The sequence below is a fragment of the Delphinapterus leucas genome, chromosome 4, assembly GCF_059928025.1.
Source record: "Delphinapterus leucas isolate spDelLeu-1000000601 "Yukka" chromosome 4, BTC_Dleu_Yukka2, whole genome shotgun sequence".
Lineage (NCBI taxonomy): Eukaryota > Metazoa > Chordata > Mammalia > Artiodactyla > Monodontidae > Delphinapterus > Delphinapterus leucas.
Genome location: NC_143132.1, coordinates 121,504,612 through 121,648,790, shown reverse-complemented (window position 1 = coordinate 121,648,790; position 144,179 = coordinate 121,504,612). Strand labels below are relative to the sequence as shown.

Here is a 144,179-nt window from a genome sequence, read left to right as displayed (position 1 = left end):
TCATGTACCACAATGTTCATGCATCACTATTTACAATAACCAGGACATAGAAGCAACCTAGGTGTCCACAACAGATGAATGGATAAAGAAGATGTGGCACATATATACAACAGAATATTACTCAGCCATAAAAAGAAGTGAAATTGAGTTATTTGTAGTGAGGTGGATGGACCTAGAGTCTGTCCTACAGAGTGAGGTAGGTCAGAAAGAGAAAAACAAATAATGTATGCTAACACATATGTACGGAATCTAAAAAAAAAAAAAAATTGTTCTGAAGAACCTAGGGGCAGGACAGGAATAAAGACGCAGATGTAGAGAATGGACTTGAGGGCATGGGGAGGGGAAGGGTAAGCTGGGACGAAGTGAGAGAATGGTATTGACATATATACACTACCAAATGTAAAACAGATAGCTAGTGGGAAACAGCCACATAGCACAGGGAGATCAGCTCGGTGCTTTGTGACTGCACAGAGGGATGGGATAGCGAGGGTGCGAGGGAGGCTCCAGAGGGAGGGGATATGGGGATATATGCATATGTATAGCTGATTCACTTTGTTATATAGCAGAAACTAACACAACAATGTAAAGCAATTATACTCCAATAACGTGGTTAAAAAAAAAGACACACATAGACTGAAAATGAGGGGATAGGAAAAGATATTTAATGCAAAAGGAAACAACAAAAAAGCAGGGGTAGCAATACTCATAACAGACAAAATACACTGTAAAACAAAGGCTCTAACAAAAGACAAGATAGTGTATTATGTAATGATAAAAGTATCAATAAAAGAAGAGGATATTTCACTGATTAACATATATGCACCAAATACAGGAGCACCTGTATACAGGTGCAAATATTAACAGAAATAAAGGGAGAAATTTATGATAATACAATAATAGTAGGGGACTTTAACACCACACTTAACATCAATGGACAGATCACCAAGACAGAATATCAACAGGCAACAGTTGTAGGAAATGACACAACAGACCAGTTAGACTTAAGAGATATCTACAGGACGTTCCTTCCAAAAACAGCAGAATACACATTCTTTTCGATCTTAGATGAGATTGACTCAGACGCCCTGAGAAAGTCCAAGGTGTTCAGAAATTTCTGCCGAAGCCTGAGAAGTTTATATTTCCATGGTCTAATCATAACCATCTGCTTCCCCCAGTTCACTTTAGACATCATCTCACTATTCTACACAGACTGTAGGATGCCCCTGTTCCATGGGATATAGAGGTGAAACAGCTTCAGTTACTTACACACACACACACACACACACACACACATCTATAAGCACGGAGGGATACCCTTGAATCAAAAAGGCCTCCATCACTCTGGACATTTCCCCCTAGACCCCACGCAGTCCCCACCTTCACCCTATCTCACACATCATCCCCTTCCTTCTCTGCACTCTTTGCTCTTTTATCACCACCTCCCTTGGGGGAAGCAAATCCAGTTTCTCTTATTTTCTCACATAAAACAACCTAGTCATTCATTTCATTAGCTCCCCAGTGCTGAATATCAACCATGCCTGAGGCAGAGACTCATCTTCTCCCCAAAGCAGACTGTCAGAATACGTCCTTAGAGAAATTCCAGCACACACCACTAAGATAAAGAATTGTTCACCCAGTTACTGACAGTCCAATGGTCCTCAAACAGTAGTAGTAGTATCAGTCCTATCGGTGGAAAACAGAAAACTTTCTCATGGAATGGAGGATCCCATAATTTTATTTATTCAGGATTCATGTTCCATCAATCCTGTTTTTCTGCCATTCTGATATATCACTTCCTGCTGTTCCTACTTGCCAGGGATTACACATCGCTTTGTATATGGAAGGGTCCCCGTGATTTATGTGGACATCCACTCAAGAAGACACACTCATGGACTTCTTTCAATAAATTTTTAAGTGGTACCACCTTTTCAACCTTTTTTCCCCTTATATCCATTTAACATATCATTGGGCTTAGTTTTTAAGAAGTTCCCATATTCCACAGTTATTTGAAAAATTTTAAACAATATCATCTTTATTTTAAAATATAAATCATTATGTAACTAATACCTAGAAGTACACATTCTAAGTAATCATCTTCTCCATTTACCACATGCAGGCATAAAAATTAGTGATATTGTTAATATAATCTCACATTTTTAAAAATCCTGGGGTGTGTGTGATTAATTTACTGAAGTTAAAGATTAATTTTTGACAGAGGAAGGTTGCCAAAACAACAGCACAAACAGTGGACTAAAGGTCTTAGTCATTTCTTGAGTCAGAAGTTTAGTAGTGCCTGCTATTGCTGCGACCATGGCTCTCCTCTCAGGGCCGAAAGTGTTGTTGCCTGACATTCAGCAAGTGCTTAATGTTGGTTAAACAGAATTAAATAAATGTCCCTTGTACAGGAATCACTGTTGCTATAGCTAGATGGAATGGTTGAGGTTTCCAATCCAGCTGCCTCATTTTGCAGAGAAAGAAATAGAAACTCAATAGGTTAGGTCTCAAATCATACAGGCAGGCAAGAGCAGAGTTTAGACTCCAAATAAATCTGATTCCCAGTTCTATGCTGTTTCACCACGGCATGCATTACCTTTAGCAAATACTGGACTCTATTCTGGAGTCTATTAATAGAAATAGCCTCTCCACTGTCTCTGCATTTGTAAAATGATGAAAATAACACTGATTTACTTAATAGATCTTGTACAAAGGACTGTAAAATAACGATGTCAATAAAGTACTTCATAAATTTCATTAAAAAAAGATTAATTTTTTTCCCTTGAACTATATGTTCTTTTCATAACCTTCTTGACTAATCTCTTACTTACTAAATACCTTACTTTTATAAATTTTTATTCCCCTGCCCCTTATCAAGGCAAGTTTCAGTTCCATCAGAAAGACTAATAAAGTTTCATACATTATCAATTATAGGAAAGGAAAACTTGTTGGATATGATCTTCTGTAACCTCCTCATTTTAAAGACAATGACACCACAGCCCTGGAGGGTGAACCTAGCCCTCCCAGAGGCTTTTTGCTTTAACACAGGACAATGGCTTACAAGGAGTGGAACTTCAGAAGTAGAATTCCAACTCTTAAATATCAGACAGAGGGGAGAGAACTTTGGAGCAGAAGATGTTTCTAGGACTCTTAAAATCACACCATAGGTCAATCCTGATCATAGAAAAAGGCAATTAGAAGAAATGACAAGTCACCCCCAGGGAATCTGGGAAAGGGGAGAAGGGGAAGGTAGGTTTGCAGGTAATTAGTAAAAAGAAACCTAGTTCCATGCAGAAGTGGCTCTAATAAGTGGAACCCAGTTCAGTAGCAGCTTGTTCTTGTTCACTCTTCATAGTGACAACTTCCACATGCCCCCAGGGTCATGATTCCTAGCTCCTAAGACACTGAACCCACAAAGCAAAGGGCCTGTCTCAGGGAGAAACCCAAAGCAGTGCTTCTCAAACATTAAAGTGAGGATCCAGTACAAGAGTCAGAGTTCAGCCAGAGTCGGAACTCAAATCTCCTACTTCCTAGATATGTAAGTCACATGCTCTCACCCAGGAAGCATTTCCTATATATAAAAGTTGTACTAAAATGAAATTTGGGGAGCTTCTGCTCGAAACTTAATTTTTGTTACTTCTGACATGGTAACTATGAAATATCCTTTAGGGTGCTTGAGAACAATAATAACAGAAACTTAAAAGACTAAAAGCATTCAAACCAGAAAGCACTTCCAAACCACAAACCAAGGTTACGACAGCTGCTCCCACAGCAGCTTCTGAGTCCTCAAACATCAAACATCTGAGTCAGCAAACATCTCGGATGTGTCTATGGCTCTGTCCTTGCCACTTAATTTGGTACTGCTTTGAGGAACAAGTTGCAATTTCTTGCCTGTTAAATGACAATGCTCAGACTTTGTGTAGGTTCTAAGACTCAGTCTGTGTAGCCATGCACAATTTGAGGCTGACTGTCTATTTAAAGATGCTGGGAGAGAACCATTATATCTCTTTCAGAGTTTTACATTCTCTCAAATGCATATGGATACACAGCAAGCAAACAGCAATACCGTACTTCCCTGGTCATTGACTATCCTACAGTGTACTTCTTAATTAAAACCAGCATCACAACTATGATTGCTTAAGTGCCAAAAACCTGGCCCGCTTAATGGCCAATCAGAGAACTACATGATCATTAAATCCATTTGAAACTACTTTTTTTTTCCTGTGGTGAATACAGCTCTAAATATTCTTATCGTTTTCCATCCAGTGTACTTTTTAAAATACTGCTTCTTTTTTTAGCATCACAACTTCCATTTCACTTTTCTCATCAGATTTAACCCTATGTTACAATAGCTTATAGTTTTTTTGTCTTTTTTAGCTAGAATTTGTAGCAATGCCAGGGATTAAGGAATAATTTGAGTGAACGACATATATGATGTTGCTTAGTAACACAGGTTGATCTGTACAAAGCCATAAACTGCAAAATTTCATAGCAGCGTAAAATCTTTTACTGACACCTAAGCATATTTTTCCCTGATTGAAGCAGAATTCATGCAACAATTACAACCACATGACAAAAACTGGTAAAGATTAGCCTTCAAAAGCTGCTGTTATTTCCTAACAGTTCCAAAGCTGTTTTTGTTTGTGTCAGGAAAGAAAGCATCAAATCCTTTATGGACTAGCCACACTGACAAGGCAAAATTGAGCCTATTAATTAGCCAGTGCCAGCATTTTAACTACAGCTCCCAGTGAAGAATGGAAGAGTTATGTAATAATTTACAATTCTAATTAATTTGTGTCAACCAAAACCAGCTCTGAGTATACCCATACACACTTTAGAGGGCAGCCCTCTTCGTATGTAATATAAAGGTGGAAACACATAACCCCATAATGGCACAAACAGGCCTGAGACTATCCCTGAGAAAAGAGCTTTATGAAGATGAAAGCTGGAATCCAGGAAGGTTGTTTTCATTAATTGTAACAAATATCTTATACAGCTATCTTAAGATATCTTCAATATTTATAGTTATTAAGAATTGCAAAATAGTTGTTAAATTATCCAGGAGAAATTACTTTCACGATGAATTCAAGGTAGCTTATTGAGTAATATCCCATCACCAGTCCAAAGAAAGTATGGGTTTGTGGAAATAATAACTTATCTCACACACACACACACAAAATAAATGAATGTTTCACTGACTTGATTGGATACTGGTGACTTCTTTTTCTCTGAAAGATACATGTTTCTATGAATAGATTCACCAGTGTCAAGGGATCTGAGGAACAAATGCTTTGATCCTTTCATAAACTTTTCATTCTTCTAGCTCTTCTATAAAAAATGGTTATAAAAATTTAACAGGTAATGCAGGCACAAAAGAATGCATCATGAAACACATGGGAAGAAGTGTGTGTTCAGGCTTAGTTTTTCCATCAATTTTGTGGCTGAGCTTCCTGGTATACATTGTGATAAGTCCAAATTTACTTTCACTCGAGCCCCATAATGTCAAATTTCTGGTTTGCTTTCTCAGAATACCCAATCCCAACACAGATAAGATACTTTGGAACTGTTAGGAAAAAACAGCTAGATACAGCAAGATACTTGCTAAGATCCAGATGTCACCAAAGGAAATGGACAAGATGGCATGAAAGCAAAGGTGGATGTCTAAAAATAAAATAAAATAAGGGAATCCATCTAATCCAAAGATCCTAGACCTAAGAAAGGCCATCCACACTCCACAGAAATAACACTTGGAATGCATGAAAATGGTCCAGAACTATGATAAGCTCACAACTTAGTGACTGTGGTATCTTGAGAAAGTTGCTTAACCTTCCTGCGTTCCAGTTTCCTCCTCCATAAAATTAGGGAATTAGATTATATGAGCTCTAAAATCCCTAACATCTCCAAGATCCTATAACTAAATCCGATGATCTATAAGCAAGTCCCCATGGCTTCCTACTCTATCATTTTACTATGAGCAGCAATAAAGAAACCAGCGGTCAGAGCTGAGAAACTACATATGAGCTACAATAGTCAAGGTGTGATATGCTTTCCAAACATACAAGTTCACATCTCAGAAATGAGACCTGTGTAATCACTTAGCATGCTCAGTGCATAGTGGACGCTCAGCAACAATCCCCACACCCCACTTCTGCCCCTGCTGTACACACACAAACCTCCAAACAAGCTTTGCTGTTTGCCCTCCTTTATGGAACGAGGCTTCTGTGATTATGAGTGTCAATGTGAAGACTGAAAATAACAAAGCTGAAAAACTTAGAGAGTGGCGGTATATTGCCTGGATTATGTGTATACTGAGTGACAATTTAGTCACTAATTTCTGATTAAATTGTTAAGGCTGATCCATTTAGATATTTTGAAAATAAGTTGATATTTGTCAAATCAATTCTAATGATAAATGAAACATGTCTTTTACACTGTGTTAGAAGGCAATAGAAACAGCAAATTCTTGAATGATCATTAAATGAATTAGATGAATTATGAATATTTTGTTTCATTAAAACTAATAATTTATTCTGCAAAGAGGCAACAGAATATGGATTCAATACCCTATTGAAGCTAAGAGAAGCATGAGAGTAACAGAACCTCTGAACATGTTTCTACAATCAGCCCAAGAAGAAAATAGATTTATCAAATTACTACTCATTTGTTGCTAGTCAGAATAAAATAAAGCATACAAATTCCCTTATATGTTTTCTAAAATATATTACTTAAAATTTCCGAAGACTTCTTAAATATGGATATTGTATAATCTTTAATAACTAAGGTAAAAATTCTATGGGTTATCATAGTCATATATAAATTTTGCAGTTTATTGAGTTTAATGGGCATTACTGAAGTGCTTTAGACGCTGCATTACACACATGTAAAACACTTTTATTAAAAATCTCTGTCACAAATTGACAGGTAGAAAATTTTGAAAATCTGTTTTTATTATTTAAAAAAAAAGTGTTCTATCTCTTAATCTCATAACTTAGGAGCAAAGTCTAATGTAGCCAAATTGGGGGAGTTAGGTTCCTAACCCACTAAAGGGAAAGTTTAGAATTAAATTTTTTGTCTTATCTACAAGGTCATTTCATTTCCAAAGTAATGGAGTATTTATGCTTTTTTTTTTTTTTTTTTTTGCGGTACACGGGGCCTCTCACTGTTGTGGCCTCTCCCGTTGCAGAGCACAGGCTCTGGACACATAGGCTCAGTGGCCATAGCTCACGGGCCCAGGTGCTCCACGGCATGTGGGATCTTCCCAGACCGGGGCACGAACCCGTGTCACCTGCATCGGCAGGCGGACTCTCAACCACTGCGCCACCAGGGAAGCCCACTTACGCTTTTTATTATGTTCAAAACAGTTTTATTTTAACTATCATTAGTGTTCTGTTTGGGGCTTTTCCCATTTACATGAATGATGCGGACACACAAATTGCCTAATGTAAGACATCTGAAGGTTTGAAGCGAACCAGCTTTCTTAAATCTAAACTTTAAAGCAGAAACCTTCAAGATGGCGGAGGAGTAAGACATGAAGATAACCTTCCTCCCCACAAATACATCAGAAATACATCTACACGTGGAACAACTCCTATAGAACACCTACTGAACGCTGGTAGAAGACCTCAGACTTCCCAAAAGGCAAGAAACTCCCCACGTACCTGGGTAGGGCAAAAGAAAAAAGAATAAACAGAGACAAAAGAATAGGGACGGGACCTGCACCAGTGGGAGGGAGCTGTGAAGGAGGAAAGGTTTCCACACACTAGGAAGCCCCTTTGCGGGCAGAGACTGCGGGTGGCGGAGGGGGGAAGCTTCGGAGCCGTGGAGGAGAGCACAGCAACAGGGGTGTGGAGGGCAAAGCGGAGAGATTCCCGCACAGAGGATCGGTGCCGACCAGCACTCACCAGCACCAGAGGCTTGTCTGCTCACCCACCGGGACGGGCGGGGGCTGGGAGCTGAGGCTCGGGCTTCAGTCAGATCGCAGGGAGAGGACTACGGCTGGCTGTGTGAACACAGCCGAAGAGGGCAACTACGCCACAGCTAGCCGAGAGGGAGTCCAGGAAAAAGTCTGGACCTGCCTAAGAGGAAAAAGACCACTGTTTCGGGTTGTGCAAGGAGAGGGGATTCAGAGCACCACCTAAACAAACTCCAGAGTCAGTCACTAGCCGTGGCTATCAGCAGGGACCCCAGAGACGGGCATGAGACGCTAAGGCTGCTTCAGCCGCCACCAAGAAGCCTGTGTGCGAGCACAAGTCACTATCCACACCTCCCATCCAAGGAGCCTGTGCAGCCTGCCACTGTCACGGTCCCATGATCCAGGGACAACTTCCCTGGGAGAATGCACGGCGCGCCTCAGACTGCTGCAACGTCACGCTGGCCTCTGCTGCCAAAGGCTCACCTGCATCCCTACCCCTCCCTCCCCCTGGCCTGAGTGAGGAGCCCCGCAATCAGCTGCTACTTTAACCCCGTCCTGTGGGAATGAAGAACAGATGCCCTCAGGCTACCAACATGCAGAGGTGGGGCCAAATCCAAAGCAGAAACCCAGGAGCTGTGAGAACAAAGAAGAGAAAGGGAAATTTCTCCCAGCAGCCTCAGGAGCAGCGGATTAAATCTCCACAATCAACATAATGTACCCTGCATCTGTATAAACAATGAATCATCCCAAAATTGAGGCAGTGGACTTTGGGAGCAACTGTAGACTTGGGGTTTGCTGTATGCAACTGACTGGTTTCTGGTTTTATGTTTATCTTAGTTTAGTATTTAGAGTTTATTATCATTGGTAGATTTGTTTACTGATTTGGTTGCTCTCTTCCTTTTTTTTATATATAGATATATATTTCTTTTCCTTTTTCTCTTTTTGTGAATGTGTATGTGTATCCTTCTTTGTGTGATTTTGTCTGTATACCTTTGCTTTTACCATTTGTCCTAGGGTTCTGTCTGCCCGTTTTTTTTTTTTTTAAATATAGTTTTTAGCACTTGTTATCATAGGTGGATTTCTTTTTTGGTTTGATTGCTCTCTTGTTTTCTTTCTTTTTCCTTTATTTTATTACTTTTTAATTTTCTATATTTTAATAATTTAAAAAATTATTTTAACAATTTTATTTCTTTTTATTTTATTTTTGTCTTGCTTGCTTTTTCTCCCTTTTCTTCTGAGCCGTGTGGCTGACAGGGTCTTGGTGCTCCAGCCGGGTGTCAGGCCTGCGCCTCTGAGGTGGGAGAGCTGAGTTCAGGACACTGGTCCACCAGAGACCTCCCAGCTCCATGTAATATCAAACGGCAAAAGCTCTCCCAGAGATCTCCATCTCAATGCTAAGACGCAGCTCCACTCAACAACCAGCAAGCTACAGTGCTGGACACCCTATGCCAAACAACTAGCAAGACAGGAACACAACCCGACCCATTAGCAGAGAGGCTGCCTAAAATCATAATAAGGTCACAGAGACCCCAAAACACACCACCAGACACAGTCCTGCCCACCAGAAAGACAAGATCCAGCCTCATCCACCAGAACACAGGCACTAGTCCCCTCCAACAAGAAGCCAAAACAACACACTGAACTAACCTTAGCCACTGGGGGCAGACACCAAAAACAACAGGAACTACAAACTGTAGCCTATGAAAAGGAGACCCCAAACACAGTAAGTTAAGGAAAATGGGAAGACACAGAAACAAACAGCAGATGAAGGAGCAAGGTAAAAATCCAACAACCAAACAAATGAAGAGGAAGTAGGCAGTCTACCTGAAAAAGAATTCAGAGTAATGATAGTAAAGATGAACCAAAATCTTGGAAATAGAATGGAGAAAATACAAGAGACGTTTAATAAGTACCTAGAAGAACTAAAGAGCAAACAAACAATGATGAACAACACAATAAATGAAATTTAAAATTCTCTAGAAGGAATCCACAGCAGAATAACTGAGGCAGAAGAACAGATAAGTGACCTGGAAGATAAGATAGTGGAAATAACTACTGTAGAGCAGAATAAAGAAAAGAGAATGAAAAGAATTGAGGACAGTCTTATAGACCTCTGGGACATTAAACGTACCACCATTCGAATTACAGAGATCCCAGAAGAAGAAGACAAAAAGAAAGGAACTGAGAAAATATTTGAAAAGATTATAGTTGAAAACTTCCCTAATATGGGAAAGGAAAGAGTCAATCAAGTCCAGGAAGCACAGAGAGTCCCATACAGGATAAACCCAAGGAGAAACACACCGAGACACATATTAATCAAACTATCAAAAATTAATTAAAAGAAAAAATATTAACAGGAGCAAGGGAAAAACAACAAATAATATACAAGGGAACCCCATAATGTTAACAGCTGATCTTTCAGCAGAAACTCTGCAAGCCAGAAGGGAGTGACAAGACATATTTAAAGTGATGAAAGGGAAAAACCTACAACCAAGATGACTATACCCAGCAAGCATCTCATTCAGACTCAATGGAGAAATAAAAACCGTTACAGACTAGCGAAACTAAGGGAATTCAGCACCACCAAATCAGTTTTACAACAAATGCTAAAGGAATTTCTCTAGGCGGAAACACAAGAGAAGGAAAAGACCTACAATAACAAACCCAAAACAATTAAGAAAATGGTAATGGGAACATACATATCGATAATTACCTTAAATGTAAATGGATTAAATGCTCCCACCAAAAGACGTAGACTGGCTGAATGGATACAAAAACAAGACCCATATATATGCTGTCTACAAGAGACCCACTTCAGACCTAGGGACACATACACACTGAAAGTGAGGGGATGAAAAAAGATATTCCACGCAAATGGAAATCAAAAGAAAGCTGGAGGAGCAATGCTCATATCAGACAAAATAGACTTTAAAATAAAGACTATAACAGGAGACAAAGAAGGACACTACTTAATACCAAGGGATCAATCCAAGAAGAGGATATAACAATTGTAAATATTTATGCACCCAACATAGGAGCACCTCAATACATAAGGCAAATGCTAACAGCCATAAAAGGGGAAATTGACAGTAACACAATCATAGTACGGGACTTTAACACCCCACTTTCACCAATGGACAGATCATCCAAAATGAAAATAAATAAGGAAACACAAGCTTTAAATGATACATTAAAGAAGATGGACTTAATTGATATTTATAGGACATTCCGTCCAAAAACAACAGAATACACTTTCTTCTCAACTACTCATGGAACATTCTCCAGGATAGATCATATGTGGGTGAGAAACCAAGCCTTCGTAAATTTAAGAAAACTGAAATCATATCAAGTATCTTTTCTGATCACAATGCTATGAGACTAGATATCAATTACAGGAAATAATCTGTTAAAAATACAAACACATGGAGGCTAAACAACACTACTTAATAACCAAGAGATCACTGAATAAATCAAAGAGGAAATCAAAAAATACCTAGAAACAAATGACAATGAAAAAGCGAAGACCCAAAACGTATGGGATGCAGCAAAAGCAGTTCTAAGAGGGAACTTTATAGCAATAAAATCCTACCTCAAGAAACAAGAAACATCTCAAAGAAATAACCTAACCTTACACATAAAGCAATTAGAGAAAGAAGAACAGAAAACCCCAAAGTTAGCTGAAAGAAAGAAATCATAAAGATCAGGTCAGAAATAAATGAAAAAGAAACAATAGCAAAGACCAATAAAACTAAAAGCTGGTTCTTTGAGAAGACAAACAAAATTGATAAAGCATTAGCCAGACTCACCAAGAAAAAAAGGGAGAAGACTCAAATCAACAAAATTAGAAAGGAAAAAGGAGAAGTAACAACTGATGCTGCAGAAATACAAAGGATCATGAGAGATTACTACAAGCAACTATATGCCAATAAAATGGACAACCTGGAAGAAATGGACAAATTTTTAGAAAAGCACAATGTTCTGAGACTGAACCAGGAAGCAATAGAAAATATAAACAGACCAATCACAAGCACTGAAATTGAGACTGTGATTAAAAATCTTCCAACAGGGCTTCCCTGGTGGCATAGTGGTTAAGAGTCCACCTGCCAATGCAGGGGACGCGGGTTCGTGCCCTGGTCCGGGAAGACCCCACATGCCGCAGAGGGGCTGGGCCCGGGAGCCATGGCCGCTGAGCCTGCACATCCGGAGCCTGCACTCTGCAACGGGAGAGGCCACAGGAGTGAGAGGCCCACATACCGCAAAAAAAAAAAAAAATCTTCCAACAAACAAAAGCCCAGGACAAAATGGCTTCACAGGCGAATTCTATCAAACATTTAGAGAAGAGCTAACACCTATGCTTCTCAAACTCTTCCAAAATATAGCAGAGGGAGGAACACTCCCAAACTCATTCTACGAGGCCACCATCACCCTGATACCAAAACCAGACAAACCTGTCACAAAGAAAGAAAACTACAGGCCAATATCACTGATGAATATAGATGCAAAAATCCTCAACAAAATACTAGCAAACAGAATCCAACAGCACATTAAAAGGATCATACACCATGATCAAGTGAGGTTTATCCCAGGAATGCAAGGATTCATCAATATACACAAATCAATCAATGTGATACACCATATTAACCAACTGAAGGAGAAAAACCTTATGATCATCTCAATAGATGCAGAAAAAGCTTTTGACAAAATTCAACACCGATTTATGATAAAAACCCTCCAGAAAGTAGGCATAGAGCAAACTTACCTCAACATAATAAAGGCCATATATGACAAACCAAGAGCCAACCTCATTCTCAATGGTGAAAAACTGAAAGCATTTCCTCTAAGATCAGGAGCAAGACCAGGTTGTCCACTCTCACCACTATTACTCAACATAGCTTTGGATGTTTTAGCCACAGCAATCAGAGAAGAAAAAGAAATAAAAGGAATCCAAGTCGAAAAAGAAGAAGTAAAGCTGTCACTGTTTGGAGGTGAAATGATACTATACATAGAGAATCCTAAAGATGCAACCAGAAAACTACTAGAGCTAATCAATGAATTTGGTAAAGTAGCACGATGCAAAATTAATGCACAGAAATCTCTTGCATTTCAATACACTAATGATGTAAAATCTGAAAGAGAAAATAAGGGAACACACCCATTTACCATTGCAACAAAAAGAAAAAAATACCTAGGAATAAACCTACCTACAGAGCCAAAAGACCTGTATGCCAAAAACTATAAGACACCAATGAAAGAAATTAAAGATGATACAAACAGATGGAGAGATACACCATGTTCTTGGATTGGAAGAATCAATATTGTGAAAATGACTATACTAGCCAAATACATATTCAATGCAATCCTTATCAAACTACCAATGGCATTTTTCACAGAACTAGAATAAAAAGTCTTAAAATTTGCATGGAGACGTAAAGGACCCTGAATAACCAAAGCAATCTTGATAAAGAAAAACGGAGCTGGAGGAATCAGGCTCCCAGACTTCAGTCTATACTACAAAGCTACAGTAAGCAAGACAGTATGGTACTGGCACAAAAACCGAAATATAGATCAGTGGGACAGGATAGAAAGCCCAGAGATAAACCCACGCACATATGGTCACTTTATTTTTGACAAAGGAGGCAAGAATGTACAATGGAGAAAAGACAACCTCTTCAATAAGTGGTGCTGGGAAAACTGAACAGCTGCATGGAAAAGAATGAAATTAGAACACTCCCTAACACCATACACAAAAATAAACTCAAAGTGGATTAAAGACATAAATATAAGGCCAGTTACTATAAAACTGTTAGAGGGAAACATAGGCAGAACACTCTATGACATAAATCACAGCAGGGTCCTTTTTGACCCACCTCCTAGAGAAATGGAAAGATAAACATAAAGAAACAAATGGGGCCTAATGAAACGTAAAAGCTTTTGCACAGCAAAGGAAACCATAAACAAGATGAAAAGACAACCCTCAGAATGGGAGAAAATATTTGCAAATGAAGCAATTGACAAAGGATTAATCTCCAAAATTTACAAGCAGCTCATGCAGCTCAATATCAAAAAAACAAACAACCGAATCCAAAAATGGGCAGAAGACCTAAATAGACATTTCTCCAAAGAAGATATACAGATGGCCAACAAACTCATGAAAGGATGCTCGACATCACTAATCATTAGATAAATGCAAATCAAAACTACAATGAGGTATCACCTCACAGCAGTTAGAATGGCCATCATCAAAAAATCTACCAACAATAAATGCTGGAGAGGGTGTGGCAAAAAGGGAACCCTCTTGCACTGTTGATGGGAATGTAAATTGAAACAGCCACTATGGAGAACAGTATGGAGGTTCCTCAAAAACCTAAAAATAGAACTACCATATGACCCAGCAATCCCACTACTGGGCATATACCCTGAGAAAACCATAATTCAAAAAGAGTCATGTAGCACAATGTTCACTGCAGCTCTATTTACAATAGCCAGGACATGGAAGCAACCTAAGTGTCCATCAACAGATGAATGGATAAAGAAGATGTGGCACATATTTATAATGGAATATTACTCAGCCATAAAAAGAAACGAAATTGAGTTATTTGTTGTGAGGTGGATGAACCTAGAGTCTGTCATACAGAGTGAGGTAGGTCAGAAAGAGAAAAACAAATAATGTATGCTAACACATATATGTGGAATCTAAAAAAAATTAAAAATGGTTCTGAAGAACCTAGGGGCAGGACAGGAATAAAGACGAAGACGTAGAGAATGGACTTGAGGACACGGGGCGGGGGAAGGGTAAGCTGGGACAAAATGAGAGAGTGGCAAGGACTTATATATACTACCAAATGTAAAAGATCGCTAGTGGGAAGAAGCCACATAGCACAGGGATATCAGCTCGGTGCTTTTTGACTACCTAGAGGGCTGGGATAGGGAGGGTGGGAGGGAGATGCAAGAGGGAGGAGATATGGGGATATATGTATATGTATAGCTGATTCACTTTGTTATAACGCAGAAACTAACACACCGTTGTAAAGCAATTATACTCCAATAAAGATGTTAAAAAAATAAATGAATAAAATAAACTTTAAAGCAAAAAACTGTTCAAACAATGTAATTCTCTTAGAGGAGTGCATTAAACATGTTCTACCTTTTAAAGAAGGTGCAACAGATAGTAACATTTTCACCCTTTATTCTAGGATTTGTATTGGTAGGACCATTAAAAGGTAGCAGTGAAGAATGGGAAAAAATGAAGCATGAGTTTTGTTTTGTTTTTTACTTTTACTTGAAATAGTGGCTTCCGGAAACCTCATGGAAGACTAAAAAGTTGTTTTCAACTTGGAGACACAGAAGGCAAAATAGGTCAAAGTCCACTGCATCTATTTTCAATTATTGAGACATACAGTCCTCAAGCAGCCAGAGTCAGCCAGAATTGCCTGAGACCTGGCGATCATAATGAAAATATCTTATAGTAAAATGTATTCCCCATAAAGTTTAAATTCAAAATGAGAAACCAACTTTTTATTACTCGTTAAATGAAATGTGCAGTCTTTTACCCTTTTAAGGTCAAGTATGCAGTATTTTGGAAAACAAACCCTAAAAACATGATTAGAGAGAACAGAGGAAGTCATTATTTTCTCCAGTCATAAAGAATGCAGCATCATTCTATCAATCTAATGTATCTCTGTAATAGCAGTGGCAGCATGTGGCAGTGCTTAAACTGCAAATACAGTATTTAAGAAAAAGCTTGGATTAAAAGATCACCAAGAGGAGCTAGAAAATATCTACATGGATTAGATTATTTTTATAAATTCGATTTTCTTCCCAATGACCCACTTAACGTTATATATTGCCATATTATCTACCTACCTGGAAATAATATATTCATCAGGCCAAAAATCATAAGTTAAATCCAAATGTACATAGTTAATATCTATTGAGAATACAGTCCATGTTGTGATATATGGTGTAGGAAACAAAAATATCTAGGAAATCAGTGCAGAAAATGCTGAACCTGAACTGACAAATGTATAGAACATCTCTTGGTTTACTTTGCTTTCTTGGAAAGATTTATAATTCAAAAACTGAAGATAGCAGATACACCTTCTCAGTGTTACCATCAGGAGAGACCTCGTGCAAAAGCTTATCACAAAGACAAACATTTCAGAGCATGCGGCCTTTGCAAAGCACAACTTTGCTGTTGAGACAGTTCCAACGCAGCATCAGTTTCTCAACAACAGCTGCTAGCTATCTGTCATATTTAGGGCAGTTATGCTTTCGATATACTCTGCTAGAGGCAGCTGGATCAACTTGAAACCAATTTGAAAAACATGTTTAGAAAAGTAAAGGAAATGACCTTTAATATTATAAACACAGCATATCGTACTTGAGATTCTCACCAGTCTAGCTTTATCGAGTCAGGTTATCTAAGAGGGGATGAATTTTTAAGCCATCGTTCAGGCTCAGGATTTCATGTTTCAGGGCTTAGTGATGGCTTCTATTTCCAACCTGTCTTCTTTCAAATGGTGTAGGACATTTTCTACAGGACCTCGTTCTCCATAAAATAAAAAAGACAAGAAGGTAAATCCTACTGAAGCTTCACTGTCTGCAATGCATGAAGAGCAAAATCGTTCTGACTGAAGGGGAGCGTAAGACAAGTTGGAGATTCTGCAAAATCCATAAAAGAGGACTTTTTGTTTGCTTGGTTGGTTGGTTTGGAGCTTCTTTGTTTTGCTTTTTGTTTTTTTGTAAAGAGTGGCGATGTTGCAACCTTGTCTCATATGCTAACATGAATTAGGAAGGTTGCCTCTGTCCAGACCAGTTTGTTTCTCATCCCAACGTTTGTTAACGTAATGAATGAGATAAACAGTCTGTGCAACAAATAAAACTGACCTTCTGGATAGGCTAAGGAAATGTCAGGCCCCACTTGTTACAGAAAACTCAGCAGAAACCTACACAGACCCAGAATAATTGGAAGGAAGCCAAAGGTGCAGCCCCAAGCTTCAGGTTCTTTATCTTTTCTACACGTCTCATAGTAAGATTTGGCTAGGCACTGCTAAGTAAGAATGCTGAGCTCATCAGAAAAACTGGCATAAAAGAAATCAAGATTCATTATTTTTTAAAGCAGTCTTTTTTCCTACACTCTTAAAATAGATGTTCACCAGACTCAAATTTGGTGGCCAGACTGAAAATTTGAACATTTATATCTTCAAACAAAATGTTCCTTTCTAGTTGGCATTTCAGAATTATTAACCATAGGATTAATCCCTCTTCAAAGCACATTAAGATAATAGTTCCAGCTCTCCCTTTGAGCCATTCCTGGCTCACAGATCAGTAATTCATTTTTAAGGGGAGATGCAAATGAGAAGATAGGACACCAGCTAAGGTACCTGGGTCCATAAAAATGCATGTGCGAAATACGTGCTGAGAAAGACTCAGCACACCTGCCCACACCTGCAGCCATAGCTCAGCATCTGCATTTATCGAAGTAGTCTAGGGCTGAAATAGCCACATAAATGAGCTGGCCTTGAACACAATACTACGTGCTGCAGGAATCAGTGTTTTCATTTTGCACGAGATCATACTCCAACATATAAAATCTTGGTAACTTCGGTAGACAGCTCTAATGTTGTGCGTTTTGTTGGCTTAAATATTGTTCTCCTGTGTTCCAAGTGCTATTGGAATCTGATTCCTCAAGTTAATTTGATACTGAAGTTAAATAAAATGCACCTTCAGAAGCCTCATTCAATGTGCTGGGTGACTAATATATGCAAACAAAGCTCAAGGCTGATGAAAACAAGGATCTAAGGACTTCAACCATTCCTCCCTCTTTGTTAATGTCAATGACAAAATAGATTCACAACTAGACGTGAAGTTAAGATTCATTCAACAAATATATTGGAGCACCTGGTACTCTTAAAATTTTTGGATATACAGCACTTAAGAAACATTAAAAAAATAACCTCTGCAATCCTAGAAATTACATTCTAGAAGAAGGAAGAATATAATGAATGGGATAGATAAATAAGTAAAATATAAGTAATAAATAAAATATATAGACTATAAAGGTGGTAAGTGTTTAGGAGAAGAATAAAGCAGGAAAAAGGACAGTGATTTTCAGGTTTAGGGAAGGGGGCAGGAATTCAGCTGAAAATAGGGTAGTATCAGAGAAGACCTCAATGTGACGGGTGACCTTGAGCAAAGATGGTGAGAAGTCAGCCACAGTAATATCTCAGAGAAAAGCATTACAGGCAGAGGGAATGGCAAACACAAAGTGGGGAGGATGTGCAGGTTTTGCAGTGATTAGATAGGTTATTGTAAGACTTTGTTAATGTAATGAATGAGATAAACAGTCTGTGAACAAATAAAACTGGCCTCCTAGATAGGCTAAGGGAATTGATTCAGAGACAAGATTTACATTTGTCTGGATTCATTCAGAGACAAGATTTATGCTTCTAAACAAATGAGAAAACTCCTATAGACAATACATCCATTTCCATGTCTCTTATCTTCACAGAATATTAGAAATAGCAGTGAGTTTGGGATGCTCACCAAACTCCCTTATTTTTAAGTCAGAGAAATTAGATGGTTTCTCAAGGTCACAGCCTTATCTGGTGGCAGAGCCAGGGCTAGGTCCAGAACACCAGTGCTCGTCATACCAGAATTTTTTCTTACTTGAATTTTCATAGTAGACACTCAGTATTCATTCTGAATTGTGGTAGGAAATCATTGAAGTATTTTAGGGAGAAGAGTTCATGATTTGCTTTACTTTTACAAAGGCTCGTTTTGGCTACCATGTGGAGAATAAACGTTAAGGAGGGCACGGGTGGACACAGAAAGACCAGTTAGGAAGCCACTGAGGTGCCCTCCACACCTAGAAAAACATCTGTCAAATGAACGGATGAGTGCAGATAAGTGCCTCACAAGAGATCAAATATTGTTTCCTAAAAAGTGCTTGGTACTTTGTATACGCATTTAGAACAGTTAGAGATACCAAAGGAATAATAAAAATAGAGCCCCTGGGGATTTCCACTTCTGTAAAGAGAGAGCAGAGGTACTTTTTCATATTCCCCCCACTGAGTACAACTAAAACCCTGAACATTATATATAAAATAAAAATAAGAAGATTCTGAAAGATGGCGAGAAGGTGGCAAACTAGCTAGGGACCTTAGGACCCTAGGACAGACAATGGTGAGTTTCTGGGTTTTCTTTCTGCTTCATACATACGTGACTCGGAGTTAAATAATATGACAACCCCAGGACTTCTCCAGCGGTCCAGTGGTTAGGGCTCCATTCTTCTGCTACAGGGGCACAGGTTCGATCCCTGGTCGGGGAACTAAGATCCTACATGCCACACGGCACGGTCAAAACATAAGAAGAATATGACAACCTAGAAACACCAATGGTCACAAACAAAACTAAGCCCCAACAGGAGTCTGCTCTCTCTAGCCAAAGGACAAGGGAAGGTGCAACCTAAAAAGACAGAATGCTTTTAGATAATAACTGCTCCACTGTAGACAAATACCACAGAAAAACTTGTGGCCTCACCCATACCCACACCCACACCAGCAAAAGCCAAGAGTGGAGCCTAGATTTCTACCCTCATGAGGCTTTAATGAGGTGCCCCAACACCCCTGCTGGGGTGGTTTCAGACAGTATCAAGTAGTGAGCTGGGACTTTCATCTCCTCTGGCCGGGAAAAAGCTTCTCCTGCAGCGTCGATGAAGACCACTGGGTGCTTGGAATTCCACCCCCACCCAGCAATAACGAGGCACCCCTCCTCCTTTCCACTGCAGTAATATCAGAGGGGGCCTGGTATAAGGTCAGGAGTTTCACTATATCAAGACCGCCCCTACTGTGGTCTCAATAGAGACGACACAGTAAGCCAAAACTCCCACCCCTGCCTAGCAATAAGAAAGAGTCTCCCCACTCAGGTGTCAAAAGAGGCTTAAGAGGAACCTGAACTTCTAACTCCATCTGGTAGCAATTGGTGCAATCCCTTCCCCTGCCACAGCAGTGTCAAAGAAAGCCAGATAAAATAGAAGGCTTAAATAAGAGCCAGAGTTTCATAATATAAAATGCAAAATGTCCAGATTCCAATCAAAAAAATCACTCATCACACAGAGAATAAAAACATTTGAAACTGAATTTTAAAAACTAGTTGCTAACACTGAGATGATAAAGATAACAGAATTATCTGACAATGGTTTTAAAGCAGCCTTGATAGAAATGCTTCAATGAGCAGTATTCAGGGGGAATGGCCAAGATGGTGGAGTAGGAAGATACTGAGTTCACCCTCTCCCATAAACACCAAAATTACAAATATTTACGAAGCAACTGTCAGTGAGGACAATCTGAAGACTAGCAGAAAAGACCTTCTATAACTAAAGATATAGAAAAAGGAACCACAAAGAGATGGGTAAGAGGGACAGAGATGTGATATAGTCAAGACCCATACTACAGGGTAAGCAACCTACAAATGGGAAAATGATTACAATTGCAAAGGTTCTCCCCAAGGAGCAAGCGGTCCAAGCCCCACATAGGGTACCCAGCCTAGGGGTCCTGCACCAGAAAGACAAGTCCCCAGAATGTTTGGCTTTGAAGGCCAGTGGGGTTTACTTTCAGGAGAGCCAGACGGCTGTGGGAAATGGAGATTTCACTCTTAACAGATGCACACAAAATTTCACACACTCCAGAACCCTGGCTCAGGCTCACTTGCTGATCTTCGAGATCCTCCCAGAAAGGCAGGAGGCAGCTGGGACTCAGAATGGGGATACAAACACAAGTAGCAGCCACTTTGGAAAGTTCATCTCATGAGGAGGACACAGAGGAAAGAACCAGAGAAATGGAAAGTAGAATAATAGAACTTGCCCAGTATGAAAAACAGTGAGAAGTTAGACTGAAAAAAATATTAAATAAGCATAGCGTCAGGGGGGCTGGGAGACTAGTACAAAAGATCTAACATCTGTGTCACCAGAGCCTCAGAAGGACACAGGAGAGAGAGGGCAGAGCTGAAAATGTACTCAAAGAAATCATGGCTGAAAACTTTCCATATTTGGCAAGAGTTATAAACTTATGGGTTCAAGAAGCTAAGCAAACCCTAAACAGGATAAACCTAAATAAATCTATGCCAAAAAGCATCATTAAACTTCTGAAAATTAAAGACAAAGAAAAATCCTTGGAAGTAGCCATAGAGGGGGAAAAAAACCATACCTATGGGAAAAACAATTTGAATGATAGCAGATTTCTCATCAAAACCCACAGAGGCCAGAAGGACGAGGTACAACACTTTTCAAGTGCTAGCAGGAAAAAACTGTCAGCCTAGAACCCTATGCCTATTGAAAATATCCTTCAGAAATGAAAGGGAAATCAAGGCATTGCCAGATGAAGGTAAACTAAGAGAGTTTGTCACCAGCAAAAAACCTACTCTAAAAGAATGGCTACAGGAGTTTCTCTAAACATAGAGGAAACATAAAAGGAGGAAACTTTGGAACCTCATGATAAAAGAAAAGACACAATAAGCAAAAATATGGTAAATACAATAGCTTTTCTTTCTCCTCTTAAGTTTTCTAAATTATGATTGACTGTTTAACGTAAAAGTGTAACACTATCTGATGTGGTTCTAAATTTACGTAGAGGAAATATTTAAGACAATTATAAATGGAAGAGGGTAAAATGACAACAGCAGTAGACTGTGAGAAGTAAGGTATACATAGTAAAATACTTAGAGCAATCACTAAAGAGGGCTATTTAACATGATACTCTCAAAAACACTTTATACAAATAAAATGCAATTCCTAAAAAGTATTCAAATAACCCACAGAAGTCAGGTAAAGAAAACAGAGAAATGAAAACAAAGAGAGCGAACAGAAGACAAAAAAAAAAAAAAAAAAAAAAAGAAACAAGCCCTAATATACCAATAATAACAAGTAAGTGTTGGATTGGTTTTCCATTGCCACTGTAACAAATCATCACAAACTTGGTAACTTTAAAACACAAATTTATTACGTTACAGTTCTATAGACTAAAAGTCTGACACAGGTCTCACTGGGATAAAATCAAGGAGTTACCAAGTCTGAATTCTTTTATGAAGGCTATATAGGATCTGTTTCCTTGCCTTTTCCAGCTTCTAGAGGCTGCTTGCATTTCTTGACTTGTGGCTCTTTCTTCCAACTTCTAAGCTAGCAAAGATGAGGTGAATCTTCTGACATTATATCACTCTAACCTCCTCTTCTGCCTTTCTTTTCCACTTTTAAGGACCCATGTGATCACACTATGTGCACCAGATAATTCAGGTATCCTCATGTCAAAGACAGTTGATTAACAACTTTAATTCCAGCTGCTACTGTAATTCCCCTTTGCCATATAAGATGACATATTCACAGGTTCAAGGGATTAGGATGTGGACATCTTTGTGGGGCCATTATTCTGCCTACTGTACATGTAAATGGTCTAAATACACCAATTAAAAGACAGAAATAGCAGAGTGATTTTTTTTTAAATATGACCCAACTATATACTGTGTACAAGAAACTCACTTCAAATGTGATATAGGGAAGTTGAAAGTAAAAGGATAGAAAAGGATATATCATGCAAACACTAATCAATAGAAAGCAAGAGTGGCTATGTTAATATCAAATAAAGTAGACTTCAGAGCATAGAAAATTACGAGACAGAGGGGGACATTATATAATGAGAAAAGGATCAATCCACCAAGAAGATGTAGCAATCCTAATTTTGTATACACCAAACAACAGAGCTACAAAATATGTAAAGCAAAAACTAACAGAACTGAAAGCAGAAATAGATAAGTTCATAATTACAATTGTAAATTCCAATACCCCTCTCTCAACAACGGATAGAAAATATAGGCAGAAAATCAGTAAGGATACAGAACTCAACACCATCAATCAAAAGAATCTGACATTTACAGAACACTCCATCCAACAGCAGAAAGCACACATTCTTTTCAAGTGCCCACAGAATATTTATCAAGATAGACCGTATCCTAGGCCAGAAAATAAAACTCAACAAATTTAGAAGAATTGAAATCATATATAGTATGTATTATGGACTGAAATGTATATCTAAAAATTCATATGTTGAAGTCCTAACCCCCAATGTGACTATATGGGGAGACGGGGCCTTTAAAGAGGTTACATGAGTGGGGCCCTAATCCAGGTCATAAGAATGGGGCCCTAATCCAATATGACTGGTGTCCTTATGGAAAGAGGGAGAGATGCCAGGAATGTGTGTGCACAGAGGAAAAACCATGTGAGGGCACAGTAAGAGGTGGCCACCTGTAAGCCAAGGAGACAGGCCTTGGGAGAAACTAAACCTTCCAGGACCTTGATGTTGGACTTGTAGCCTCCAGAACTGTGAAACAATAAATTTCTGTTGTTTAAGCCCCCCAGCCTGTGGCAGTTTTTTTTAAGGCACTGCTAGTAAACCAGTAGGGTGTGTTCTTTGACCACAATGGAACCACACTAGAAATCAATAACACTAAGATAACAGGAAAGTCTCCAAATGCATGCAGGTTTGGAAACTAAATATACTTCTAAGTAATCTATGGGTCAAAGAGGAAGTCTCAAAGGAAAGCAAAAAACACACTGAACTGAGTGATAATGAAAATAATATATCAACAGGATATAGGCAGCAACAAGAGGGAAATTTATAGCACTAAATACATGCATTAGTAAAAAGGAAAACTCTCAAATCAATAATCTAAGCTCCCATTTCAAGAACCTATAAAAAGAATAATTAAAAAAAGCAAATATAAGGAAGGAAATAGAGAGAAGTAACTAAAGAAATTACCCCAGCTTTCTAGAAGTTTATAGCTTATATTTAGAGATAACATTTACATACAACACAAAACAAGGAAAACCAGAGCCTGTAAAATTCAAGAAGAACAAGGCCACTTCTATTTTTAAAAGTCCCAATATACTAAAAAATAAAGAATGTCAAAACAGAGTTTTTTGGTATTGTGGTATATTTTAAAGCTCCACATTTAGTAAATGGATCCTTATAAGACCAAAGAAATGCAGTAACTGTATTATTCACAAGATAATGACATAATCTATAAACATATGAATTTAGAGTGTACTTCAAAAGTCTAGTAACGGTACACAAGGTAAACCTGTATAATAAATGTATTCTTCATTAAGCCCGTCTTAGTACACATGACTATACCTATAGTCATATTAAGAAATAATATCACAAACCTGCATTAGAGAACTTACAGATCAGAAAACATAAGATGAACCACCAATTACTCTATTCTAATGTTTCTGTGGAAGATGTCTCAACCAATAATAAGCCACTGAAGGTCACATTTTTTTTCCTTTGCTGTTAATTAAGTATTTGCAAAACTCTGCACACAGCCAAAAGGGCTTACCATTTGTGGTATTATCATAAAGCCGTCTTCTGAAATTGCATCAGTCTTCTTGAGTATGACAGTCACGTCTGTTACACATAAAAATGTCAGGATGTCTATTATGCAAATTGAGCAGCTAAACACTCAATTACCCAATACACATGCACAAAATGCAGGCTCTGCATGTGAAAACAGTATCAAAAGTGTACTGTGGTAGAACCTAATAGAATTGTCCTGGAGGGAAACCCAAGGCATCTGAATATATAAATCAGGGATTTATAACCTCTACTTCTACTGTCTCATCTGCCACTGGTTACCTTGGAAACATGCAGCCCCCATGGAGACTTTTGCCAGTGGTCCAGTCTGTTCCAGAACCACATGGAAACAGTTTCTAAGTGGGTCAAGGTAAAAACCTGCCATCAGATCAGGGGTCTGCCTCTGCAAATCTGCCATCTTAGCTAAATACCCAAGATCACACGGCAGCAAGGCCAGAATTTAAACCAGGGCTTTGCTGATACTATAACAGCAGCAATATTTCTAGGGAGTCTACCACATGCCAGGCACTGAACTAGGTACCTGCTATCTCAGAACAACTAAACTGGTATAATTTTCTTATTTTCACAGATAAAATTTGAGTCGGTAGTTATGGCAATTACATGAGGCCAGGTCACTAGTAAACTGGCAATTCAGGATTTGAATCCATGTCTTTCTGTCTCCAAAGTCCACGCTCTTTAGAAACACCCCAGATGATTCCCTTGAGCCTCGTCTACTATTGTTCTCTCCACTACTCTATAGTTTCTTGCTTTTACCCAAGTAGAATTTGTTTCCCAAGATCTCATTTCGCAACTAGAGTTTACAGATCTCAAGATGGAACAAGGACGTTCCAAGGAACAAAAACTGTATCTAAGATTTTCTCCTTTATCCAAGTATATCTAGTATTACTTGTTGTAAATTATTATATTTTTCCCTCGGAGAAAAATGCTCCCACAGATCTTAGAGTTTGTGAAATGCTCATGAAGAGCCAAAACCTTATATTAGGTGTTCTCTAGCTCGAAGAGGAACTATCTCACAAAAATGCAAATTTGGTGAGTATTTGTATTAAGATATAAGGAACTGGAGAAATCATTCTCAATTTGAAAGATGAGAAGAGAAAATTTTGAATATCTGGTAACTTTTTATAGTCTCACTATAAAGTAATAGAATATTCCTGCTCCAAAGGTAACTTCAAGACAATCTATTCCAGTCCTCATTGTATTTATTCAGGCTTGCTTATTCAGAAAAAAAGATTTGAAGGAGCATTTAATTAAAAGACATATGAACTGGAACATTTAAAGTAAAAAGATAAATAACCATATAAAAGAAGGAAACAGATCATTCCATCTGGAAACTAAAGGGAGATCATAATTGTACTTGGGTATCAATTCCATTTGCAGCTTGTTGGCAGCAAAGGCAAAAATGGAAAATATTATTTGTCTATAACAATTTATACTATGTAATAATGTTAATAGCTAATATATATAAGAAAGGATGAGGTAGTGCCTAGCACAACGTAAGTTGCTCACTAAGTGTTCCTGCCTCCCCTTTTTTAAAAGAGCCATTTTTCTTTATTTCACATAAATTCCAGTTAGAGAGTAGCATCCCTTTCTGAAATAACATGGTTTTGAAATTACTTTCTCCTGGGCACAGTTCTTTCCTTATTAAATAAATAAACAACTCCTATATTGTAAGATAAAGTTCAACAAATAAGTGATAAATTCTTCATAACCTTAAATTGCTCAAAGGACTAGATTTGAAGAGAAAGAGGAAAGGAAGAGAAGGGAAGGGGAGGGGAGGGATGGCAGAGAAGAAGACTGGAGAGAGGAGAGGATGGGGGAGGGGATAAAACCGGCATTTAATATGTATGCATGTTTATAAAAGTTTAAGTAAATTTCCTCTAGATCTCAAGATTCAGCTGACAATATTTTCCCTTAATCACTCAAGGCAACTCACTCACCAGCACCCAGTGATTCCAGGAAAGCCACACCCGTTCATTTATAAATGTTGATGAGAACTACTGACAGGTAGGTGATGGCCATTCTTAAGAGCTATATGCATTTGAGGGTTTGATTACTTAATCAAATAATTTTATACATTTTAAGTGTTGGTTCACTTATTCAAAAGTGTTAAAGTTTTAGTAAGTGCAAAAATGGCTAAAGCATATGAGAACTTTGAGACCCCATAGACAAAATCCTGATAAAATAGAGACAACATGGAATAATCCAAGGCTTTCCAATTGGCAGGCCACTGCCAAGGGTACAGGTGTGCTAATAGGAAACAGGTGATCTGAGATAGTGCTCTCTCTCTCTCTCTCTCTCTCTCTCTCTCTCTCTCTCTCTCTCTCTCAGCCTCGGGGCTCCGGGATCAAGTAGCCTTGCCTGTTTACCCCAGTGTGTAAAAATAGTATCATTTTCTATGCATAAAAAGAAGGGGAAAGCACCAAAAGAGACTATGAAACAACAGCAATGAATACAGAGAGAGAATGTTGATGAGAAGAATGATTTGAAACAGAAGAGGAAAATAAAGGCATTGAAAAACAGGTCACAAATGGTTATAGAGATGTAGTCAATTCAAAAGAACATAATAATTAGAAATAAGAGTTACAGTTGTGAGCATTTCCAGGCAAGATACTATGGTTAAGAGTTAAACAGGCAAAGAAATACATTAAATGCTCTAACGATGGTAGTGACTGAAACAACCACTTTATTATAAAGTCTGCTTCTGGGATACCACAGGAGAGTAAATAAATATTTTGTTTTGTTTTGTTGTATTTTTCTTAAAGCTATACAACTCAAAATTGCATTCCCTTCAGTGTACACTAAAATGAAATATCCCATTGAACACAGTCACTCAGGTTTTAAATACACAACTGGTTTTAAAATGCATAACTTTTCATTGGTAACTATAAAAATCTGAGTACCAATATATATGCTATTCCACGAACTAATAATTAGTAGTATTTCCTGTTTCAGTGAGTTTAAAATTCAAAATTTAGTACTTGGTGCACTAAGAAAAACAAAGATTGGCTAAGTTACAAAGTTTTATTTAAACTTAACTTAGATAATCATATGAAGGTTGTTTCTTATTAATATTCAATTAAAACTCAAGTGATAAAATCCCTTTGAGAATGCTCACAATGGTTTGAAATCAAAGTACCTTATTCACTTTCAAAACTTTGTATTCAATCCCAAATGTAGGGAAAATTACAACTAAACCTCCTAGAAATTATTTTTACTTTTAAGGCACAGCTAGTCAAGACATATTGTTATTATAATTATTTGAGGAATTCTATGGTTTAGGAATGTTTGTCAAAGTTACTTTTCTGTTATCTCTACAGAAAATAAAATTAATTCAATAATAATCCCACAAACCAGAGACAATTACTCCTAACATTCTAATATATACTTATAGACATTTTTCTTACACGTTATTTTTATTTTTTTACATAATCCTATAGTTTTGTATCATGCTTCCTAATCTAATATTATATTTTAAGCATTTCTTATCTACCTGATATTTCAATCACATTATTTGTAACAGTTACATACTACTCCATCATATAACTACATTATAATTTATTCCAGCAGTGTTAACTATTGTTAAACATTTAAGTCATTTGCAAAATTTTATTACTAGAAACAATACAGACTTCCCTGGTCAAACATTAAAATGTGCAACAATGTACAACCAAAAAAATCAAAATAAAAAACGATTTTAATATATAGCCAAGTAAGAGAAAACTAAAAGCCTTAAGGATAAGTAAGAGATTAAACCACTCATCAGCGGTATTAGAATCAGATAGGCCATAGGTGCTGGAGGCTGCAATTTAACGAAGTTAGGAAACAGGAGACGAGATGTCACACCCATGAGAGTCAGTCTGCATAAAACTGGGAGTGTGAAGGACTGTGCATTCTATTTTACAAGCTCTGGTTGCCAGCCTTGGAAAGCTATAAAGAAACTGAGCATGTACACAGGGATAAGGTTGAAAAAGAATCACCTGTAGGAAAGCAGAGCACCAAACCAGTGCCATGGGTAAGAGGGTCATATTCCCTGGGTATGGAAATCCCAACATGAGAAACTAATAGAACTGTTTGTCCAAATCAGTAAAACTCATAAATCCCTGGAAGAGGCAAGTACAAAATCATTCCACAGGAATGACTCCACAGAGACCATTCCAAAACCCAGGATACTGGGACTTCTGTGGTAAACAACCCCTACTGAAGAACTGCTCACAGTAAAAAATTGTAAGCCCTACACAAAAGTGAGCTACACTGAAGCAGAGTGAGTAGATACAACTAATGGAATCATCTGAACCCTAAGAACTGAAGATAACAGAGCAGTCCAAAAGAAACCTGCAAATAAATATGAAAGTAAATTTCAAATGATCAAAGAAATAAAGAACAGAATCGCAATGTCAAGAACAGAGAACAGAATCTCAATGTCAAGATTAGATGTACAAATGTGATTTTAAAAGAAGAAATTCTATAAATAAAAATATGTGATCAACATAATTTTTAAAATTTAAATGTTTTAATTCAAAAGCCATTAAGTGGAGTTGAGTATGATGGTGTCCATGCAAGCTCAATAAGTGGGGGACAAAGATGCAATGAGAAATGGGCCACATACAGGTAGGATTGATGCAATAAATATATCTAGGATAATGGAAGTCAGTTTCCTCGTGTTAGAGAAAGGAGTGGCAAATACAAAAAGATAAAAAATAAAGTGGATTGGAATTGAAGGTATTAGGGGAACTCAAGGGTGTCAATATAGATGGTTTGGGAAGTAAATACAGAAGTATACATATGTTTATGTATTTATGTGTATGTATCTAGATAGATACATACAGAAGGAGAAAGAGATAATGTGAGAGCAATTTAAGCATAACAGCAACGATTCCACCTAACACTCAGGTCTTACTTTCAAAATAACCACTCTCCGCTAAAAGGAACCACAGCGCTCCTTGGAGAAAGGCTGCTTCCTGAGCTAGGGTAAGGAAAGTATAAGGTGAGCCTGAAACATCTTTGGGCCAAAAAGTAATAAAATGCTCAGGGAATCATGGGTAAATATCAAACACGCATACATCAGTGTAAAGGGATTCCCAGCCAATTTTTGGAAAATTTGAGCATCAAAATAAATAATTATTTCAGTGGATTATAATCCACTGAATAAAACAGAAAACAGAAATTCATGAGTCCATACTGACATAAATAAATAAGTGAATATCTAAACATGGAGAAAAGAAAGCTTTTCCTTACAGCAGACTACAAGTGAATAAATGGAAACAGAATAAAGAAATCAGGAAATCACAATTTGACAACCATCAGAGAAATAATTAATTCAGCCAAGAAACACCAATGGATGCTAGAGCTACTTGGTGAAAGTTTAATGAGAAATGGCACATATAGTTAGTTTCAAAGTACTTCTTCTCAAAATCCTTATTAATTACAAAGGGATAAAGAGCACCTTTACTGTGGAGAATCCTGACAGATACCACTTTAATCATGGTTATGATGATCAGGGATGGGACAAATCAAAACCATGTGCCACCTGATAGGATGAAATGAGAAGAATATGGTATCACTTCTGTAATATTCCTATCAAAATACACAAGCTGAATCTAACCACGAGGAGATATCAGAGATATGAAAACTGAGGGACATTCTACCAAATAACTGGGCTGTAATCTTCAAAAGCTTCAACATGAAAGTCAATGAAGACTGAGGGACTGTTCCAGACCAAAGGAGCCTAAAGAGACAGCTACACACAATGCATAATTCTGTGCTAAATCCTTTTACTAAAAAGGGCAATGTTGAGACAACTGGCAAAACCTAAATGGAGTCTAATTAGATGGTAATGTAATGTACCAATGTTAACTTCCTGATTCTGATGATTGTAGTTATGTAGGAGAATTTCTCTGTTTATAAGAATTACACACTAGAAGCAAGAAAAACTACAATCCTGCAGCCTGTGGAACAAAAAACACATTCACAGAAAGATAGACAAGATGAAAAGGCAGAGGGCTATGTACCAGATGAGGGAACAACATAAAACCCCAGAAGAACAACGAAATGAAGTGGAGATAGGCAACCTTCCAGAAAAAGAATTCAGACTAATGATAGTGAAGATGATCCAGGGCCTTGGAAAAAGAATGGAAGCAAAGATCGAGAAGATGCAAGAAATGTTTAACAAAGACCTAGAAGAATTAGAGAACAAACAAACAGAGATGAACAATACAATAACTGAAATGAAAACTACACTAGAAGGAATCAATAGCAGAATAACTGAGTCAGAAGAACAGATAAGTGACCTGGAAGACAGAATGGTGGAATCCACAGAATGGTGGAATCCAAAGCATTCTAAGAGACTACTACAAACTGCAAAACAGAATAAAAAAAAAAGAACGAAAAGAAATGAAGACAGCCCATATAGGATAAACCCAAGGAGAAACTTGCCGAGACACACAAACTGGCAAAAATTAAACATAAAGAAAAGTTATTGAAAGCAGCAGAGGAAAAATGACAAATAATATACAAGGGAACTCCAAGGAGGCTAACAGCTGATTTCTCAGCAGAAACTGTACAAGCCAGAAGGGAGTGGCATGATATACTTAAAGTGATGAAAGGGAAGAACCTACAACCAAGATTACTCTACCCGGCAAGGATCTCATTCAGATTCGATGGAAAATCAAAAGCTTTACAGACAAGCAAAAGCTAAGAGAATTCAGCACCACCAAACCAGCTCTACAACAAATGCTAAAGGAACTTCTCTAAGTGGGAAACATGAGAAGAAAAGGACCTACAAAAACAAACCCAAAACAATTAAGAAAATGGTCATAGGAACATACATATCAATAGTTACCCTAAATGTGAATGGATTAAATGCTCCAACCAAAAGACACAGGCTTGCTGAATGGATACAAAAACAAGACCCATATATATGCTGTCTACAAGAGACCCACTTCAAACCTAGGGACACATTCAGACTGAAAGTGAGGGGTTGGAAATCAAAAGAAAGCTGCAGTAGCAATACTCATATCAGATAAAATAGACTTTAAAATAAAGAATGTTACAAGAGACAAGGAAGGATACTATATAATGATCAGGGGATCAATCCAAGAAGAAGATATAACAATTATAAATATATATGCACCCAAAATAGGAGCACCTCAATACATAAGGCAACTGCTAAGAACTATAAAAGAGAAAATCAACAGTAACACAATAATAGTGGAGTACTTTAACACCTCACTTTCACCAATGAACAGATCATACAAAATGAAAGTAAATAAGGAAACAGAAGCTTTAAATGACACAACAGACCAGATAGATTTAACTGATATTTATAAAACATTCCATGCAAAAACAGCAGATTGCACTTTCTTCACAAGTGCGAATGGAACACTATCCAGGATAGATCACATCTTGGGTCACAAATCAAGCCTCAGTAAACTTAAGAAAATTGAAATCATATCAAGCATCTTTTCTGACCACAACGCTATGAGATTAGAAATCAATTACAGGGGAAAAAATGTAAAAAACACAAACACATGGAGGCTAAACAATACGTTACTAAATAACCAAGAGATCAGCGAAGAAATCAAAAAGGAAACCAAAAAATACCTAGAGGCAAATGACAATGAAAACACGATGATCCAAAACCTATGGGATGCAGCAAAAGCAGTTCTAAGAGGGAAGTTTATAGCTGTACAAGCCTACCTCAAGAAACAACAAAAATCTCAGATAAACAACCTAACCTCACACCTAAAGGAACTAGAGAAAGAAGAACAAACAAAACCCAAAGGTAGCAGAAGGAAAGAAATCATAAAGATCAGAGCAGAAATAAATGAAATAGAAACAAGGGAAACAATAGCAAAGATCAATAAAACTAAAAGCTGGTTCTTTGAGAAGATAAACAAAATTGGTAAACTATTAGCCAGACTCATCAAGAAAAAGAGAGGAATCAAATCAATAAAATTAGAAATGAAAAAGGAGAACTTACAACAGACACTGCAGAAATACAAAGCATTCTAAGAGACTACTACAAGCAACTGTATGCCAATAAAATGGACAACCTGGAAGAAATGGACAAATTCTTAGAAAGGTATAACCTTCCAAGACTGAACCAGGAAGAAATAGAAAATATGAATAGACCAATCACAAGTAATGATATTGGAACTGTGATGAAAAATCTTCCAACAGGAGCTTCCCTGGTGGCGCAGTGGTTGACAGTCCGCCTGCTGATGCAGGGGACACAGGTTCATTCCCCAGTCTGGGAAGATCCCACATGCCACGGAGCGACTAGGCCCGTGAGCCATGGCCGCTGAGCCTGCGCGTCCAGAGCCTGTGCTCCGCAACGAGAGAGGCCACAACAGTGAGAGGCCCACGTACCACAAAAAAAAAAAAAAAAAAAAATCTTCCAACAAACAGAAGCCCAGGACCAGATGGCTTCACAGATGAATTCTATCAAACATTTAGAGAAGAGCTAACACCCATCCTTCTCAAACTCTTCCAAAAAACTGCGGAGGCAGGAACATTCCCAAACTCATTCTATGAGGCCACCATCACGCTGATACCAAAACCAGACAAAGATACAACAAAAAAAGAAAATTACAGACCAATATCACTGATAAACATAGATGCAAAAATCCTCAGCAAATTACTAGCAAACAGAATCCAACAACACATTAAAAGGATCTTACAGCATGAACAAGTGGGATCTATCCCAGGGATGCAAGGATTCTTCAATGTACGCAAATCAATCAATGTGATACACCATATTAACAAATTGAAGAATAAAAACCGTATGATCATCTCAATAGATGCAGAAAAAGCTTTTGACAAAATTCAACACCCATTTATGATAAAGACTCTCCAGAAAGTGGGCATAGAGGGAACCTACCTCAACATAATAAAGGCCATATATGACAAACCCACAGCAAACATCATTCTCAATGGTGAAAAACTGAAAGCATTGCCTCTAAGATTCGGAACAAGACAAGGAAGTCCACTCTCACCGCTATTATTCAACATAGTTTTGGAAGTCCTAGCCTCAGCAATCAGAGAAGAAAAAGAAATAAAAGGAATTCAAATTGGAAAAGAAGATATAAAACCGTCACTGTTTGCAGATAACATGATACTATATATAGAGAATCCTAAAGATGTCACCAGGAAACTACTAGAGCTAATCAATGAATCTGGTAAGGTTTCAGGATACAAAATTAATGCACAGAAATCTCTTGCATTCCTATACACTAATGATGAAAAATCTGAAAGAGAAGTTAAGGAAACACTCCCATTTTCCATTGCAAAAAAAGAATAAAATACCTAGGAATAAACCTACCTAGGGAGAAAAAAGACCTGTATGCAGAAAACTGTAGGACGCTGGTGAAAGAAATTAAAGATGATAACAACAGATGGAGAGATATACCATGTTCTTGGATTGGAAGAATCAATATTGTGAAAATGACTATACTACCCAAAGCAATCTACAGATTCAATGCAATCCCTATCGAATTACCAATGGCATTTTTTACAGAACTAGAACAAAAAATCCTAAAATTTGTAAGGAGACACAAACGACCCCAAATAGCCAAAGCAGTCTTGAGGGAAAACAACGGAGCTAGAGGAATCAGACTCCCTGACTTCAGACTATACTATAAAGCTACAGTAATCAAGACAATATGGTACTGGCACAAAAACAGAAGCATAGATCAATGGAACAAGATAGAAAGTCCAGAGATAAACCCACACACCTGTGGTCAACTAATCTATGACAAAGGATGCAAGGATATACAATGGAGAGAAGACAGTCTCTTTAATAATTGGTGCTGGCAAAACTGGACAGCTACATCTAAAAGAATGAAATTAGAACACTCCCTAACACCATACACAAAAATAAACTCAAAATGGATTTGAGACCTAAATGTAAGACCAGACACTATAAAACTCTTAGAGGAAAACACAGGAAGAACACTCTTTGACATAAATCACAGCAAGATCTTTTTTGATCCACCTCCTAGAGTAATGGAAATAAAAACAAAAATAAACAAATGGGACCTAATGAAACTCCAAAGCTTTTGCACAGCAAAGGTAACCATAAACAAGATGAAAAGACAACCCTCAGAATGGGAGAAAATGTTTGCAAATGAATCAACAGAGGAAGGGTAATCTTCAAAATATATAAACAGCTCATGCAGCTCAATATAAAAAAAACAAACAACCCAATCAAAAAATGGGCAGAAGACCTAAATAGACATTTCTCCAAAGAAGACATACACATGGCCAAGAAGCACATGTAAAGCTGCTCAACATTAATTATTAGAGAAATGCAAATCAAAACTACAATGAGGTATCACCTCACACCAGTTTGAATGGGCATCATCAGAAAATCTACAAACAACAAATGCTAGAGAGGGTGTGGAGAAAAGGGAACCCTCTTGAACTGTTGGTGGGAATGTAAATTGATACAGCCACTATGGAGAACAGTATGGAGGTCCCTTAAAAAACTAAAAATAGAATTACCATATGATCCAGCAATACCACTACTGGGCATATACCCAGAGAAAACCAGAATTCTAAAAGACACATGCACCCCAATGTTCACTGCAGCACTGTTTACAATAGCCAGGTCATGGAAGCAACCTAAATGCCCTTCGACTGACGAATGGATAAAGAAGATGTGGTACATATATATAATGGAATATTAGCCATAAAAAGGAACGAAACTGGGTCATTTGTTGAGACGTGGATAGATCCAGAGACTGTCATACGGAGTGAAGTTAAGTCAGAAAGAGAAAAACAGATATCGTATATTAACTCATATATGTGGAACCTAGAAAAATGATACAGATGCACCAGTTTGCAGGGCAGAAATTGAGACACAGATGTAGAGAACAAATGTATGGACACCAAGCAGGGAAAGCGGTGTGGTGGTGGTGGTGGTGTGATGAATTGGGCGATTGGGATTGCCAGGTATACACCGATGTGTATAAAATTGATGACTAATAAGAACCTGCTGTATAAAAAAATAAATTAAATTAAATTAAAAAAAAGAATTACACACTAGAGTAATCAGAAGTGATAGGGCATCACACCAGCCACTTACTCTTAAATATGTCAGGAAGAAAAGTTCTTCATCCTATTCTTACAAGTTTTCTCTAGGTTTGAAATTATTTCAATTTAAAAGAATAAAAATGTCAAGCAGTAGAGCAGGCACAGCTAACAGTGAATTATTTGGAACCTAGAACAGAAATGATTTTAAAACAAGGGGACTGTCCAGTAGAAACTAACACAACATTGTAAAGCAACTATGCTCTGATCAAAAATAAATAAATAAAAATTTAAAAAATAAGACAAGGGGATTAAAATATGGGACAAAAACTAAGAAAATGAGTGGGATAATTCAGAATTAAGGATTTGCAAGGGCCTTACATTGGTTCACAGGAAGATATAGATGTACTGTTTAACTTTAGAATTTAAGAAGGCACATAGAAATTTAAAGGTAACGTAAGGTAGATATAGAATTAAAAACTTCCAAATTAAAAAAAAAAACAACTTCCAAATTAGTAGAGAAAAATATGAGAAAAACATGATCAATCTTACAGAAAGCTGGATAAAGAATAAAATCATAGAAACTGAGTAAGTATGATTAAAAGAAAGTTATCAACACTATAATAAACATTCTTGGATATAACCTTCTTTATATATATTTAATCATATCCTTAGAATTCCCTAGAAATGGAATCACTGTGTTAAAATTTATGTCCACAATTTTATTATAGATGCAATAAGTTTTGATACATCAACAAGTAAACTAAGGTTTATATTTTACAAACTACCAGTTTTTTAATAAAAAGTTTTAACTGCATATCTCTTAAACTTCACTTTGCCATGATCCACCCTGTTGATGATGTCCCAGCCACACTATTCTTCTACCTGCTCCCAGAATATGGCAAGCTCTTTCTCACCTTAGGGCTTTGCAGATGCTGTTCCCTCTGTCTGGATGGCCTCCCACTTTCCCTCACAGCCCACGATCAACACGTTCCCTTTGGTCTTCCCACCATTTCCACCTTCCCAGAGAAGTCCTCCCCTAATTCTCCTTTAGCCCTTCCTACGAGATCATCTCCCAGGGAATCCACAGACACATTCTGCAGAAAACTTTCCACAACTTTCTCTCCTAAAACTGAGGAGTGCAGTGTCACCTTCTTATATTAATTTTTCTAGAGCAGTCTTTCTCTTTTGACACACTATATTCAATTTTTTTCTTTCACAAATCAAGCTGCTAAGTGCTAATAAAACATGTAATAAAAAGGTAAATGGCCTCTATTAATCTTAAGTACTGCCGCCTGTAATATGATTTTTAAAGCTATATTCTCAAATTATATAAACCCCGTGGGGCTGATTGTCAATGTCTTTCACACATAAGAAAGCCTCATTGTGGCTGTCATGTAACTTATGCCAAATCTGTTTTCTTCTCAGAAAAAAACCTTGTTAGAAGAGGCTTCTGTGAACTTAATGCTAGTGAAAGGAGTCACACTAACAGCTCATGACCTTGGCTAAACCACAGGAGAAACACCCTCTTAGATCACTGATATGCCTCACCTGCACTTCAACAAATCCACAGTTTCCCTATTAACAATCATCAAATACTGGTGAAAGTTTTTGTCATTGTAGTTTTTTCCATTTCCAGTAGGAAATGATTTGGACTACCGCAAGGCGACTGGCTTTAAGGGTCTGGTGATGGCCGCCAGGGATGAGCTGGTGAATTATTAACATTACTAGACCTGTCTGTAGCATTTAGGATTTTCAGAGTGTTTTGCAATCCCTTTTCCCAGTCATAACTCACAGATTTGTGAAAGAGGCAGCTCCTGTCATTTTTGCTTTGCAATTTGGATGCTGATCCATGGAAAGGTTAAATACCGTTTCCAAGGTCACCAAGAGCTCTCCTGACAGAGCCTACTTAAGCATTCATTGCTGCTGACATAGGGCTCTGGGGAGAAGGAAAGAGACGAGGTGAGGAAAAGCCCTAGGCTAAGATGAGAATGCTACACCATAAGCACATCCTGGAGATAGCCTTTCTCATAAACTACTAAAGACAACTACACCAGGAAATATCCGATTTTGTCCAATTCTTGCTAATATTAAATAACGTTATCCTTAGAATTCCTGGGAACAGCAAAGCTATAAACTGAAATAGAATGGGAAGGGGATGAGGGTACGTTAACTTTTTTAACACCTCCAAGATATACTATTTATTTTCTACTTATATCATGTTGATGCTAATACATGTAGCTTATATTTACAAACACTAATGTAGTCTGTCGTATGTGCTGAAAGCATTAATTTTTCTGTCTAAGGGTCACAATAGGATCTTAGTGTCAAAGGAACACTCTCATTACTGAGAGTAGTACACTGTCTTCAGAAAAGTTAAGTGGCTCCTCCAACATCACACACCCTGTCCCCAAGCCATGCTATCTCCCTCTGGCCTTCCTCTGATAGACACTACTGATACCCTCAAATATGTAGAAAACAACATCCGTGAGGACATTTTAATTGGGGGGAGGCCATGAGTGGAGGGAATCAATTAGCAACAAGAGCTACTAATCAACTGGATTTGGATGAAATACTGAAAATACTCCAAAATGACATGATCTGAAGACCTTTAAGAAGAGGAACTCACCATTGCTCAGTAATCATCAATCCTTATTTACTGCTTATCCTAAGAACATAGACAAAGAGTTGGAAACCCAGATGAGCTCTGGAAGCAGGCTGTGCCTCCAATCCTAGCCTCTTACTCCCCATAATCACTAGTTTAATCTGACTACCTTCTGCACATAGAAGGGTGCCATTACGGCTATTTCTCAGAGAAAGCAAAGTAACAGCATAAGAATCAAATCTCTAGTCTTTTCTCTGTTTATTCCAAATACAAATTTATTTCCATCACGCTGTGGTTCATGAATACATTTGACCATAAAATCTTGGCAGCTCTTGGGAGTTGATGTTGTCTAACCTGGAGGAGAATGGATGCCAAGGCAGGGCCTAGAGCAACTAAACAGAACTGGACCTTCAACAAATTTCCTTCATTCACACCATCCTCTAAGCAGAGTCCAAGCATGGCCCTCTTACTCCTGCCTTCAGCAGCAAACCAAAGACTTTTCACTGTGGGATTTGGAGATTTGGTTTGTTTTCCCTTAGCCCTGTGACCATGACTCTTCTAGTGTGTGAGCGAGTGCACTGTCTCTCTGCCGAGCTCCCCAATTGGTCCCCACAGAACAGACTTGGCGCCCAAGGCAACATAGCTAGGCAGGCCACAAAGTCTCCAGAATGAGAAAATGTTGGAAGCTGATAATATATTCAGCTGAGCATTCTTCCTGGCAGTGTGAGCGAGAGCCTGATTTAGGACCTTAAAAGCTAAGTGGCAACAACAAATGAGCACTGGCCTGGAAAATCTACTTCCTTTTAGGCAAGATAAGGTAGGTAAGGGGAAAATAAGTTTAGGTATTTGCAGAATCTCCCTGCATTAAAAAAAAATGTTCACAGTCATATACAGGCTACTTTCATGGAATCATTCAGCTCTACATCCCTTGTGTGTAATCCAAACCTCTTTGCATCTCTGACTGCATCCCAGTACCTGAGGGTCAAGTATCCCACTGAGAGCTTGGAGAGAGAAGCCAAAAAGATCTGGAGCTGATACAGGTGACTGTAGAGCACAGATGGTCAGTTACCGATGTAATCTGTGTATCTGGGAGGCATGTGCTGTAAGGAGGCAGCTGCTAAACCAAATGAATTAAGCCACAGTTTTTAAGAAGAGAGGGTGGATTGGAAAAGGATAAAAGTTTTGAATGTATGCAGCTGTGGATTTTCCCAAAGTGTAACCCTATGGAAGTCAGAGGGATGGTCCATTTTACTGTGTGGTCGGCGGAGCGGGGTAGGGGGAGGCAGGAGTAATCATTTTGCAAGCTCACCTTTAACTCTCTCAGTCCATTGTTTTCCTGGTATGCTAGAATGTGTTATATTACCTTGGTTGTCTGTGCTCTGGGATAAGATAGTAGGTCCAAGTTTAAAAGAAGGTATTGGCCTGCCATTTTCCTATGGAGGGAGAGCAGGGAATGCTTTTACTCCATTTATTGGTCACTTAGACGTGTGGCTTAATATGTATGGCTGGATAAGTTCTGCATTTTCTATCCATGGTGTAACCCATAATGTTAGTGGAAAATGAGCCACCATTACTTTGTTCTGGCAATGTGAGCAGCACTGAATTCTAATTTTGTTTCTCTATCTAAGCCCCAGAATGGAAACTGCCAAGGTCAATTCATTTTGATAAATCAACTGTTTCAGATGGCCATCTACGCTGAACTACAGCTGCTGTTCTTTTTTTTTTCCCCTAACAAAATGATTATGAAGCAAGCATGTTCCAACTATTACACTGTTTTACTGAACTAATGAATTGCTCTGGGAAGACTGCTATGAAGACTTTTGATCAATTATCGTATACAGACTAGTTAAAAGGAAATACATCATAATTAGGCTAACAAAGCTGCTGTGATGCCACCTCTCCTGACGAATGAATTCCTTTGAGACCAAGTGGGCACATAGGGGTACTTACGTGTGTTTTTTCTGTTTATGGATTTTCATACTTTATAATATGACAGATTAACCAACACTGGCTCACAACTGCTCTCTGTCCAGAGTTTAATGGAGGAAAAAAATACCTTTTGGTCTCTTTAAAAAATCTTCTCCTAGATGTGTGAGAGGAATAAGCATATGGTCTCCAGCAATACTACTGAGAACATGCACCTAGATCAAAATGAGGAAACACATTTCAGCTGTCACCACCATGTCATTACAGCCCCTCCTCAACTGCATTTATGTTGCCAACAAGAATCCTCACCAGATCAAAATGATTGGAATCAGGCCCAAGACAGCTGTAGCCTAGATAAAGAAAACCAAGTGATTTTCGGTCTCCTGGATACCAAGAAACGGAATATGTCATCGATGGCCAGTTAGTGATATTATTCTACACTTCAGTACTGCTCATCTGAGTGTGACACTTTCTGTATAGTCCTTGGACCATCATTGTTTGTTACAGTTTAAAAAGGAAAGGACTCCATTTACTTTGAAGCCTTTTACTGCAAAGTTGGGAACTCAGCAAGTGATGCAGAGAAAACTTCAGGAGTCCATGCAAAGAACCAACCATCCAATGAACTACAATGCCCTTTATTCTAATAATTTTATTGTTCAAAAACTGAGGAGAAATTGGCATGTATACAGGTTTTAGATTGGAGAGTACCAAATGACATATGGAGTATGACTCTGGATTTATTAGAATTTGACCTTATATATTACTTAAAAGGAAGAAAATGACTACATGAAGGAAAAGTCATCAGTCAAACCTCTGGGCATTGAGAAGTCTGGGCACTGAGGAGAAATTAATCCTTTTATAGCTACCCATATTTTAAGACACTGTTAGCATTATGCTCTATGAGATGAAATTTAATGAATTAAAATTTTGCAGGTCAGATATGAATGTAGGCAAGATCAAAGTCATTTGAACTTTATGCCCAAACAAATAGAAGAGAGTCTCTGGAACTCAGGGGTAGTACATTTCTTAGGAAGAATCCATGTACCATCTTCCCCTGTTCCACGAAAGAAGCCAAAAGGAGTCCCTTTAATGGGCCTCCATTTTCCCTGGTGAGTGACCTTGCTCTTGTCTGAGGGGTTCTCCCCCACGAACTCGAGCCTGCTAGTTCATAAAGCTTCTTGTTACTCTAAGCTCTTCCTCCCCTCTGTAATCAACCCTCACTTTCCCTGAAATAAAGATAATAACACCATGTAGGAGATAATTTGAAAAAGTGTGGTATCCTTGGAAGACTAATGTTAAAAGAGTCCAATCACTAGTAACCTAAGAGTTCTCCCCCAACTGTTCTCATACCACAAGACACATAAAGCTAATATCTGTACAGACAAGGCTGTCTGAGGTCAGGCAACCTGCCTGGGGTTGCTCCAGCTACAAACTGCCACCCTGACGACTGAGAGCATAAATATCTCAGATATACTGTAAGCTATTCACGTGGGAAGCTTTACTGTTCAGCAGAGGATCTTAACCTTTTTTGTGCCACTGACCCCTTTAGTATCTGGTGACGCCTATGGATCCCTTCTCAGAATAATATTTTTAAATGCATAAAATAAAATTCATAAGATTAAAAAGAAAACTGATTATACTGAAACAATTTAAAATATTTAAAAACCAAATATAGTATATGTAGTATAGTATATGTGCTTTTTTTATTAAAGCATGAAATAAGAAGATCTAGTGGCAAGTCTAGTAACGAACATAATTTCAAAGTAGTTGTGAGGATAGTTAATATTTCAAGATATCTGCAACAATTACACTGTAACATGAAAACATTTGTTATTTCTATTAAAGACAAAGTCATGGGTGTTGCTAATATGACAGTGCTTTGTGGCTTAAATTCATAGTTGAGGGATATGTCAACCTTTGGTTAGAAGTGAGAGGAAAAATAATCATGTAATTTTGTCAAATCCCAACTCACAAACTCCCTGGTTTTTCTCTATGGATCTCACGCTGAGAAGCCTGCTTTAAGAGAAGAAAGCTACAGGAAAAAGAGTCTTCTCTGCTGCTTTGTATTCCTCCCTTTCCCCAGACTTGTCCTAAATCTCTTAACCCCTTTCCCGTCCCCTTTTCCTGCAGTTTCTCGCTATTTCTTCCTGTATCTGTCTTTCCTTCACTCTTTCCTTACTTCCTCCTCCCATTCTCTTCCTTCACTTCATTCTCTTTTCTCACTTTCCAGAATCCCCCTCTTGACACACTGAGCACATGAGCAGGCCGATCAGGACAGGCCCTTGAATTGGTCCGTCCATGGCACACAGTGGAGGTTTGGGCACAGAGGGAAATGCATCATGAAGTGAGGCCAAGGTATGAGATGGATGCAGCTTGCTCCAGGCCAGGCTTCTCTGCCACAAGTGAAAGAAAGAAAGTAGTCTCCACAGCTCAGAATGAAAATGGGCAATTATTTGCTAACTTTAGTCAATATACAGTCACAAAAGTCATCCAATCTCCAAAGTAGAATATTTGACATAATTTTTATCATTTAAATATCAAGTTCTTCCTATAGAAACTAAGGTTACATTAGTTAATCCCATATTGTTACAGAAATGAGTATTAACAAAACCCTAAAAATATTTCTGGATACTCAAGAAGATTGTAAGGAAATTCAAGCATTTAAAATTGTTATTCACATACCTCAAATACACAGCACTCAAAAGTGTAACAATACTACACACACACACTTATCACCCTCCTCCTCAAATAATATTCTAGAAGCATTTACATGATCATTCTCTTAGAGACCAATGAATTTTCTGGTTGGCCTTCTGGACCACGGCTGAGTAATCCAGAAGATGGTTAAATCCCCGAGGAAGTAGTTAATAAAAGATACTGAATAAATATGGAAACAATAGGAAAACAAGAGACTCATAAATAAAATTTATTTTTAAATTGTGCCAGATAGATTAGACTTACCAGTGAGGAAAGGGAATTCATTAAATGTTAAATATTTCATTTCAGTAAAGCACATGTAACAACATTTAACATATTTTTGTGAGACCATGCGAACTAATTCTGCAACAAAAAACTCAGCCACCTGTGTAGAAAACTGTCTGAAAAAAATAATGATAATTTATAAGAATGCCAGTTGGGAGAAAGCACTTAATACTACGTTGTCTAGCCAAAGAAAATGAGATCTATTCCAATTACTTCAATATTCTGACATGAAGTTTTTGTGTTATTTTGTTCTTAATTCACCATGGAGAAGACTCAATCAAGAGGCAGGTGGAAGCATCTGTGTGAAAGTCACACCTGTTCACACTTTTTTTTTTTTTTTCCAGTTTTTTCCAGATGACTCTCCCCTTTCCAGACTTACAAAGGTCTGCCTTCCTGTTCTTTCAAGTACAAATAAACATAATGTCTCTGATTCAGTTCTGGGCTCCCTGACCAATCGTGTGACCTTGAACAATTACTTTTTTCTAGGTCCCAGTTTCTTCAAATATAATATAGGTGTAATTCATAGAACAAATATGAAAACCAAAATAGACAATCTATGGTAAGTTGTTAGTACTGAGCCTGGCACAGAGTACGGTCTTCATAAATAATACAGTGATGGTCTTTAACTGATCCATCCAACTGATCAGATAATATTTCAAACTAGGGGGAGGAAGAAGAGTTGAATTTTGTATACTGTGGAATGCCTTTTACCTGTTTAGGAATCTATTTGTTCTCCTTATATTTTGTGAAACATATACCAATGGTGTGCCAATGCTGTACCATTTTTTACACACCAAAGTTGTTAGAAGTATAATTTTAACTTCAAGTGTAAGCAGCTCATATTATGCCTGGGACTAAGTCTTCTGCCTTGATAAAACATAAAGAAAACTCACATCTGCCTAGACAGAGGGAGAGGACAGCTATAGCATTGCTTCTATTCGGGAGAACAAATAAAAATTTTGTGATTTCTGTACTCTGAAATCCAAAGTACACTGGCTTAGCCTGGGGATTTCCAAAATAATAATTTTTTTAAGTAATAATGATCTTTAAAACTAGGAAAATGATTACAAATCCATCTCCTTTATTCAGTCCATTCAAATATATCTATAAAAGCTTTGTGTTGTATTAATCCCTTACCATTTCCTCTCTCTGCTTGGTCTTTTCATTTATTCATTTCCCATTAATCGTAAAATTGAAATAAAAAGAGAATGAATTTTTTAAAGTCACTTTCCATTCTGGAGCTTGGCTAATTTCTTCTAAGTGCACTTTAGTGCTGTTTAATTTGTACCTAGGGGTAGCACACTGTTACTGCACTATTCGCTTGTTCCTCCAGATAAAAGCAATTAGCGGGGCTAGCCAAACCCTCCACCTGGCCACCATCCGCATATGCATAATACCAGGAGAAAACAGGAGGCTGAGTGTTCCTTAGGGCATGATTCCTTGGATAGTCAAAACCCCACTTTCTCCTGTGGCCCTGTGCTAGTGAAGGCATATTTATGGAACTCAGATCACCTCTGATCTAATCCCGGCAGACAATAAACATAGGTTGTATTCCTATTCTGATAGTTCAAAACCAAACACAGTTTTTTCTACTTAAAAGCTATTGCACTGGGCTTGCCTGGTGTCGCAGTGGTTGAGAGTCCGCCTGCCGATGCAGGGGACATGGGTTCGTGCCCCGGTCCGGGAGGATCCCACATGCCGCGGAGCAGCTGGGCCCGTGAGCCATGGCCGCTGAGCCTGCGCGTCCGGAGCCTGTGCTCCGCAACCGGAGAGGCCACAACAGTAAGAGGCCCGTGTACCGCAAAAAAAAAAAAAAAAGCTATTGCACTAACAAATAGAGAATCTTTAAACTGCACTTACTAATTTGGCACTGGTTGATACTTCTGGGGTGTGTGTGTGTGTGTGTTTAATACCACCAAGCAATTTTCTGTGACACCAGCAGAAATAACTCAATTCTAACACTATCTACCTGGAGATAGCATCAGATCCTACACGTTAAGGGTTCAGACCCACAAGGCTTGCTCACCCACCTCCACTGCTTCAAGATGCCAATCACAAGTCCAGATTATCACCTGTGTTTCTGACTGACCAGCTGTAGACCAGTGGTTCCCACCACCCAATTAATTTGCTAGAGTGGCTCAAAGAACTCAGAGAAACACTTTATTTACTAGATTACTGCTTTATTATAAAAGGATATAGCTCAGGAACAGCCAGATGGAAGAGATGCATAGGGCAAGCTATGTGGGAAGGGGCTGGAAGCTTCCATGTTCTCTGGGTACAGCACTCTCCCTGAATCTTCATGCTTTCACCCACCCAGAAACTCCAAACCCTGTCCTTTTGGAGTTTTATGAAGACTTCATTACACAGGCACAATTGATTAAATCATTGGCCATCAGTGACTGATTCAACCTCCACTCCTCTTCCCTCCCCAACGGCAGGCAAGTGGGACTGAAAGTTCCAACCATCTAATTACACGGTTAGTTCTCCCGGCAACCAGCCCCCATACTTATGTGCTTTCCAAAAGTCACCTCATTAACATACACTCAGATGTGGTTGAAAGAGGTTTATTATGAAAATCAAGACACCTTTATGGCTCTTATCACTTAGGAAATTCCAAGGGTTTTAGGAGCTCTGTGCTAGGAATGGGGACAAAAACCAAATATATATTTCTTATTATAAATCACAACGTCACAATACTAGAACTCAATGTTTTGTTAATGTTATATAAGAAAAGTCTAGAGAGAAACAAGAGTGACCCCGGTATGACTCAACCAGTATTATGGATGTCCACACTTTGGAAAATGTAGTATAGATGTTGGACTACAGTGAGATTGTCTTTGTAGGGTCACTGGACAACTCCATATTCCTATGAATTAGAATTTAATAAATTTGAAGTGTAACTTGATACACGCCTGTGTTGAAAATGATTTTTCTCTTAGATGACAGCATCATTAGTTTCTAGGCTTTCTTCCCAAAACTTAGGATAGCATTTTCTCTGGTTTATAAGAAGTTTCACTCCCTAGATGTCACCTGATGAGTGCTCATTTTGATGCAGAAAAGTCTGAATTTAAAAATTAAATCATGCTTCATCTGGAAATTAATCTGGGGATCTGGCACCCAAGAGAGCAGTCATTTTTAACCAAGGATCTATTGTGTCACACTCAACTGAAGCAAACATTAAGCATCTTGTACAAAATCAATAGTGTAAAGAAATGTGCAAGAATTTTAGATGAATAGAACACAGCACATTTTTATTCTGTGTTGAGATGCTTGTAATTAATCTTGCATTTTTATTTTTGAACAATATTTATATCTTTCTCCTTAGGTTTCAACAAGAGACACAGGGTTCAGAAGGCCTCATCTTGGAGGTCTTGGAATTTTCAATTTAGAGAATGATTCTTCTTGTCCTTGGTCATGTTTTGCCTGATCTTAGAAGCTGCTCAGTACCAAATTCATAGGTGATTTAGGAAAAATGCCGACCAAGCTATTATATCAAAGAGCTGAAGGGAAGCCCCAAGGATCTTTAAACCAAGTAACTCAAAGTTGCAAATTTCTTCTTCGAAAGCAAATTAACTCTTTTTTTAATTAGTTGGGAAAGCCATCTGCTAAATAGTTTCTTTCTTTACTATGTACAATTTAAACTGCTGTTCACAGTTGTAATCAGGGTGCCTAGCTCAGTGTCAAGCACTGGGAAGATGCTAAATAAATACCTGTAGAAATAATAAAAGTCTAGTTTAATGAATAGATGAATCAATGAATGAATGAATGATCATATTATAAGTCTTATTCTATCACTACCAACTTAGCTGAAATGTCCTGAGAAGTGTTATGGTTAACATTACTTTAACATTCATCATCACATTTTCCCTATTCATACTGTCAAAAATATGCAAATGTAGAATTGGACTCTAGATTGCTCTGCAGTTGTAAGAAGCCAGAGAACAGAGCAAATCAAGGTGGGGGAAATTTTCTAACCTCTTAAGTTCTCTGGCAAATTAATAAACTATCTTGCATGTTGTTCTGGATTTGAAAAGGTTTTAAAACAAATAACATTTTTCCTCTTAGCCCCTTTAAGAATCAATTAAATCCCAGTTGTCAAATGTAAAATGTCCTTCAAACATAAAGGGACAAAAAAGGGAGGAGGTGAAATGATACATTCAAGGACACAGTTTTAAAGAATTAGATTGCTACACTGCCTCAGAGCAGTCTGGAAATGAAAATTGCTAGGCTTTTTGGTGGTATTAGCAGAGTAGTAAATATAATGTATGTCATTTTTATTCCAGACAGGAAGACTGGAGGTAGTTACTAGTGAATGACAGTAAATTGTACCAGATGCCAAGTAAATTTTAACAGCCTTTTAGCTGCACTTCTCATATTCACATACTCATTAGTATTTTAATTTTTAGGTATATAACTCAAGATTTCAATACAACCCCATGTAAAAATGAAAATTGCAAGGGCTTCCCTGGTGGCACAGTGGTTGAGAGTCCACCTGCCGATGCAGGGGACACGGGTTCGTGCCCCGGTCTGGGAAGATTCCACATGCCGCGGAGCGGCTGGGCCCGTGAGCCATGGCCGCTGAGCCTGCGCATCCAGAGCCTGTGCTCCGCAACGGGAGAGGCCACAAAAAAAAAAAAAAAAAAGATTGCAAAGATGTCTATAGAATATCCTGCTCTTGAGACAAGAACACATAGTTTGATCAAGAAATTATTCTGTATCTACCCAAGAGAAATGAAAATACATATCCACACAAAGACTTATATGTGAATGTTCTTATTATTATTCATAATAACAAAAACACCCATGAACTGGTAAATGGATAAACAAAATGTGGTCCATCTAGACAATGAAATATTATTCAGCAATAAAAAGGAATGAACTACTGATAAATACTACAACATGGATGAACCTCAAAAAACATTATGCTAAATGAAATAATCCAGGTCATTCAATTTATATGAAATGCCCAGAAAAAAATCTATGGACATAGAGAGCAGATCAGTGATTGCTTGGAACCGGGTATGGGAGCAGTGATTAACTGCACAGGGGCCTGGGAGATCTATTTGGGGTCATAGAAAGATCCTAAAATTTGGATTTTGGTGATAGTTACACAGCTGTATAAATTTACATCCTCATTGGTTTCTCATCAATCCTCAGATTACATGATCTCTCGGGAGTGTGCTTTTCCACCTTAGGGCTGATGCTGTAAAGGACTGAGACTTTGAGGAATGTTGGGATGGGTGAATGTATTTTGTACCTTCACCTTTCCAAAGGTCCAGACAATCACTTCCAACTGCCTACTGCACATTTCTACTTGGATAACACATTGGCAGTGTAGATTCATATATTGTATTTCATCAAATCTAAATCACCATCAGTTACAAAATAAACCATTACTTTACATATCATTAAGAAAAAAAGTCACCAATTTGATTATGATGTGCTATTCATTGTAAGAATCACAGCAAATTAGGACACATTAACACGGGGAGAGTTCCCTGGTGGTCCAGTGGTTAGGATGTGGCGCTTTCACTGCCATGGCCTGCTTTCCATCCCTGGTCGGGGAATTGAGATCCCGAAAGCTGCGTGGCTTGGCCGAAATTAAAAAAAAAAAAAATGGGGAGGGGGACACTGTGCCTTGGATTCAAAGAACTGTGGGAAGGAGGTGAAGAATTTTCTCAGCTGGGCTTCAGAAAGAAAGCTATTTCAAGCAGCTGGCAGAGCACAAGCAAACGCATGGGTGTCTGAAAATGCCTGGTGTGTTTGGGCAACTATGGCACCTGGAAAGACCAAAACTAACTTGAAACAGCCTGTTATCAAAAAGATCTGAGCAACTAAGCAGGCTTTCAACAATCACCCATAATCCCCTACCCCTGAAATGTACTCAGCATCCACATTCAAACTCTCACTGAAGCACAATCTCACTTCAAAAGAAGATGCACCATTCACTTCCGTCTTGAAACCACGCTCTTTTAAATCACCTAGTGAGCAGCTACACATTTTTAAGAATTCTATAACTTAGAAATCAGCAAATTACACTGGTTCTTTAGAATTCTAAATAAACAGAATATACCTTTAAAACTTAAAAAATATGTGTTCAATGTAAAATTAAAAAACATAAATAAGGAAGGATGTCTGGTGCTTACACAGATTTTAACTAACAGCATTAGGTAGGCTGAAGTTCAGAATGTGCTATGGGGAAATGTCAAGGATAACAAACATCGTTTAATTGGATCATGGAGACAAGAATTAACAAGAAATGGGCCCCTCTTCTTTACTTCATTCTGGGGCGGTAGTATCATAACTAAAACAGAAAGAAATTAGAAGTACTCAGCTCCTAGTTGCCCCTGCCCCAGCTTGTCTTCACCTGGAAAGGGTAGAAGGAATCAAGCCCAAGAAATATGGGGAATAGTGAGAAAGCATCAGTCTGTTTACTGCAGTCACAGGCTCTAGGCCCAGCTGGACTGTCCATGGAACTCAAGTTCCTCTGGGGGACTCGAAGTGCTTGCAGATGTTCAGAAGAAACAAATGCCAAGGAACTTTAAAGAATTCAAGTTACCTCTAGTCAAGGAAAGCCTCCCACTCAGGAACTGCCACCCTCTTTGTAGGCAACGGCTGCTGCGTTCCAGCTTGTCACATCTGAGCTTCTACTCCTCAGGCCATGTTTCAAGGCTTCTTTTGCCCTGGGTACAGTTGTTCCACTTCACCTCACAAAACCGCAGCTGCCTACAAGGCCACCAACCTCTCTGCACTGCTCAGTTCCAGAAAATAATCTATTGGAGCAAGCATCGTTTTCAGGCTGGCATGTAAGTACCGCATTGTCGCTGATGTTGTCTCGTGATGTAATGCTCTAATAGGTTCTTATGGATGATGATGGAGCCATAAAAGGCATGACTGATGTCTAATCTAAACATACTACACGTATACCTTCTTCCTGATTTGCCTCTCCATCTGGGTCTACAGTCTTACTAAAGTTCAGAAGACTTAGCTTGGCTTGGAAGCAAGCTAATCCTACCAGTGGAGCAGTGGTTCTCAACAGGACAGGTTTAGCCCCGAGGGGACATTCAGCAAAGTCTGAAGACACTTTTAGTCATCACAACTCAGAGGGCATAAGGGGGTTACTACTGGCATCTAATTGGTAGGGTCCAGGGATGCTGCTAAACAGACTAAAATGCACAGGACAACCCCCGAACAAAGAATTACCAGACCAAAATTTCTATAATGTTAAGATTAAGAAACCCTGCAGTAGCCTAACAAAATATCATTAATTCCATGACTTTAAGCTCATTTCTCATTTGTCATGTATTTTTGGAGTACAGAGTTACAGTACTTGCCTTCAAAGATTGAACTAGAATACGAAACTGTTCTGCATACCTACCATGCATACATTTAAACCATATTCAGAGATCACCAGCATCAGATAAAATAATGCATGCCAAAAACATTGTTAACTCTTTTTTCTAATTTCCAAAATACATGAAGCTATTAATATGCATAAGTCATTAACAATTCATTTAATAAGTGCATGAAAGAGCAAAGTCCTGACAGTTTCTATGCATCATTTTCACTTATGAACCTGTCTCTAGACTCTTTCTCATCCCCATTCAAGTCTTACCTGCCTTAAACATAATATCCCCTACCATAACCAGGAAGAATACATGGAGTCCATCTTTCATATCAGCAGATTTGAGCCACACACCTGACCCTGCAGGGAAGGAATGTACATTATATTCTGCATCTGCCTGATGCCATTATGATACTCTCACTGAGGTATTAATATATATAAACATTCCATTTGATGGACAAAATGCTAAGCAGAAATAAGCAAATGAATGAGTTTAAAAATGGGTATGAGTTAGAGAGTGAAAAAGAAAGAAGACTGGGAACAGAAAAAGAGAGTGAGAGAAAGAGCTTTTCAGAAAAAGGAATCATCAAGGCTTATGCCAGAGATGTTGGGGATAATTACTTCAGCTACATCCTTCTCTCAGCTTCTGAAGCGCTGCCATTGTCCACAGTTTGTGACTTGGTCCTGTATTATTCTTGAGCAACTTGTCAGTCTGTCGGTTAGAATTTGCCATCAAACTAAACTTTTACCAGCTGCTACCCTTATGCCCATTGGACTTAAACCAGCCACTCTTTCCCACATTTTATACTCTGAACTAAATTGTGTGTGAAAATTACCTTTTATTGACTTTAGTGAGAGCCTTATACAAACAACTGAGGGCAGGTTTCAACTGCCCACTGCCAAAATAGCCCTCTGTCCCATCTGTTGGATGCACATATCATTAAGACTTTTATTAGCCTCGGAAATGGAGAGCTCATTTTATGGTGTTAGCTAAAAATCTACAAAAGTCCTTGAAAAGCAGTTCTTAATGGTCCTGGTAAGCACTGCATCTGAGCAGATGCTCTTTAAGAGCCAGACTGGGAACAGATATTGAAAGATAAGAATGCCTCTAAATGATGGCACCAAACTGTAATTTCATGTCTATAAACTCCTACTTTACATTAAACTGCTCAAAGAAAATGTACCTATCGTCCTTCCAAAATGGAGACTTTTTATAATTTAAGTTTTGAAAGAAAATAAGAAAAATGCCTCAGAAACATTTGGGAAAACATGATTTCTTAAAGAAACCACTGTGAAGGAAAGACACAGTATAAGAGTCACCATCAGAAGAAATCAAGAACTTTCTTGGAAAAGTTATAAAAGGCTTAACCATGAGGGGCCCAGGGAGAAGTAATGATCTTTTACCAGAAGAGGAGAATAAAATCATGGAAGCCTAATATGGCTTTTTACAGTTCTGCTTACAATTACACATTAAACAATTTACCCCTTGTGGATGAGTTCCTGAAGCCTGCTGAGATGTGGCACTCAGAGAAACGAGTACATGCTGCTTTTCTTCTGTTGAGGTTTATTTTTATTAAAACAAAAAACTTACAACAACTAAAAAAAATTCATTTTTGCTGAATTTTACTCTTTCTAAGAAGACCGACAGCATGGGTGAACATTTATCCAATGTTTGTAGTAAGTCCAACAATAAAAGACAATGGCTTATACATTCATGCCCAGTCAATGTCCTATGGGCTGGAATTCATAAAATAAAGGCAGCAGATGGCATACCTAAATTTAATTTGCTATTTGACTCATCCTTGTGTTACCACTCTGAAATGCAGACACTGAATGTTTATCTAACACTGTTAGAAAACACAAGGCCATGCTTTGAGCAAGTTTATCACGTAATCTGACGCTGGATCATCAATTCTGAGAATGGAAACAGTAGCCCATCCACAGAGGCACTCTCTTCAGATTAAGAGGGCCCAATATCAAGAGTAATTAAGAGTATTATCAACAGCCAATACTCCATGTATCAGGGATGGCATTTCATACAGTGTGGAATCACTTCTCATGACAGTAAAGCAATACCAGAGGCCATCAAGAAGAAGAACGTGCTTTGATTCTGCTGTTCTAATTTGAAATTAAAGGGGATATTTTTGTGTGCTTTGGCCTTATCTCCCAACGTTCCATTAATGTTATTGCTTTTCCTTATGGGTTCTTCTCTTGAATACTGTGCTACTGTCTTTGATTGTCCATTAGTATGTATATATCAGACCAATATTCTAGACCACCACACTCTAAAATGAATACTTTTTGAGACTTACGTTACTGCTTCTGGCAGCTGTCAAAATAATTTCTGCTGACATCATGTTTAACAGACTTGCCTCCCAGTCAGATCAATGCTGGGGAGCAGCATGCAGTGCTACAAAATTAGGTCATTAATTGTGAAGCAAGCTCACCCCTGCTTGCATTTGGAGACCAAAAAACTCTGAAGTTAAAAAAAAAAACCTGAACAATCCAAGATTCTGGAATCTTCTTTTAAATCTCAATAAAGGTGTCAATTTAGCTATTTAATTCTCAGAGTTCTTCGGAAGAATTTTATTATTTAAAAGTATGGTGATATACCTAGTCCTCCAAAGGGACCTGAAAACATTCCAACATTAAAATATACACCACTCCTAAAGGGTGAAAATCCAAGTGCTAACACCCATTGTACTGACCATCTTTCTGAGCACTCAAATGTTAACTTTTTCAAACAACTACAGAAGAATCTGTTGTTAACCTGTTACTCTCAAGCGTCAACCTGAGTGGGTGTCATAGTATTTGGCTATAAAATTACCTCATAATAATATAAAAGAAACACAAGAGTCTCAATGACTTAGTACCCGGGAAGAGAAAACCACCAATCTGGTAGTTAGAACCAGATTGCCAAATGACAGCATCAGGGGCATTATCTGTGTGCCTGGAGGCTTCCCTTCCAAACTAATTTTAAGAATAAATTGAAATTGAACTGGAGCCATGCAAAGTAGAACACAGACCTTTTTGAAGATTCGTATCAGGTAAAGAGTAAACAGGTTGTCAGAGAATACTGACATTTTCTTTTCAGAATTGATTTTATGCTTTTATTTTTCTACCCATATGGCATTTTATATTATTAACATTTATTTATTAAAACACTGCCCTTTCCTCAAAAGGTTTTAAGGAGTTTGAATGTTCTGTTACAGCATTTTAAGATAAAAATAGCTCGCCATTATCTTACAAACTAGAATAAAACAAATATTTCTATTTGAATTAAAGGTGGAAATGTACACCTTCTTACAAGTTTGTTTCCAAAGCTGTTAAGATGGAAATACAAAAAAGGTCATTTATTAATTTAAAAATTCAAAATACCTCGAATCTTTCCCTAAAATCTATCATCTAATACACAAATCAAAGATCAAAATATTAAGATGGTCTATAAGAATTAACAAAGATAAATCTTTTGTAGATCCAAAAACAGGTTGATTTATTTGGCATCATTCCAATTTACCTCCCCACTCTTCTGTCCTGATTAATTGCCCTCAGCAAGGAGCTGTAACCTAGTTATGCTGTTTTCTTAATTCCTATTGATGGGGTGTTGATATAAGGATAAAACAAGAACCAACAGCCTTTTAACCAACCCATTCTTCATGAGTTAATCAATCATAACTTGTCCATTTTAATTATGTCCCAAATTCCTAATAGAGATATGCTTGCAGTTTCCAAATATTTGCATGATTAAAGATGTTTTCCTTGTTTCAATAAGGAACCTCAAACTGATGAGTCAGGTGGCAAGATTTATGGGATGAAGTTGTCCTGTTTATCCCCCAGCTTTCAAAAATACTGGTCTGCAATTCAGTAACAAAACAACATTCCCACCAGAGATATGCAGACTATGCCCATTAATGATGATGACATGTTTAAAAAAATACATGCATGTACCAAAAGCAGTAGATGCCAGAGAGAAAAGCCTCCAAGAAAATGTTTACTAGCCTCCCTCTTCACATCCATAAAAAGGCAGTCTATCTGAATATTAAATATAATTACACAAAGCTAACAGGCCATTGGTACACCTGGATAACATTTTCAGGTCGTTTTCGCCCTCCTTGGAGCCATACCACAGACTGTGTCATCAATCAGTTATACCACTCAAATTACACAGAAATTCTGGCTGCTTCACAAACAACTGGACAGTTCAGTTATGATAAAATGTGAGCAGAATTTTCATTGCATTGACTGACAATCAGTTATTTTGACTGTATGCAAACAGAAACAAAAGCTAACTTTTTTCAAAAATAACTTCCCATTTAGGAACTTCCCTCTTCTATCACCTAAAATCCTATCATGTTTTAAACATCAGAATTCAAGTAATAATGTTCCTCTTTCATAGTAAATGGTCTAGCAACTGATGACAGAATATGATGGTGATGACGACAACAATGATGATGATACTGGGTTTCTGAGAGAATAATTTTTATATAAAATGTTTCCTATTCAATATCCAATAGACACAAATATATGTATAAAGTAACTGAACTCCTCCAAGTCATTAGAACTGTCTTCTCTGACTTAACAGAAATTGCACATTCCCTGATTTATCTCTCTTCCCTTGAATCATCTGGTCCTTTAACACTAAAGTGCCCTCTATTTACTTCTCACCCATCAGTTCTAGGTAGCACTCAAGTTGAGAGAATGGTTTGCCCAGAATCATCAATTGACCCAATTGTTAAACCCACACTCTACAAAAAATAAGAAAGATGTCAAGAAAACTACTTCCTTAAAATTTGTGTCTAACCACTAATATACCTGGCACAGCAGGGCTTGAAGAGCAGAAATCAAGCCCTTTTCATCTCTGAATACTCAGAGTCACTTTGAGTCACTCCTCCCAGAGGGGTGATCAGTACTTGCCCCTCCTGAGAGGAGGAGTGACTTATCTGCCTGGTGAAACTTGGGAGAACCTGACATCCATGACAACATCATCCTGGAGGCAGGGTACTGTTTAGAAACAGAGAGAGTGCAGGTCCATCTCTCCTTCTCTTGGACCTGTCTATCCTTCAGTGAAGCTTTATTTATACAGCTCTGAAAACAAGTTATACTTCAATATCATAAATCATATAATTAAATGTAATCAAATGTAACTATATATACATTTGTATATATTCACTGAACTTCCATCTAAACAGTATAACTTATAATCCAAGGTAGGTGTTCAAAACATGCCTGTAAACATTCTTCTGAATATATTCTTAGTATTTTACAATCACACCGATAGCACTTAGCCCACTGACCTTAACACTGAAGTCACAATAAACTTTTTGGCCTTGAACAAAACAGACCAAGAATCCACAAGTTAATGTCATTCCCTTTGTTAACTCAGTCTAGAGTTTCCCAAAATGTGTTCCCCAAATCACTGGTCCTAAGTGATGCTTTTGAGGAAAACGTTCCACAACCAAACACAATGGTCTAGCAATAGTCCTAAACCTTCTAATTTAGCTGGACTTAACCAACCTGGCACTCTACTGTGAGATAAGTTTGGGAAATGCTGTATCAGAGCCCCTTTTTGATAATTTACAATACATATTAACAACTCTAAAAAGTCCTACACTAAATGAGTTTGTTTACTTTAGTTTAAAGCAAACACGTTTGACCTTAGAACCCTTTCCTACTTAACACCATGGAATATGCTTGGGGAAGTGCTCTTCCAGAAAGTGACACATCACATAGGATGAATCATAACTCCATGGGGCAGTTTACAGCCTCTCCCAAATCTCATGCTGTTACATGAAACGCAAACAGACACAAAGGTGCCTCTTGGCTTATTAATCACCAAAGCTGTGCATAAAAAAGAAGAATTTAAATATATAAACATGAGATGGGAAGCAGCAACTTTAATATCTATGAAAAATTATTGCAACTAACAAAAACAAATGTTAATTACTAACTGAAAATCCTAATTGCCCTCCACTTGGATTCACAAAGCACCAATTGAAATAAATTCTCTAGCCTGCTTACCATCCCAAGTACAATACCACAAGTCATCCACAAACGATTATGTCATTCTTTTTTTAGCCATCCAGATCCGAACCCCTACTCTAAGTTGTCACACATGACAGAGTTGCTCTAGACTCCCTTCTTTCAGGCGATGGTGGAGTTTATACAATAGCTAATATTTCCTGTTGTAACTGTATTGTTGTCTCAGTGGAACAGTCAATACTGAAATTTAAGAAAAAAGCTACCTGACTTTCTAAAGCAGACACTGATGTTTTATGGAATTTCTTCAGCTGGTTAGATCTGGTACCCTAGGGGAGGCATGGCTGAGGTCAATACTACAGATTAGTTTCCTCATACTGTTGGGAGTCCTGTTGATATTAACCTTAATCAAATGCCGTATTAGGCAAATTGAATGGATTTGGTCCCAGTCCCTCTCAGTCAGATTAGTAAGAGTGACCAACAGAGTAGCACACTCACGGAAAAATTCACCAGAAGTCAAGAGTGTATAGAAAGAGGTAGGAACTGTTGAGAGACAAGTCTTCATGGATCCCTCTGTTTCTGCATGTCTTGGGACAGCTTTTATTTTGGACTATCTTTTCAAAGATGTTTGTACAGCAAACAACTTGAAAGACAGAAATGACATCCCCCTCTAGGGCAAAGGAAAGTTCTGTTTGCCATTCAGGATATTAAAGCTAATGTCTCCTCCGGGGTAAAAGTTGGGCAGATTGGCTAGCAGCTCCCTTATAAGATTGAGAGGTTCCTAAACTTGGTATACCTCAATTGTGACACAAACCTTTGCACCCAGCATCTACCTGGGCCCACCTCCACATCATCGTCATAGGACTGGGGAGTAAAAGGACTGAAACAAACATAAAGCTTATGCTGTGCTTGCATAATAAAGTCCTTCAATTTTGATCCAGGAGTTTTGTCTTCTGCCAGCATCTATGAAACTGTGGCTGGATAACGTTTTATCTTGTACGTAGGATAGTATCTCAGACCCTTCACACTTTTTGACAAAGACCCAGATTAATGTACAGAGATAACAGGCTTATAAGTTGGCAGACTCAAAAGTATAATTATATCAATTCTCCCCAAACTGATCTATAGATCAGTGCAACACCAATCAAAATTCCAGCAGGATTTTTCTATTTTCATACAAATTGACAAGTGGACACTGAAATATATATGGAAATGTAAAGTACTTAGAGTAGCCAAAGCAATCTTGGAAAAGAACTAAGCTGAAGGATTTATATACTCTCTGACCTTAAGATTTACTATATAGTAATTAAGACATTGTGATAGTTGTATGAAATTAGAGAAATAGATCAATGGAACACAATATGAAATCCAGAAATTACCCCGCACATATACGGCCAAATGAATTTGACACAGACACCGACTATAATTCAATGGGGAAAGAAAAGCCTTCTCAACAAATAGTACTGGATCTACTGGATACCCATGTTTTTTTAAATGTGTTGATCCATAACTTATATTGTGCATAATGACCTAAACTACAAAGCTCCCATAAGAAAACATAGGCAAATATGTTTCAGGCCTTGGGATAGTCAAAGACTTCTTGGGAAAAAATGTAAAAGACCCAAATTATAAAAGAAAAACAATAATAAAAAGGCAAACAATTAACTTCTTTTAAAAGGCAAAAGACTTCAATAGATGCTTCACAAAAGAGGACTTACAAATGGCCAACGAATTCATTACAAGATGTTTAATGTCATTGGCATCAGGGAAATATGAATTAAAACCACAATTAGATACCACTGCACACTCACTAAAATTACCAAAATTAAAGACTATAACACCAAAATGTTAGGGAGAATGCAGAGCAACTGGATACTGGGGGAAACTTAAAATGATACAACAACTGTGGAAAAATGTTTGGCAGAATCTTAATAGTGTGAAACCCTCCTACATTATTATTTAGCAATTCCATTCTTATATTTACCTCCCTCCAAAATGAAAACATATATCTACAAAAGGTCTTGTATACAAGGTTTATTGCAGCTTTATTCATGATAACACAAAACTGGAAACAATACAGATATCCACCAACAGGAAAATAAACTGTGGTATACAATAGAATACCACTCGTTAATAAAAAGGAACAAAGCAATAATACAAACAAAACACTAATAAATCTCAAAAGTGTTATCTTGAATGAAAGAAGCCAGACACAAAGAAATATATACCATATGACCTCATTTATATGAAGTTTTAGTACAGACAAAATTAACGCATGCAGCTAGAAATGGGAATGGTGGTTGCCTGAGGGGAGTACAGAAATAGACTGGAAAGATGCTTAAAGGAACTTCTTAGGCTGATGAAAATGTTCTACACCTTGACTGGGATGTCAAATTCTATAGACTTTGTTCTATATAATTCTCAAATCAAAAAAATGTTAAAGGCTATAAAATAGATTTTATTTAAAACTCCTTTACCTCCAGACTATTCTAGGTCTGACATCCAAATCAGACAGGCTGAACTTCAGATTATTTGCTGTTTCCACAGGTGTTAAGAGAGATATACTCGCAGACTTTACACAGCTACCAGGGCAACAATGCCAGGAAAACCTTTAATCAAGACTTGATAGTGCCTATTTGCAATCAGGAGAAGTAAACAAAGAACACCCCAATTATAAAAGCAGGTGAAACCCACCAGAAGACCTAATCAGGCACAATGTTGGCGTTCTTGATTCTTGCGACTGTGACCCTAGCCTCTGCTCACCATTCTGGTGAAAACTTTGAAGGGTAAGTGACTGACACCTTAAATGAGAAGCCCTTCTTTGCTAGCCAAAAAATTTGAACACATTACCCAATTTTAAATTTTCTCTCCTTATTTCACCATTCAGGGAGAAGGTGTTCCGTGTCAGTGTTGAAAATGAAAATGACATCAACTTTCTCCGTGAATTGGCCAGCACCAGGCAGGTAAATAACAATTCTATGCTATAGGGTTTCCTTCACACTTATTTTAAAATCTTAGATTACACTATGATTCCATCAAAGGAAGAATGACATGAAATATTAACTATAGCGCTTTTGTAGCAAGAAATAAAAACTTGAAAAACATTTAGTGCCCCCATGCCTTCTTTTTCTGCTTAAATTAGATGGCCATAAGCCCTATAGTATTATAAATCCAGGGTAACTTTTAAACAGCTTCCAGAGCATGACAACTGAATGAGCTGAAACTGTTGCAAAGGTCATAGAACATCTAATGTACAGTAACTTCCCTTCTAAGGCAAAAGAGAAAAATGATCAGCTTGGATATTACAGAAAAACTGGGCTTTTGTCCAACTTGATATTCATTTCCACATCCCATGTATCATCTGTTCTCTTTGATTTTCTTTCATTCCAAATCAAACAGCTTGAGTTTTCATGACCTTGATTCAGGCCCTCTTAATGATATGGCATGAAGGAGGTAAAGAAGGTAAAAAGCCAGGAGTGATTTTCATATTTTACTTTCAAGAAACCAAAATCTCTAGGCTACTTTATTTTAAAAAAATCACTGTATATGGGATGAAAACTGACAGTTTTAATTATATATATATAGTGTGTCAGGAAGCTATTGCTGACCACAATAGTTTACTTGATCCAATGCTGTCTTTTCATGAATATAGAAACCAAAATATTCTACTAGCTCCTAAGTATCTATCTATCCATCCATCCATCTGTCTTTCTATAGTTATCTTTTTAGCTTTTAAGGTGTGGAGGAAAAAAGAAGGTAAAGAGTGTCATAATCTGAAACAGATTCAGAAGGTTAGAATTGAAAAAGAATATAAAGCCATCTATTGCAGCCTTCCACTCAAATTTGAACTTCCTCAGTGGAAACAGCATCCCTGGTTACTAGCCCTGATAAAAACTGTTTGAGTATTTCCAAGGATAGTAGGAATACTGCTTTTTCAAGGTAGCAAATTTGCCTTACAAATTTTTTTTTTTTTTTTGCGGTACGCGGGCCTCTCACTGTTGCGGCCTCTCCCGTTGCGGAGCACAGGCTCCGAACGTGCAGGCTCAGCGGCCATGGCTCACGGGCCCAGCCGCTCCGCGGCATGTGGGATCTTCCTGGACCGGGGCACAAACCCGTGTCCCCTGCATCGGCAGGCGGACTCTCAACCACTGCACCACCAGGGAAGCCCTTACAAATCATTTTAATAGTTATACTGAGCTGAAAGCTACCTTCTCTGTCTTTGACCCACTGGACCTAGCTGAGTCAAATACTGTCTCACTTCTAAGATTTATCTTTTCCAGGCCTTCCATCATTTCTCTTAGCACTGGTTTACAGACACTTGATCATTCTGGTCACCTCTGAATATAGCTCAATCTTTCTGTCTATATTTCTTTTTTAAAATGCAGCTCTCAGAATTGACAATGGACCTCCAGGTGTGCTCTGATTAATACATACTGTAGGACCATTGCCTGCTTTCATTTGTAAAGCAGACACTTACTAATGGGGCCTAAGATTCTTTTTAGCATCTTGAACAGTTAGAATGCTCTTAGCTTATAGTAAACCTATTGCCGATCAAAACTATTAGGCTATTTTTTTCTCACATGAATCACCCTCAAGCAAGGTATTCTTCCTTCTATACTTGCCTAATTGATTTTTTAACCTAAATGCAGGATTTTAGATTTACTCTGTTAAAAATTATCTTGATAGCATATTGAGACAGTTTTAAAAATTAATTCACTCATCCAAATAATTCTTTGCCCTAACTTTGTATCACCAGCAAGTTTGATAAACATGCCTTTTTGACTTTTATCTTTGTCACTGATAAAGGAAGAACATTAAGTAAGTCAGGGGTCAGCACAGAATTAGAGGCACCCTTCATGGTTCATTCATTTAATACCTATTTATCATGAGGCTCCAATACGCCAGACACAGTGTTAAGTAAGCACTGAAAGTGGTTCATTAACCAACTCTCCTTGGATGAGTTTGCTCTACTACCCAAGTTACTGTGGTGTTACCTACAGCTAACACTGTGCTTTCCAGCTTGTAAAGAAGAATATAAATGCACAGACTTGGTCAAACGCTTTGCTAAGATCCAGATTCAGCATCCTATCAGGCTAGTGGTCTCTTTCAAGAATAACATGAAGTTAATTGGGCTTGACTTATTCTTTTTTTTTTTCTTTTTTTTGGCTTGACTTATTCTTGCTTTAAACCGTGCTGGCTCCCAAGGATCATGGCTTCCTTTTCTGAATATTCACAGTCCATCTGCTTCCAGTTTACTTTGCCAGTATCCATGCCAGGCCCCTGGAGCTCCCGCTTCTGGGATTCACGTGTCTTCCTGTTCACGAAATCCAAGACATGCCCCCTCCACTCCTCAGTGATCCCTTCAAGCTCTGATTCCTCCAAGATTGCTGAGAAAGTTCTGCAATCACATCCTCAGTATTTTTTTAGTTACCTAAAATTCAACATTTTCTGGTGGCCAAGAGCAGAGAATCCGGACTCAGACTTCCTGGGTTCGATTCCTGGCTCCACCACTTGCTAGCTGGACCTTGGATGCCTCTCCGGGTCTCAACTTTCTCATTTGTCAAATAAGGAGAATAAGAGCATTTACCTTACAGGATTGTTGTGAGATTTAAAAGAATTAATATAAGTAAAGCACTTAGAAAGAACTTACATAGTAAAAACTATGTAAGCGTTTGTTATCATTACTGTCATTCGATCCAGGATTTTGAATGCACTTTGCATTACCAGACTAATCCCCTCTCTGCTTATCTATCCTGGGCCTCAATGTTCTCTTTCCAAAGAAGGTTTTTCTGCTAAAATCATAATATTTGAAAAGTTCTTTACTTATGGTAATTTCATCTCTCAGTAGAAGTAGAAAAAACAAGAGATAGTATAACTCCTTAGAAAAGACAAAAGCCAAACAAGAGTTCAATCTGGCTGCTTCCTCTCTTCCAGCTGCAAACATACTTTAGCTCCAAGCAGTGAGACTGCGTGTTTCTTCTTTATTCATTTTATTTCCAACATGATCAAAAAAGAGATTTTTAATCGACAGATGGACGGATAAAGAAGGTGTGGTACATATATACAACGGAATATTACTCAGCCATAAAAAGAAACGAAATTGAGTTATTTGTAGTGAGGTGGATGGACTTAGAGTCTGTCATACAGAGTGAAGTAAGTCAGAAAGAGAAAGACAAATACCGTATGCTAACATATATATATGGAATTTTAAAAAAAATGGTTCTGAAGAACCTAGGTGCAGGACAGGAATAAAGACGCAGACCTAGAGAATGGACTTGAGCACATGGGGAGGGGGAAGGATAAGCTGGGACGAAGTGAGAGAGTGGCGTGGACTAATATATACTACCAAATGTAAAATAGATAGATAGTGGGAAGCAGCTGCATAGCACAGGGAGATCAGCTCGGTGCTTTGTGACCGCCTAGAGGGCTGGGATAGAGAAGGTGGGAGGGAGATGCAAGAGGGAGGACATATGGGGATATATGTACACATATAGCTGATTCACTTTGTTATAAAGCAGAAACTAACACAACATTGTAAAGCAATTATACTCCAATAAAGATGTTAAAAAAAAAGGAAGTTTTACTCTCCTTAGCAATCTTGCAAGTGCAGCATATTCTGGACTGTAGCCTTCCTGATAAGATCATTACAAGGGCATCTAGTCTTTGTATTCATCCTTGGCCATGTGTCCTTCCTCCCTGCTTTTGAACATGTCCTTTTAAAAGCTGAATGTATTGGAGAGACCTGTGACCACAATGGACTCTAGCAGCCTCCCTCTTTCCATATGTAATTGTATAGTAAGGGTTTTATTTTATCTCCTTGTTCCTTTATTGGAGACATTCCCCACAAAACCTATTCTCTTTGCTCAGTACTTTCTTGAACTCCGTTTCTGTAGTTTCAGATGCATGCCCAAGGTAACCTGGTTACAGTCTTCCAATGTTCCCAGCACTTCCATTATGACTGTAAGCTTCTCCCTGCTGTCTGGAACTAGGCCTAGAGTAGAAGTCATTTCCTCTTCCAACAAGAAAGGAAAATTCCATCAAGATAAAGGAAGAGTCTATCATATGCTCAACTCATAGTCAAACGTAACGTGAAGAAACAAATTTTTATAAATATGTGAAGAACCAAAATTCCCCAACACAAATATTTATTCTTTTATGAATCCTTCTTTTTCCCAAAAGAATTTAAGGTGAATACACTACTTGCTTTTGTGCTGGTTTTGTAATATATTTTAGGAAAGACTCTTTAAATATTAGCCAGCTGGCTGATTAAGTTGACATTCCCACAGTGGTATCACTTAAAGATATTGCTTTATCTTCCAACAAATGGTTGTCACTAAGGTTCCTGGATTTATAATTTTATAACCTCAGTTTTGTAACTCCTTTACATATAATAATTCAATTCCTCATATCTCATATCACATACTTTACTCCACTTCCATATTTTAAACATAGATCTCATTCACAAAGTGTTGGTAATTACCAAAATTTATATTTATCTCCCTGTACCAATATTTTAAGTTCATTATTTGTAACCATACTTAATGCATTGTAAACATCTATAAGGCTATAATGTTGCTCCTGATTTTTGGCTCCGTTTCTCCTAAGAACTGGAGACTAACTCCAGGTTACTAAGTCTGCATCATATTTGCAGGACTCCATAGTGTTGGATGTTGGTATGTTTGCTGACCAATTTTCTCCTTGTCAAAGGAGAGTTTTTACAGGACCTCAAGTTAGGTCTGCAAGTTCTGTCAAACATGCTTATGAGATTTCTCTACCCCATTTAAAAATATATATATATATTTTCTTAAATGGGGTTGAGAAATTATATATATATGTATATATATATATATATTATATATATATAATTTCTCCCAATATTTGGCAGAGCCAGGACAAACGTTTGTACAAGAGGTTAGACGATTAGGGAAGGCAACTTTCAACTTAATATCAGAAGGAAAACCATCAAAAGGCAATTAGGCTGTTCTGAAGTAGTACTAGATATACTCAAGATTGTATCAGAACCATCACCAAGGATATTGTGCAGGTATTTGTTACTCTAAGTGGGAAGCTACCATCTTAATGTAGGTTCCTCCAGAGCAGACCCTTAGACAAAGATTCAAGGGCAAAGATTTCATTTGGAAAGTACAGGGAGGCTGGGTAGACAAGTGAGAAGTGATACAAAGAAGGGAGGGCAGCAAACAAAAGGGGCACTATTAAGCCAGCTATCACAGAGGATGACTAGAGCTTAATCCTACAGAGAAATTCCAGGAAAGGGTGCAAACCACATGCATCAAAATTATCCCACCTGAGAAATGACAGATTTGGAATATTTAGACATCAACTTGCTAGGGTCATTGGTTAAGCACTTCTCTGGAAAGAGTTATTTCTTTGGCACCTCCTACCTGCTGCGAGCTGTTAGGCTTTTTCCAGTTTGGGGGAGTTTTCAAGCACAGAGATGCAGATCTTGGCAGTGGGGAGTCTCCTGAGCACGCTAAAAGGCCCCAGTGTTACGTATGAGTGTAGGCGCTGTCAAGTTGCCTACAGATGCTTATGTGCTTTACCAATTCTAAACCTCTGTGTCTATAATAAAGATACACCTCCCTCTCCCATCCCACCATGGAATGACAGGCATTTATTAAGAACACAAATTCAGAGTTAACTTTTAAAAATATGCTTTCTCCTATAACGTGCTTGTCTTCATGGCCCTTCTCTTTACAACGCTGGCTAACTAGAATTCATCACCAGCCCTTGCTTTCTCTGTCTTTATCATGATAAGCCTTTATACTTCCTCCACTACCTTTTTTTTTTTTTAATATTTATCTATTTATTTATTTGGCTGTGTTGGGTCTTACTTGCGGCACGCAGGATCTTCGTTGTGCTCACAGGCTCTTCATTGTAGCATGCAGGCTTCTCTGTAGCTGAGGCGTGCGGACTTCTAGAGCATGCAGGTTTAGTTGCCCCTTGGCATGTGAGATCTTAGTTTCCCGACCAGGGATCAAACCCGCGTGCCCTGCATTGGCAGGCGGATTCTCAACCACTGGACCACCAGGGAAGTCCCCCTCCACTATCCTTTAACCTCTCACCTTTATCCTCTCATCTTCGACTCAATAGATCACAATCTGCAGCCAATCCTTGTCAAATTATCAGTGCTCTCTCTTTTCAATACCTTAGTGACAACCATACTCACACTATTTCTTCTGGAATCCCTCCTGTGTAATCCTAATGTCCCTGCATCCCATTCCCCTGACCTTCCCTATGACCCTGACTCATGATTCAGTACCCTCTAGACATCTACAGAGGTTTGAAGATTACCAGGACAGGATATAGGCACCTGGATTCTCCACAGGTATATCTAAAATTGAGTCATCTTATTATCTTACATCATCAGTTTCTATTTCACAACCTCTAAGTGTGCCCAAACTCCCTTCTAAGTTCCAAAGCAATGGTCTTAAGTACCACCACCTGTCACATCTCCATCCTGAGACTAGCTCATAAATATCTAAACAGGTATTCAGTGACAAACAGGGCAGAGAAAGATCCAATGTCAGGGTCACCTCAGGTTTCTAGGCCTTTACTCAGCTCAAGCAAAGAACAGAAAAACAGAGACCTGTGAGAGGCGGAATGTCATTGGTTAATATTTTCCCAAGGAAAAAGGAGATCTGAAACCACACATCCACAAAGAAAAACATTAGAATTATCAAATATGTCATACTACTTTTGTGCACAATTTCCTCTAAAATCTCCCCATGTTTGATTTGCTCACTAGTGTATTCCTGGTCTCAGGCACAGAGCCTAGCACATAGTAGGTCCTCAGTAATAGCTGATGAATAATTGAACAAATGAAAATGTCAGCACATTATTGGATCCTCAAGAATATTTTGTTTCTGGCCATGGTTCCAACATAACCACTGTGGAAAGATACATTTTTCCTCCCTGATGGATCCTCCACAGGTCAGGGATGTTCTTGGTTCCACACATTACTATGACTTGTATAGCACTGAGTTCCAAGATAAACTCATAAAATGAGTCCATTAAAAAGTAAGAGAAAGCTCAATTTCTCGCTTTTAAATTTTGTGGCTCCAGTTAATTCAGCATCATTCATTCAGCACATGCATCCATTACCACAAACACTGCTATCACAATAAGCAACTGTTCTAGAAAATCAATAAATAGAAGAGAGCAGTTACAGAATACTGCCATTAACTAGCATTATGGGAGATAACTATATGCTCTTCATGCTTGTTCATAATCAATTAATGCTATGCATGTATGTGTAAACACTTTTATTGACATCTAACTGCTTGGTCGCAACTCTTATTCATTCAAGGGAGAGATTTTTAAGAGATTTCATGGATAATTTGAGTCTGAAAATAACTCACTGGAGTACAGCAATAGTGTGCTTGCTGGTGATAATCCACCCATTGAATTATAGGCGTCTAGTACAATACATCTTATTCCTTATTCAGATTGACTTCTGGAAACCAGATTCTGTCACACAAATCAAACCTCACAGTACAGTTGACTTCCGTGTTAAAGCAGAAGATATTTTCACTGTGGAAGACTTTCTGAAGCAGAATGAACTACAATACGAGTAAGTTTATGTTTTATAGTTATGAAAATTCTCTCTCATGTATGCTCTCATCCTGGTCTCCAAAAAAACCTGAGAAGATAAAAATAAGACCAAGATAATGGCTTCCCCAGGGCCCCACAAATAGGTCATGGGGAGCTGGCCCTGAATTCCAAGTCTTAAGATGTCAAGTCTGGTAGATTTTGTGTTTAGTTATTGCTCTAATAAAAACAGGTTTGACTCTTGAATCCCAACTCTTTAGCCAGATATTTGACCTGCTACTGGTTTTACAGGTGATATATAGACTAAAGGCCAAACCAATGGATATTCTATTATCAGCCCAACACAGTTTTAGTCCCAAATCATATCAAGTCTTCTTGCCAGGTGATCACCAGACCTATTGTGAGCCATGAGGGTTCTTCATGCTCCTTTAGATTAAGGACCAGACTAGAGTCAGACTGAGTGGTCCTTCTGTCCTTTTTCCTCCCAAAGTCCCCAACTATCTCTAATGGTAGGAGAAGGCATGGAGGGAAGGACTGAAAGAAAGGAAAGTGGTTCCCCAAAGGCCTAGAGTAGAGGTGGCTAAGCTGATCACTCCATGAATCTTCCCCAAATACCACACTGATCCATCTAAGCCTTTTAAGATGAGAATGTCCTCTAAGTGGAGACAGTTGTCCATCTGTTGATCCAACAAATAGATAGTGAGCATCTACATATAACAAATGCTGAAAAAATAGATAGGACCCATCCCCTTCAGAGGAAAATGAACAAAGAATTGCAATATGTGTAACAGATGTCAAGAAGAGTAAAGAGCTGGAATTGCAGGGGAATAGATCAAGTCTAGGGATCACGGAGGGCCATACTAGGAAAGGAGGCTTCAGCTGAGAACTAAAAGACAAGGAGTTAGCCAAACAAAGACAATGAAAAATCATAGTCTAGGTAGAGAACAGACTATATGTTAAGGCTTAGAACCTCCCTCAATCTGCATTTGAGGGAAGGAGGAAATGAGGTCTTTAGTCTAAAGCAGAGTTTTTCCTCCAGAGAGTGGATCAGCAAGGAGCAAAGAGACAATCTCACACTCCAGTCTTGAACATTCGAATGTTTAGCAAACAATCCCCTACCATAAGCTCAAGTCTCCATTATATTTTGAGAAACTGTGACCTACATAATTTTAACAGAAATTTTCTCTTATTTTTCACATCCTAAAACTACAGAATAGTATTTATGCTAGTAAAGATATCAGAATTGTCACCTATAAAATCTGCATCTCCATTAGAAGAAGTGGTACAGCATAATGCAACAAGCAAATGCCTTGGGAAAAAACAGACACGGCTTAAATCCTGACTCTGCAACTTCCTGGCTGTCTGACCTTGGATAATTTGCTTAACCTTTCTGAGCTTCAGTTCCCTTGTCTTTATAAGGAAAGGATCCTTCTAACCTTATCTTCGTAAAGTGAAGATATATATAATGCCACTCTCAAAGGGCTGTTGTGAAGATGAAATAAAACAATATGTAAGTAAATTGCAACTGATACTTTTATTGCTGTGAATGCTGCTATAGTTTACTCTTGTACAAAGAGGTAGATTATACATCTTTTAAAGGTCAACAGAAACTGTTTTGTTTAACCCCATTATCATGCTTCACACAGCTTAGCTATCTGCTTCTGCTTGAGGGAAGTGTCAAAATGTGACCTTAAGAATTGACCGTCTTTTTAAAACAAAGATATAATACAGTAAGTTTCAAAATGTGATTAAGACTCACGTCTGTGATATTTTGCTCTTTCTATTACACTAGGAAGGACTTCTAAAATCCTAGCCTATAGGAGCCCTTAATAATATTCAAAAAGATGAGTTTCCTTATAGTTCTTTAAGAAAAACAGAAGGAAGACCAGTGACCATAAGCTAACCCTAGCCACCTGAATTGACATCCTAATTCTACTCAGAACACAAAGTAGTAAAACAGCTTCTAATCAGGTAACAATCTCCTTTTACCAGGAGGAAAATTCATGTCTTTTTTTAATGCGTAAACGTTTAGGGAATTGTGTATGAATGCTGTCTCACGTAGAATATAGGATGTTCCCTGAAGGCTAAGATCTTGTTAATTTTTGCTTAGCACATTGTGGCATATAATTTCCTAAATATTAAGTAATAATAACTCCCTAGAAATCCTGGAGCAGCACACCAGCAATATCCTTGCCGGGGCTGCAAGCAGTCCCTGTGCATCCCATTATTACCTCATGTGGTAACTAATATGTATTTAGATGGTTTCCTGCTGGCAAGAATTTGCAGTTGTTTTTTCTATGTAACAGGAACCATCTACTGTACAAGTTGTACCAAAATAGCTTTTCAGATTTTTCAGTGGTTCCAACCCTCTTCACTAAGACTTTCATCATTTGGTAGTTTTAATCAGATTCTGAATTACCATGGGAAAAAATTTAAAATGTGTGCACCAAGAAAAATAACAGTATTTTTTAATAGATCTTTATTGGAGTGTAATTGCTTCACAATACTGTGTTAGTCTCTGTTGTACAACAAAGTGAATCAGCCATATGCATAAATATATCTCCACATCCCCTCCCTCTAGCTACCCATTTTACATTTGGTAGTGTATAAATGTCCATGCCACTCTCTCACTTCGCCCCAGCTTCCCCCGCCACCCCATGTCTGCAAGTCGATTATCTAAGTCTATGTCTTTATTCTGCCCCACCACTAGGTTCATCAGTACCATTCTCTTTTTTTTTTTAGATTCCATATATATGTGTTACATACGGTATTTGTTTTTCTCTTTCTGACTTACTTCACTCTGGATGACAGACTCTAGGTCTATCCACCTCACTACAAATAACTGTTTCATTTCTTTTTATGGCTGAGTAATATTCCATTGTATATATATGCCACATCTACTTTATCCATTCATCTGTCGATGGATACTTAGGTTGCTTCTATGTCCTGGCTATTGTAAATAGTACTGCAATGAACATTAGGGTCCATGTGTCTTTTTGAATTATGGTTTTCTCTGCGTATATGCCCAGTAGTGGGATTGCTGGGTCATATGGTAATTCTATTTTTAGTTTTTTAAGGAACCTCCATACTGTTCTCCATAGTGGCTGTACAAATTTACATTCCCATCAACAGTGCAAGAGGGTTCCCTTTTCACCACACCCTTTCCACTATTTATTGTTTCTAGATTTTTTTATAATGGCCATTCTGACTGCTGTGTGGTGATACCTCACTGTAGTTTTGTTTGTTTGTTTTTTTGCGGTATGTGGGCCTCTCACTGCTGTGGTCTCTCTCGCTGCAGAGCACAGGCCCCAGACGCGCAGGCCCAGTGGCCACGGCCCACGGGCCCAGCCACTCCGCAGCATGTGGGGTCCTCCCGGACCGGGGCACGAACCCGTGCCCCCCGCGTCGGCAGGCAGACTCCCAACCACTGCGCCACCAGGGAAGCCCCTCACTGTAGTTTTGATTTGCATTTCTCTAGTAATTAGTGATGTTGAGCATCTTTTCATGTGCCTCTTGGCCATCTGTATGTTTTCTTCAGTGAAATGTCTCTTTAGGTCTTCTGCCCGTTTTTGGATTGGATTGTTTGTTTTTTTGATATTGAGCTCCATGAGCTGTCTGTATATTTTGGAGATTAATCCTTTCTCTGTTGTTTCAGATGCAAGTATTTTCTCCCGTTCTGATGGTTGTCTTTTCATCTTGTTTATGGTTTCCTTTGCTGTGCAAAAGCTTTGAAGTTCCATTAGGTCCCATTTATTTATTTTTGTTTTTATTTCCATTACTCTAGGAGGTGGGTCAAAAAAGATCTTGCTGTGGTTTACGTCAAAGAGTGTTCTGCCTATGTTTTCCTCTAAGAGTTTTATACTGTCTGGTCTTATATTTATGTCTTTAATCCACTTTGAGTTTATTTTTGTGTATGGTGTTAGAGAGTGTTCTAATTTCATCCTTTTAGATGTAGCTGTCCAGTTTTCCCAGCACCACTTACTAAAGAGGCTGTCTTTTCTCCATTGTATATTCTTGCCTCCTTTGTCATAAATTAGGTTGATCATATGTGCATGGGTTTATCTCTGGGCTTTCTATCCTGTTCCACTGATCTATATTTCTGTTTTTGTGCCAGTACCATACTGTCTTGATTACTGTAGCTTTGTAGTATAGTTTGAAGTCGGGGAGCCTGATTCCTCCAGCTCTGTTTTTATCCCTCAAGACTACTTTGGCTATTCAGGGTCTTTTGTGTTTCCATATAAATTGTAAAATTTTTTGTTCTAATTCTGTGAAGAATGCCACTGGTAGTTTGAAAGGGATTGCATTGAATCTGTAGATTTCTTTGGGTACTAGAGTCATTTTCACAATGTTGATTCTTCCTATCCAAGAACATGGTATATTTCTCCATCTGTTTATCTCACCTTTAATTTCTTTCATCAGTGTTTTATAGTTTTCTGAGTACAAGTCTTTTGCCTCCTTAGGTAGGTTTATTCCTAGGTATTTTATTCTTTTTGTTGCAGTGGTAAATGGGATTGTTTCCCTAATTTCTCTTTCTGATTTTTCGTTGTTAGTGTATAGGAATGCCAGAGATTTCTGTGCATTAATTTTGTATCTTGCAACCTTACCAAATTCCCTGATTAGTTCCATTTGTTTTCTGGTGGCATCTTTAGGATTTTCTATGTATAGTATCATGTCATCTGCAAAGAGTGACAGTTTTACTTCTTCTTTTCCAACTTGTATCCCTTTTATTTCTTTTTTCTTCTCTGACTGCCGTGACTAGGACTTCCAAAACTATGTTGACTAAGAGCAGCAAGAGAGTACAACCTTGTCTTCTTCCTGATCTTAGTGGAAACGCTTTCATTTTTTCACCACTGAGTATAGTATTTGCTGTGGGTTTGTCATACATGGCCTTTATTATATTGTGGTAGGTTCCCTCTATGACCATTTTCTGAAGAGTTTTTAACATAAATGGGTGTTGAATTTTGACAAAAGCTTTTTCTGCATCTATTGAGATGATAATATGGTTTTTAGCCTTCAATTTGTTAATATGGTGTATCACATTGATTGATTTGCATATATTGAAGAATCCCTGCATCCCTGGGATAAATCCCACTTGATCATGGTGTATGATCCTTTTAATACGTTGTTGGATTCTGTTTGCTAGTATTTTGTTCAGGATTTTTGCATCTATATTCATCAGTGATATTGTTCTATAGTTTTCTTTTTTTTGTGATACCTCTCTGGTTTTGGTATCAGGGGGATGGTGGCTTCATAGAATGAATTTGAGAGTGTTCCTCCTTCTGCAATGTTTTGAAAGAGTTTGAGAAGGATGGGTGCTAGCTCTTCTCTAAATATTTGATAGAATTTGCCTGTGAAGCCACCTGGTCCTGGACTTTTTTTGTTGTAAGATTTTTAATTACACTTTCAATTTCATTACTTGTGATAGGTCTGTTTATATTTTCTAATTCTTCCTGGTCCAGTCTTGGAAAGCTGTACCTTTCCAAGAATTTGTCCATTTCTTCGTGGTTGTCCATTTTATTGGCATATAGTTGTTTGTAGTAGTCTCTTATAATCCTTTGTATTTCTGTGGTGTCAGTTGTGATTTTCCTTTATCATTTCTAATTTTATTGATTTGCATCCTCTCCCTTATTTTCTTGATCAGTCTGGCTAAGGGTTTATCAGTTTTGTCTGTCTTCTCAAAGAACCAACTTTTAGTTTTATTAATCTTTGCTATTGTTTCCTTCGTTTCTATGTCATTTATTTCTGCTCCGATCTTTATGATTTCTTTCCTTCTATACTGACATTGGTTTTCTTTGTTCTTCTTTCCCTAGCTGCTTTAGGTATAGGGTTAGATTGTTTGAGATTTTTCTTGTTTCTTGAGGTGAGATTGAATTGCTATAAACTTCCCTCTTAGAAATGCTTTTGCTGCATCCCATAGGTTTGGAGTCGTTATGTTTTTATTGTCATTTGTTTCTATGTATTTTTTTCCTTCTTTTATTTCTTCAGTGATCTCTTGGTTATTTAGTAGTGCACTTCAGCCTCCATGTATTTGTGGGTTTTACAGGTTTTTCCCTGTAATTGATTTCCAGTCTCATAGCATTGTGGTCAGAAAAGATGCCTGATACAATTTCAATTTTCTTAAATTTTCTGAGGCTTGATTTGTGACCCAAGATGCGATCTATCCTGGAGAATGTTCCGTGTGCACTTGAGAAGAAAGTGTATTCTGCCACTTTCAGGTGGAATGTTCTATAAATATCAATTAAATCTATCTGGTCTACTGTGTCATTTAAAGCTTGTGTTTCCTTATTTATTTTCTATTTGGATGATGTGTCAATTGGTGTAAAGTGGGGTGTTAAAGTCCCCTATTTTTATTGTGTTACTGTTGATTTCCCATTTCATGGTTGTTAGCATTTGCCTTATGTGTTGAGATGCTCCTATGTTGGGTGCATAAACATTTATAATTGTTATATCTTCTTCTTGCATTGATCCCTTGATCATTATGTAGTGTCCTTCCTTATCTCTTGTAACAGCCTTTATTTTAAAGTCTATTTCATCTGATATGAGTTTGCTACTCCAGCTTTCTTTTGATTTCCATTTGCATGGAATATCTTTTTCCATCCCTTCACTTTCAGTCTGTATGTATCCCTAGGTCTGAAGTGGGTCTCTTGTAGACAGCATATATATGGGTCTTGTTTCTGTATCATTCAGCCAGTCTGTGTCTTTTGGTTGGAGGATTTAATCCATTTACATTCAAGGTTATTTTTTTTCTTTTCACACACATACACTGTATTTTTTTTACAACAGATAAATAAACTGACACCAAGCATTGTAAATGGATGACCACAACAAAAGCAACAATGATTGCAATTACCAAACACAAAACACACTCATACTATGTCATAATATTGACATTCAGTCCTGTAATCCTCCACTGTAACAGCTCCTTTACTTTGCAGTGAAAATTGGTTTGTATATTTTTTTGCCTCTGAGTCCTTGTGGGATTTTTTTTTTAATTCAAACAGAAAGTCACAAAAATTATAATCATCCTCATCAGTTCACTCAGTCCCATGTAGTTAATTTTTTTCAACTTGATCTTTTGTTAGCACTTTTATGAATTCATCAGTTTTCCATTAGAGTTCTGAAAATGCTTATTCATTCAGTTCAGCAGTATAGTCAGTTACCAGAAACCTGTACTTGTCAGTCTTTTCCATGAATTCCTTGAAGATGAAACCCTTTTATAGGAACATTTTTGCAAAAGCATCAGAGTATACCCAGAACTATCTGTAAATGACAAAAGACTTAAAAGTGACCACGGTTAAAGATTTGATGAAAGTTCATAATAATGCAATTGACAAGGAAATTTAGTTATTTCTGAGATATATATTTTAAAGTAATAACTAGAATTATGACTTATAACATTATACCAGAACATATAAGATTTTTAGAAATTTCATGTAATGTCTGAAACATTTATATTAACATATTTCCATACAAATAACCCAAAGAAAGTTTAGTATTAGTTGTTTTTTTGTTTGTTTGTTTATACTGCAGGTTCTTATTAGTCATCAATTTTATACACATCAGTGTATACATGTCAATCTCAATTGCCCAATTCAGCACACCACCATCCCTACCCCCCACGGCTTCCCCCCCTTGGTGTCCATACGTTTGTTCTCTACATCTGTGTCTCAACTTCTGCCCTGCAAACTGCTTCATCTGTATCAAGGTTATTATTGATATGTATGTTCCTATTACCATTTCCTTAATTGTTTGGGGGTTTTTTTTGTGGGTCTTTCCTTCTCTTGTGTTTCCCGCCTAGAGAAGTTTCTTTAGCATTTGTTGTAAAGCTGGTTTGGTGCTGCTTAATTCTCTTAGCTTTTGTTTGTCTGAAAAGCTTTTGATTTCTCTGTTGAATCTGAATGAGATCGTTGCTGGGTAGAGCAATCTTGGTTGTAGGTTCTTCTCTTTCATCACTTTAAGTATATCCTACTACTCCCTTCTGGCCTGCAGAGTTTCTGCTGAAAAATCAGCTGATAACCTTATGGGGATTCCTTTGTATGTTATTTTTTGTTTTCCCTTGCTTCTTTTAATATTTTTTCTTTGAATTTAATTTTTGTTAGTTTGATTAATATGTGTCTTGGTGTGTTTCTCCTAGGGTTTATCCTGTATGGGATGCTCTGTGCTTCCTGGATTTGGGTGACTATTTCCTTTCCCATGTTTGGGAAGTCTTCCACTATAATCTCTTCAAATGTTTTCTCAGACCCTTTCTTTTTCTTCTTCTGGGACCCCTATAATTTGAATGTTGGCGCGTTTAGTGTTGTCCCAGAGGTCTCTGAGATTGTCTTCAACTCTTTTCATTCTTTTTTCTTTGTTCTGTTCCTCAGCAGTTATTTCCACCATTTTGTCTTCCCGCTCACTTATTCGTTCTTCTGCCTCAGTTATTGTTATTGGTTCCTTATAGTGTATTTTCCATTTCAGTTACTGTGTTTTTCATCTCTGTCTGTTTGTTCTTTAGTACTTCTAGATCTTTGTTAAACATTTCTTGTATTTTCTCAATCCATGCCTCCATTCTATTTCAGAGATTCTGGATCATCTTTACTATCATTACTCTGAATTCTTTTTCAGGTAGATTGCCTACTTCCTCTTCATTTATTTGGTCTTGTAAATTTTTACCTTGCTCCTTCATCTGTGACATTTTTATTTTGCCATCTCAATTTTCTTTTTCCTTTTTTGTTATAAGTGAGATTGTGTTCCCGTCTTACTGGTTGTTGGGCCTGAGGCTTCCAACACTGGAGTTTGTAGGCTGTTGGGTAGAGCTGGGTCTTGGCGCTGAGATGAGGACCTCCAGGAGACCTCACTCCAATGAATATTCCCTGGGGTCTGAGGCTCTCTGTTAGTCCAGTGGTTCGGACTCAGAGCTCCCACCACAGGAGCTTCGTCCCAACCCCTGGCTCATGAACCAAGATCCTGCAAGTTGTGCAGGATGGCCAAAAAAAAAAAAAAAAAAAAAAGACAATAACAAAGTAAAAAGTAAAATTAGACTTAGAAACTAACAGCTATGTTAGAAAACATATAAGAATAAAAATATAGATGAAACAACAACTGGAAGGTAAAACAGAGCCACAATAGTAAAAAAAAGAGGAGAAGGAAGAAAAAAAAAGGTGGAAAAGGCCTTGGCTGTGGAGGGCAGGGCCTAAGTAGGGGTGAGGTTTGGGTGGTGGGCGGGGCCTCTGCTTAGGACCCACAGGGCTGGAAAAGTCCGAGGGTGGGGGCGCCTTAGGCTCAACAGAAGAGGCCCAGGTGTGCTTCCCACCTCTGGTCTCAGAGGGCAGAGGACCCCACCTGGGAGCCCAGCAGGCTTCCTCCACTCCTCTCCTGTTCCTCCTGGAGGTCTCCTCTCACCTGCCTCTCCTGATCTCCCTCCTATGCCCCCAGGGCCCACGTGGCCTGGAGGGGACTTTGGAGTGCAGGGGACTGGCTTGGGAGCTCAGCAGGCTCCCCCAGCCCGAGTGGGTGGGGCAAACGCCCTCTGCTCCTTTCTACTCCTCTGGTCCTGGAGGGCCCCTCCCACCTGCCTTTCCTGTTCTCTCCTGGGCTCCCTCCTATGCTCCCAGGACCAACCCGGCCTGGAGGGGACCTCTGAGGGCATAGGACCTGGCCCAAGAGCTGGGCAGACTTCCCTGGCCGATTGGGCAGGGGAAACGCTGGGCCCATTCCCCCCCGATCTGAGTCCCCAAGGGTCCCTCTCAGCCACCCCTCAGGGGCGCCAGTCCTGTCCGGCATCCGTACTCCCACGTCCTACCAGTTCGCTTGGGGGTTCTTCCCGTCTCCTTGGGCATCGGTGTCCCCCACCAGCATCTGGCAGGCACCCTAGTTGTGGGGAGACGTGAACTCTGCATCTTCCCACACTGCCATCTTGACTTCACCCCCCCCCAATAACTGTATTTTTAAATGCTTATGTCACACCCTAGGTACAGAAAGACTAGGAATTGGATGGTGTAAATCTCCCACTTATGGTTCTGAAGCCAAGTTGACAGAATCTTTCGGTGGGTGGGCCTTCACAGAATTCCTTCTTACAAATTTCAGTAAGGTGGTCTATGCCCTATCCAATGCAGGAAGAGACTGATGGTTGCTATCTGCCTATAACATTTTTCTGCATATTTCAGATTCGATCAGTAAAGTGTCCTTGGATAACAATGTGTACATAGTAATGTTCTTCAATAGCAATGGGTGTGTAGTCTGGGGACTGACCTAATACTCCTTTTTCAGGAATCTGAAAGGGGGAGAAAACTAACTCATGTCGCTACTCCTCAGACATTGTGTTTCTTGCTTTGTTGGGAGTCCCGTTATCTAATTTGCCTGCATGCTTAGAAAAAAAAAAAAAAAAAAGAAGTGGGATAGCACTATAAAAGGAACATATAAAAGTATAAAATAGTGTACGTGTCTCTGTATTTTGCAGCTGTAATGCAGTCCCTATTACATTATGAGTCATTATTTTAACCTCCTAGAATAGAAGCTCATTATTTAGTAATAATATTTTGTAATGTGGCTAAAGTAGTACTTTGTTCTAAATCTAATAAAATCATAGGGCTGGAAAGGATCATTTAAGGTCAATTTCCCACCTTCAGGCAAAAGCACCACATTTCAACCTCATTCTGATACTCTTTTGCAAGTTACTAGAGGACACTTTTACTCTTGGGTGTCATCTTAAATCTAACTGGTTTTATTATGCTTCTTTGTCCTGATTATTGATGAAAATGTTTAAATATTAACATAATAATAACTCTAACAGATTGTCTCTTCTTAGTACCAAACAAAACACTAACCTCCACACTGTCACTTATTCTCCCAAATAATTTGAATTTGAGGATTGTATGCAAAAGAAGGATATTGCAATACGCTGTGGAAGCCCTATTTCCCCCCTCTACTCAGAGCTGGTTCCTGGTAGGTCAGAGATCATTATGGCTATGGTCTTAGGGACAAATGTCTACTGAATGTCCTGAGGCTGTAGAATGCCTGGGAGCAATTAACTGATGATTTCTTTTCTCTGGACCACCACTAAGAAGCCATGCGACCTAGATGATTATTTTACTCGCTGTCAATGGAAAATCTTGTTAAAGGGAAAGTAGATGTCATTTACCATTTCCTCTTGGATTTTTAGTTTTGCCATTCTGTCAGAGAAGTTCATCCTTGTTAGGCAGGATTTGTTCTTTCAAACTGACAATCTTGGAATTATCAGTTTGTTCTTTCAAACTGATAATCTTGGAATACAGTTGTTTTCTTAAAGCTTTCTGCCTGTTGATTTTCAGTTTTCAAGGTTTTTGTTTTACTTGTTTTGGTTTTGTTTTTAGTTTTTAGCTATATTTGAAAATCATTTACCTAAACTATCTCTATTCTAGATGTTTCCCTAGAGTTTATGAAGGTGGTAACTGGCAACTTTACTGTAGTTTAATTTTTTTTTCTTCATAAACCTTGGAAGACATCTATGTAAATGACCAAGGCCTAGGAATTTGAGTCAAGTCATTGCATTTTAGAACTGAAAAGGACATTGAATACCAGCTAATAAATATCCCATTGTACAAATTATGAAATAAGGCCCAGAGATTAAATGACTTTGCTGAAACCAATTTACATGTTAGGCAAAACTATGACCCTGATCTTTTGATTTCTAATTCTAGATTCTTTCTAATTCCACCCTGTTCCCTAACAATCCAATTTGGGTGTTGAATATAATTAATTATAGCACTTACTATAATCATTGTTCCTAACTATAGCAGGCAGAATGACTGTCCCTCCAAAATGTCTACATCCCAACCCCTAGAACATCTGAATATACGCTAATGGCAAAGAGAAGTTAGGATTGTAGATGGAATTAAGGTTTGCTAAGCAGCTGAACTTAAAATAGGTAGATTATCCTAAATTGTCCTGAGAAGTCCAAAGTAACCACAGGGTCCTTACAAGTGGAAGAGGGAGGCAGAAGAGGAAGTCAGAGTGATGAAACATGAGAAGGACTTGAGCTGCTATTGCTGGCTTTGAAGATGGAGAAGGGCAAACAGCCAAGGAATGTGGGCAGCCTTTAAAGGGCAAGGAATCAGACTCTCCCCTAGAGCTTCCAGAAAGCACTTCACTGTTCACATGTTGATCTTAGCCCAGTGAGACCTGTGTTGGACTTCTAAGCTGTAAAATAATAAATTCATGTTGTTTTAAGCCACTTAGTTTGTGGTAACTTATAGCAGCCATAGAAATGAAAGCACTAACAAAGTACTGATGGCTGCTTAATGGGAAATTTTCTTTCCACGGAATAAATATTGAACTCTTCTCCTTTTCTTTTTTTCTTTTTTAATACTACCTTAAGATAGTTAAGCCCTTAAGACAGTATTTGCCTCTTGCTAGGAAACAAATATCATTTAGTATTAATTTATTGTATTTTCCATAAACAGACACAAGTTCATGCACAGTTAACCAAAAGAAGGAGGGAGCAGGAGGGAGGTTCAGAGGATGTCCCTGACATACTTGATCAGAATGCCCTTGGGGCAGCTGGAGGAGAAGTAGACTTTTGATATGCGGCTACAATTCTCTGTGTGTCAGATAAAAACATTTCAAGGCTTGACTGTGGATAATAGAAGTTTCTGTAAACTAACTACTGCCCATGGTATTTACAGTCTATGATCAAGGACATTAATGCTCATAAAATTTTGTCCCTTCAGAACACACTTTCCACTCAAAAGTAGCAAAGAGAAACAAAGTCATATATACCCACACCTTCACACGTGCCTCTTATAATAAGACCTTTCACCTGAATAATCATTTTTAGAAATAAGCAAGCCTCAAAGTTTCTGTCACCAATTTTCATATTACCTTGCTACAGAACCATTCTTATATTACTTTAAACCAGCCAAAAGAAAGGCAAGCAGAAACGAATACTTTAAACTCAGTATTCTTTGGTCTAAAAAAATCTTTAGCTTGTCAATATTTCTGAATTTCCACCCATCAAGATATTTTTCTCAAAACCTAGAGAAAGGCCTCAGGTGACTGGCTGTCCCAATCTACCTGGGATTGAGTAGGTTCCTGGGACATGGGACTTTCAGTGCTAAAACAAGGAAAATCTTGAGGAAGAAAGACCATCGATAGGGCTTAAGGGCATGCTTCTGTGTTGAGCCCAAGGCCCTGATGCAGAATGCCCCAGGTACCAGGGAAATCATTTTCCAAGTTTAAGGTCCAAGGACCCCCAAACAGGTGAAGTTTGGGCCAAAGAAGAGCCTGCCTTGCTCATAGTCTCCAGTATCCTTCTCAATGATTTACTTACTTTGTGATGAGTAGCTCAAGTTGAAAGGCATAATCAGAGGACAGATCTGACTTCATGGAGAATGTACTGTACCATCGGCTAAAGCAGAAACTCTGGGTTTTTGCTGACTGGGAAACATGCTTATGTTTACAGGAGCACCCCCTCTGATTTATTACAGGGTATTAATAAGCAACCTCAGATCTGTGCTGGAGGCTCAGTTTGATAGCAGGTTCCGTGCAACTGGACACAGTTACGAGAAGTACAACAACTGGGAAACGGTATGATGCGCACGTGATTTAGACAGACATTGCTTTGGGAATTGAACCAAGAATGTCACATTAACTCACAAATGGTTCCATTTGGTAGATAGAGGCTTGGACTCAACAAGTCGCCAGTGAAAATCCAGACCTCATCTCTCGCAGTGCCATCGGAACTACATTTTTAGGAAACACTATATACCTCCTCAAGGTAATCCTTTTTAACCATAACCTTCCCATGTCTGAGGGCTTTAAATCAATGAATTCTAACACATTAACATCTGTTTCACAGACATATTCATCCCAAACATTGTTATAACTCTTTCCCTGCCTCAAACAGGTTCCCCAGATTGTTTTATCATATGTAAATGTTTAAATCATTATTTTGATTTATTCAAAAGAAAAAATGCAATAAAATAAGAGCAGTCCTATAAATTTAACCACATTCCTGAAAGCAATGTAAATGATCATCTACCTTGATGAAATTGTCCTCTCCCAGATGTTGTTTGCAAATCCATTTGCTAAAGAGGTTCATAAACTTCATATCTATCAGACAACGGTACACAGCGTATCAACAATTTGTTTCTGTCGTCCTCTAATGCCATTTTTATCATGCAATTCTAATGAAGAAAATAAAAAGACATGGAATAAATGGGAGAGAAGGAAAACTTCTTACAAGATTAGCAAGAATCATGATTACTTCTAATTACTCATCCAGTTGTCTTGGTCACGTCTCCTAATAGTAGCAGCAGAAAATAACCTCCATGTGAGTACAATTAAGCAGGGTAATCAAGCATCTTCTGAAAAATATGAGCTTGTCAAGCTTAATAAAAATAATAAACAGCCATGTAAGCCTTCAGCTCAAATATTGTGAGTGTCTAGAGGCAAGAACATACCGTGCTAGTATTATGTTTTAATTTAATCATGGAATGTACCTCTTGCTGCTGTCAGGTTTCACCTGTTGAGTCCAAAGCCCAGATGGGTAGTGAATGTTAACCCCTGAATATGATGAATCACAGTTTCCCTTTTCCTTTTGTTTGTAATAGGTTGGGAGACCTGGACCAAATAAGCCTGCCATTTTCATGGACTGCGGTTTCCATGCCAGAGAGTGGATTTCCCCTGCATTTTGCCAGTGGTTTGTGAGAGAGGTCAGTATGTAGAATGATTACTGGCAGAGGAAAGTAGAAAGTATTTTTTTTATTTCAATCAATCCCTTGTAATCTAACTATAATAAAAGAGAATAATAGCATAGAAAAAATTCATAATTCCAAGGTCCAAGCTATAAAGGTCACCAAGAAACTTGATAAGGCAAAATTTTTAAACAGCTAGCAAATGGTATTTATTTGTATTTCACTCATCTTAACTTTCTTACCCACCTTTGGTAGAAAGGCTAACAGGTAGTAAATATCGTGGATAGGTCATTTAAAAGTTAATGATTGTGGAAAAACCACTAACTTGATCATTATCTCCTAGGTAATAATCAATGTATACTTCAGAGTAAAAGAAAACAATACATAGTGGTCCCTATTCTAAGTGATACTGTTTTCCACTCCTTTATAATTCTAATGGTAAGATATATGTAAAAACCCTTTTAAATATCCATGAGTCCATAATGGTATAGATGATTCAATAAATTTAAAAAAAGGGAGAGAAGGAACAACTCTTTCTTATAGAAGAATTACAACTAATACATGTACAAATGAGCAAAATAGAAAGTTACCATTAGAACACCACAGTAATAACTACTTCATGAAAATCTACAGATGGATACAAGGATTAGTGGGTAAAAGTTTAAAGACAACTAGGTTATTTGCAGCAGCAAAGTATCTCTTAAAAAATATGTATTACATTACAAAGGCAAAATTTACAGTGGAGAAGCCTAGCAGAAACTACCTTAACCAGGTGATCAAGGTTAACAACACCTGTGTCAAAGTCATAAAGGAAAGTCTGAGGAATTGTCACAGATAAGAGGAGACGTGACGACCAACTACAGTGCGGGGAAGCTGGGTAAAAGGTATATGAGAACTCCCTGTATCTGCAACTCTTCTATAAGTCTAAAATTATTTCAAAAGTAAAGTTTAAAATATTGAAATACTTTAAAAATATAAGACTATTATTATATACAAGATAATTTCTTTTGGGTAAAGCACTTCTGTATCTATTCTTTAGGCTCTTGGTTTCTAGACATGTTATGTGTCCAACTGGCACCATTTAATTTCAGTGAGTATCCCATTATCTGCCATCTAGAAAGAAAGACTTTCATCATTACTTTGGTTACCTCTAATCACAGACCACTAACAGAACATGGTTCTATAGCTCTTCCAACAGAAAAAGCACATGCTTTACCGTGTGTTATTTTAATAAACATACATGTATAGAGCCATGAAGAATATACAAAAACTGTTACTACACAGAAACCGTAAATATCTTAAAAATCTCTTCAAGCAAGCCTAGGGAAGAGTTGAACGTAAATTTAATGTAATCCTGGGGCTGAAGAACTGTGACTAAGAGAACATAATAAATGGGTATGAGGTCCTTCATTCATAGATAGGTATCCACATCACTTAGCAGGGAGAGCTAGACCCTTAACAGAGTTCCCTTCTCAAGTAAGAGGAATAAGAAGAAGACTTCCATCATTATGCAACTTGAGACTTGGTGAGAGCCTCTCCAAAATCCATCAGTGTGATCTCACTTCATAGTGGGAGCCTTTTTCATTCTTCTTCCTCTACTGAGACCATCTACAGGAGGTCTCACCAAAATTAAACAAATTTCTAGATGACAGTATTAGGAACATGCAGAGCCATCCACAGACATTCCTTACTTACTAGGAATACCCTCATAGCCTACTAACTTTGAAAGAAAGTTCTTACCCTCATATCCTACTAACTTTGAAAAAAAGTTATTACAGTTACTATTTCAAAGGAAATGAGTATTCACGTTCTTTAAGTCTTTAATTTTATTGAATTTTCGTTCATCTTTAAAGTAAATAGTTAAAATAAAAAGTAATAATTATATGAGGTATATATGGATGAAATAGAGCAGGGGTCCCCAACGCCCGGGCTGTGGACTGGTACCTGTCCACGGCCTGTCAGGAACTGGGCCGCACAGCAGGAGGTGAGTGGCGGGTGAGCGAGTGAAGCTTCATCTGCCGCTCCCCAGCGCTCGCGTTACCGCCTGAACCATCACTCGCGTTACCGCCTGAACACCCCCCACCCCCATCCGTGGAAAAACTGTCTTCCACGAAACCGGTGCCTGGTGCCAAAAAGGTTGGGGACCACCGAAACAGAGTATCCTAGAAAAAGGGAAGAACTAGAAACTATTTTAAACAAAACTGTCAGTAATATTTTGCTATTTGCTTTTTAAATATTAATAATATCTACTTCAAAAGGGGATGCCACTTTTGTTACCAAAGTCAACATTCATCTCGTCTATGTAAATTTTAGCAGCATAATGCATTCCATTTTTCCATGAAATTCTGCTTTGTAATTTATACACAGGCTGTTCGCACCTATGGACATGAGAGCAACATGACAGAATTTCTCGACAAGCTAGACTTTTATGTCTTGCCTGTGGTCAATATCGATGGCTACATCTATACCTGGACCAAGGTATATGAACCAATACTGAGAGGGGCCAATGAAATTAAAACCAACCACTTTCTACTATACTTGTCCTAACCATAAACTGCACTTTTCAGTACCGAATGTGGAGAAAGACCCGCTCCACCAACGCTGGATCCACCTGCATTGGCACAGACCCCAACAGAAATTTTGATGCTGGTTGGTGCAGTAAGTATCTGGCTGACCATTTTGCATGCATCTTTTGAAAAGCATAGGAAGAAAGTAACAGGAAAACACATTAGTGTCTAAAATAAGAAAAAAATATAAAATTTTATATTTTAGAGTTCTAACTTTCTGAAAGCACAGACAATAAACAGCTTGTTTATTCAGTCAATAAAAATGTATTGCTTATTTTATTATGTTCCCAGCTGTGCTAGACGCTGGAAACATAAGACTGAACAAACCAGACATAATCCTACTACTTGTGGAATGTAAAATCTAGAGGAGACCATCATTAAATAATTATTTAAACAATTATTTAAATACAATTGTGATTCAACTCTCAGTAAATGATTATACTAATATAGAAATTTCTCATGGATATTAGTTTGTTCCTACTTATTAATCTTCTTACACTATATTGATCTCATTGTTTAGCACTACACAGGGACATACTGGTGAGTTCACATGCAACTTTTTAGCCTGTTAGCTTAAAAACACCCTACTCTTGTGATTAAATGTATGCATACTTTATAATGTACACATACCTGAGGATGATTATAAAAACTCCTGTGAAAACAACTTATTTTTTAACTCTCTAACTCTCTAATTTGAAATTTTGAAACATGACCTGTGGGAACGTCAGTAGATGACCATTTGCCATTAACAACAATACGTTTTTCCAGCTATCGGAGCCTCTAAAAACCCCTGTGATGAAACTTACTGTGGATCTGCTGCAGAGTCTGAAAAAGAGACCAAGGCCCTGGCTAATTTCATCCGCAACAACCTCTCTTCCATCAAAGCATATCTGACAATCCACTCATACTCCCAGATGATACTCTACCCTTACTCCTATGATTACAAACTCCCCAAGAACAATGCTGAGTTGGTAAGTAGTCATGGTAGTAGATATAGTATTTCACTGTTGAGATTTTTAAATTCTATTCCTGGAAAAAATATATATATATACAAAAAATTTCAGGAAGTTCCATTCTTGATTTTCGGTAATAGAAGCAAAAAACTTACCAACACAAATTTACAAGGCATCTGAAATTGGCTACATAAATTGGCTAGAAGAAATGTGATTTTGATGTAGGGAATGATCGCCAAAATGCGGTTAATTCACTAATCTTCAAAATGACAAGTTCCACTTCTTCCTGCTTCACCACAGCACTGACACACATGATGATTTCAGACGCATCTGAGGTAATCAACAAAGTTCCTTCACTTCATACATAATCTTAATCAGAAAGTCAATTTTATCAAGTTGCCTTGAGCTGGATTTGACATGCACAGGCAGAGTATGGCAGATGTCGTTAGGAATTTGCACATTTGGTTGATATCTGGTTAAGCGATAAGATCCTAATATTGCTTATTTCTAAATTGTTGGATTAGGTGAGACACAGATGTAAATCAATCAATGAACAAATGATGTGAATGGGTCCTTACTATATATGAGAAATATTGCAAAGAAAATGAACTATCCCTGACTCAAAAAATTAGCAATCTTGTTGGAGAATCAAGATACAACCACATGAAAAGTTAAATAATATAAGAGTTTTATACTATTCAAATTAACAAATATGGTACATCAATGTATAAATTTTTTAAATAAGCAGGTTTGAATCCTTCAACTTTTTTTTAAATTTATGAACATCTGGCTGCCAGAAGTTGGGACCAATGATCTGAAAGAACAAGTGTAAGATTTAAAGCATTTGAGTTATGCCAAAAAAAAAAAAAGTATTCCACCTAGACAACGACATAGATATTTGGCTTACCTCAATGCATAAATTCAAAGACCCAATAACTTTATCAACTGGAAACTGTTTTGTACTTTCAGATTCAGTCTTTCAGAGACCAAATAAAACATGTAATGCTGTAAATATCTTGTGAAGAGCAAAATGGAAAAATAACTCAGCTTCTTAGAAAACTGATAGCTAATAGTTAGCCAGGTCCTGTTCTTTAAAAAAAAAAAAAAAAAAATGCTATTTTTCATTTCATTTCATTTCAGGAAAATCTTCCCATTTTCCCTATCTGTAGCCAAAAAACAAAACAGGACATCATTAGTTGGAACCATTCAATATTTCAGTTTTCCAATTAGGCTCAGTCTGTAAGTGTTCCCAGCAGTGGGTGCTCACAGGCCTGCTGTCCCAGAGATGGGTGTGGTCAGCTCCTCATTTCAGTCCTCGATTTCCAGGGCCACCAGAGGAGAGGAGGTGGGGGTATGTTGTTTGCTTAACTCATGTGAATATGTTTAAGCTGTACCACATCAAAAGAGAAAAACACAAAGCCATACAAACTAAGCACGAATGAGTTAGTAAGTAAAATATTAAAACTAAAATTATAAACCATATTAAATGTAACCACCAATATATCCAATTTGCTTAATAACTAGTTTTAAACATAAACACTAAAAGACTAATGCTAACAGAAAAGCTTAAAGTGTTCTTTGGAATTGAGCTGCTGCACGAAGTTTCAATACTTTTTCTTACTTGGGGAATAAGTTTAAGCCCTTTTAGCAATGAAAACTTTGTTGCCCCACTGGCTCCATACAATAACATAGTATATGACTGCTCTAGAAGTCTACAAACTTTCCTTTAAAAAAAAGAATCAAGTAAGTTCTACCTTTAGAATCTCATGAATGATTCTTGCTACTTCCTGTGGTTTCTCCAGGAAAAGACCCAAGACTCAAAGTGGGTTTAGTGGGCCAATTCAATATGTGCCCCAAATGGTGTGAAACCATTCCAGAGAATGTGATCCACTGATACTTTCCTCTAAGAATCACTTCTTCATTTAAAATCAAGGAAAGAGAGGTAATAGTAAAATATATATATATATATTAGAAATTCCATCCTCCAAAATTGTTTTTAAATTCTAATTAACAAAGAAGTGAAACAGAACTATATCAAAGTAAAATATTCATAATCAATTCTCAAACAAGCATAAACCACAAAATAATCTTACCTTGTTTAAATTTATACCCACAAATCTAATAAATTCAAGGAAAAGGACATGTTACTTCTTATGTTTTCTAGAGCATAAGATAGGTGAATAAAATAAAAAATTCTTTGCACTTATATCACACACATTGATTTAAAAGTTACTTTAATTTCCAATAATCTTTTCTGTGATTAAAATTTTGCCTAGTATCTTAAAAGAGATACTTAAATGCCATCAGTAAAATCTAAGATGCATATTATTTGATTATTTGATTCATTTGAGATCTGAATTTAGTTGGCACCCCAAAACAATTTAAATCATTTGAATAGTTAACTAGAAATCCTTTCAGTCTTTTTCTTATTTTGTATAAATCTAATTCACTTACTTCCTAAGAACATTTTGCTAGAACAACTCATAACTATAGTGTTATCACAAATACATGTATAGCCAAAAGGGAATTTGAGTCTCCCAAGAAGAAAGATATTGGCTTTTCCATGGTTTTTATTTGTAATGAGGATATCACTTTAAAAAACTAAAACTCTTGACCTAGAAAGATGAATGTTCCACCTAAATCTAGTGCCTCCATATTAATTCTCAATTAGAAAAATGTGACCCCACTGTAGAAAACAAAAGATAGTAAAAGACTAATAAGATGAATTATTGGCACCATACCACATTATAGATAACTCAGAATTTTCTTACAGGACTACAAAGCTGACTTTGTCTTACACAGGTTTTAGTATATATATATGCATGTATATAAAATCATATTTGTAGCTAAAAAAATGCTTCAGTGAAATAATTGGAAGGGAATTATTCTGTATAGAAACATTAGCACTCTCTCAGTTCAAATTTAGAACATACCGTTAAGTAGCAATCCTTTGACATTTGAGTCCTGAAGAAAATGTGTACGGCTTCATTTCTGAAAGATCTTACATGTAGATTACCTGACAATTACTTATATCAGGAGACAACCTTCAGAGGGAAGAAAGGCAGAGATGGGAATGCAAAGGACCAATGAAGTTAAAGTACAGAAGTAATAGCCTGGATTACAAAGGCTACCAAAAAATACATCTTCAGCAGATGAGTAAAAAAAGTTTGAGGAAACATAAGAGTGTCTTACATGCATAATGCTTTCCTGACCGCAAACTGTTTTTACACGCATATACTATTTAAAGAAAGAATACAAAATGCACTGTGAGTTTCCAATGACTTCATAAACGTCCAGTCCCTCAGCGTTGACTTCTTCAGTATAAAGCTATCACTATCTTCAAAGGAAGTTTTAATATCCAGAAAAAGAATATCTTTACATTTCCAAAATTCTAAAGGGTAATGAAATATTGAGTTATATGACCTCTTCATCATCAGAGGAAATAAAAACTAGGAGACATAATTGAAAAGGCTCCCAAACCTATCCATATCTTTGCATTTATTGAGCATGGAAAAGCTCCCAATCTTTGGTCTACCTTCCCCCCAAGGAGGCACACACGGCTCTGTTAATAATAATTATTACTATAACACTACTTCTAAATTCAAAAGCAGGAACCCAGAATAATACCAATCAACTAAGTATCTTCACCCATTTCCCAGACTGACCAAATGGAAAGCTGATGGATACTACACAAAGATGCCAATCCAGGGCATGCATCTATCATTACATTTCTACATTAGAAGCACAGAATTTCACAGGTGGAAATCTTGGAATTTCTCTGGTTCTGCTTTCTCACTTTCTAGCTTAGACAATGAAGGCTTGGTTAAGCCAACACCAGTAGTAGAGGCAGCCTTGGGCATGGAGCTAGTGGATGCTGAAGAATTTCCTAAGCTGCCCCAACTTCCAAAGATGCACACACACATATTTGTGTGGCCGTGTTCTATGGTGGTGCTCCATGCAGCCGGTTTGCAAAAGACCATTCATTAAATAAAGTCTTTTATCCCACAAATATATCATTATTACCTCTGACCCCGGACACTGCTAAGGATTTACACTGGTCAAGTAAGATCCCTGACTTCTCAGGGCCCAGTCTTCATGATTCTGGCCAGTACTTGCATGGGTATACGTACATTAACCAGGAGAAATATGACAGTTTAAAAATTTCTGAAAAATTATTAAACTTGACCAAAAGATAGAAATCCATTTCTAAAATCTAACACCTTCTAGTCCAGAGACACCTCACTACCTCTTAATTAAAGCTTTAGTTAATGAGCCACCAAAACAGAAACCCACTGCTCCACCCAAGCACGTGAGCATAAGCCGGGACTATGATTAGAGATAAACGTAAAAATCAGGGGGGAAGAAATATTGTGATTAGGAGGTGGACAATTGCAGGGTCATGCGCACACTCCACCACTGCTGTCACCACGTCCTTGCCTAATAACAAGAGCAACCGGGTCACAGTCCCTGTGTCAGGCAGGCTGCCAGCAGCTTAGGCAGGACTGGAGGCACAGAACATTTGCTTCAGGAATTTTCTCAGAATTTCTAATCTCACTTATAAGACCAAAGAAATTTTAAATGACAACTGCAGAATTTCTTTGATTAGAGAAACCGGGTGCTGATTTACCATTATACATTTTAAGTGGCTTTCTGGCCTGTTAAAGTTCTCTTGCAGGGCCTGGTCAGTACATGACTCATCAGGCAATTACCAGAAATTCCACTGAGCACCTATTAAGTGCTCGGCATAAACCCTGGTTCCTGCCGTGAGGAAGGGAGCAGAGGGGGTCAGCCTGTTGTGAATGTTCTCTCGAAGGAAGAGTGGGAGTGAGGTAACCAGGTTACCGAGGACTTTAATGTCAGGATGACTCCTGTGTCACAGCGGGCCCTGGAGCCAGTAACCTGGTAAACAGAATGGCCACGTCAAATACAGAGCTCCCAGTTAGATCTGATTTCAGATAAACAAATAATTTTTAGTGTTTAAGTATGCTCCAAATATCGCATGGGACAGACTTATACTGGAAAAGCATTCATTGTTTACCTGAAATTTAAATTTAACTGGGTATCCTGTATTTTTGGCTAAATCTGGCAACCCTGCAGGTAAAGTGTGATTTTGGCAGGTGTGACCTAGCAGCGGGGCTTCGGAGACACTTGTACTATCGTCAGCAGAGGAAAACAAGGCATTCAGAGCACCTTTAAAACCAGCTGTCTTCTTTTTCAGTTTTTCTCTCTAAAATACTTTCTTCTTTAACATAATTACATCTTTTATCTGACTTTCCTTTAAGCTAATTTTGCCTCCTTCCCTTCCCCCAGAGGACATCTGGCGGGGGTGGGGGTGGGGGGCCTTTTTGATTGTTGTCACTGTGGGAATGCTCCCGGCATGCCTTGGGTGGAGGCCAGGGGAGACTGATAAACACCCTACAAAGCTCACGACAAGCCTCCACGGCAAAGGATTATCCAGCCCACGTGTCACAAGTGCCAAGGTGGAGAAACCCTGCTTTAAGCAAAGGTAAGAAAAGTCTCATTCCTGGCCAAAGGTCCCTGGCTTTCAGGATCCTACACCTCCTCACAAAGAGCTTACAATTTTCTGCAAATCTCAAGTGTGGGAGAGTACATTCCCATCATACGGCATTTATTTTTTAACATTTATTTGGAAGAAGCACTACCGCCACCGGGGGAAAAAAAAAAAATTCTGGACTTTGCAACTTCAGCTGACTCATGCTTCACATTTTACCTGAATTTTAAAGAGCTTAAAAATATGTATTCAGATCAGGCAAAGAAAGAATTTGGTTTCCATCAGTGAAAGCATTGCCACGCTCCCCATGGAGTCTGCCAGAACAGACAGGCCCTGCTCTCTAAAGCAGGCCTTCCCACACTCCTTGCCTTTTCTTCATCTCAAGGCTTTGCAACCAGAGTCTGCACTTGTTTACTCTCCTCCTTTTTCTCAGAAACATATTTGTTTCAAAGGCTTTCTCCTCAGTCCCTGCCTCAGTAGGCCTTAGAGGCTTCTCCTTTCGCACCAAACTTATAAAAGTTCAATTCCTCATTGGTCCCTTGGTGTAAGCTACCCATTATCACAGGACAGAAGGAAGGAAACTGCTGCTAAAGATCATTTTGACGCTTCCATTATCACATGTATTCACCCAGAGGGATGGTTAAACTCAGAACTTGAAGTTAGAAGCAAAGTTCTGAAGAAAATTCCCTTTGAATTGGTATATACCCCACCGTCAGTTTGGGGCTTTCGTTTTCTTGTACGGTAATGATGGACCAGTGGAAGATTAGAAGAGGCGAGACCCCACTGTCATGACACTTGGCTGTGTACGTAGAGGTTGCAATGACGACCATGAGCACAGTCACGAGACGGGGCTTCCTGATCACATGTTCCTTAGGAATGCAGGTCAGTGGAAAAGAACACCCTCGCCTTATTCATCTCACCAGCCCCCTGGAGCTCAGAGCCTGGGGAAATGTTACACTAGTTGGTCCTTTGTCTCTTGAGCTTTGAGTTAGATGTGACATTTTAGACTCTCTCTGTCTTTTGCTCTATGACCAAGGCCTCTTTTTAAGAAAACAGGTGACAAAAGAGAACATGCATAAGACGTGGTAGGAAACTCATATCTAAGGATTAATAAAGGCTGGCCATGTTTGGCCTTGACTGAAAGCAAAGTTTTCTCTGAGGCTGATTTATATTTAGCTTCCTTCTGTTCTTTACAACTGGTAAAACCAGCTCTAGCAACACTTCTTTTGAAGTATTCCAAGGCCACAAGGAGAAGTGAAAAAGAGCACAGGATTTAAAGCAAGAAGAACCTAGCTCAAGTCAGCCACTTATGGGGCTGCATGCCCTTGGGCAAGTTCTTTTATCCTCTCCGAGTTTCAGTTCTTTTATCTGTAAAATGGGGATAAAAATATCTAGCTCTTATCAAGAGCTCTTTGTCAAAGTCTAAGGTTTTATGTAAATGTTAGTTCTTATTTTGAACCCACTGAGCAAGGATGTAAGATCTCCCTCAAATGACAGGTTACATAGAAAATGTCATTAATTAGAGTTTCAAGACATGGATCATGCTCTCTGATGTACTATTGTTTCTGCCAGTCTTTTGTCAGCTGTCTTAGTCCCTTTTTACAGAAACATACAAGGAAAAGGAGTTACCTCTCTAATATTTTAGCAAATTCAGGAATCACCCCTCTCTCTACCATTTCTGGCAGGGGTCAGTCACCCAGCTTGGTTGGAACATTCCCACCAAGCGTGCTGCCCCCATGGCATTCCATTCTGCTAGAAAATTCTGTGTTGATGAAATGTGGACAGATAATGTTAGGAAGATAAATGAGCAACATTTGTAAAAGTATTTGAACTCTTAAAAAAAAAGACCCACACTGATTCCAGGGATTTTTGTTACAATACTTGGAACTTAAAATATGATATTTTGGTTGATTAACGTCTGCTCTGACTTTTTTGTCCCTTGGCCTCAGAGGGGCTGAGAGAAAGGGTCTACAGACTTCACTTTTTTTTTAATCAAAGGAAATAAGTTAAGTGCCCAGCAGAGGTCAATGTCTAAATGTGGTAACCCATCAACCATCACTGCATGGTACCACCACTCTCCCCACAAGCATCCTCAATCTCCACTCAGGGGGGTCACAGTCCAGCCTTTGTAGAGCTCAGCACTCTGCACCCCCATCCAAATCAAGCTCACCTGAAGCCCTAGGAAGAGACTAAATCAACCAACCAACAATGTGCTAGGTGTTAATGCAATCCGCTGAGGATACAAGATGAATAGCCAAGAATCCTCCCCCCACAAAAAGCTCACCTAGGGGACAAACAGATGCAAAAACAAATGATTACAGCACAGAGTGATAGGAACTCTGATAGAGACATGTGAGCCCTCACCAAGAAGGGGTGCTCATTGCTCCCTAAGAGAGTTGGGGGCAGCTTTGCAAAGAAGATGACATTTAGACTGAATTTGGAAGAACAATAGCAAGCCTCCTTGTGAACAAAGAGGGAATGAGATTTCCTACAAAGGGAGAAGGACACCCAACGTCATGGAGGTAAGGAGAGGCGGGGAAGGGTACGGAAAGTAGTTCAGGGAAACCTGGCTCGGAAGGAACATGGGGATGCACGGCAAGTGATGCAGCCTGAGAGGGAAGAGGGGGACAAGCTCACAAAGGCTCTTTATGTCAAGAAAGGAGGCCAGACTTCCAACAGAAGGTGAGCGAGTCATTGAAGGATGTGATGATGAGGTGATGGTCAGAGGACAAGTGATGAGGTAGACATCAAGATGAGAGAGCAACTTAGGACAAGGAGAACCAAGGCTGAGACACAGACTAGATGTTCCTTCAGTGGGTACCCGTGACAGGGACAAAATAACAGCCATTTTAAGTTAACATCAATCTTAGATATTGCCTCAGCATCACAGGCAGAGCAACTGTTTCCAAAAGATGCCTCTGAAGGCTTAGAAAGCACTTGGTTATCGCTCTAAGGAAAGGCAAACTAAACATTTTTGTGTGGCCCTAAGGGTAGTTATGACTAAATGGATAAGTTGATAAATCAGAAGCAATAACAGATCACAAGTAAGCCCCTTCAATTTTGCCAGATAACTCAATTCTTATGTTACACCAATAAAAAGATTGAGGGACTTGAAAGCCATCTGACACACAGGAGGTCAAGAGATAAAGACAATGATCTTGTCTTAAATTGTCTATAGTCATCATAAATTCTCACATTTAGAACTAATCCTGAAGAATTTCCTTTTTTTACAGCTTTACTGGTATGTAATTGACATATAACAATGTGATGATTTGATACACGTATATACTGTAAAATGTTTACCACATTAGTTTACACACCCTCTACCTCACATAATTGTCATTTTGTTGTTACGGTGAGAACATTGAAGCTCTATTCTCATTGGCATCTTTAAGTATACGACGCAGTATTGTTAACTACAGTCACAGTGCTATACAGCAGCGGTCCCCAACCTTTTTGGCACCAGGGACCGGTTTCATGGAAGACAATTTTTCCATGGACTGGGGGTGGGGCAGGGGGATGGTTCAGGCAGTAATACGAGCAATGGGGGGGCGGCCGACGGAGCTTCGCTTACTCACCCACCACTCGCCTCCTGCTGTGCGGCCCGGCTCCTAACAGGCCACGGACTAGTACTGGTCCACGGCCCAGGGGTTGGGGACCCCTGCTGTACATTACATGCCTGGAATTTATTAGAATCTTATTTCTACTAACTAAAAGTAAGAATTCAAGGTTTAAGGGGGGAAAAAAGCAGAACAGAAGAAAAGCCTGAGGAAGGTAGCTAGGGAAGGAATAAGAGTTCTTTAGGATTAGAGGTTCTGCCTTACAGAAAAATAAGTAACTAGAAATTTCCTTGGATGAATCGCAAGTTAAAGAAATTGTAGAACAGTAGGAAACATGTTGTTTGCCTACCAAAAGAACAAGTACCTCACCATGTTCCACATCTCTAAAAGATGGTTTTAAATGTATTCTGAGCATTGTGCAATGTTTACACATTATTTCTGATTTCAACTGGCAACAGGCCTTATACTAAAGGATGGAGAGAAGACCTAACTCTAGTATGTTGGTTAGAATAAGATTAAACAACAGAAACAATACCTTTAGATCACAACAGTAAAGATTCCATACAGTATGACAAAGCACATATTAGTTTACCAGTTTGGGAAAAAGGGAAATGAAACCCTAAAATGTTCAAATTACTGTCCCAAAACTCTAAGAATAATAAGTTAGTTCCAAGAAACTGATTGCATCATTTCAGACCAGAAAGTCATGATTTAAGTTTTATAATTCCTTTTAAATTTCCAAATTTACCACTTGTTTCGATGAAGCATTGATGCTTTGGGAGCTGAAATTCTTAAAGTCTTACAGCCATGCCCTCATCAATTTGACTTAAGACTTGACTGAACTGGTTTTAATATTAGAACAAGGATTAAGGGAAGCTGCTACTTTGTAGAAACAGAATTATTCTGATGTCATCACCAACTTCAACAGTTTTCCAGGCATATGTACAAGACAATTATGATGCCAAAGTAAGAAATATAGCTAGTTTCATAGCCAGAATGAGTTATGGCTAATTCTCCTGTAGTAACAATCAGATTCACAAATCTGTGTTCTCCAGACAGAAAAGTAAAGCTTGCTTTCAAAGTGATTCAGTTAAATAGACAATTTGTCAGTGGACACTGGAGAGTTTACTGTGCAGGGAGGAGCTGAGTGCACAGCCCTTCTCCCTGAGGGGCTGGGTGTAGGGGCGGGAGGGCAGTGGGTCTGATGAAAAGGTGATGCTGCTTCTAATAATAAAAAAAAAAAAAGTAAGTTAATACTTGCTACTTTTTTTAATTCTGGAATTCCAATGTTCTGCCTTTTGAAATAAAATAAATATTCTCTCATTTTTCGGTCTAAAAAATCTTCCACGCTGGAACTACCACTCCTCCTTGGAATTGTCCATTCTTAAACATTTTTACACTATCACTGAAGGTTGCACCGACTATCCAATCATTCTTTTGAGTGGTTTTTAACACTCCAACCCCAACTCACATAATCCTGTCATGACTTAATCTTCACTTTATAACCTGCCCTATTTCCAGGTGGTTTTTGCATTGTTTTGTTTGGAATTATTTTGTACGTTTTTGATTTTTGTTTGCCTCTAATAGGTAGACAATCTCTTTGCACAACCACAAAGACCTCCTTGCCTCCTGCTTTTCTCTCACAAGCTCCAGAGACAAGATAGATTTGCCAGACTAATCCTTAGATATAACCTAATTCTTCACACACAGTGACATTTTACTATGTCAATAAATGTGGTATCTGGGACAGTTACAAATCACTATAGCCTCATTTCTCCAGCCTGAACTAAGGTTTTTAAAAAAATGTTTAACAAGCCTAAATAAGAATTCCAGGAAAAAAAAAAGAGCAACTAAATTCTATGTAAATAAAAAAGAAAACAAAGTAAAAGAATAAACTCTGGATACAACAGAGTTTACAGCTAGGACCCAGATTTTACTGCAACGATCATTTAAAATAAATGTAAGGACCTAATTCTCAAATAATAGGGTAAGAAGAGTGCTAACCATCTCAGAGCTTCAACAAACAGTTACTGAGTAACCACTAAGTAACAAACCCTGGGCTAGGCCCTGGGGACACGGAGATAAAGGACAGAAAAAGTCACTGAGAACTCAGAGGGCAGCTAATGGTATTGACACAATATGACACAACTCTGTGTGTGACAAAGAGAAGCTCAGAGTGAGTGCTTGAGGAGGGCATTAGGGAAGACATCCTTCCACAAGAATCACTTGGATCATATGACAAAGTTCGCTGGAAAATGGGGATGCGCACTGAATAAGTTTAAAACACTAACCCGAACTGTGACTTACATGTCTTCAACGTCTTAAAAATAATGTACAAATGTTTGGTTTTTGTCGGTGTGTGCTTTTATTTCTTCACTCACTTACTGCTGGCTCTTTTGCAGAACAGCATGGCTAAAGCTGCCATTAAAGAACTTGCCACACTGTACAGCACCAAGTACAAATATGGCCCAGGAGCTTCAACAATCTGTAAGTCTTGGCGTCAGAACTGTGCAAAGAACCCACGTGCTTCAAAGGCAACAAACGGTTCCCAGCGTCTTTCCTTTCTATCATTTAAAGCATGTGACTTTTGCCTGACAGTGAATTTTTTAAAAAAATATGTAATCAGTTTCCTGTTCAGAAAAAAGGGGGAGAAATATCCCTTTCAGCCCACGGAAACATTTGCTCTCCGTAAACATCTATTGAGCGTCTACCACTTGCCAGGCCCTCAACAGATGCTAGGAGAGAAAGGAAAGAAGGATGGAGAGAAGGCAAGAGGGAAGGGGGAAGGAAGGAGGAGGGCTGGAGCAATCTTCAAAGAACCCACAGCAGGGAAGCGGGAAGAGTAAACATTAATTGTCATACAGGAGCTAAGTGCTGCGACAGAAGGATGTCTAAGAAAAGAGCATGCCCAAAGACTAACCACCCCACTCCACAGTATCAGGAATAAGTTCCCAGGATGATGACACAGAAGCTTTATCTGGAAGGACAATTGCTGGAGGAAAGCAGTAGAGGGAAGGTTTTCCTGGCTAACAGATGGCAGTTTCGAAAGGCTACTTCAGGCTCAAGCTATTTGCAAGGGATGCAAGCAAGTGGCAAAAGAGTTAGATAGCGGCTAGACCCCAGAGCCTTGGGGCTGCAGTTCGGATTCCGCTGGGAAGGCGCATTCTGCAGGCCCCATTTTCAATTTCTACATATATTTGCCTTTGCATGATTTCTTTCTGCCCCAGGTCTTAAAGGACCAGAAATACAAGGAAAAAAGGCCAGTCCCATCATCAAGGGGGCTTCAATGCAGTTGGAGAGGTTCCAAACCTGAGGGGTTTCTAAAAGCTTCATGTAGAATACAGTTTCCTGTATTCTTGTTCTTTATTAAACTTCTCTGTATCAGATGGGGTATACTATTTTCTTAAGGGGGTTCTATCAGAAATAACCCAGTGACATTGCACCTATTCACATATGGTGAACGTCTTGTAGGTTTTCTTCAGGCAAGTTCAATGAGGTTTCTCTTTCCATTACAGTGTAAGCCCCTGGAGGGCAGGGGCCATGTCTTTCCTTTGTCCTAGCATCTCCGGAGTTGATTGAGCACATGGCCTACTACTAAGTGAGAGCTGTACAACTGTTGACTGAATGAATGAATGAACAAATGAGTGATTGAATAAATGAATGACATCATAACTGTCACCAAATGAATAACTGAAGGAATGCCTAATCTGTGCCAGGCCATATGCTAGACCCTGAAGAAACAAAAATGAAGGCACAGCCCTGCCCTCAAGCTGCTCCAGTTTCATCACTCAGCACAGTTTCAGCAGGGTTTGGAATCCTCTCCTCTTACCAGTCATCATGCAGTTTTCCTTATTTTTCTAGGAGATACACATTCTTTTCCCAGAAACTGTATATATTTTGTAAACAGATTACACACTACATAGCACAGTTTACCTCAGCATACAAGCACTCTGAGAAGTTTATATATTACAAATTACATACTTCCTGGGGTATTAAACACATCACTCCCACTAAGTAGACTTAGAGGTAAGACTGGACAAATTTTTAAAACAGCCCCCATAGCTTTTGTGATCCAGTTTACTAGAAAATTCGCCTACCTATACTGTTTTGTGCAGTAAAACATTTGTAATTATAAAAGAAAGCTGGTGGGGTTTTTAAATCTCCTTCCTAGATTTAAAATTTTTCTTTCTTCTGTTTGCTCATTTCAGATCCTGCTGCTGGGGGCTCTGATGACTGGGCTTATGACGAAGGAATCAAATATTCCTTCACCTTTGAACTCCGGGATAAAGGCAGATATGGCTTTGCCCTCCCTGAATCCCAGATCCGGCCAACCTGTGAGGAGACAATGCTGGCGATCAAATACATTACCGGCTATGTCCTGGAACATCTGTACTAGCCCAGAGCACTAACAGCCTTATCTCTAAATGCGCACTCTTTGTTTCTTTTCTATCCTGAATTCTGACTTTTGTTTGCCTAGATGTTTTCCAGATCCTCCTCTTTCTTTTAAGATTCTGGGTCTATTAAACTACCTGGGTCTTTAATATTGATCATAATAAAAATGAACCATTACAATTGAAAAACCTGACAGGCTGTCTACTTCTTTGGGGGAAAAAAGATGTGAACGGATGACTAAGGCAAGCCATGCACAACCAATGATGTAGGTCAGCCATACGGGAGTTAAAGTCCTTGGAGTGTTGCCAACCCTGGCAGACTGCAGACGTGCACAGGTTATAGTGAGGTGCTGATGAGGAAGAAGACATGTAAGGGGAAATCCAGGACTGTAAAATGTGGTATAGGTGAAACGATCCAATCATGGTTTAGCTTTCATCTCGGCTCACTCAAGTTATTTTCTGAGCTGTTTACCACATGCCAAGCACTTTGCTAAGCAACTGAGGACAGAGCAATGAAAAAGAAAGAAAACATTTCTGCCCTCAATGGTTGTATAAGCCACTTGAGAAGATGGACATGAAACAAATAATTATTTAATTATGTAGCAATTAGTGATTTAATTTATATTACCTATCTGACGTGGAGGAGGAAGCTCTCTCAGGAAGTGCTAAAGCCTGAAGAATGATTCACAGTTAGCTCGAAGAAGGGAGCACCCCTTCCAGGCCCTGTAACTATGCAGAAGCTGTAAGAAGAAAGCAAGAGAGGGTGGAACTCAGAGAACTGAGGGAACACGGGCATGTGAAAGGGCTGAGGAGGGAGTTGGGGATCATATCAGGCAGGGTTAGAGGTCATGTTAAGGATTTGGAACAACTGATCTAAGAACAATGAGAAGCCTTAGGAGACGGATCCAAAAAAGTACTGCTGTGATTTGTGTCACAGAGTGTCCTGCCTATGGTTTCCTCTAGGAGTTTTATAGTATCCGGTCTTACATTTAGGTCTTTAAGCCATTTCGAGTTTATTTTTGTGTATGGTATTAGAGAATGTTCTAATTTCATTCTTTTACAAGTGGCTGTCCAGTTTTCCCAGCACCACTTACTGAAGAGACTGTCTTTTCTCCATTGTATATTCTTGCCTCTTTTGTCATACATTAATAAGTAAAGGAAACCAAAGCAAAAATAAACAAATGGGACCTAATTAAACTTAAAAGCTTTTGCACAGCAAAGAAAACCATTGACAAAACAAAAAGGCAACCTACTGAATGGGAGAAGATATTTGCAAATGATTTGACTGATGAGGGGTTAATACCCGACTTATATAAACAGCTCATACAACTCAACATCAAAAAAATAAACAACCGGATTAAAAAATGGGCAGAAGAACTGAATAGACATTTTCCCAAAGGGAAAATGCAGATGGCCAACAGGCACATGAAAAGATGCTCTACATCACTAATCATCAGGGAAATGCAAATCAAAATAACAACGAGATATCACCTCACACCTGTCAGAATGGCTATCATCAAAAAGAACACAAATAACAAGTGTTGTGAGGGTGTGGAGAAAAGGGAACCCTCCTACACTGTTGGTGGGAATGTAAATTGGTGCAGCCACTGTGGAAAACAGTATGGAAGTTTCTCAAAAAACTAAAAGTGGAACTACCATATGACCCAGCAATTCCACTCCTGGGTATACATCCCAAAAAATATAAACACTAATTTTTTTTTTTTTTTTTTTTTTTTTGTGGTACGCGGGCCTCTCACTGTTGTGGCCTCTCCCATTGCGGAGCACAGGCTCTGGACGTGCAGGCTCAGCGGCCATGGCTCACGGGCCCAGCCACTCCGCAGCATGTGAGAGCTTCCCGGACCGGGGCACAAACCCCTGTCCCCTGCATCGGCAGGAGGATTCTCAACCACTGCGCCACCAGGGAAGCCCTAAACACTAATTTGAAATGATACATGCACCCCAATGTTCACAGCAGCATTATTTACAATTGCCAATATATGGAAGCAACATGTGTCCATCAACAGATGAATGAAGAAGATGTGGTACATAGATACAATGGAATACTACTCATTCATAAAAAAGAATGAAATTTTGCCATTTGCAGCAACATGGATGGACTTGGAGGGCATTACGCTGAGTGAAATAAGTCAGACAGAGAAAGACAAATACTGTACAATATCACTATATATGGAATCTAAAAAATACAACAAACTAGTGAATAAAAAAAAAGTAGGCAGATTCACAGATATAGAGAACAAACTAGTGGTTACTAGTGGGGAGAGGGAATGTGGAAGGGGCAATATAGGGATGGGGGAAAAAGGGGTTATTATGTGATTATATGAAATCAAGTGTGTGAAACTTTTGAAAACTGTAAAGTACTATAGAATTTAAAGAAACTTTCATTCAATAAAAAAAGAGCAATGAGAAGCCACTGGAGATGTTAAATTGTAAATGACATGATAAGAGTTTGTTTTTTGTTTTTTTAAACACCAGCCAGGCTACGGTGTGGAAAGCAGACTGGAAGTGAAACAAGAAGGTACCAGGGACTTGTATGTCAAACATGACTTGAAGTTTTCCAGAATTAAAACTGAACGTGCTAGTAATGTTGGAGAGTACTGTGCAAAGTTCAAATTTTAAAATATAATAATATGTATTTAGATTATAATTTGGGGGCATTGCTTACTTTAAAATCATAAAACAAAACATTACCTCATTGTTTTCCATGTAGATTCAAGGAAGAGAAGATTCCATATCTAGCATAATATGTTGAATTATCTATAACAGTGTTCCATTCAAAAACAGAATCCATTAACGTCACAATGATTTGTTTGGAAGCTGTCAAGCCAAAGAATGATTAATTGCATTAATTGTCCACTAGATGGTAGCAGTGCAGCTGCTACAATTTGTCAGGCAACCATCTTCAAAATAATTTAGTAATATATCATTTAAATAGGCACAGAAAAAGAGAGACCCTTAAGTGCCAAAAAAGAAATTCCCATAAATTCTTAAGCAGTATTGATGCTAATTTTAAAAATAGATGTAATTTAGCGAAATTATTGTTTCTCTCTCCCATTCTGTTGCTGGAGGTGTATCATTCAACTCAGTTCCACAGGACACTCCCTTACCCTACCTCTAGCAGATGCCATCGACTTCTAACTAAGGGATGCTGTGGCCCAAAGTTCAGTGCTTTAAAACAGAAATTAGGAATATACATGGGCTTTTCTAAAATTTCAAGGAATTTTTAAGAAGAATTAGAAATAGGAAAGCAAGTAAAATCCATGTACCTGAGATTTCCTGCACTGGAGATATTTTTGCTATATCTCTTGCCAACTGAAAGTTAACAGCTAGCAGCTAGCAGTGCCACTTGCCTGAGCTTCACCAAGAAAAAAGAGAAAAGAAGTTTCTGCTTTAGGCCTTCCTACTGCAATATAGTACTTTATGCCTTCCTGCCCGGCTGACCAGAGACTCTGCTGCCTTGCCAGACCAGACATTGCCCAGCCTTGCCCACACAGGAGCCCCTGGCTGTGACGGCACCTCTCTTCTCCCTTTCTTTGGCTAATTCCCACCCTGAGAAGGACCTAGGACTGGCTCTAGGCTCCTTCAGTCCCTAACTCTCACCTCCCCAAAGCAGCAATTAACAAACAGCAGGGGCTCGGCCCCCTGGATCTTTCCTACCTCAAACAGTGTTGCTACAAAATAGCAAGACTGGTTTTCCAGTCTGGAATATGGGAGGTCTACATATCTAGAATCACATCTCATGTGTTCACCTGCTTTGCCAGATAACCTATATGCACTGGACAAAGAGAGAATTTCAGGAGTAGAAGGAAGACGGAGGAACCATGATAGTTAATGATTTGGGGGCCAAATGGGGTCTTGATGAGCCTCTTAGGTCATCTCATTTGAGCAGGTAGTCACTCCCCCTCTAGCCAGGTCTGACACTGCGTGAATCACTCACCCACGTCTCTGTCCAGAAATGCCACCTTTCCTGCAACTAATAAAAGACAAGCTTCTCTGCAGCATTTTCCAGGGCAGTTTCATTTCAATGTTAAAAAATCCAATATCCGTAACTAAAGGCAACACATTTTTCTTTCGACATATCCTTTATGAGATATCTAAAGGTATTCCAGAAGTTTACTATATTTGATTTGAAGATAGAGAATTATTTGAAAGATTGTAGTAAATCACAAGAGAACTTTCAATACCATTTTCTAGGACATTTCTTTCATAGTGATAATGTTTGAAAAATATGCAGAAAAGCATAGTTTAAAAAATACAGTGGTATTTTTAACTGTGTCTAGACATACAAAAATCCTAGGAGTGCAAAGATCCAGAAAGATGGAAAAATTATTGTCGTGTGAAGCATTAAACTTTAAATATTTTTAAAGAGATTAAATTAACCTATGAAACATCACACCATCTTACATCGTCCATCCTAAAATGATATGGTGTCTAACAACTATTCATCCTACTCCATACATATGCCAAGACCTTTCATAAATCTTGATTCAGTAATACAAGGTTTTACTGAACTATGCCTGCTAAGAAACCATACTTGTTCTGAGAAAGAGCTCCAAAATATTCTTGAAATCCATCTATTGTACTGTTTTTCAGAGGCTAAATAGATTGGGGAGGGGTGGGAGGTCTTAAAGCATCATATGTCTATGTCCTATTCCAGAAACAAGGAATTGTCAATATGCAACAGATATTAAGAAGTCAAAGATTATTTATCATCAAAGTCTTATCTTGAGAAATACCAGGATCCTTCAAACATTTAGTTACCCAAATAAAAGTGTCCTTCCTAGCTGACCTGAAAAACAGACACACAAGCCTTCTCTATACAGTTTTAAAAGCAGTCACCCAGAAAAAGGCTTTAACATAGAAAGTGTATCAGAATGCTAGAATTAAGAGTGACTTCTATTTTCTTCCTTCAACTTTTCCATATTTTGCTAAATTATTTTCAATGGGCATTTATTATTATCATTATTTTAGAATCCAAACAAAATTCCAAAAAGCAAAACTATAACATAAAATTGTTTTTCTTTAAGAAGTCCACATTAAAACAAATACAGAGAGAGATTTTGGCCTTACAGGACACAGCTACCACTTTAACCTACCACAGGATACATGCCGATACTCATCAGTTCTCCAGCCTGACAGTGGCCAGCAAGTGTGTTTACAGAACTTGACAATTGTAGTAACTGCTTAGGGGACACAGGCATGTTTTTTGTACCTACCATCCACCAAGTCCCTTACATATGCATCTCATTTAGCCCTCACAGCCACTTGTTAGAGTCCCCTGTGCATCCCTATTTTACAGATGAGGAAACCAAGGCCTGGAATGACTAGGCAGCCTGCTCAAGGTAAAGTAGCTAGTGTCTGGGAGCCACCCTGAGGTTACGTTTGTCTAACTCCAAAGTCAAATTCTTCCTTTTTCTCTGTACTCCTGCCAAGTGCCACCCCCTTAGAATCAACAGAGCAAGAATTTGCCTTGGGATTTTCTAGTGCTGATAAGCTTGTCCAATGTCAAGAACATGAAGGCATTTGTAAACCCCTCCACTTCCTTACCTGCAGGGTTGCAGCAAGGGAACCCTCTTGGGGGACCCGTCACATTGCACATCTATCAGGTGGAGAGGAATGAAGCTATCGCTGCTATACATATAACAGGGGCATCTCCCCAACAGCATTATTTTGATAATAAAAATATACAACTATGACTCTGAGAAGTTTCATGTATGACCATCTATACATGAAGAGGTAGTTTTAAAGGAAATTCCAATAAGTTATCTGATTAAATTCACTCAGTATATTAGGTTACCTATAATTCTGGGTAAAAGTGTTGCCTTCTCCCAAATAATCCATAATTAACCGAGTTTTGTTCAAGATTAAAGACCTCCCCCCAAGACACTGTTTAAAATGGTTTATAAATGACTTTCAGTAATTCAACTTTCAAAAAGCATTTATTGGGCACCTACAGCATCTAGACCCTGAAGACAGCAGCCCATGAACAAACATTTGAGCAACCATATTATCTTGCCCTCTAAATGTCCGCAAGTTGCTTTACGAATAGGGGTTCCCCCTGAGGACAGAGGGAGGGAAAGGGGAAAGGAGTGGGGATGTGAGTAATTTAGCAATTTCTGTAATGTTTACTTCTTTACCAAGAGAGGTACCGAGAAACGGTGGCAAAAGTATAAAATCTAGACAGTGAACATATCAATGTTTTCCAGATGACTTACAGTACTTTTAGTATATTCAAAATAATTTGTAATCAAAAGTTCTTATTTTAACAATTTACAACGTAGCTTCAAAAACATCTGTTTTAGAGGGGTGAGAGAGGGAGGGGGGTGGGAGGGAGACGCAAGAGGGAAGAGATATGGGGATATATGTATATGTATAGCTGATTCACTTTGTTATAAAGCAGAAACTAACACACCATTGTAAAGCAATTATACTCCAATAAAGATGTTAAAAAAAAAAAGTTTCCCTATTAAGGACTACCCATCAGGGTTCTGTGGCCAGATACCCAAATTCATCTCGGGTTCCAAGTGCAAACTTAAACTGATTCCTTCCATCCTTCAATTCAAGCATATGGTAGAGTAGTATTTTAGAACAAAGAACTGGGTTCAAATCTCATCATACTAGCTCTGCTTCCTTGGGCAAGTTATTTGCTAAAGAAGGAATTTGCCTCTCATCTCATCTGTAAAATGGGTATTCCCAACTGTAAAAGGTATATGAGTAGCATGGAATTCACCTGTCACCAAATGGGCATTTAGTATTAGTGTTGCCACTCTACTCCCCTCCCCAACTAGAAAATATGGTGGGGGGGGCATTTTGTCCACCAGAACCCTAAGAGGAAATGAGCTGCTCCTCCAGATAAGAGCTGAGGCATAAAACTTGCAGAGGGGCTTGGGACAGGCAAAGAAGAACCATGAGGTTCATCCTGCCTCTGGTTTGACCGCTATCACCCTTGCAATTGCTCCTGTCCGCTTTGACAGGTGAATCTTGCCGCCCTGTGTTCCAGACTCCATGTGGGAAGAGGATTATGAAACGCTTCTTCACAGTTTACATGTTTCATCTTTTGTATTCTTAAAGGGAGAAGGTGTTACGTGTGAAGCCCAGGATGAAAAACAAGCAAACATCATAAAGGACTTGGCCAAAACCAACCAGGTAAAGCAAATAGAGGGGTTTTTTAAATCTTTTCTTTCTGTTCCCTAAAACCTGCTTCTTTTGTCTTTTATTTTCAATGCCCACGGAGCTACCAAAGACAAAGATAGGGGGAAGGGACAGGAGCTACTTGGATAATTCAGCCAGTTGCCAGTACTTCCCTTTGTTTTTATTTATTTTTCCCCAAATTACCACTTCTGTTTTCCCACCCAAAAGCTTTGCAAACAACAGCTTTTTCTAGGTGAAAGTGTGAAATAGGGAGATGCTCCTGACACCTTTATCACGGCCTCTTCTCCCTCCCTGCTGGTAGTGCCTTGCCTGCTCCATTCTCCTCACTCCCACACTGATCTGTACCAGTGGCATCATTTCTGTCAAAATTATGATAACATCAAGGGACTGGTTACCTGATAACAGCAATGCACTGGTTGATAATATCAAGATGTGACCCTTTCCAAGAGCAGGTCCATGGTGAAAGAAAACTGTTAAAGTTAGGTCAGTCTTTTAAAATCCAGTGGGCTAAAGTTATCATTTTCCCAGTTATTCAGCTGCTCCTATGCACAAGACACACTGTGCCAGCCACATCGTTTCAAATTCTCCGTCAGACTTTCAATGTCAGTGTCAAAATGTAACTTGTTGAGAACGATAACTTAAGTTCAAAGACAGTGAATTAAATGACCAAGATGACATATCAAATTTAAAGCCAGAATGGGATCTGAGATCTAGTCAGATACCCCCTTATCGCCACATCAAATCAATCAAAAGTTCTGCCTGTACTCATTCCCAAATGGTTTTCAAATCCATACTCTCCTCTTCCTTCCTCTGTCCCTGCCAAGTTCACGTCTGCCCTACCTTTTACAGGGACAATTTCAATAGACAATTACAATTTGTCTCGTGTTCAGGGGTCTAGCCCTGCCTCCCATAAAGCCAAGTCCGCATGGCACCCTGCTTGCTCTCTCTAAAGCCGGACAACTGCATTCCTCCACTTGAAGCTTTTTAGTGAGAGGCAGCCTAGTCTGGAAAGAGCATGGTCTTCAGAGGTTCAAACCCCAGCTCTACCCTAGCTCTGTGTCCTTATACAAGTTACTTAACCTCTCTGGAACTCAACTGCCTCCTCTGTAAAGTGGGGATAACGGTCACACCTACTTTCTAACGTTGTTGTAAAGACTAAATGAGCTAATACTTGGGTAATGCTCAGAAGTGGGCCTGGCCGTAATAAGCACCGTAGAAACATCTTCTGTTGGGATCAGGGTGCTGTTCCAAGCACTTCATAATCTCCAACCTCTGCACTCCACCCTCTTTCTCACCCTTCAAGCACCATAAACACCAAAAACTCGCCCACTTTGGCCCTACACACCTTTTCTCAGGAGGAATGCACTTCCCTCTTTACTTGGCTCACTGCTATTTATTCTTCAAGACCCAGCTCTGGCAGTACCTCCTGGAGGAAGTCCTTCTCTGTTCATCAACTCTCATGACCCAGTTCGGGTTGCCTGTCATGCTCCTAGAACACTTGTGCTTGCCTCTGGCATTGGTCAGCATGTTGGAAGTGAATATACGGCTCTGTCTCCCACACTGAACTTCTTGCTTCTCTTGTATTAACCTCTACAACCCTGGCACCCAGCTCTGGGCCTGGTGCTTAGTAAATGCTCATGAAGGTTCACTGAGCCCTAACTCTTGTACTACATTACCCTGTTGGAACAGAGAGATTGCTATTGTGATTAGATGGCCCTACCTTTACATCACACGTTACATCTCTCACATGTCTAATTCAGGCTGTAGCTTCCTGACCCAAATAAGCCAATAAATATTGGTTGGTTCACGCAGCCCCCTATTGGCACATAACTGACTAACCTAGAGGTACAGAGGAAGTCAATCACGAAACAGCCAGGTAGATACAGACAGGCCCGCAAGCTTGGCATGATGGGTAGAAAGTGAGCACTTGCTCTACATTTCCAAGGTTGGGAAATTATACTCCGTTGGGTTTCACAATTGAGTATGATTTTGAAGAACACGAATTGGAATCTTCTTAAATTTCTTTCATCTGAATGCCATCTTTATAGTCTCATTCACCGAATTTCTGAAAGTCTCAGCTACAGGAAGATAAAGAGAAGGGAATCAGCAGTTGCTAAATGCCTGCATGGCCCACATGTCACAGCCGTTTCACAATCTTCACAACACTCCCAATGGAGGACTGTTAGCCTCTTTTTTAGGGGCGAGGACTGAAACTCAAAGAGTTTTAGTAATTTGCCCAAGGACATACTGCTAGAAAAATGACATGGCTAGAGATTATGCTTTCATTGGACACAAACCTTCCAGGAATTCCAGAGTTTACTGGGACATGTGGTTCTGAGGCCTGACTCAGGAGCAGGGGCAGGGGAGGGTGATGCCATATATTAGTCCATATTCCCAATTAGAGACAGATGCTGTGGCTAAATCAATTGTGAAACAACTCCAATTGGCCCCAAGATGGTAGAAGCAAATGGATTACCCAAAAGCTGCTCATTCTTTTCGCAACTGTATATATACTACGTCCTAAAAAAGTGATCAGTACACTAGTTTTTTTCCCACTCCCTAATATTCAACAATTCTTAAATACATTTGCAAAAATCTCATAGGTTTATTAAGAGTCCATACTTCAGTCACGTTGAACCTCAAATTCCTTTCATTGTGTATGACACATAGTCATTTCTTAATAAGTGTCAGGTGAGCAAATAAACATCTGCGACGAACGCCGAACTCATCTGCACAGCTTGACTTCTGGTATCCAGACATCACCCACCACGTAGCTGCTAACATGACAGTGGATTTCCGAATTAGTGAAAAGGAATTCCAGTCCATTCAGGCTGCCTTCGATCAAAACAGAATGCACTATGAGTAAGTCCTATGCAAATATTCAAATGTGCTAGAGACTCAAAGTCTTGGAGTCTTGAAATTGAAAGGCAAGTGTAATTTTTAAATTGGGCCCCCCAAAATGAAAGCTCTATCTATGAGATAAAATTTATAGTTACTTCCAAACAGACTAGGGAGGCCTGCTTATAAAAGTGATGAGCTCAAAGTTGGCCACTCAACTTCTATCTTATGTTCACTATGATCTGCAAGAACGACAGTTACGATATCTGCCATCTCTAAAACTCAGCCCCTGGTAAGGACAGAGTGCACGTGATCAGGCATGGACGGTTTGGTCACACTCGTCACCCCTGCCGGGTAATCAACCCAGAGCTCAGCACTACTGACGACTACCAGCACCACATTCTCGTATTTGAATTCTCCTGATACATAAAAGGAGACCCTAACAATGTTCATCCTTGAGTCAGAGATGTAGGAATGTAAAATACATAATAAATAAATAATTCTTTATGCAAGAAATTCTTCCTCAGAGAAAGCAAAAACAATGCAGTAAAATAAGACAAATCTAAGAGGAGAGAATTCTCGAATGGCCAAAGATGCAGAAATGAGTCGCTGTGGTCCCTCAGAGAAATAAAAGGAAATTGGAACTTGGCACTAACCATGGGTCATGCACACGCAGTCTGGGCCCTGGGGCAACAAATAAGAAGGGAGCCTGGAGATGAATATCACAAATCAATATACAGTATAGAAAACAAAATGTCTTTTTATACTTTAAAGTATTTAGCAATTTGATGTACTGAGGGATCCTGTACTCCCCCAGCCCTTGTCATTCCAGTAGTCCCCTTTATTAAGAACCCCACCACTCAAAACTGCTGAACACCAGTTCTTTCTTTTTGACTTGCTATTTCATGCCTCTGCTACCTAACTTAGTGCTATAACTCAAAAGGCCTTCTACTTCTGGCTCAGACAAAGATCCTATAATGTCATATTACAGAGCAGGATTTACTGCAGCTCATCATGACTTGATTGTATTTATTATATTGCTTCAATATTCCTAGTAAATATAAATACTATTGAAATGAAGGAAACACATACATAGACAAGTAAACAAAAAATATTCCTGTCTGTGGCTTAATGGCTTAAAGTCACAGGCTATTATGTGTGTTTGTTTTTATCACTGTCTTTGTTTTTGTTGTTGTTTCAAGAGGGCTGTAAAACAAATGTAGAAGTTAATATATGGGGAGAACATATTCAAAATTAATTTATACCAGCATTTAAACCTTTTTAACTAATATACTGATATATGTTTTTCTATGATTTTATAAATTGTACCATTAAAATTAGAAGTAGACAGTTTATAAATATACCTTCAAATCACAGAAATTAGTAGTGTGTTATGGACTGTATGTGTTTGCTAAGGTCGATATGACGTCTTGTTTCTTTCATCTAAAAGAAATCACCCCTCTACCCTATATACTCCCTGGTGACCATGTCTCTTGAATCACTTCACAGCCAGACTTCTCAAATATGTGCCTCAATTATTACAATCTTCACTTTACTTCATTAATATAAACCTGACCCAGATTCCTATGATCAACTAATTCTTACAAAGTATCTAGCCCAAGCTAAAATATATTTTAGTTGGCAAACTGTATAATTTGGTTTGAACAGCAGGGTAGAAATGAAGCAGTATGCTTCCTTAATATCCTGGTAATGTAGACAAGCAGCAAGTTGCTCAACACTGAGTGTCCACAGTGGAATAAATCACTGTCACAGAAGACACCCAGGCAAGGGGCTGCCATCTTTCCATTTTATCAAATAACTCACATCAGCCCTTTCTCCTCTTTGGTCCTCTCCTAGCCTGGAACAATTCTGACTCAAACAGAGGTCTAAATCCAGATCCTCGCGAGTACTGTGGTTTTCACTTTGCCTTATGCCAAATACTTCCTTGCTCTCTACATCAAGAACCAAAGTGTTAACTACCTATAAAAACCAGTTTTATCGGGGCTTCCCTGGTGGCGCAGTGGTTGAGAGTCTGCCTGCCGATGCAGGGGTGACGAGTTCGTGCCCCGGTCCAGGAGGATCCCACATGCCACGGGACGGCTGGGCACGTGAGCCATGGCCGCTGAGCCTGCGTGTCCGGAGCCTTCGCTCCGCGACGGGAGAGGCCACAGCAGTGAGAGGCCACAGCAGTGAGAGGCCCGCGTACCACCGAAAAAAAACCCAAAAAACTAGTTTTATCTAATTAGGAGATGATTTCTAGAAATTGGTCCAAATTAGCCACAGTTGTGAGAAAGCCACATAATTAGATAGTTACCTCCCTCAGAAATATAAATATGTAGAGTGATCTGTGCAGACAAGAACTATTTAAAAGCTTGTCTCCAAGTACTAATTATATAGATAATTTTATCTGCATATTAATTACCTGTGTTACTTGGTGTCAGTCAGTAACAGAAGAAGGTTCTAAGAACAGAAACATCTGGTTGGACCCAGACACCAGTCAGAATAAAACATTAAGAGGCTGGCTTGACACAATGATTTACTAAGACACCCTTCATTAGACAGTGCATATAAACCACTACTTAGTTTAAAGCATCTGTGTGATATTTTTTTTTAATTTTCAGAAAATTAAATTACCAAGACAGATTTTATTTTAAAGTAGCATATTTGCTCCCTTTCTTTCCCTTTACATTCTTACAAAATCACAAAAGGCCAAGCCTAAAAAACAAATAATATGTATATACTAACAAACCTGAACAGACTGGTTCAATAATGTCTAAAAGAATGCACATCCCTTGGACTGAGCCTTAAAGGACAGACACCATATTTAGAAACAGCAGTTGAAAACCCTAGTGTTTTTATTAATTTTTCTACATTTTAGATATTCATATTTTAGATACATTTTAGATTATCTCTTCTTTGATCAAAAGTTAAAATTAGAAAATAAAGAGTTGTTAACGAAAGGTAATTCCGGAAACAACAACTAATATAATAGTAAAACTCAAATGATACAATTAAGTAAAATCTTATTAAGACCCACATAAGATTATGTGAGAAATGTGGAAGAGATCTATACCAAACTGATCATCAACACTTCATATTAATGTCTAATTACCTAATAATGTTCAGTCAGATACAAATCCATATTCCAAGTATATGCATGGTCCTATCAAATAAGTATTTCAATCAAATAAATCATTCTAGTGTTTCATCCTATTCATTTTTCCTTCTGCTCCACATTTTTATATATTCCTTACCCAAGAATAAAATGGGTATTGTTAATACCTGATACAAATGTCAAAGAGATGTTGGTCATGGTGGAAAGCAGAAGAGTGTGGTAGATAAGAATGTAGATTCTGGAGTGAAGGTGTGTGAATCTAGTCCCATTTAAGCCATGCATTAGGTATTTAACATTGACAGTGCATTTAACTTCTCTCCATCTCATTTTCTTCATCTTTAAAATGATGTTTCATAGGGGTTTCGTGAAGGTTGGCTGGGACCATATAATGTTCTTTGGCTGGTTCCTTTACTACTTTTATTAATGCAAGTGCAAGAAAGACCACTGATACATGTGCTTACATGAGCACGTGCACACACATGCGCACACACTGTGCAACGGGGGATAACGAGCGACTATCATCAGCTGCACCTTTTCCCTCCTGCTGAATAAATTAGTGCCTTACAGTTTATTATCCAACACAGAGGTATGCCTCAAATGCTGGGGGAAATCCATGTCGAAAAGTGCCAAGTCTGATACAAAGTAACCCAATTACGGAGTTACTGGAGACAAATGAGATCCTGTAGAAACCTGAAATCATGCTTTGTGAGTAGACCCTATCCTGTAGGAATGTGGGCATGGGGGAAACGCAGTCCAGACCAGTTTATAAGACACCATAACAATGACTCTGTCTCCCTGAAACATCCTTCCCCACTACAGTTACACACACACACACACACACACACACACACACACACACACACACACACCCCGAAGCTCATGGCAGTCACATATACTGGCACACAGTTCTCCATTCCTTGCTTTTTGTTATGGAAGTACACATGAGTACAATATTATATTCATTTCAGGTGGATACCATAGTGATTCAGTATTTTTACAGAAGACACTCCATTAAAAGTTACTATAAAATAATGGTTATAATTCCCTGTTCTGTACAATATATTCTTGCTGCTTATCTATTCTTATGTATAGTAGTTTGCATCTCTTAATCCCATACCCCTATCTTTTCCCTCTCCACATCCCTCTCCCCACTATTTTGTTTTCTAAATCTGTGAGTCTGTTTCTGTTTTCCTATATATATATATTTGCTTGCTTTATTTTTTTAGATTCCACAAATAAGTGATATCATACAGTATTTCTCTTTCTCTGTTTGACTTATTTCACTAAGCATAATATTCTCTAGGTCCATCCATGTTGCTGCAAATAGCAGAATTTCATTCTTTTTATGGCTGAGTAATATTCCATTGTATACACACACACACACACATACACACACACACACACACACACACACACCACGTATTCTTTATCCATTTGTCTGTTGATGGACACCTGGGTTGCTTCCATATCTTGGCTATTGTAAATAGTGCTGCTATGAACATTCAGGTCCATGTATCTTTTCAAATTAGTGTTTTTGTTTTTTTTGGATATATACTCAGGAGTGGAAGTGCTGGATCATATGGTAGTTTTATTTTCAGTTTTTTGAGGAACCTCCATACTGTTTTCCATAGTGGGGCTGCACCAATTTACATTCCCATCAACAGTGCAGGAGGGTTTCCTTTCCTCCACATCCTCGCCAACATTTGTTATTTGTAGACTTTCTGATGATGGCCATTCTGACAAGTGTGAGGTGATATCTCATTGTTGTGATTTGCATTTCTCTAATAACTAGCAATGATGAGCATCTTTTTCATGTGCCTGTTAGCCATCCATATGTCTTCTTTGAAAAAATGTCTTTTCAGGTCTTCTGTCCAATTTCTGATTGGGTTGTTTTTTTTTTATAATTGAGTTGTATGAGCTGTTTATACATTTTGGGTATTAACCCCCTGTCGGTCATATAATTTGCAAATATTTTCTCCCATTCAGTAGGTTGTCTTTTTGTTTTCTCGATGGTTTCCTTTGCTGTGCAAAAGTTTTTAAGTTTAATTAGGTCCCATTTGTTTATTTTTGCTTCTTTTACCTAAGGAGACAGATCCAAAAAAATATTGCTACAAGTTATGTCAGCGACTGTTCTTCCTATGTTCTCTTGTAGAAGTTTTATGGTTTCAGGTCTTATATTTAGATCATTAATCCATTTTGAGTTTATTTTTGTATATAGAGTGAGGAAGCGTTCTAATCTCACTATTTTAGATGTAGCTGTCCTGTTTTCCCAGCACCACTTATTGAAGAGACGAGAATGTCTTTTCTCTATCATATATTCTTCCCTCCTTTGTCACAGATTAATGACCATAGGTACATATATTTATTCCTGGGGTCTCTATTCTGTTCTATTGATCTATGTGTCTGTTTTTCTGCCAGTACTCTACTGTTTTGATTACTGTAGCTTTGTAGTATAGTCTGAAGTCAGAAAGAGTGATACCTCCAGCTAACCGAATCCAACAATAAATAAAAAGGATCATACACCATGATCAAGTGGGATTTATTCCAGGGATGCAAGGATGGTTCAATATTCACAAATCAATCAATATGATATGCCACATTAACAAAAGGAAGAATAAAAAATCACATGATCATCTCAATAGATGCAGAAAAAGCATCTGACAAAATTCAACATCCATTCATGACAAAACCTCTCATCAAAGTAGGTATAAAGGGAATATATCTCAACATAAAAGCCATTTATTACAAATCCAAGCTTGGGTTCAAGCTAGGTGAAAAGCTGAAAGCCCTTCCTCTAAATTGAGGAACAAGACACAGATGTCCACTCTTGCCACTTCTATTTAACATAGTATTGGAAGTCCTAGCCACAGCAATCAGACAAGAGTAAGAAATAAAAGTCATCCAAAGTGGAAGGGAAGAGGTAAAATTATCACTATTTGCAGATGACAAGATACTTTACATAGAAAACCCTAAAGTCTCTATCCAAAAACTATTAGAACTAATAAATTAATTCAACAAAGCTGCAGGATACAAGATTAACAGGTAAAAATCTGTTGCTTTTCTATACACTAATAATGAACTATCAGAAAGAGAAAGTAAAAAAAAGAAAATTCTGTTTAAAATTGCATCAAAAAGAATAAAATACCAGAGAATAAACTTAACCAAGGAGGTGAAAGACCTATATTATGAAAACTATAAAACACTGATGAAGGGCTTCCCTGGTGGCACAGTGGTTGAGAGTCTGCCTGCCGATGCAGGGGACACGGGTTCGTGCCCTGGCCCGGGAAGATCCTACATGCCGCGGAGCGGCTGGGCTCGTGAGCCATGGCCACTGAGCCTGCGCGTCCGGAGGCTGTGCTCCGCAGCGGGAGAGGCCACAACAGTGAGAGGCCCGCGTACCGCAAAAAAAAAAAAAAAAAAAACACTGATGAAGGAAACTGAAGATGATACAAATCCCATGCTCTTGGATTAGAAGAATTAATATTGTTAAAATGGCCATACTATTCAAATCAACCTACAGATTTAATGTAATCCCTATCAAAACACCCATGACATTTTTCACAGAACTAGAACGAATAATCCTAAAATTTATATGTACCCACAAAAGACCACATATTGCCAAAGCAATCTCCATTCCTTCTTTTTTACTCTCTAAAAGCAGCAGAAGGAGGGAGTCTTGAAATTGTCAACATAGGATTCATTTTGCCTCTTCTCTGAACTTACCAGCTCTCTGATCTTGGGACTCAGGCTTCCTGGAGAGCTGGTCAACTGGGCAAACCTTGCACAAGCCTCAGTAGACTAAGAAGACTACAGATCTGACAGCAATACCCAGGGATTTCACTCCTTGTGATGGAGGCACTGCTGTATATGGTTTAGCTAGAGTACTGAAGTCATACATCTCTAAGTTCAAATCCCAACTTCTGTATTTTAGTTATATCCATGTTGGAAATCTACCTAACCTCTATAAAAATGGGAGTTATAATGGTACCCAATTAAGAGTGTTGATGTAAAGATTAAGGGAAAAATGTAAATAACATGCTGAACAGAGTGCCTGGTACATAAGAAAGACTCAGTAAACAGCCATTTCTATCATTAACTCCTCAGGGATAATTATTTATCCTTTCACCTATATTTAGGACCAATTTTTAACAAATTAAACAAATCTTGGAGAGCTAAAATAATATCTGAGAGGAAGTAATTTGGTTTCATCTACTTAAACCTGGCTGCTGGTTAGTGGAAGGGCTCATGAAAATAACATCTGGCCATAGTTCTTAATTTCCAGCCTTAGGCTTAATTTCTAGTCTTTATCAGCAACAATCTGTTACCATTCTGATGTCTTCATGCAGCTGCATTTGTGGAAAGGTCTCACACGATTTTCTTTTGCTGCTGTTATCACAAGAGCTAAATTGATATGTGTAAGTCTAAAAATATTCTTAGATACAAGCTTCCTGTGACTAATTAATACTGCCGTATGCTACAAATCAACCTCTGAGACCATAAAATCTCTCTTTTCCCTGGTTCCTCTACTTCTATTAATGCAGGTGGAGCAAAAGCCACATACCCTCTTTAGAGCTTAAGACACTTAATTATGTCTGTAGAGACAACCCAGAATATAACTTCCAAACTTCTCAGACTTCATGTGAGTTTTAGTGCCACATGCCCCACCTGATTCCAAATTTGTTGTCATAATTTTTTTCAAAGAAATCCCAGATTCATCCTAGGTCAAAAGCCAAGCATACAGTGAGTTAGATATAATATGCATAATAATGTGCTTGTCAGTGATGTTAATGGGAATCAATATTCATGAGCAGTACTTGGTCTCATGTGCTAAATAAACTCTAATTAAGAGTATACCTCATTTACGTTCTTCCTCTACACTCAATCAGTCAATCAGCAAGAACAGCACAACTCTAGATAAATGGGAAGATTGGAAGCCAGACACATGACAGATCTAAAAGACATGGTTACAGAATAAAGAAGAAACAAGGTAAACTTGATCTAAGATAGAGATGAAGGAAGAGAAAATTTCTGTAAATGAAAGATAACTGTTTTTCTTTCTCCAGTAAATGTGTATTTTATCATTCCCCCTGTCAAACAGAATCTTGATTCACGATGTACAAGAAGAGGTTGAGAAACAGTTTGATGTCAAAGAAGATATCCCAGGCAGGCACAGCTATGCAAAATACAATAACTGGGACAAGGTATAGTATAAAATGCCTGCAATTCCAAAAAGAAAAACGTCACCCTCAACATTTGTTGTCTTTTAGTTTTCTTTTATTCTAATCTCTCAAAATTGTTTTTGTTCTTAAGACTGTTGCTTGGACTGAAAAAATGGTACATAAGCATCCTAAAATGGTCTCTCGTATTAAAATTGGAACTACTGTTGAAGATAATCCACTGTATGTTCTCAAGGTAAAAGTAATTTAAGAACTACAGATTCTTACTATTATTGAAAAATATGAATGTAAGAGTTACTTGGTGACACAACTAGCTAATTTTTAGACAATAAAAAGTCTTACTTCTTTGAAGAACATATAAGCTCTAGACATCCATTCAAGAATAGAAGTGCCAGGTGGTTTTACGTAAAACCAAGAAAGTCCCTGAATAAACCACCTGACAGACACAGTGGACAAAACCAGACAAGTTTCTTATCCCATATCTTTATAACAAGAGTTTATGATGTCCCTGGTGTATAAAACAGTTTTCCATCCATTAAAATTCAGTGAAACTGTTGACTAAATGTCAGGAAGAAAATAAATTGAAGAATCATATAATCATAGGATCCCAGTACAGTAAGTGAGGCATTTCAACTCTGTGTTGATAGGGAATTCCCTTCTATGACCGAGCTGACAATTGCCATTCAGCTGCTACTGGATTTTTGTATATCCAAAGACATTGCTCCCTAAAGCATCCCCTTAATAACTGAGAAGCCCTTCCTTACCCTGATTTCCCATCCATTCATGCTCTCCAATCACTCAAAACAAATCTAAATTCTCTAAAATGACAGTTCTTCAAATATGCAGCCACTAACCCTCCTCCCCACTGCAAACACAACTACAAAATCTTTTCCACTCCAGGCTAAACATCATGTTTATGAAGTATGAAAAACAAAAGGAAATGGCAGAAACAGAAGCAACTTTATAATCTTTTTCTCAGGCCAAAGGATGTTAGCAATAAAATAACAATAGATTGTGATTTTTTTAAACCCTAAAAGCAACTCTGACACTAAGAAAATTTTTTGAAAACTATACTATGAAATAGATTATGAATTATGTATTTTAAGGATACATGCCATGGTCCTCCCTAAGAAAAATATGTGCATACACAGTTACTCATTCAACAGAAGACAGGTGAAAGAATTGCTCTGATACTATGAATGAGTATTTGGACAACAAGAGATCAGTGTGTAAGTTCATGTAAAATAATATATCAAATTTATTTTTTAAAAGATTGGGGAAAAGGATGAAAGAAGAAAGGCTATTTTTATGGATTGTGGCATTCATGCACGAGAATGGATCTCCCCAGCATTCTGCCAGTGGTTTGTCTATCAGGTAAATCAATTGGAACAGTCACACAATTCTCCTTTGATTGTCAAGTCTCCATCACTTCACTGAGAGGCAACACCCCTTTACAAATGAGTGCAGCTCCTCTTAACAAGAAGAGCCCACATTTGGTGCTGTCAGGAAATAAACACTCTGGATTTTACTCATCATTGAGGTTTTTATAAAATTGACACCTTCCTTTAAACTTCTTGAACTCCAGCTGACAGTTTATAAAACTAAAAAAACAACTTTTGGCTACAATATGGTTTTTCCTATAGTTAAGTATGGGAAATCTGAAACTATATATTACAACCTACAAACTTGGCCTTTCTTCAGTGAGTTCAAAGCACAGAACATTAGTTCCTGTTTAGATATTGAATTGGCTATGCACACATTTGGAATTTTCATGCTTAAATTTCCTTTCCAAGTGAAAAATGACTCATTTTGTAAAAAAAGTAAATCCACTTTATAAGCTTGTTGTTCTTCTCACTCTATTTCTATTGTATTCTGACTCCTACTATCTTTTAACTTTCTCTTCTCTGCCAGCTTTTGCATACATCATGCTGCTGGAATATGACATCACAACTGCTTTCAGGGCAAGAATACTTTTCACTAGGAATGAATATGCCAGTAGAACTCATTTATCCCTGCAGTTGTTTTAGTTCTTCCAGCTGAGGGCCGAGAGCTCAGCTTACTTAAGTAATAAGCTCGCTTACGTAAGCCATAAAGGAACACACAAGATAGGGCTACAAGAAATGTCTTGGCTCCAGTACAGATATACCTGGAAGAGATTTTCCAAGAATAATGAGAGATTTTAGGTAGCCATAGAAAGTCCAGATAATTAGAGAAATTTCCATCTGATGTGAGAAAACAAGTTGATTGGTCAATCTAAATGCTCTAATTTTTTTATTAACAAGGTGTTTTTCCTTTAATCCTATTTATAATTAATTCATGAATCCTCCCCAATATTTACATATTCTTATGCTTACAAATTCAATATGTATTTACCGAAAGATGTGAGGAAAAGAATCTATTTAAAACAAGTTGCATTGCTAATTTTTCACTTGGCCTCTCTTCTTTCCATAAAACATATCTTGCATCCTACATTTGGAATGCTACAAGTCTTGATAATTAAATGATCCTTCAAAGAATATTTAGTTCAATTAATTTCACTAGTCTGAATAAGTGTCATTTTTTTCTGTCATATATATGGGTTATTTATCTTTATGCAGTTTAGGGGAAATAAGTTTGAAATCATGTGACGGGCAAATGGACTTAAGGAGTGGTAGTCATTACAATTATAACCACAGCTTTCCACACGGTAGCTAAACTTTGTACCAATAGCTTAATTTTTTCCTACCCCTACAGGCAACCAAAACTTATGGTAAAAACAAAATTATGACCAAACTCCTGGACCGAATGAATTTTTATGTTCTTCCTGTGTTCAATGTTGATGGATATATTTGGTCATGGAGACAGGTACTGCTCTGTAGTCTCTTGTTTGCATTTAGGTAATATATTATTTACCAACTTTCATGCACATTGAGTGTTATGCATTAAGTTTAAGGTTTGGTTAATCAATTCCAGTTCAGAAAAGTATATTTTTAAAAACTCAGTTTCAACTAAGGAAAGCATGATTTCCTGGTTACGCAGGAGTTCTTAAAATAATATGAAATTTCCGCTGCTGAAGCTAGTAATGCAGAAAAATGAAATAAAGCACTAATTATAAAGGAAATGTATATTATACAATATGACAAAAGTATTTCTAGCTAAGAGTAAAAGTCATTTAGAGACATTCTGAACATAATGATTTCAAAACAAAATCATTGTATTCCATCAATTTGGGACAGAATCTGCAGTGGAATAATTGTATCAAAAAATAAATAAAAGAGTGACACAGATATCTGTCTTTTAAGAGAATTCTTTATACCCTGCTGTTGCTAAATAAGACTGATTTTGAGATTTCAGACAGATACTATCACAAAAAGTTATTTTCTGAAAATTATGCTCCAACAATCACAATTTGACCTGTATTATATCTGAATCTATAAATGGTGAAAGATGTAACGAAGGTAAAATTCAAATTATAGGTAATTTCAGAACAAAATTGATCATTTTTTAATACTCAGAACTAATCAACAGTTTTTAAAACTAACTGAATTTTTTATCAAGGCCTTAAACTATTAATATAAAAAACATTTCTGAAAATATTACAAGTTGTAAGAAAAATTTTTTTTTCTTTATATAATGGGTCTCAGGTTAACTAGATAAATTTCAAATCAAGCTGTAGACACCTGCAGGGAGAATCTGAAATGATCAAATTGAAAAATGCTAACTGAGCTTGTGTAAACACTTTCATCATTCAATACTGCAGGACCGCATGTGGAGAAAAAATCGTTCCAAGAACCAACGTTCCAAATGCATTGGAACTGACCTCAATAGGAAATTTAATGTCTCATGGAACTGTGAGTAGCAGACAAGATCTCAAGGGAAATAGCTCTAAAGAGTGTTTAGACACTGAATTTAGTTAAACTACCTACTTATTCAGTAAAGATAGGTATTCCCTAAGTGTTAATTTTCTAATCTAAAAAATGAAAGATAATCATCATTACCATAGAAGTATTATGAAGGTTTTGCTGAATGGGTGGAAGTAGGAGGTAGGGCTGTTTATCAAACAATCTCTTACTCAATATATCTAGCTTGCTAAAAATCAGGCACAATCCAGAAATTCTGATAATCTGAACAGAGATCTCAGGTCCCTCCTCTTCCCGATCTGATAAAATTTGAGAAATACCAGTGGTTAGAACCAACATATAGGTAGTTCTTCAGATGTGTAGTGAAAAGAAACATCTGGGGCAAAGAAAGTGAAAAGGCTGCAGGAAAAAGCAATGAAAAGCAGAGGCCTGCTACATCAGATGATGCTGCAGCTGCTACACCACTATTACTTTATCATTACATACGTTCAAAGAGAAACTGCCGCTATCCCAACTCATAAATTTCTTCTTCATCTAACTTTGTTGAAAATACCACCTCAGCATCTAATTCTATTCTACCATAATGAATATGATAATAGCGCATATCCCTAAGTGAAAGCTGCCTACTGAAACAGGTTAAAGAAACTCAGGCTCAGAGAAGGTAATGTACAGCAGTCTCCAATGAGTTAGAGCTGAGGCTGAACTGGAACTGACTCCAGGCCCTGGGCTGCTTCTGATGCGTTATTCCTGTGACCCTGGGAAACGGAGGGAAAATAAACAAGGCTAAGAATAAGAATATTCAAGTGGGCTAACTCTGTTATACTCTTGAGTTATGCGTACAGAGTTAGTCTGCAGGGACACTGAGGCAGCCCTGTAAACCTGGGAGACTAAAATGTTAAAAACATTTTGTGAATCCCTGTCAAACAAAGTAAGGGCTGTACTGATGGGGGGCAGATTCTGATCTCATCCCTCCATGTCCTCTGCAGCTTTCCCTCACACCAAGGACCCATGTCGGGAGATCTATGGGGGCCCTGCACCAGAGTCTGAGAAAGAGACCAAAGCTGTCACTGACTTCATTCGAAGCCACCGAAAATCAATCAAGGCTTACCTTACCTTCCATTCCTACTCCCAGATGCTATTGTTTCCCTACGGATATACATCAGAACTGCCACCTAACCACGAGGAACTGGCATGTAGGAAAAGGCTGTGGTTTATGCACTGACACCACCATTGACTTTCAGTCTGTTCATCATTAACAACTTGGGTTATCTTGAAAAAATTTCACATTTGAATACCAAAGAAGAGAACTAATAAAGTCTACCTTAGAGTTAAAACCATAACCTTAGGTTAATTTTTTCATGTGATAAAAGTACATAGGTAATAGAATCTTTTGATATGATTCTAAGATAAAGCCAGTACGAAGAAAGGTCTAGGCTACCAGAGTAGATTTCCATTACTACACAGATGTTGCCTAGTTAAACATTTACCATGGATCATAACATAAAACCATACACAACAAAAGCCTAAGACAATAGCAAAAACATCTGCTATTCCTGTCACCGAGACACCAGATTTAAGGAGAGCAATTGTATTTTTATCCTCCTGATCAACTTAGAAATTACATTAATTCTTTTATTAACCAAGGAAAGAAATTTTGAATGATTGTGAAGCTTCTGCGCTAAAAACATACTCTCTCCAAAACTATGATCCACTAAGCATTCTTTTCCTTTCTATGAAAACTATTTGATCATGTTAGCTTTAAAAAAAAAATTCTGCATATAAGGGATATTTTTAATTGCTCTAGAAAAAATAAAAGCTGTGATTCAAATACTGCCTCACAAAATTTTTTTTTAATTTTTTAGAGGTTACAATTGCCTTTCTGACTTGAGTCAATTGTTTTCAGCATTCAATTCTGAGTGGGAGCAAAGATTTGAACCAGTCATTAAAACCCTCTGTTTATATACAACAAATATACAAGCAGTATGTGGCCCAAAGAGCCATTTATTTAATCAATCTAGTTGAGAATCTGAACCCATGAGTTTTATTAATTTATGCAAAGGTACAGCAATGCAATTCAATCTACCCTTAGGAAAACGGTATTATGGATTAAAAAAATACAAATATACAAAACAAACCATTCTGAGTAAAGTTAAGTGTTCTTACACAGCAACGAAATTGATTAAGAAAAAAACTTACTTTTTGGTTATATACATTATACATGTAGACTAAACAAAGTCTTCACTAGAGTACAAAAACGTTAGTGACTATACTCCATTAAAATGAATTCCAATAATCATTCCCATAGCACAAAACACTATTGTGTATTAAAGGTCATAAGCTGCCACTCAAGAAGAAAAACTCTAGTTTAAACAGAAGTACTTTAAAAAGGAGTCAAGCACCTTTCTTCCCTTGGCATACTAAAACCATATGTGGAGAAAGACATATGGTGGTACGGAACCTATGAAGACCGAGGAAGGAGGAACATGGGAGAAACTGACTTTGAGAGAGACAAATATCTGAAGCCAAAAAAAAATGAGAGGAAAAAGAAAGAATATGTTTTTTTAGAAGGAAGGTCAGAAGTCAAAAGGAAGAAAAGGAGGGAGGGAGAGAGGAAAGAAGAGTGAGTATGAAGAAAGGATAGAAACATGAGCTATGATATTACTGTACATAACTGATTTCACATTTAGAAGGCCTCACGATGACAATATGTATATCTTACTGAAAATAAATTTCTCACTCAATCATTTATTTTATTTTGATCTTCAAATGCCAAATAACCAGTAAAATCGACTTTTTTTAATCTCCAGTGAATTAACGGCATTCACATGGTATCCAGTTATCCCACTCCTACTTCCCTTTCTCTCCAGGCCAAAGTTGCAAAGATTGGCACTGATGTCCTATCAACTCAGTATGAACCCACTCCACACCTGTGGTCCAACAGCGTCGACCATTTGTACATTTTTCCTATTATTTATTGTGTCACTTCCCCTAATTCTCTTTTAGAGACATTAAAGAAAGTTATACAATTTGTAAGTTAGGATTAGAACATCTTGGAACTGCTAATTTAAACTTTGGTTTTAACAGGAGATTCTGAATTATACGTGAATCTAGGAGACAGATTCCACCCTTTTGGGGGGGGATAAGATTTTTCTAGAAACAAATTATACTGAACTTTTACAAGGCTACAAGGTCGACAGAAGTAATTACATCAAGACAAATTTACAGTTTAATTCTTTCATCATCCTATTCTCTACCACCACTACCACCACCATTTTATCCTCACAGGAACTAACAAGAATTAACTGGGGCAGAGTCAATTCTTTTTTTTTTAACCATTTAACTCTGACTGGACTCTTTCTTCCTTGGCCTTGTCCCTATGCAACCACAGTCTTTTCCCTAGCTCCTAGGGGTAAAACAGGTAGGCCCACAGTTTCAGCCACTCTGCTCGTGTAAAGCCAGTCTCCTGTCCCTCTCACCAGCCCCTTCCTACTGTATTCAACCGAAATCTATATGGTGGATTAAGAAAGGAGGTCACAAGGTCCTAGTTCTGCTGCTTTTGCTTTAGTGTCTGAGCACCACTTCTTAGTCTTCACTATTTTTAAACTTTCTTTGTCTTTGCATTTTTTAATTATTGGCATAGATTTCTTACAAGTCAGGCACTGTGCTCAGCCCTTGATTTTCACAATCTCAGTTACTCCTCACAATGTTCGATGAGGTGTGCAGTACTTGCAACTAGCTTAACTGGGATTCAATCCCAGGTTTTAACAAAACCGAGTCCGTGATCTTGACCACTGCGCATACTGCTTTCCCATTTGGTTTTTGCAGCTAAAATAACTAGGGATTTCTGTTTTCAAGCAATAGAAATAAATTCATTTAGTTTTCACCAAAGACCATTAATTCAGACCCTGGGAAGTGAGACTACTTCTCCTCAGATCCCACTGATCTTAGTTTGGAAATTCTTTAGTAAAACTCGCCTTTTCTCCAAACCGTTTCCAAGTTTAAGTTCTTAGTGCCAAACTTTACAGGAAATTCCAATGAAACTGCTCACAAAACCTTAACTTCCTAACAAAATTTAATTCCTCAAAAGCAAGGATTACACTTCAGATCTCCTCTCAGATCATACAATATCTAGTATGGGGCAGGGAACAATAACAGAATTAATTCTCATAAACTTGGCCAAAGAAAATGGTGTCCTGACTTGTCAAAAAGGTGTGAATGTGGATTGAAACCACAACAAAATTAGACTTGATTTAAGCCTGTATCACTCTCTAGAGCCAAGATATCCAACATTTTTAGCATGAAGACTGCTGTTTAACTTTTAAACATTTCATGGAACAACTCACCACCACCAAATACAACTGATTATTTCCATGATACTTTTAGAATGTGTGGATTGAAAAAATAAATATGTGCATCTGTGGATTCCACTCAATAACTCTACCTGGCCATACCTCATAAACCACTTCCCTAATCCAAGCTGAAAAAATAAACTGTAACTAGAAGTCTACACCCTCAACAATTGCTATGGAATTTGAAAACGCTTTAGTCACCACAAACAACTTCTAGAGCCTATTTACTGGAGGTTCCTTTGGTGGAATTAGAAAAATGACTTAAAAAAACAGACAAGTGGGCTTCCCTGGTGGTGCAGTAGTTGAGAGTCCGCCTGCCGATGCAGGGGACACGGGTTCGTGCCCTGGTCCGGGAAGATCCCGCATGCCGTGGAGCGGCTGGGCCCGTGAGCCATGGCCGCTGAGCCTGCGCGCCCGGAGCCTGTGCTCCGCAATGGGAGAAGCCACAGCAGTGAGAGGCCCGTGTACCGCAAAAAAAGAAAAAATCCATTCGTAGAGAACATTCATCAGCAATCACATATCAACCAGTTGTGTGCTTTAAAGGGCAGAAGAGAAAGTACAGTGACACAGCCGATCACCAGCATCCAGATAGATCTGCTGCAACATAGCCAGGCCAGGGATTCATTCCACATACAAGTGGATGACAACAAGATTTCAAAACAGATGATATACCCAGCTACATAAGTGGACAAAAGTAAGCAAAGTAAAGGACCAAAGGACAGACTAGGACACCAGTTTAAAATGGCGGCCTACTTAGTGGATACTGAGAAATAGCAGGGCCAGATAAGCCACCCAGATATGATGTAAGAGGAATTCCTACATCGTAAGGAGGAAAAACACACAGATTTTCTTGGCAGCAAAGAACAAAGGGTTCCAAACAGGAGAAAACTTTGCAAATGGCAGCTAGGGCATCAAAGGGTTATTACTCTCACTTTCTATATATATATAAATAAATAAATATATATATATATATATATACACACACACACACACATGCGCACATGTATATACATGATGTATATTTGCATGTATATGCAAATTATGAGCATATTAGAGCTATGCATTTGCACTGAATCACAATCATTTAATAAGCAAGAATTTATGGAGCACCCACCTAATAGCCCAGCACTTGGAGCTTTGAGAGATAGGTGAAAAGAGTGAAGACACAATGACTACTTTCAAAGAGTTACATTCTAACTGGGAGCAGGAGATCACTAAAGATAACATAGTTCCATGCTATCATGTGTCACTTTCAATATGGGAGGATAAAGAGGAATTACTATTCTATACAACTGTGTAGTAGTATTTTTAACTCTTTTATTTTATTATATTATAAGTTTTTTTAAGCAATTCAGATTTAGAAAGAATTGCCTCTTCCACATGGGGCTACAGCAGCTTGATAGATGTTCAAAGCTTTTAGGAGTGACTGCTTTAATAAAGCACCTGATTAAATGTTAATCAAACATTCACAATAAGCAGGCAGTAACAAAGCACTTGGTAAGAAAAGAAAATAGGAGCACCCCACAATTAAAGTTTAGTCATTCCAATATCCTAATTGTCATTTAACAAGTTCCAGGATTTGGGGGACGCATCTAACATTTACCAGTATTTTTCTCTCTTTGATTTGATGGAGACAGAAGGAAAGGACTGAGGGAGCATTTTTAAAACCCAAATTGTGGAGAGATCTCTGACCTCCAGAAAAATATGTTTGCACTTTGAACCAAATAAAAAATAAGTTAAAACCATAAAACTTGAAACCAGGAGGAAACCTAGGAAATTATCTAATTCATGGTTCTCAAGCCTGACTTCCAATTAGCATTATCTGAGGAGCTTTTAAAATACGCAGATGATCAGGTCTTATACCCGGAGATTCAGATTCCATTAGTCCCTGGTGGGGCCCAGGCACTTGAATTTTTTTAAGTGGTCAAAGCGATTCTAAGATGAAAGGAGGGTTGAGAACCACTGATATAAGCTAAATCCCTCATTTACAGACTATGAAATTGAGATACAGAAAGATTTCACCACTTAGGGGCAGTATAGGGTCAAAAATCAGCATTCCAGACCAGAGTCAAATTGTATACCAACTATTTTGCCACGAAGCAGCAATATTTAGATGGCACAAAAATTGATATTGAAAGACTGTGAAATACTTATATTTGCATATTGACAGCATAGCCAATCCTTTACCATCTTAGAAATAACTGAAGAAAGTTCCCAGTTAGCAAGAATAGTTCACTGAACTGATAGGAATCAAGTAGCTTGTATCATTAATATCATCCATCTATGAGTCCTGGAGCTGGAGGAATTAGGCTCCCTGACTTCAGACTATACTACAAAGCTACAGTAATCAAGACAGTATGGTACTGGCACAAAAACAGAAAGATAGATCAATGGAACAGGATAGAAAGTCCAGAGATAAACCCACGCACATATGGTCACCTTATCTTTGATAAAGGAGGCAGGAATGTACAGTGGAGAAAGGACAGCCTCTTCAATAAGTGGTGCTGGGAAAACTGGACAGCTACATGTAAAAGTATGAGATTAGATCACTCCCTAACACCATATACAAAAATAAGCTCAAAATGGATTAAAGACCTAAATGTAAGGCCAGAAACTATCAAACTCTTAGAGGAAAACACAGGCGGAACACTCTATGACATAAATCACAGCAAGTTCCTTTTTGACCCACCTCCTACAGAAATGGAAATAAAAACAAAAATAAACAAATGGGACCTAATGAAAACTTCAAAGCTTTGGCACAGCAAAGGAAACCATAAACAAGACCAAAAGACAACCCTCAGAACGGGAGAAAATATTTGCAAATGAAGCAACTGACAAAGGATTAATCTCCAAAATTTACAAGCAGCTCATGCAGCTCAATAACAAAAAAACAAACAACCCAATCCAAAAATGGGCAGAAGACCTAAATAGACATTTCTCCAAAGATATACAGATTGCCAACAAACACATGAAAGAATGCTCAACATCATCAATCATTAGAGAAATGCAAATCAAAACTACAATGAGATATCATCTCACACAAGTCAGAATGGCCATCATCAAAAAATCTACAAACAATAAATGCTGGAGAGGGTGTGGAGAAAAGGGAACACTCTTGCACTGCTGGTGGGAATGTGAATTGGTACAGCCACTATGGAGAACAGTATGGAGGTTCCTTAAAAAACTACAAATAGAACTACCATATGACCCAGCAATCCCACTACTGGGCATATACCCTGAGAAAACCATAATTCAAAAAGAGTCACGTACCAAAATATTTATTGCAGCTCTATTTACAATAGCCAGGAGATGGAAACAACCTAAATGTCCATCATCGGATGAATGGATAAAGAAGATGTGGCACATATATACAATGGAATATTACTCAGCCATAAAAAGAAATGAAACTGAACTATTTGTAATGAGGTGGATGGACCCAGAGTCTGTCATACAGAGTGAAGTAAGTCAGAAAGAGAAAGACAAATACCATATGCTAACACATATATATGGAATTTAAGAAAAGAAAATGTCATGAAGAACTTAGGGGTAAGACAGGAATAAAGACACAGACCTACTAGAGAATGGACTTGAGGATATGGGGAGGGGGAAGGGTAAGCTGTGACAAAGTGAGAGAGTAGCATGGACATATATACACTACCAAACGTAAAACAGATAGCTAGTGGGAAGCAGCCGCATAGCACAGGGAGATCAGCTCGGTGCTTTGTGACCACTTGGAGGGGTGGGATAGGGAGGGTGGGAGCGAGGGAGATGCAAGAGGGAAGAGATATGGGAACATATGTATATGTATAACTGATTCACTTTGTTATAAAGTAGAAACTAACACATCATTGTAAAGCAATTATACTCCAATAAAGATGTAAAAAAAAAAAAAAAGTTAATTTCAAAGTGCCTTTCTTGTTGCCTTCCCCACACATCAAAATCGCTAGAACTGCTCTTGTTTCTCAACTCTGTACTGTTTTCTATACTCTTTACTACTCTACATTTTGAAAAGGAGAAAATCAAGACCCCGAATTTGTAGCTCAACACCCACTATCTATCCCCTAAGACATTCAAGCTGAAATTATACTAAGGGCAACAGAAGTGCAAAGTAAATATTTCAGTTCATGCCCATGCATCTCTAGCTTCAGCTCTTGCTTCAAATAGAATTTCCACTCTTGTTGACATAAAAGTGTGTGTTATTATGTTCAATGCCTATCAATAATATTTTTTTTAAAACACAGAAGTTAAGTCACCAGTGTCACTTTACGTGGATTTGTTTGAGATGAAACAAGAGTGTTAGCTCAGTTCGGTTTTATCTTGACTTGTTTTGACTGTATTACAGTCAGTTCCTTGCACTTAATGTGCCTTGAAAGGAGTAGGAAATTTTTTTCTTATTGTCAACATTTTAAGAAAATGTTAACAACAAAAGAAATTATCTTGTAGAACTCAATTAAGACTTTTTATTGACAGGACTATAGACTGACATATATGGTAGGTAATACAGTACAATGGTTAGTCACGCAAACGCTGAAGACATGCAGCTTGGGTTTGATTCCTGACTCAACCACTTACTAGCTATGTATCTTTTTTTTTAATTGATGTGTAGTTGATTTACAATATTATATTAGTTTCAGGTGTACAACATAGTGATTCGGTATTTTTGCAGATTATAGTTTATTTTAGGTTATTATAAGATAACGGCTACAATTCCCTGTGCTATACAGTATATCCTTGTCACCTATCTATTTTACACATCTAGCTATGTTGTCTTTGAGTAAATTGCTTCATCTCTCTGTGCCAAGATTTCCTCTTCTGTAAAACAGCAATTGGTACTTAAATCATAAGGTTGTGATAAGAATTAATGAAATGAGTTAGCATACATAAAGCACTTAGAAGGGTGCCTGGTATTTAGCAAGTGATTGTTATTATATTCTATAAATATATACACATATTTTAGTGGGTATAGATGGAGATAAATAAAAGGCTAAGCAGCATGTTCAACAAATTAAGTTGTATAATAATATATTCTTACAAGTAAAAGTCTTTCAATGTTGTATTTATTTTATGTCTTAATATAGTTTTTGTTTGCAAATTTAAGGTTTTAAAGATATAGAAAGTGGTATCATAAAAGAAAATGTATTACACTCAATAACATCACACAATTATGAAAAATCACAAATTAAATAAATTCTCAATCACCACTATTAATCTTAATGAGAAATTTCTCATAAAGTAAATTTTTCAAAATGAAATATCAATATTCTTTAACTCTTTGAAATTACAGCAGTTTACTTAACTGCAAATGGAGGGCTGGTACAGCTAGAAACTGGCCACATTTATTGAAATGTCTAGCACACTCTAAACCATCATGCAAGACACAATTCCTATTTATCCTACCTCCACTGCTACAGACCTCTTATGTTCTTTTTTACTAATGAACTTAAACTCAGCTCTTGCTAAAAATGGCAGCCGTCTTGATCACTGAAGCCAGAATATTTATCTCAGCTCACATGCTCCACAAACTCCCTGCAACATTGGCCCTTGTTGATATACCTTCTTCTTGCCATTCCCTTGGCTTCCTTGACACCAAACTCACCTGGTTTGCCTCTTCCTCCTTCTTTTCCACTTCGTCTCTGCTGACTGCCTCTAAAAGCAGATATTTTCCCAAAAATAGGTATCACGCAGATATTCCACAAGGTTGTCTCTTCAGGCCCCTCCTCTTCCTTCTGCTTCTTTCCTCATCAGGGAAGTACTCACTATCCTCACAGGCTGGAGCCTGCATTTGCCACCTAGAGGCGCCGGGGTGGCCCAGCTAGGAAATCACCTTTCACCCACACAGCAGTTACCTGCAGGGATCAGTGGGAGCCCAGCAGCACCACGGGAACCAACTAGACGAAAACAGCAATGCAAAGGCTCTGAAAACTACATTGACACTGGAACCAGAAGTCACTAAAGAAGACCAGGGCCTGCATGCTAAACCTAAACAGGGTGACTGCCTGCTAAAGTAGATTTCCGTTAAAATTTAAGATTTAACATAATAGCCAAAGTGTCTAGGATACAATCAAAAATCACTTATGCCAAAAGTAAAGAAAGGCACAGCTCGAATGAGAAAAGACATTGACAGATGCCAACACTGAGATGATTTAGGTGTTGGAATTATCTGACAAGAATTCCAAAATCGTCATCATAAAAATGCTTCAACAAGCAATTACAGATAGCCTTGAAACAAATGATAATACAGAAAATCTCATCAAAGAAATGCAAGGGATTGGGCTTCCCTGGTGGCGCAGTGGTTGAGAGTCTGCCTGCCGATGCAGGGGACGCGGGTTCGTGCCCCAGTCCGGGAGGATCCCACATGCCGCAGAGTGGCTGGGCCCGTGAGCCATGGCTGCTGAGACTGCGCGTCCGGAGCCTGTGCTCCGCAACGGGAGAGGCCACAACAGTGAGAGGCCCACTTACCACAAAAAAAAAAAAAAAAAAAGAAATGCAAGGTATCAAAAGGAAGCAAATGGAAATTATAGAACTGAAAAACACGGTAACTTAAATTTTAAAAACTCACTGGAGAGGATCAATAGCAGAATGAATATGATGGAGGGAAGAATCAGTTAACTTGAAGATAGAACAATAGAACTTATCCAGTCTGAAGAGAGAAAACAAATTGAAAAAATATATAAACAAAGCCTAAGGGACCTGTGGCATAATAACAAATGATCAAACATTCATATCATCAAAGTCTCAGAAGGAGAGGAGAGAGAATAGTGCTGGAAAAAAAATTTGAAGAAATAAAGACTGAAATTTCCCAAATTTCCTAAAGACATAAACCAACATATTCAAGAAACCAAGTGAACCACAAACAGAATAAGTTCAAAGAAACTCACATCAAGCCACACCATAATTAAAGTTCTGAAAACTAAAGACAAAGTAAAAACTCTTGAAAGCAACGAGAGAGAAACAATCTAGAAGGGGCAAAACAATTCAAATGACAGCAGATTTCTCATTCGAAAACGTGGAAGGCCAAAAGGAAGGGATAACATTTTTCAAGTGCTAAAAGAACTATCAATCATTAATTCTATATTCAGCAAAAAATATCCTTCAGAAATGAAGAGGAAATAAAGATATTCTCAGACAAAGGAAAACTAAGAGAATCTGTCACCTACAGACCTACCCTTTAAAGATGGATAAGGAAAGCTCTCCAAATAAGAAAGACATGGTAACAGAGGCTTGAAACTGTGGAAAGGAAGGAAAAACAATAGATTAGGGAATGAATGAATGAATAATGAATGGATGGGTGGATGAATGAAGGATAAATAGACTATCTTTCTCCTCATGATGATTGAATCAAAAAGTATAATTCCATCTGATGTGATGTTTAATATATGTAGCGAAGTAATCAAAACAACTGTATTTTAAAAGTGGGAAGGGGGGACTTCCCTCGTGGCACAGTGGTTGAGAGTCCGCCTGCCGATGCAAGGGACACGGATTCGTGCCCTGGTCCTGGAAGATCCCACATGCCGTGGAGGGGCTGGGCCTGTGAGCCATGGCCGCTGGGCCTGTGCGTCCGGAGCCTGTGCTCCGCAACAGGAGAGGCCACAACAGTGAGAGGCCCGCGTACCGCAAAAAAAAAAAAAAAAAAGTGGGAAGGGGAAAAAAATCTAACTGCAAGTAAGATTTCTATATCTTACTTGACATGATAAAACACTGATACCAGTAGACTGTGATAAGTCATGTATGTATATTATAATACATAGAGCAACCACTAAGAAAACTAAACAAACTGATATACTCAAAAACATTATTATAAATAAATCAAAATGGAATCCTAAAAATGTTCATGTAACCAACAATAAGGCAATAAAAGAGAAATGGAGGAATGAAAAACAGAGGGAACGAACAAAAATCAAATAGTAAGATGGCAGATTTAAGGTATATCAATAATTTACCTAAATATATTAATTAAAAGACAGATATTGGCAGAGTGGATTAAGAAAAATATGATTCAACAATACACTGGCTACAAGAAACTCACTTCATATATAACACAGGTTGAAATTGAAAGGCTGGGAAAAAGATACACCATGCAAACATTAATCAAAGTAGGAGTGGCTATATTAAACATCAGATAAAGTAAATTTCAGAACAAAGAAATTTACCAGAAACAAACAGGAACATTAATGATAAAAGGATCAATCCACCAAGAAGACATAATAATCCTGAATGTATGCAAGGCAGTTTCACCTATGATGTTTCTGCCAATAATTTTCAAATCCATTTTCCCAGGCTCCTTCCTCCATGGCACAGTAAATCAGAGAAAGGTGGCAGCGACCCCTGGCTTTCACCAGCCTCCCCACCCTCCAAACTCACGTTTCAATGCAGGACCCAGGCTTCACATATCCTTCTGCACCAAACACTATGTATTTGGTAGGTGCTGTGCACAGGACTGAGGGGAAAAGGCACACAGAGACCAACTATTGCCTCAAGGACCCTGCACAAGCCCCGCCCATGGAGTCCCCCCTGCCTTCTATCCCAGGGCTGGACATGACTCTTCCATTCTGCCAAGGCTGGACATCTGACCGTACTCATCTGACTGCTCCAGCCCAAACAGCTCTGCAATGTTCTGCCGCCAGTCCCCAGATCCCTAGCAGGAAGCACCCATCCCCTGCCTGAATGATGCTAAACATCTTTTTTCTTCCTTCCTTTACCCTTTCTTTTCCCCATCACTACTCTCTCTGAGTTCCTGTTTCTGTTAATAACATGTGGATTTTTTCCAAGATTGAAATTTTTTCCCAGATTGAAATCTCAATCATTTTCATCAAATTCTGTGACTCTTCCATTCCAACGTTTCTTACATAGAGTCCCACCTATTCTCTCCCCGGTGTGGTGACTCTACACTAGTTCAGGCTTTCACTTCACAATACCTCCTAACTGGTCTCTCTCCTGTGCTGCCAAACAAAACATCTTTCCTTTTTTAGTAGGTTTTCTGAGCTTTGCCCACAAACTCTTACTGCCCCATTTTCCAGTCCAACTATATCTCACTGGTCCCTAAAAATGCCTCCATGCTTTCCATCCTTGTAGTTCACTGGCCAGAATGCTTTTCTTCAATCTCCATCTGGAAAAATACTAGCCTTTCTTCAAGGCTCTCCCCAAATACAACCTCCATCATGAAGGTGGTATTTGAGCAGGTATTGAGCATGAAATGCCATCCTCTTCACCAAGCATAATTGCTTTCTTCCTTTAAATCTTCACAAGATACTGTACCTTTCCTATGGTACTTTTATATTCTGCCCTATCTCTGTTGATTTGCATAGTTGACTTCTCTCCCAACTGTAAGTTCCAAAGACACCAGTAGCATCTTCTTCATCTTTGTACCCTTGCACCACCCACCCTCCACAGTGCCAAGTAAAGTGCACTGCACATATGAAAGGTTTTAATAAATATTTGTTGAATAATTTGAAAGCCAACCCTGTCTCTCTCTACCAAAATATTCCTTCTCTCTTTCTTCATCACAGCTTTGAATTTTTATCTTTCAAATCTAAAATGTTTGTATCAAACTCATTACTTTTCCTAAAACATAAGTAATTTTATGTACAAAAAAATTAGTTTTTCAATTATGTAAATCAAAATATACATAAATGCTTTTACAGTATTTACATACACTGTATGTAAGGTATGTTGTATAAACCTTATATGTATATAACCTCTAGATGTTTATATTCTCAGTCTTTTTAACAAATAACATTCTTAGTAAAATTTCATAAAAATTGACATGGAAAAGTTGGATTAGGGGATTAAATATATCCTTAAAATAACTGATTTAAACTTTCTTGGTCTTTTAACTATAAAATAGTTTATCCTAGCAACATGAATGGAAAGAGACCTGAACTACTAGAAAGAATGTAACTTTGCATAGCTTGTATGTGTAGTTTTCCTTGGTGGGTTTTCAGTGACCAGTGACCCCTCCTCAGCTGGTCTCCTCAACTGCTTGCACTTACTCAGACCACCTCCATCTACGACAATGTGCACCCAGAAGACAAACGCAATTTAGACTCAAAATGATCCAAGCAAAATGTAATTTTGAAAATGCAGCACATATTTAAAACGTGTGATGGATTCCAAAGCCATGATTATTTTTTACTCGACACTATACTATGCAGACCACTGCTCCCATTCCTTACTGCAATTAACTGTACATGAAATTATTTTTATTGCTAATTTTACACCAGTGAATTTCCATTTCAAGAAAAACATTAACATTTGTTTCTAATTAAATATTTATTCCTTATGTTTTACAGACCCGACATCAGGTTCTTCTTTAGACTGGGCTTACAACCTGGGCATCAAACACACATTTGCCTTTGAGCTCCGAGATAAAGGCAAATTTGGTTTTCTCCTTCCAGAATCTCAGATAAAGTCAACTTGTAAAGAGACCATGCTAGCTGTCGAAGTTATTGTCAAGTATATCCTCAAGCATACTTCCTAAAGAACTGCCCTCTGTTTGGAATAAGCCAGTTAATTCTTCCCGTGCCTTTCACTAGAAAGTCAATCTTTGCTTATCCCTAAATGTGGTTTCCACATCACCTGAATAGGTCCTTTCCTGTTCACTTAAGTCCTATGTTATTTCTTTTTGCTTTTATTTACTCTCAACAGTATCTTAACAAATAGCCTCAGGTGAAAGTTTAACCAAGTTAAGTTAGAACCCAGCACAAAGTATTATTTTGAGTATTTTGAAAGGTGATATACAGTGGGTCACGGGAAGGAAATGAGAACCTTCCCTTTCTCCAGAACCAGACTTTCACCATGTGGCTTCATCATTTCATGTGCCAATATAACAAAAATAAAACATATTCCAAAGTGTACCTTCTGTTTTTTATAAATTATGTTCTCTACATTCCTCTATTAGCATTAATAATCATGCATTAATGCTTCTTACGCATTCTGTTAATAAGAAAGAACACCTTCAATTTTTCAAAACATATTTTGCCTACATATTTTTTTAATACAAGTTGATAATGTTTATATCTTCACACTAGCAAAAGGATTTTCTAGCAGGAAATAAAGTGGTTTATTTAGAGATGAATCTCAGTGCCTTAAACAACCAATCCAGTTCTCATCAACATAATGTACATAAAATTCAAAATAGTTTAAACTGCCATAATCAGAGGAAATTACCTGCCAAAACACCTCTTGGCAGTTACAGACACAGCCAGAACATCTGGTCAGCTGTGAGCCCTGCCTAATGATGGATAGAAAAAAAGCCTGGAAATAAAGTTGAAAAGGAAAAGAGAAAGTCATGTCAACCAAGGGCAATCGGAGTAAATTACCTTTATACTGTCTATAATAGTATTGCTTAAGATAGTGTTACAAAATACCTTTTCCCTAACTTTATTCTTCAATATTGCATCATGTGACAACAGTGGCATCTACACTGTAAAAATCCAGAACATAGATGCCTGACCAGAATTTGAGGGACAAGTAGAGAGTTCCTTGACTTCCTATAAACTTACTTCTCGGAACAATCTGGATAAAATTTTTGAGGATCTTAAAAGATCCTGAGAAACCAGGCTAACAAATAATCTAGGACATTCCTCATGACTCCTTTAAGGGCCCATAAAAGAAAGAGTGCCATCAAAGCTACAAGGTGATGGTATTTCTGATAGTTAGAAGGCAGGTAAAAGTTTCCCGTGCAGAATTGTCTAGGGGAAACCAATACAAACTAACAAAATTGCTTTACAGGTGGAGGAGGGAAAGGTGACAATGGCAAGAAAGTAAAACATAAAACTCTGATTATGAGGTTAAACTGTCCCTTATAAAAAATATAATATCTATACCTAAATATTTAGCATTCAAAACTGGCTCTGAACCCAGGAACGCAAATTTGTTCCATTAAACGTGCCATATGGGAATTATACACTCATTCACACTTACTCAACTGATAAAGGACTGAAAGAAACTGTAATCTTAACATTTACATAAATATTTCTAACTCCATTAGGTCTTTAGGTGGTGGAGGTAAAAGAGATAATCCCAATTATTGAATATCATCCAGTGCTCACCTAGTTTATAAAAGACACAAAAGTTCTACTCACCATTTTATTTAAGACTTTATGTAGCTTAATATTTCTTTTCTCAGAGAGAAAGCATTTGAGTGACTAAAAATCAAAAATCCTAACAAGATCATTCCTTATCTTAACTGAATACCTTTTGCATGACATCTCAGGGTATTTCGCTTGACTTCATATGAATTGTGAAAATAAACATGTGAAGAAAAATATCTATCAATATATTAAAATTTAAAAACTATAAAGCTTCATTTTATTTATGGAAAAGTTTAAGTAGTCAGTGCTTGATTCTTCCCTGGTCATATTTCTCATTTATCAGTAAAATGACTTGGTGCCCAAGTTACAAGTAGTGATGTCTCTTAAAATATTCTTGACAATGTCTCACAAAAAAAATCTTCTAAGTCATCATTCCTCTTTTAGTTTTCATACCACCAAATTCACTCAAGAAACATTGCTGCATATTTTGAAAATTTTTACGGCCATGATCTAGTAGCTGAGACACAGACCTCCATTATATGAGAAAATGAAACATCTTACTGATTATTTTTAGCAATGCAAATAAGTTTGAGTTTCCAATGGGCATTATGACTCCAAACTGATTTTAAAATGTCATATCAGAAGTACCCTCCCCATACCCTACACATCGGATACGTTCTATAACTACATAAGTGCTCACTGCCTAAGTAAACATTAGGCTTATTGACAAGAGTTTCCATTTCTCATTTGAAACAAACATTTATGCCTCATTTTCTTTAGATGAAAAAACAAACAAGTAATTCCCAGAGAAACGTGCAAGAAATCACTGAAAATACTCAAGTTCTCTCTATCCTCAGGTTCTACCAACTTGTTCTCACAAAGTGTTTAAATTATTTTGGTCATTTCAAATAGATGAATGTTGGGCTTTTGTGGACATGGGAAAAGATCAAAGACAGAGAACTTCTAACCTTTTACCTTTAACATACAAAATGTAAATGGGAGTTTTTCTAAAAGAGAACGTGCATTGGTTCCAAAACCTACAATGAAATATGGTAGTATTAAACTGATGTTGATTTCCCAGGATACAAATTATAAGAAGCAGTAGCAGAAAGCAATCTGAGTTGAACACTCATTTATATGAAGCAATGGCACCTAGAAACTGTGCCCAAGCTTATAAACTGCTAGTTGTCCCCTAAAATCTATTCTCCCCTCTTCCCTAGTAATAGGCCTCCCAATTTTGAACTGGGCACATGGCTACTCAAAGGCTCAATTTCCAAACTTCCCTTTCAAACAGAGTGGCTCTTGGACTGTTCTGGCCAGTGAGTTGCAAGAGGAAACACCATGTGGCAAAGTCTAGAAAGCTAACTTCATAGACCTCTGGCATATACACTTCGGTCCTTCCTTTCTGTTCTTTTCTCTTTCTTTTGGCTGGAATACAACTGTGATGACTGAGGCTGAGCAATCAGCTTGGACCATAAAATGTTCTTGAGAACTGAAGCTAAAAATACGATAGTAGGAGCTATCATAACAGTTCCAGATGTGATCTGGATGAAAATCCCCAGAGGGTGTTATACAAAATCACAGGACTAGAAATCAGGAGGTTGGCTTAGACTCCTGAATCCACTGAATGATATTCAGCAAGACACAATCACCCTTTGCCTGCCCTCCTTATCTCCTAGATTTTTGTTGGGATTTGAGATAATAGATGCTCAACAAGGTAAGCTACTTATTTCCATTTTGTTTATATTTGAGACAAAGAACACTTATCCTCAAGAGAGTTGGCTCAGGTGGCTCCTAATTGAGGTAGGTGTCAGGTGGGACAGAAACATGGCACCATGGCTGCCCTCAGGTGTGATTTTTTCCCCCCAGGGCTCTGCTATAATGAGGTACAAAGGGATGTGTGCATATGACATTTCCCTGCATGCAAAGTTTTCATCAGATTATTACAATCTAAGGGTTATTGACGCTCAAAAGTTTACAAGCACAACCGAAAACAAAATCCAACATAATCTGAAAAATATCTGCACACATAAAAATGAACTCTAACCCTGAGAACTCAGAGTTTGTAGAGAAGTTTGTTTCTTTTTTGTTGTTGTTTACTAATATTGATTTTTTTCTTTGCTTTTTTAACAATATTCAGAAGAAATACATAATAAAATGTCTACTAGATAGCTGGAAAATATAAAACATTTCCGATTATCAAAAACAAGTAAATTAGACGCCCTAAAATTTTATAAAATAATTAAAGCATGACAACGTATTTGTTACAGTATGTGGCCTGAATGTTTCCCTGCTCTGTAGTGCCACCTACAGTTTCCCCAGTCGTTCTGACCCTGAGCTGGTGCTTGTCCAAATGTAGTATATGGAGAGTGACATCACCAAGATGGCCAAATAAGATGTCCCTCACTAATATCCCCCCCTCAACAACAACAATTTGGCATCCATCCATGGACAAAGGTGCCTCTGTGGGAGCAACAGAATCCAGCCCCATATGCCAAGGGTAATAAACATACAGACCTCAACCCTGGCTATGGACCCTGAAGTGGCCCATGAACTGGTTCTAGCCCCTCTTGGCCACAGTCTGGGAGTCCCTGGAGAATAATGACTTAAACAATCAGCCTTGGACTTCCCTGGTGGCACAGTGGTTAAGAATCTACCTGCCAAGGCAGGGGACACGGGTTTGAGCCCTGGTCTGGGAAGATCCTACATGCCACAGAGCAACTAAGCCCATGTGCCACAACTACTGAGCCTATGCTCTAGAGCCCGTGAGCCACAACTACTGAGCCCATGTGCCACTACTACTGAAGCCTGTGCACCTAGAGCCCATGCTCTGCGACAAGAGAAGCCACCACTACGAGAAGCCTGCACACCACAAGGAAGAGTAGCTCCTGCTTGCCGTGACTAGAGAAAGCCTGACAGCAGCAACGAACACCCAATGCAGCCAAAAATAAATAAATAAATAAACTTATTTTTTTTTAAAATCAGCCTTGTGAAAATCCAGGAGTTCGATGGAGAAGTTCTAGCCATTGAACCACTGGAGCAAAAAAATCCAAGACTGGACACATTGGAGAGGGTAAGAGGAATAGTTTGACTTTACTCTCATCACCTCTCCCCCAAGGTGGCACAACTCAGCCTAAGAGAGCCCTTCTTGGCCTGCAATTTCTCCCACAGAGGAAAAGGAGAGCATGTGAGTGAGCACCTGGCTTCCCCAGCTATGTGGGACACTAGCAAAGAGGCCCATTTCTCTCTCATCTCATCCAGAGTACTGAGTCATGAGCTGCATGACTGCGAGCAGTGAGCAGCTAGGAGAACAGGAGCCAGGGCTTGGAACATATCAAAGGGACATGAATGATACTAACCATATCACAGATTCCATCATAGAGACCTGCCTAAGGGTCACTGGGATGCCCTGCCTGCAGATTCCCCCCAACCAGCCCAGTCACTCCGAGCTCTTCACAAACACACACACACACACACATACCCACACCCCATGGCCGCTCCCTGTGTGTGCTTCCAATAGTTGTGAGAGCAACCTTTGGCAGACAGATAGTGAGCACATGCTCAAAGCAGGCCTGAATCTGTGGGCCAAAGAGAAACCACAAACTTGAACTTTTAGCACTTCCCCTGGGAAAGTAAAAAAGGAGGCTGTCAGCACCCAGCCTGGTATATTGCAGGATCAAGAGAAGGCATACAAGCTTAAGAATTCTGCCACAAGATGGAGTAAAAAGTGTGGGGCTGGCATATCTACAGAAAGTCTGAGAAGGTCTCAGGATTTCTAGAACGGCTGAAGGAAGGTTATTTCTCTCCTACTGTCAGTCAGTAAGGACTGGAGGAAGTGACTGCTACTTCAAATGTGAAGACAGCAACACAAAACTACAAGGAACATGGAAAATCAAGGAAACATGACACCACCAAAGGAAAACAATAATATTCCAGTAACTCACCCCAAAGACATAGAGATCTGGAATTTACCTGATAAAGAATTCAAAACAGCTGTTTAAAGGAAGCTCAATAAGCTACAAGAAAACACAGAAAAAATAATGCAATGAAATTAGGAAAACAATATACACAAAACATGAGAAGTTTAATAGAGACAGAAATTTAAAAAAAAAAAAAAGAACCCAACAGAAATTCTGGAGCTGAAGAATACAATGAATGAAATGAAAAAAATGCATTAGACAGCATCAACATCAAATAGATCAAGGAGAAGAAAGAATCTGTGAAGCAGAAGACGAGAACTTTGAAATTCTCCAGCCAGAGAAGAATTAAGAAGAAAAAATGAATGCCTACATGAATTATGAAATACCATCAAGAGAAGCAATCTGCAAATTACAGAGTCACAGAAGGAGAAGAGAGGGAGAAAGAGCCAGAAAGCTTATTTAAAGAAATAATGGCTGAAAACTTTGAAATCTGGGGAGAGATTTGCTCACCCAAGTTCATGAAGCTCACAGGTCCCCCCAAAAATTCAACTGAAAAAGATCTTCTCCAAGACACGATATATTGATAATAAAACTGTCAAGTATCAAAGACAAACACAGAATCTTAAAAGCAGCAACAGGAAAGAAGCTTGTAATTTACAAGGGAATCCCCATAAGTCTATTAGTGAATTTCTTCCCAGAAAACTTACAGTCCTGGAGAGATCAGAATGATATAATCAATGTGCTGAAAGAAAAAAACTGCCAACCACACATACTTTGTCCAGAGAAGTTTTCCTTCAGAAATGAAGGAGAGATAAAGACTTCCCCAGACAAAAGCTGAGGCAGTTCATCACCACTGGACTTGACTTAACAAGAAATGGTGAAAGGAATTCTTCAAGTTGAAATAAAAGGAAACTATTAGTGACATGAAAACATATGAAAATATACAACACACTGGCAAAGGTAAGTATATAGTCAAATTCATAATACTCTCTGATATGGTGGCATATTAACCTACTTAACTCTAGTAAAAAAAGATTAAAGGACAAAAGTATTAAAAATAACTACAGCTACAGTAATTTGTTAATAAATACACAATATAAAAGAGGTAAATTTTGACATCAAAAACATAAAATGTAGGGAATAAAAGGGTAGAGTTTTTGTATGCAACTGAAGTTGTCATCAATGTAAAACAGACTGTAAGGTAGTTTATGTAAGCCTCATGGTAACCACAAAGCAAAAACCTACAGTAGATACACAAAGGATAAAGAAAAGGGAATTAAACCATACCACTATGGAAAATCACCAGTTCACAAAGGAAGACAGAGAGTAAAAAGGAACAAGGGAAGTACAACACAGCCAGAAAACAATAATTTGGCATTGTAAGCACTTATCTATTAATAATTACTCTAAATGTAAATGAATTAAATTCTACAATCAAAAGACAGAATGGATAATAAACCAAGACCCAACTACATGCTGCCTATAAGAGATTCATTTCAGCTTTAAGATCATCCACAGGTTCAAAGTGAAGGAAGGGAAAAAGATATTCCACTCAGATGGAAACCATTTAACTCAAAATGGATTAAAGATTGAAACATAAGATGTAAAACCATAAAACTCCTAGAAGAAAACTTAGAGAAAAGGCTTCTTGACATTGGTCTCGGCAATAATTTTTGGGATATGACCCCAAAAACACAAACAATAAAAGCAAAAATAAATAAGTGGGACTACATCAAATTAAAAAGCTTCTGCATAGCAAAAGAAACAATCAACAAAATGAAAAGGCAACCTGTGGAAATGGAGAAAATATTTGCAAACCATCTATATGATAATGGGTTAATATCCAAAATATATAAGGAATTACACAACTCAATAGCAAGAAAAAAAAAAAAACTCAAAAAATCGAATTAAAAAATGGGCAGAGGACCTGAATAGGCATTGCCAAAGAACACATACAAATGGCCAACAGGTACATGAAAAAATGCTTAGCATCGTTAATCATCAAGGGAAATGCAAATCAAAACCACATTAAGATATCACCTCACACCTGTTATAATGGCCATTACAAAAAAGACAAGAGATAACAAGTGTTGGCGAGGATGTGAATAAAAGGGAACCCTTGGGCACTGTTGGTAGGAATGTAATCAGTACAGCGACAATGGAAAGCAGTATGGAGGCTCCTCACTGTATTAAAAATAGAACTACCATATGATTCCCCTTCTCTGTACATATCCAAAGAAAAAGAAATCAGGATCTCAAAGAGATATCTGCACTCCCATATTCATTGCAGCATTATTCACAGTAGCCAAGAAATGGAAACAACCTAAGTGCCCAGCTATAGATGAATGGATAAAGAAGAATATTATTCATCCATGAGAAAGAAGAAAATCCTGCCATTTGTAACAACATAGATGGTCCTTGAGGGCATTATGCTAAGTGAAATGAAGTCAGATAGAGAAAGACAAATACTGTATATCACTTATATGGGGAATATAAAAAGCCAAACTCATAGAAACAGAGTAGAATAGTGAGAGGCTGCCTGCCACTGGGAGTTGGGGGAATGGGAAAATACTGATCAAAGAGTACAAACTTCCAGCTATAATATGAATAATTTCTAGGGATCTAATGTACAGCATGGTGACTACAGTTAACAATATTATATCACATACTTGAAAGCTGCTAAGAAAGTAAATCTTAAATGTTCTCATCACAAAAATAACATGTAATTATGTGAGGTGATGAAAGTGTTAACTAACCTATTGTGGTAGTCATTTCACAATATATACACATATCAAATCAGTAGGTTGTACACCTTAAACGTACACAGTGTGTGTCAATTATATCTCAATAAAACTAGGGGGAGAAAAAGAAAAAATATTTGGCCCTTATGATGCTGTAATATTTTTAACTGCACATGTTACAATATTATGAGACAACTTTACAAACTTACCCTCAAAAAAAAAAAAATAACCCATTGAAATGAGAGAAGAAGCAGTATTCTACCACTCAGGGAAGAGAGAACTTATACAGAATTATAGGAAGTTCAGACTACCTCTGGTGGCAGAGGACACCTCCTTTTCATTCAACTAGTGACAAAGAGAAAATTATTTGTGAAACTCAAATTAGGAGTAACAAATATATTCGACCTTCTAAATTAGAAGGTTTTATTATGTAAAATCACAGCAAAAACAACAAAATTTACTAAATAGTGCAACTAATGAATACATGGCAATTTTTCAGACTATGCTTTATACTTCTTTCTCCTTTCAACACAATGGTATTTCACGATTAAAATACCAAGCCATCTTTCTATAATGAGTAGAAATGAGTCATAATAGCATCTTGAA

The 144,179-nt window shown here is 38.1% G+C and overlaps 2 protein-coding genes across 2 annotated transcripts; both read left to right on the top strand.

Annotated features, from left to right (window-relative positions):
* The first annotated feature begins 57,417 nt into the window (after positions 1 to 57,417).
* CPB1 (carboxypeptidase B1) lies at positions 57,418 to 100,337 on the top strand. The gene is made up of 11 exons (XM_022582493.3): positions 57,418 to 58,975; positions 59,077 to 59,152; positions 66,656 to 66,780; positions 80,201 to 80,300; positions 80,389 to 80,490; positions 81,326 to 81,427; positions 83,777 to 83,887; positions 83,977 to 84,067; positions 84,745 to 84,947; positions 96,404 to 96,488; positions 98,210 to 100,337. Exons 1-11 carry the CDS (start codon positions 58,905 to 58,907, stop codon positions 98,395 to 98,397), a joined length of 1,254 nt encoding a protein of 417 aa, XP_022438201.1. The 5' UTR covers positions 57,418 to 58,904; the 3' UTR covers positions 98,398 to 100,337.
* Positions 100,338 to 105,317: 4,980 nt separating this feature from the next.
* CPA3 (carboxypeptidase A3) lies at positions 105,318 to 135,481 on the top strand. Its single transcript, XM_022582494.3, is given in 14 exon segments — positions 105,318 to 105,333; positions 105,336 to 105,384; positions 105,482 to 105,504; positions 105,507 to 105,556; positions 108,300 to 108,424; positions 116,614 to 116,716; positions 116,826 to 116,927; positions 117,965 to 118,066; positions 119,426 to 119,536; positions 120,432 to 120,522; positions 121,518 to 121,720; positions 123,399 to 123,452; positions 123,454 to 123,484; positions 135,170 to 135,481. Coding segments are annotated over 14 exon segments (1,248 nt in total). The 3' UTR covers positions 135,358 to 135,481.
* The last annotated feature ends 8,698 nt before the right edge of the window (positions 135,482 to 144,179 follow it).

Excerpts from the sequence above, each read along its gene's own strand:
- CPB1 (XM_022582493.3), top strand. The coding sequence starts at position 58,905 with ATGTTGGCGTTCTTGATTCTTGCGACTGTGACCCTAGCCTCTGCTCAC. Across the intron at positions 80,491-81,325 it reads ACACTATATACCTCCTCAAG|GTTGGGAGACCTGGACCAAA; the intron begins GTAATCCTTTTT and ends TGTTTGTAATAG. Across the intron at positions 81,428-83,776 it reads GCCAGTGGTTTGTGAGAGAG|GCTGTTCGCACCTATGGACA; the intron begins GTCAGTATGTAG and ends ATTTATACACAG.